Source organism: Acartia tonsa, chromosome 13, assembly GCF_053477335.1.
Source record: "Acartia tonsa isolate MP-2025a chromosome 13, ASM5347733v1, whole genome shotgun sequence".
In the NCBI taxonomy this organism is placed as follows: domain Eukaryota; kingdom Metazoa; phylum Arthropoda; class Copepoda; order Calanoida; family Acartiidae; genus Acartia; species Acartia tonsa.
The window spans coordinates 45,261,487-45,405,665 of record NC_137272.1 but is presented as its reverse complement, the minus strand read 5'-3'; the positions used below and the strand labels follow the sequence as shown (position 1 = coordinate 45,405,665).

The window sequence follows — 144,179 nt, the reverse complement described above, 5'->3', positions numbered from 1 at the left end:
TCCGTCCATAAAAAACGGATAGCTTGCTTCAAGCTAACAAAACTTTTATATTTGTAATAGAGTCAAGTTAACATTTCTTCAAAAAATAGTTCTACTTAAATAATACTCTAAACGGATACTTTTTCAATTTTTGTACTAAAATTGCAACCCCCCCCCCCCCCCCCAATTCTAAGTCATTTAATCTAACGTTGAAACAACTTTTTTCTCCGCCCAGAATTTTATCCTTTTATCCCTTATTTTAAAATTATGGGCGGAGTGTTATGGCCGATGAAAAAATTACGTTAAAAGGACTTTTTCTCCGCCCAGAATTTTATGCCCACTGGGCCATTTTCACCGCCCCCCAATTCTAAGTCACTAAATCTAACGTTGAAACGACTTTTTTCTCCGCCCAGAATTTTATCCTTTTATCCCTTATTTTAAAATTATGGGCGGACTTTTTCTCCGCCCAGAATTTTATGCCCACTGGGGGTGGAGTCCAAAAGGGTCCTGAATGTAATTTGGTCTATCTCACGGACGGACGGACCGACCCTAATTATAGAAAAGCTTCGCTTTTAAAAAGTAAAATTTGTTGTTAAAAAAGTAGAAAAATCATTAGGTTTAAAATGGACGTACGGAAATTTTGGTAATGATTATAGAGTTGCTACGCTTTCTAAATCGTACCTAACTACTAAAGGAATCACCATGCAAAATTTGAAATCAATAGGACAATTCTAACTTGCCTAAATTAACGAAAAAAGCTATCCGTTATGGACGGACGTACGGACAGACTGACCCTAATTATAGAAAAGCTTCGCTTTTAAAAATCAGATATAAAGATTGATTATAAGATATAAAAAAAATATTAAAAAGGTTGGACGTGCGGACTTTCTAGTAAGGATTATAGAGTTGCTACGCTTCATAAATCTTTACTTAACTGTTATAGGAATTATCATGCAAAGTTTGAAATCGCTAGGACAATTCTAACATGTCTAAATTAACAAAAAGAGCTAACCGTTACGGACGGACTGACGGACTGACGGACAGACTGGCTTTAATAATAGAAAAGCTTCGCTTTTAAAAACAAACAATAAACTACCCCGCCTTTTTGTCAAATAAGAGAGAGTTTTGTAAAATTAGGGTCGGTCCGTCCGTAATGGTTAGCTCTTTTCGTTAATTTCGGCATGTTAGAATTGTCCCATCGATATCAAACTTTGCATGATGATTCCCATGACAGTTAGGTACAATTTATAAGGCTTAGCATTTTGACAACATGTTGTTGTATAATATGCTTCTCCTATTCATCTGATTTTTGGAATATTGATTCTTAGGACAACAAGGTAAAGTATTATAAGCAAGGCAACTCTACAATAAAATCCTAAAAATGAAAGTATGCCCTTTTATTTGATCCTATATATGTGCAATTTTGCAACACATTTATGTATAATTTTGTTAAAATAGTTAAAACCTTCCCTGGGCTAATAAGAAGCTACAGACAAAAAAGCTTACTACTTTATACAATAGGATACATCTGTGCTTCGCTAATAACGGATGTTGTCATCTTTGTTAATTGTGAATTAACATTTTTAGTAGCGAAGCTACTCTATAATTTGAAATGTCCGTCTGTCCATCTGTCCGTATGTCTTAGTTTGGGGGAAACATGATTTTCTCGGCTCCTATAAAAGATAAAAGGCTAAAACTTCTTGTCAACATTCTTATACTTGATTATTAGTAGCGAAGCTACTCTATAATTTAAAATGTCCGTCTGTCCTTATGTCCTTATGTCCGTCTGTCTGTATGTATTAGTTTAAGGAAAACGTGATTTTCTCGGCTCCTATAAAAAATAAAAGGCTGAAACTTTTTTTCAACATTTTTATACTTGATTATCAATTTGCATTAATTATTACATTGTTCCTAAACGTCCTAAAAATCAACGTTTTAAAAATCATGTTTGAAAGTGACATACAGACATTTGTTAAAGATTATATAGAGTTTTTTTAGAGTTGCTACGACCTATAAATAATGCATTAAGATTAAGAATGATAATACAAATTTTGAAATTTATAGGGTAATTCTAGCATGCCTAAATTAATTATCGGCGTTGTTTTTCTAGCTAGGCAGGCAAGGGGGCCGAGCGCTGCGGCTAGGCAGGCAAGGGGGCAGAGTGCTTTAAATTGCTTTAAAAATCCGTGGAAAGCTGTCCAAAAATCGCATGTTAAATTATATATAGCATCGTAAGGTTATATAGATTTTTGTTAAGTTAACATTTAAGAAGATAGTTTTACAATGAAAGAAATAACTATTAAAAACCTTATTTTTATTATTTTTAAATCTTATGATTGTATGTACATTTCTATATCTGTAGAAAACAGTCATTGGATTTTTATTTTAATATCCGTGGAAAGATATATAGTGAGTTTGTTTTTTCTGTGTTTAAGAAATCTAGTTAAATCTCTTTCAAGTTTTACATGTAATATAACACGATGCCCTTCCATTGGGTTTTTTTTTGGGGGGGGGGAGGGGGATTATATCCTGGGCCATAATTGATAATACATTTTAAAAGCGAAGCTTTTCTATAATTAGGGTCAGTCCGTCCGTCCGACAAAAACGGATAGCTTTTTTTGGTAATTTAGGCATGTTTTTCAACAAATTTGCTTACAATTTTGCTTCGACTCTTCTGACACATTTTAAGTGTTAATATCCGTTTGTCCTACCGTTTCTAGTGCTCGCTTTTATGGATGTTGTATGATACACAAAATTACCTTCTAGATTAAATAACTCAAACTACAATACAGTATAACTATATACAAATATTTTTGTTGTATGTATTTCTATATCAACGATTTTGGATTTAGTCAACCTTGTTCCATTGTTGAATGAATATACAGGTTTGTACTCATGGGTAGGGGAAGGGTCAACTTATAATACATGTAACATGAGATCTTACAGAACAAGAATAAACATTTCCACTCCTAAGGTAAATTCTTATAATAGTTTTTTCTTTCTTTGTATTATTAACGGCTTTATGCGGATATTTTCGTAGAAAACTAAATATAATACGATGCTAGACAAGAAAATTTTTTATTAAAATACTAAGGCCTACAGACAAAGGTCCACTTCTTTAAATTATTTTGAATTATTAAGGCAGACATATGGATTATAGAGAAGATATGCTGAAACAACAAATCTCTATTGCTCTCTTTTGGAAAGTGAGGGTTGTGGGGTGGGTGGGGTGTGTGGATCTCGCTAACCGCTGAACCGATAATGTTCTCCTTTACAGTGAAGCTTCTTAAAGGTCCTGGGAAGGTTTTAAACTATTTTTGAACCCCAAAAAAGTATTTGTTTAACTCTTTTGAAACTCAAATCTAAAATGGGATGAGGTCGACTTTTCCTCCTCCTACCAGTGCCAGTGCCCCTAGAGGCTTCTAGGGGGCGTAGCCACTAGTTTTATATAAAGTAGTTGTTGTCGGTTTCCAAGAAATTATTAAGATTAATAATATTATAGATATCTTCAAATATGAAGTGTTGGGATGTGTGAAATATTTTTAACAAGGATGACAATATCCATTAAAGCAAAACATTAACATAAATGCATAAGTATAATCAAAATTATAAGTAAGTATTCTGTCTATAAATTATATAAAATACTAACATATTAATGATGAACAGACTGACGTCTATAACCAACACAAATTATAGAAAAGCTTCGCTAATTCCTAGTATTTTCCATAAGTTTTGTTTTGTTATTTCTTGGGTGGGGGGGGGGGGGGAGGGGAGGGGTCAATATAAAGTGTTGGGATGTGTGAAAAATTTTTAACAAGGATGACAATATCCATTAAAGCAAAACATTAACATAAATGCATAAGTATAATCAAAATTATAAGTAAGTATTCTGTCTATAAATTATATAAATACTAACATATTAATGATGAACAGACTGACGTCTATAACCAACACAAATTATAGAAAAGCTTCGCTAATTCCTAGTATTTTGAATTTTCCATATGTTTTGTTTTGTTATTTCTTGGGGGGGGGGGGGACATTAACATAAATGCATAAGTATAATCAAAATTATAAGTAAGTATTCTGTCTATAAATTATATAAAATAGTAATACTAACATATTAATGATGAACAGACTGACGTCTATAACCAACACAAATTATAGAAAAGCTTCGCTAATTCCTATTTTCCATATGTTTTGAATTGTTATTTCTTGGGTGGGGGGGGGGGGAGGGGAGGGGTCAATATTTGTATCGTAACGGTCAACCTTCAAACTAGGGGGGGCGAGGTAGGGGTGAATCAATATCATTAGCATATATATATCGACAACATTTCTTAAATAGGGGAGGGGTGAGACTACACTAGTGTAATAAATTATTATCGATTCAGCGTTTTTTTTTTTTGGGGGGGGGGGGGGAAACATTTATGACCTCATAAAGCTAAGGGTCAACTCATCATACAAGAAATATGAGACCTTAGAGAACAAGGACAAAACGTTACAATTTACAAAACTAACTCCAATCCAAATAAAATAAAAATATTTATTTTCATTTTATTTAAGTCAACATAGTTTATTTATTTATTTAGAATATTTATTTCATTAAAGTAAAAAAAGTTATGATTATTGTTTTGTTAGTATGTTAGGTTAAATTAGTACATATTACTTGAGTTAGAATGATTAATACATTATTTAATGGTTATTGGTGGTTTATTTTTTAACTTTTCTTTCACTTTATGATATTAGCAAGTTTGATATATGGTTGAGTTGAAATGTAGAAGACAGTAAGCAGGGTGGAGGGTTGGAGAATGGAGGGTGTTGGAACTTTGGAAGGTGGATTATTATAGAGTAGATACGCTGAAAGCCTGAAACAAAAAATCTTAAGTCTTAACAGCTATGTGAGGGAGAGGGGGGGGATGGTAATTTATCTATCTTGCTTAGCGTTCGGTTAATTCTAAATTAATGAATAAATAAAAGCTATCTATCTTAAACGGACATACGGAGGGACGGACCGACCGACCCTAATTATAGAAAAGCTTCGCTTTAAAAAAATAAATTTTACTTTTATTTGAGCCAATGTTAGATAAAAAGTTAATAATTTAACCAACCAATTAAAATATCCTTGTATTTATGTTTTGACATGTCCTATAATCAATAGGCATCTATTAAATGTAATCTAAACAAGGATAACAAGATTTTCATCCATTGTCTTATCTCCTAAGGTGTACTTTACAACCCTCTCACATACTCACACGACAATACAAATACACATAATAAATACTAGGATATGACAATGAAAGAAAAATCGAGATTTTTGGAATAAAGAAAGGGGAGAATAAATTATTTAAAAGTCTTATCTATTATACAAATTTTATATCTAAGTTTTCATATTTATTGAATTGTTTACAAGTAAAACTGATATGGTTCTGATATCGCAAAAACCAATCAACCAATATTATTTTTTTATAATTCATTCTAAAAAAATAAAAAAAAATCATCAATATTTAATTTTTAAAGTTTTCATATTTATTGAATTGTTTAAAAGTAAAACTGATATGGTTCTGAGTTCTGATATCGCAAAAACCAATCAACCAATATTATTTTTTTTATAATTCATTCTATAAAAATAAAAAACTCATCAATATTTAATTTTTAAAAAAAATTTGTATAAAAAGTAAAAAAAACACTGAGAAAATATTAGGTGTAGAGGTTTCGTGTTCTTTCTAGACAGCTATATTGGCTATTTTTCCAAATTTTGACGGAACGAAAAAATTTATTGGAAAATATCAGTAAATATTAACTTTCAGGATCGTAAAAATTTAGAAAAGATTTTAATATTTCTGTTTCATGTCCATTTTCAACCCTTTCCCTAATTATTATCAACGACTTTGGACCGTTCGTAGATAGGGGGAATATCTGAGAAATATTGACCCGTGGGTTTCAAATTTCCATCGTCAAAGATATATTGGATTTATTTCAAGTAGACATATGTCTGGTCCTAAGAATCTCCACTAACCTTTTAATGTCTTGTTAATTTTGGTGAGTTGTCAAATAAGCCATATGATGGAAATTGTAACTGTGCATTAAAATGCGTTGCACATGTTTTTGGACCTCTACTTATACTAAGCTTTTATCTCATGTATCTGATATAGCGGCAAATGCATGATTTCAAAGGTTTGATGGGGGAGGGGAGTGGGGGGGAAATAAAATGCATTTTTAAAAGAAATTAGGATGTAAAAAGAGGGGTTTATATTTTTACAATTTTTGTCCCCTCCCTTACTAGATGTGTATTTTTACAATGAGAGAGAGAAGGGGCAATGGGCTATTTATCACACTAGTCCATAAACTTTTATAATAATGTGCTCCTAATCGTTGGCTTAACATTTATGGGAACTGTTAATGATTTTTGATTGGTTGGTTCATTAGGTAGAGTGTTCAAACTTCTCAATTTTAATCTACATAAGGGGTAATTTTGTTTCTTAATATTTGGGATGTACATTAATTTATCGGGGTCATTGTCTTATCCTTTTAGATCCCTGATTTTTATATATTTATTTATATCAACGTGTTATAGACAGCTTTCCGCGGGTATTATGCGGATAGTATGGCTGAGAACCGGTTCTAATCCAGCGGATATACCTGGTCGTCCGCAGCTTCTTCTACCTCAACCTTAAATTATATCAGTTCAAGTAACAGGATGATTGTCTGTACCAAAGGATCGCGCTAACCCCAGAACCAATATGGTTCTCCTTTACAATGTAAGTTCCCATAAGTTTATAACTATTTAGGGAGAGGAAAAAAATCATTAAAAAAGCCCCCCTAAATTTTTTTTAATGAAGATTAAGAGAAATATCTGCTAGAATTATGTAGGGTAAGGCATGGCGTTCCTAGGATCTTGGGAAGTTTGTCAAAGTTAAACTTAAAAAATTACAGCTTTGGGGCGAAGTGATTTTTAAGCTTGTATAAACCTATGAAATATTGATTTATATACAGCATGCTATAAAGGTTATAGTTAGAAAATGTAATAATGATCATGATAAACAATTTTTTTTACAGGAATTTTCGCTTTTTTTGTTAAAAATTTTAATAATATTGAGCATAGTAAGCCATGTCTTTCTTTCTTTCGTTAAAACCTTCCTTAACAAATATGTATAGCATTCAAATCTTCGGGTATAGTCCCTATCGTGGCAACGCCCCTTAATGGCATTTCTTCGTATTTTCACAGTAGTTTTTCTACTACATCTAAGGGGGCTTTAACCCTGCGGGGCAAATTACTTAACCCTTGAAAATACGACAAATCGCCACAAAAGAGACTATATCCAAATCTTCTTTTAATCATTTAAATGACAACATCCATAAAAGCGAATCTCTGAAACATTTGTAGAGTTTCAGAATTAAATAAGCAGAATATAATCCATAAGTCTCAACAAAATTGTAACTAATTTTGTTGAAAACCCACTTAAATATTTATTCTATTTAGGACTTGATTACAAAGATGCATCGCTTATAACATTGTACCATGTTCCAAAAGGAATCAGTATTCTAAAAATCAGATAAATAGTAAAATTTTAACTTACAAGTTAAATGGACATACAGACAGTATGATACAAATAATGGAGTTACTACACTTTCTAAATCATACCTAACTGTTATAGCTATCATCATTCAAAGTTTGAAATCGATAGGGTAATTCTTACATGCCTAAATTAACGAAAAAACTAACTGTTAGGAAAGGACAATGTTGATAAACAAAATTATCCCCCCTGGTTTAAAAGATTTGAACACTAAACTTAATGGACCAACCAGAAACCAATCAAAATTAATTAAAAGTCTCCAAACTTGTTAAGCTAGAAAATAAGAAAACGCTATAATAAACCCCGTCCATTGTCCCCTCTCTCTTTGTGTGTGGGGACGTTTTGGTTCTGGTGTTTGTGTGTGCAGGAAGGGAGGGGACAGTAGACTGTAATAATGTTTTCTTATTCCTTGGCTTAATAACTTTGGGGACTTTTTTTGATTGGTTGATTCATTAAGTTGAGTGTCCAAGCATTTCCACCACTAATTTTAATCTACAAAAAGGGTTATCTTGTATATCATCATTGAGGATGTACATCAATTTATCGGCTATTATTTTATCCCTTTAGATCACTACACACACACATACACTGAAAAGTTGACTTGTAAATTACAATTCAAAAAGAAAACTTGTTGTGCCAAGAAAAAAGAGAAATGTGAAGGTCACTAGCAGCACCACCACCAGTAGTAGTTCAGTTCTTTCTCATACGTGATCATGATAACATTTAGTTTTGTGAGTACTTCATATACATATATCTATCTATCTATCTATCTATCTATCTATCTATCTATCTATCTATCTATCTATCTATCTATCTATATATCTATCTATTTATCTATCTATCTATCTATCTATCTATCTATCTATCTATCTATCTATCTATCTATCTATCTATCTATCTATCTATCTATCTATCTATTTATCTATCTATCTATATATCTATCTATCTATCTATCTATCTATCTATCTATCTATATATCTATATATCTATCTATATATCTATCTATCTATCTATCTATATATCTATCTATCTATCTATCTATCTATCCATCTATCTATCTATCTATCTATCTATCTATCTATCTATCTATCTATCTATCTATCTATTATCTATTATCTATCTTCTATCTATCTATCTATCTATCTATCTATCTTTCTATCTATTTATCTATATATCTATCTATCTATCTATCTATAAATCTGTCTATCTATCTATCTATCTATATATCTTTCTATCTATCTATCTATCTATCTATATATCTATCTATCTATCTATCTACATATCTATCTATATATCTATCTATCTATCTATATATATCCTAATTATATTGTAACAGGCTGTATTTTTGTCTGTCTATTTGTACCAAAGAATCCCGGTAACTGCTGAACATATAGGCTTCTCCTTTACAGGGTTGCTTATCATAGGTCCTGGGAAGGTTTATAACTATTTTGGTGGAGGGTACAACTTTCCTCAGAAGAGAAATCTTTCCTAGAAAATTTTAACCCCCCGTTTTTTAAAAAACATTAATATTGGAAGCCTAATTTTCCCTCCAATTCATTAATTATGGACAGATGACAGACGGACAGATGGACGGACATTGTGAATTATTGAGTAGCTTCGCTACTAAAAGAAGTGTATAATAGTTATTTCTTGCATCATATTATAAACAGCTTTCCGCGCATATAAAATGTACAATTGTAAGATTAAAACCAGTTTTTATATTCGTAGAAAACTGGATATAATATGATGATAGACATAGTTTTTTTTGTATGGATGAGAACCAGTTCTAATCCACTGGATATTAATCGGTTTCGAATGAATACGATAAAATCTAAAAGAAAATATTTAAGGTTTGTTTGCTGCTATATGTTGGAGGATGCTTATCCAAAGCTATAGGTGAGATTTTATTGTTAGGGGGGGGGGGGGAGAATTGCGCTGTTTTTAATACTAGTCTAAACGTTTCTACTGCTAATTGTAATCAACAGACAGGTATAGTGTATCATCATTGGCGATGTACATCAATTTATCTGCCATTGTCTTATCCCTTTAGATCCCTGTTTTATTGTGCTTTCTCTTGAATTATTCTTACCCCAACCCCTATTTATAAAATGAATTGTTTTCTTTTTTGCCTTACCCAAATGGATCGCATTAACCTTGCAGGGCTCAAATATAAAAACTAACCCTCCTGGCTGTCCTGCCTCTAATAAAACCTTACCTAAAAACAAAACACCCCATTTAGATAAGCCCAAAATGTAATCTGTATAAAAAGGTAACAGGATTTGTACTAAAGAATCTCACTAGCCGCTGAACCAACATGGTTCTCCTATATAATGTAGCTTTGAATAGGTTCTGGAAAGGTTCATAACTATTTTAGGTGAGGGTTCCATCACCATCCCAAGATAAATTGTTCCTAGAAAAAAAATTGTACAAAATATTCTAAAGTTCCACTAGTTTTGCTGAAAACCGGTTCTTATCCAGCGAATATTAATCATTTAGAAGGCATGCTGGAAATATTTTTTGCGGTCAAAAGTGTACAGAAAATTACCTAAATAAAAAAATCTTAAAAGAATGATAAATTTTTATTACATCTTTGTTTAGACATTAAAGAAGATGACAAAGGATTAGAAAATGATAACAGATATACTGATGTGGATCCGGGTAAGCAGTTTTCTCGTATTCATTTGGGACTAGTAGATTAGAACCGGTTCTGATTTTTGGAATAATGACTCCTAGAGGAGTAACTCTATAATCAAGTCCTAAAAATGTAAGTATGTACTTAACAATTAGCCTGTATGTAAGCATTTTTCAACAAATTTACTTCCAATTTTGTTAATATTTATACATGATTGTTAAGTTCTGTCCCTCTACAAGTGTTGTGTGTGTGTAGCCATAGTTTCTTAGTGTTTGGACCTAAGTAGTCATGGAGTAGGACGAGACACTTTTGTATACCAGCACCAGGGCCAGCTCAAGGTCCACGCTCAAGTACAAGTACTTGACCCGCTGACTCAAGGGACCTACTCTTTATTACCTCACCCTCGCCGAGTATTAAGTCACCGTAATGAATGACGCTCTCCACAGAGGAGCTTGGGTAAGGGTTGTACTGGTATTATGTACTTCACTATTGAGTATCCAAACTGCCCAATCATCACCCCTCTTGCACAACCAAGGGGAAGTTGTGTGAATGAATTGTGACTGAGAAATTTGAGTTGCCACATGGGGACTTGAACTCGAATTCTCCTCACGGTAACTCAGTGTGTTACTACTGAGCTACAACGCCCCTTTTTCTACAAGTGTTAAAGTTTGTTTGTCCAATGGTTTCAAAGCTTCGCTTTTCTGGATGTTGTCATCCTTGTTAGTTGAGCATCCAGTGAATATAATTTTATCTAGTTTTCTCACTCTTTTCCACTACTACACACGTGGCTAGCATCTTTTTTAAAGCGAAGCTTTTTTATAATTAGGGTAGGTCTTAGCAATCTACATGTCATTTTAATCTAAAATTTTTTTGAGATAGAAGGTGGTCAAAAAGTAAATAATGAGCATAAATTTAATACAAACTATGAATATTTTTTTGGTAAAAATATTTTTGCTCCTAATTTGAACATTATTAACTTATAATGTCATGTTTTTTTTGCAATCATAAGATTATCACAGAAATAAGGTAGAACCAACGAGGGAGTAAAATCTAGATAATATTTGATAATATTTTACCATGTTGTTCTATAGGTTTCGTGATTTTTTTCAAATTATTTTCTTTTCTTTATGAGCTGAGATTAAACTATGTCTAGGTTGAAACCAATTGTATAGTGTATATTTACTTACACAAATGCACTCTTAAAAAGGTTTCTTCTAATCAATTATCGACTTATATTAACAATGAAATCAATATGTTATTTCAGCTGTCGTTGGGGGGCAACGCATCGCAAAATTGACTTCTCCATTTGCCCCGAAAATATTGTTTCAGATTCATTTTGCTTGTTGGTTATACCTTATACCTAATTAATTACATATTTTTAAAGGGCGAATATAGGTTCGATATGATATGAGCTTATATCAAAGGTGCAATTCCATAGATTATAAATAACTTAAAAATATTGACATATTCAATTGTATAAGTCTGTTTATAGCTTAAAACCCGTCAATCTGGAAGAAAATATTTTGTAATTAGTGTGGTTCCCTAAGAACTCAAACACCCTAGCATCACACAAGGCTTCGTGGCAAGGTTGAATTAAAAAGCTTTCGTTAAATGATAGTCGTAATAACGTGGAAACCTATTAATCAGGGATAAATATACCCTCCTTCTACCTTCATAAAGTAAATTATTTAAAAGTTAAAAAAAAACATCAAATAATGTAAAAAGTAAAAAAAATTAATCATTAAAATTTTCTTGGAGGAAGAATGATTTCAAATCCCTGTTTTTTTGTGGCCGTGTGTGTGTGTTGAAAATGCGTACAGAAGGGTTGTTTATATCATCATGAATTAATCAAAGATCTCTGTACAGAAAATAAACTTTAAGACGTATTATTTACCCTGTCAATACTCCTGACGCCTTTCTACGCAAATTATTTTTATGCTTTTTAAAAAATTAAATAAACTAGTATATAATCTAAAATAATAAACATTTAAATTATCTTTTAAGGTGCGTGCCAATGTAATAGTCAATCAAACTTAAGCAAAATAGTCAAAAAAAAGTCTTGTAAAGGGCTAAAATAAACGATTTTGTCGGCAATCTCATTTATTATATGTTCAATTGAAACAGAAAATTGCAAAATCTACTTAAGGATTTTTTTGAATTTTTAAATTTGGCATAGATATTCTAAAAGTATGTAATGGCACCTTTGATATAAGCTCATATCATATCGAACCTATATTCGCCCTTTAAATTGTTTAGAAATAAGAAAAGCTGTATGCAATGGAAATGTTTCTACTGAACTTGTTAACAAGTTTCTGGAGCCTAGAGCAAAAATACAAGAGAACAGTTTGTCTGGTAAATTTATTCATTATTTCTCAATTTTTTAAAAAAGAAACTTAACACTTAACGATCAAGGGAGGGGGGGATGGGAGTTCTGGATAGGTGCTGGACCATCAAGAGGTGAGCAATTAAAGGGTTTCAATAATCAAATCAAGCCTGAATCATTAATCCATTTTTTCTACTAAAAGCTTTTTACTGTGTAGATCTTAATTTTAAAAAGTATTTAGATTAATCCCCTAGAAGTCAGGACCTTTCCTAGAACTCTAGGTTAGAGGGGGAGGGAGCACACTGAATGCCCTCCCCCTATTATCCTAGCTCCTATTAGAGCTAGGGACAAAAAATTGTGCATGTTCTCTTTAATCACTCATAGGTTAGTCAAAGTCATATTTTGCTTCCTTCATCCTTTTTTACTATAAAAATCCAAAAAGCTTTTATTTTCTTATTTTTGAAGAAAAATATTTTTAGAATATGTTTTTTTATGTAAATTTTATATTAATATGTATTTTAGGCAGCAGTTTTTGGATTTGATTCCTTACCCTTTTATTTAACAACAATAGTATAATATAGGATATTTTAGTATTATGGCCCAATGATAATTTTTATAACTAGATGAACCTGCTAGGTTTGCTGGCATCCTGTGCCTGTCAGGAGAAAGATATAAAAAAAACTCAATGTTATGTATTATCACCAATTTGAAAAAGTCTATCTTTTACGCACAAAAAAATCTTAGGGGCTCATCTAATATGAGTTAGCTAAATATAAAACATAATATAAAAAAGCCATAATCAATTACTATATTCACTTTCTTTTGTTTTGTTTTAAATCATCAGGTACAGTACCTCTCAAAAGCAATTGTGAAATACAAAGAAACGCCTGTTAAGAGGCATTGTCATGAAAGAGACAATACCCAAATCATCTACTGCAAGTGTCATTTTTATAATTTTTGTTCTTTTTTAGTTTTTGAAGATTTGAACCTGACAAGTATAATTTGTGAAATTGAAGTATATAATACAAAGAAATTAATCAAGCTCTTTTTACAGTATGGAGCAGATGTTAATGCTACAGATCCCAGAGGTTTTACATACTTTCTTATTTAAAGTAACAGGATATATGTCTGTCTGTATATCTATGTGTTATACCAGAGGATCTTGCTAACTAATGAACTAATATGGTTCTCCTCTACAGTTAAGTTTCGCCTAGGTCCAGGAAGGTTTAAAACTATTTTTTTGGAAGGTTACCACTACCCTGCCAAGAGATATAACCCATAGAAAAAAATGCTACTCTCTCAAATTTTTTTTGGTTTTCAAATTTGCTCACCACTTTAGGGAAGCTTCACTTATGTTTCACCAAGATGGTTTTAGGCAAATTTTTTATCAAATTAAATTGTGATGCTTTTTTCTCTAAACCTTTGAATTAAGTCACTTAAATGCTAGGGGTGCAACCTCTATTATTAAATACAGGAATGCTAGAAATGAATTGTTACAATTCTCTGTACTTATTGTCTTCTTTCTGTGAACTAAGATCTGGTGAATGGCTGGAACCTATTGTCTTATTATTCAATGGGAAGATTGTGAAATCATCTAAAAAAAGGGAATGTTCCTTTAAGGTGCGATTCATCATATTTTTGAAATGGCTTTTTATATTTTATTTTAGGTTAGGTTAGGTTATATTGGGTTAGGTGATTGCCCCACATGGTTAGGCAATTAGCCCACAGGGTTAGAGCCCTAGTTGCCACAAAAGGGACTATACCCAAAAAAAGAAATCTGCCATATTTCTCACTTGGTCCTATTAGAATAGTTTTTCTTCAAAAAAGAATGATTGATAGCAATCTTAAAAGTGAAACTTATAATATATATTTTTATCAATAATATAATAGTTATTCATTGCATCCTGTTATAGACAGCTTTCCGCAAATATTAAATGAAGGACTGGGCTATTAAAAATTATATTAAGTTTATGATTTTTTTTTATAATCATGGAAAATTGTCTGTAATAGGATACTACACATAATCTTTCAATATGGATGAGAACTAATTCTAATCCAACAAATATCAACTACTTTCAAAGTAGTACCATAAATATATTTTGAATTCTTAAAATGTTATAGAATATTTCTCCCATCATATTTAAACAGCTTTCCGCGGATATAAAGCGTACAATTATAAGATTAAAACCCATTTTTTAGCCCCAAGATACCACAGACACGGGGTAAAAAATCTGCTTTCAATCTTATGATTGTAAATTTTTAAATTCATAGAAAACTGGATATAATACAATGCTAAACATAGTTTTTTTGTATGGACGAGAATCATGTTACATATTCAAATATTTAGGAAAAACAAGTCTCCACTGGGCAAGTCAGAGTGGTCATACTTCTGTAGTACAGCTTCTTCTGGATAGAGGATCTCTTATTGATAAGAAAGATAATCTTGGTATGTTTATTTATCTATCTATCCTTTATTTAACTGTCCATACATACCTTTTAATTTTATCAATTTTTATAGTTTCTTCCTATTCTTTAATCTATTTATCTATCCAACTAGTTTATATGTACTAGTGTTGTGCCGGATACCAGATATTTGGCTGATTTCTAATGCCAGTTATTGGCTAAACCGGCTACCTGGCATTGCAAATCAGCCAGATAGCCATCAAACAGATAAATAGATAGATAGAATAATTTTTGTATTATGTACCAGGATCTATTCCAAATATTTGTGACACCTTGATCAGCACCATGACCACTGTTGTTGGAATTTTTTCTCCTGTTCAAAAATTGTCTAACTTAAAAAGTTTGGGGGTCTGTATTTTTAAGGTTAAGAAATTTAAGTGATATACCTTATTGGGGTGGGATTCTCATTCAATTTCTTGTGGTCATCTATTGAAGCCATATTATCATCCCCTTCTAATAACATACAATGCTCTAATGCGCATAGAGATATTTTGTTAAGCAACATTTAAACAGAAAACCAACCCTTTGATTGCACAACCCATTGTCTGGAGCTCCAGATCATGGTAATTAGTTGCGCATGTTTATTGGTGTCAGTGTTTGACATTTCAGCAGTGGGTACCATTTTTAACATCTCTAGTAAAATTATGTACTTTTGAATGAGCTTTATTTATTACACCTTTTTCTATATTGTCATGAATGGCATGTCTTTAAACAAAATAAATATCTACATGAAACTGTGACATATCTGTGACATAAATTATTTTTTAACTATCTTTAAAGGGACTGTGAACGTAAATTTTTCTCATCTTAATATCAAATCTTAACATTATCTCATTCATAATATCTCACAGATAGAGCAAAACACGCCTTTGTTTGCTTAAAAAACGGCTTTTTACGACGATTTTTATAAGGTACAGGGAAAGGAAGAAATTTTCCGTATTATATAAAATGTCCATTAAATTGATTTTTTCTCCCATTATAGCTAAAATTAAACTTTTTCACATAGTTCTAGATTTTTCCTAACAGTTAAGCTGACTTTTAACATAATCCTTGCTTTAAACCAATGTATAGTTACTTAGAAATTGATAAAATAAGCAATATTTTTTATTGAAAACCAAATACAATAACAAAGCCAGAAACAGGTTTTTTATTAGTATCCAATTAACTTTAGATGGCCCATCTCTCGCCCACCTTTAATTACAAATTTGTAAATAATAAAGACGCAATATTTCTTTATAAACAGTCTGATAAAAGTGTAAACTAATTCTCCAAAGTGGGTTATTTATTGTCCAACACAATAAAAAAGGATATTATTATTTTAAATAACCTATGAGATTCAACCCTTTGTAGACAGTGAGGTATTTTTTTGTCAATAATACGAATTTAAAATATGTCTTTATTACCGAACTACTACGTTATAAAAAAACTAATTGGCAATTTTATAGCATAAAATAAATCCTTAACAGTAAGTAAATTGTTTGAACTATATATGACAAGTTAAATATCCCTACAAACATTATAAGAATCAAAAAGTAATTCTAAAATTTTCTACTATGGGAAGGTGCTAATTCAATTTAGGGAAAGCATGTTCTGAACTCACCATAAGGTCCCAGTACATCCTGTGTAAACCCTTTCCACAGGTTGTTTTTACTAACTTAACAAGCCTTCTGGTGGGGTGTGTGTACTCTGAACTAAAAAATATCATGTCAACCATAAAGATAATGATGGTTAGTTACATAATATTATTAAACTATATTTATATATTGTATATTTGGTATATTCTATCTATCTATCTATAGTCTATTTCTATCTATATATCTCTTTTCACCTCTCTCTGTATTTCTATAAATGTACTCTGAGCTAAAGAATATATAAAGTATCTAATATATTTATATCTAGGTTACACAAGTCTTATGTGGGCAGCATGGAATGGAAACACAGAAACAGTCAGACTACTTCTAGAACACAAAGCTGATGTCAACCATAAAGATAATGATGGTTAGTTACATAAAATAATTTATATCATTTTACAATATATAGTACCTTTAGTATATTCTATCTATATATCCATTTATCTATATATCTATCTGTACATCTGTCTCTGTATATCTATAACTGTACTCTGAACTAAAGAATTCATAATGTAACAAATATATTTATACCTAGGAGATACCAGTCTTATTGTTGCAGCAAGCAGTGGAAAAACAGAAGTAGTCAGAATACTTCTAGAATATGGAGCCGATGTCAACATTAAAGATAATGATGGTTAGTTACATAGTATTTTTTTAATATATAGTATATCTTTAGTATATTCTATCTAACAGTCAGACTATTTCTAAAACATGAAGCTGATGTCAACCATATAGATAATAGAGGTTAGTTGCATAATATTATTATACTAGTATACCATTTATATAATGTATATTTAGTATATTCTATCCATCTATCAATTTCTGTTTACCTCTCTCTGTATATATATAACTGTACTCTGAACTAAAGAATTCATAATGTAACTAATATATTTATAACTAGGAGCTACCAGTCTTATGTGGGCAGCAGTTTATGAATACACAGAAGTAATGAGAATACTTCTAGAATATGGGGCCGATGTCAACCATAAAGATAATAGAGGTTAGCTACATAATATTATTTCACTATATAGTGTATCTTTAGTATATTCTATCTATCTATTATCTTAAGTCTAAATATCTACCTCTGAACACCTCTCTCTGTATATATATAACTGTACTCTGAACTAAAGAATATATATAATGTAACTAATATATTTATATGTAGGTGAGACAAGTCTTATGAGGGCAGCATACAATAGAAAGACAGAAACAGCTAGACTACTTCTAGATCATGGAGCTCATGTCAACCAAAGAGATAATGATGGTTAGTTGCATAATATTATCATACTATATTTGTATATCTTTAGTTACAGTTTGTTCTATCTATCTATATATAATATATATCTATCCATATATTAGATAGATATAATATAGATAATAATGGTTATTTTACTATATTTTTGTCTTTGGTATAATTTATCTATCCATACACCTTTCTCTGTATATCTACTCTGAGCCTATAAATATAAAATGTAACTAATATATTTATATCTAGGTTACACAAGTCTTATGAGCGCAGCACTGGGTGAAAACACAGAAACAGTCAGACTACTTCTAGAATATGGACTCGATGTCAACCAAAAAGATAGTGATGGTTAGTTATATAATATTATTGTACTATATAGTATATTTAGTATATTATAACTATCTCTAATCATTTTCTCTGTGTATAACTATGACTTTAATCTGAACAACATAATATAATGTTTCTTATATATTTATATCTAGGTAATACAAGTCTTATGTGGGCAGCAACTAATGGAAAGACAGAAACAGTCCGACTACTTCTAGAATATGGAGCCAATATCAACAATAAAGATAAAGATGGTTAGTTACATAATATATTTGTATATAGAATCTTTAGTATGTTCTATCTAACTATCTATGTATTCATTTATCTAACAATCTATTTCTGTACACCCCTCTCTGTATATCTATAGCTGTGCTTTAAACTCAAGATATATATATTGTATCTTTAGTATATTATATCTATCTATCTATCTATATATCTATCTATCTATCTATCAATCTATATATCTATCTATTTATCTATCTATCAATCTATATATCTATCTATCTATCTATCTATCTATCTATCTATCTATCTATCTATCTATCCTTCTATCTATCTATCTATCTATCTATCTATCTATCTATCTATCTATCTATCTATCTATCTATCTATCTATCTATCTATCTATCTATCTATCTATCTATTGATTATCTTATCACCTATGTATCCAAATAAATATAAATATATATGTTGAATTAAAACTTAATCTGTAATTAGAATATAATATCATTTTAATTACACAAATTGTTGGATGCACAAATATGTAAATTCTTCTTTCAACTATAGCTCTCTATCTCTCTATCATTCTCTCTTCTCTCTCTCTCACTCTCTCTCTCCCTCTCTCTCTCTCTCTCTCTCTCTCTTTCTCTCTGAACTACTCAATAATACTTTGCTATTTGGCTTGTCCATTTACAAAATTTGAATCATTATATATAGTTTATGCCAACTTTATAAACTATATAAAAATCATGTTGCTGACATATTTAAAACATTAATATGTCACAATATGAAGGGCAATACAAAGGGTTATTATATAATTAATTAATATTATACATAGGTTGGACAGATCTGGATTGGGCTCTATTAAAAAGATATGAAGAAATAGCAGAAATACTTAGAGAACATGGTATGCTTAATTAATAACTCTATATTTATAATTATGTATATCCTAACCTTTAATTTGGCTTTTAATGAATTCTTTCTATTAGTCAATCATATTAAGGAGATCTTTGGATGAACTGCCAAAACAATATAAAAAGTATTATATTAAAGTTTATATATATACTATAATCTTTAGCTTTATTATTGTATTAAAGTCTGTTATTTTTTTTAATGTTTGATTAGAACATTACTTGAATATGCCTATAATTCTGTCAAAAATACAAAAAGACCTTTTTTTACCTAAGCTGCTGGAACGGTTTCTTTACAACCTCAAATTTATGCAGATACTGATATTCAATTAGGTGTAAGTTTTATATGGAAACCATAAAATTGATAGAAAAATATCTGTTTTAGAACTTCTTTCTCACTTTTAAAGTTTGATTCTTTTTAATTAACTGTTTAAAAGGGATTTATACATTGATTATTATAATATATAATATGTAGATATTAATAGTATTTCAAAATTAATTACTTGAGCTTGTAAAGAAACTGTTTCAGAAAAGGCCTATTTTTAAGCATTTTTAACAGAGTTATGTAAAACTAACAGACATTGTGGATAAAAAACATTTAATACATTTGGGCAATATATATTTCTGTATAAATGAATATGAAAATCATTGTTTTCATTGACTTATTTCTTCCTATTATTATATGAAGTTGTTTTGGTTCGTCATTTAAGATCCCAAAACTACTCAATAAGTTTAGTTACAAAATTTAGGAAAACTTAACATTAGGATGGTTTTAGGCTATTAAAGCTTATCATTTAAGTCTTACAATGGTTTTAGGCTATTTTTATGTCCCCTCCCATTAGAAAACAAATCCCCTTCATGTGTAAAGCTGGCTATTCAATAAAAAATTTAAATAATTTAAAAATAAATTTTTTTTCAGGAGGAAAGTGTAACCGTATGTGTTGGTCTAACTTATAACAAGGTAAAACAATTAAATAAATCATTATAATAATAAGGTTGATTAACAAAAAAGTTATATTTATCAGTGCATTCTCTCAAAGTGCCTAGGGAGCACAGACCCCTCCTAAAAGGGTAATAAAAGTTAAGGAGTCTTTAATTGTTTATACCAACTTACCTATAATATATGTCTATTTATTCATTTACTTCTCTGTATATATGTGGTAATACGACACCCAGACGGACAGGCAGTTTACAGAGTTGCTTCGCTGTGACTTATGATAACAAACCCCCTGCACTAATCTTATTATATCACCATCTATCTCATGACCGCTGTTGACCCCGCAACCCAGCGGTCAAACTGGCCTGCCTAAATGTGGGGAGGGGACTCAAACATGCAACTATCACGCGTACCTCACGCGCTTATATAACCGGGAGGAGCTGCCTCCCCTTTTACCACCGCTGCCCCCACAGCCTGTCTACCGCCGGGAGCTAAGCCCTAGCGTCCCACACCCCCTTCAAACCTAACCATTGTTATAATCTGTTGTATATATATAGTAAACATTGCTTGTAAATATTATTCAGTTTAAATATATAATTTCTGTATGATTGAATCCTGCTTGTTTGTTTGGTAGAATAATTAAAGGCTAGGGCTCGTTGAATCCGAACTCGTTACCCCGTGGGCCGAGAACGCTCGGCTTACCAGAACTTGGTGTCAGCGTGTTTCAATCGAGCCTTACAGAAACTAGCCTATTCTACCTCTGATTGGACCCTTTGGCAAGTAAGGGGACAATCAGCCGCCAACTGAGAAGCCAACTGACCCGTGAGACGGCCTTTTTAGGTCGAATTTCCATCATTTTGAACGCAATATGTGGGCCTCTGGCCTACGGCAAGCAGATTCAGCCTGCTAAAAGCGCCAGTTAAGACGCTTTTTCCGTGCCGTATAGGAGTAGCGCTAGGTGCGCAGCCACGGCAATCGGATAATTTAGCTCAGACGGCTACAGAACTGAGTCTAAATTGGCAAGTGTAGCTGGGACAAGCCCCAGGACACCCAGGCCAAACCTACGAGACAGACAGCTGGGTGCTGGTCTCCTTAAGAAGGCAATGTGTGGCTGCGAAGCTTCAGCACACAAGTAAGCCCTACCACTGCGACGGATAGCAGATTTTGAGCCACAGGCACGGCAGGACGGGACATTCCCTGCCGCTGCCTCCCAGGATTCGAACCCGAGGCGCTGCAGGACGGGCCATTCCCTGCCGCCATTTTCGGGATTCGAACCAGCGGCGCTGTAGGACGGGTCATTCCCTACCGCCGTCACCCCTCTGAACCTTGCAGGACGGACATTCCCTGCTGCCAGTGCTTCCAGAATCACACCTAGAGCGCCTAGTGATAACAACACATAAGTGTGTATAAATGTCAACCAAGTGATAAAAAATAAATATAAAATTGTTGACCCAGTGATAATTAATAAGCTCTAGTGATTCGAAGCTACAGTCTAAGCCACCATGGTAAGCGATACCACCATAGCTGCGGTTCGGCCACCACCGAAGTTTTTGCCAACCCCAGCCGAACGAGAGGCCCCCTTGTCTCAAGGGCAGGACCTCCACTTCCCCTGCCATGTCAGGGTGAGGTTTCCTACTCCTGACCCTGCCCAGCATGTACAGGTTGATGCCATGATCGATTCTGGCAACCGTGTACCAGGGTCTGCTGTAATTTCTGAGCACCTCATGCACGCGATGGGCGTGCAACGCATGTTGATACCGGACAACACCCAAATCCTGACTGCTAACGAGGAAGGCCAGCCCCTCCAGGTAATAGGAAAATTAAAAGAGTTATATATGGCAGTCTCACACACCCTTATACTCCATCTATACCACGTGACTGTGGTCCGGAACCTCTCACACCCTCTGAACCTAGGAGGGTATTTTCTCAAGGAGTTCGGAACTAGGCTCTGTTTCGACATGCAACCACCTTGCTTGTGGGTGCGTGGGGAGTTTATCCCACTCCGTGGCGTCCCCATTGACCGGGAGACAGCCGAGAGAGAGCTAAGTTATGAGGGGCCTCTGCCAGGCCCCCTGCCCGAGCAGCCGCGTGTGGTTGAGAAAGGCACACACTGGGTGGACGCTGAGCTCAACGCACACAAGGGAGCTAACCTGCTAGCCATGGGGTTGCCCTCAGTGCCCAAGGTGCCGAGGGAGAGCCTGCCAACAACGTTCCCTGAGATTGCCAGCCCTCCAGAACCAATCTTCTCCGCCGACACCTTTATCAACGGCCAGCCGTGTCCACCTGGCCCCCTCTACCTGGGACCTCCAGCCAGTCCACCAGCCAAGCCCGAGTCCAGACCCGTCAAGTCGCGGTCTGATGTACCCGGAGCCACACTCAACTCTCAGGCCTCAGCCTCTCCCGGCGCCGTGCCCGTCAAGTCGTGGCCGGCTGCCTCCGGAACCATGCATGGCTCCGCTACCTCAGCCTCTCCGAGCGCCGAGCCCGTCAAGTCGCGGCCGGACGCCCACGGAGCCAAGGCTGGACCCAGCACTTTGGCCTCTCCCAGCGCCGGGCCCGTCAAATCGTGGCCGGACGCCCTCGGAGCCACACCTGGCTCCGACACGTCAGCCCCTCCAGAAGCCGAGCCCGTCAAGTCGCGGCCGGTGGGTCCTGGAGCCAAAGCTGACCCCGCACCAGCCACGTATAGGCTAAGCGCTGTCACTCCAACTGATGGCCAGCCACCCCAGCTCCGCACAGCCAAGCGGGTGGTCCTGCCTGGCCGCGGGGTCATGGCGGTCCCTGTTGAGCTAGTAGGCCATCGCACCAAGGATGCCATCCAACTAGCTGCCCCAGAACAGAGGTTTGGGGAGGATCTTGTTATCCCAGAGGGCCTGTATGCCCACAGGCCTGGCTCCGCCACTGTGTTTAGAGTGCTGGTGGTAAATGAAGGGGAGATGCCCCTCTTGCTGGATGCTGGCCTCCCAGTGGCTGGGGAGCTGGTCAAACCTGACATTCTAGAGGTCTCTGATACGCCTCCCCCGCGTCTCCACTCGTTCCAAGAGCCTGCTGAGCCTCCAGAAATGCAGGAGTTGTGGGAGGCCCTGGAGATGGAAGACAATGAGTTCCTACGCAAGGACCCCTTGCTCAAGAAGGAGGTTTGGACTATGTTGTCAGAATACAGAGACGTCTTCTCCAATTCTACCCCCGGCTGCACAGATGTGGTTGAGTTGCAGCTGCGCCTCAAGCCAGGGACCCAGCCGATCCGCCAGAGATTTAGGGATCTGAACCCGCGGCAAGAGGCTGAACTGGAGAAACAACTGGACACCTGGCTACAGGAGGGAGTGATAGAGCCGTCGGACTCCGCCTGGAGCAGCCCCCTGGTGCCCATCAAGAAGAAGGACGGGAGCACCCGCTGGGCCGTCGACTACAGAGCCCTCAACAAGTGCCTGGAACTGGGCACCGTGTCTACAGTGCTTTAGACGCGGTGGCCGCATACTACACCATCCGTGTGTCCGAGGACAGCCGGCCCTGCACCGCCTTCACCACCCCCAGGGGCTTGTATCAATGGAAAAGGATGCCCTTTGGCCTGGCTACGGCACCGTCTGTCTATTCCAGGTTTATTGCAGGGGTCCTAAACCCCCTAGGCACAGCCAACCTCCAGTCATACCTTGACGACGTCCTGACCTTCCACCAGGATACCTGGGCCCACCAGGCCAGGCTCCGAGAGGTCTTGGAAGCCCACCGCAGGGGAGGAATCCGCCTCAAGCCAGCCAAGACCAAGCTGTTCCGATCCAAGGTGGATTATCTGGGCCACACCCTCAGCCGTGAGGGGATGGCCATGCAGGAGGACTATATTGACCGTATCCTGGATTGGCCAGCCCCCATCACCCCCAAGGATTTGCTGGCGCTGCTGGGGTTCTTTGGATACTACCGCCTGTTCATCCCAGAGTATGCAGACCTCACCTACGAGATGAATCGGCAGAAGACGGCCAAGACCCTAACCTGGACGCCTGAGATGGAAGCCCAGCTGCTGCAACTCAAGGACAAGTTCCGCAAGGCCCCCATCCGAGCGCCGCCCAGGTTTGATTTGCCAGCGGTGTTCCAGCTCACCACAGACTTCAGCAGCCGCGCCATCTCTGCCATACTGAGTCAATGCCAGGATGGCAAGGAGAGGCTGATTGCCGCCGTGGGGCACAAGACAACCAACCCTGAGACGCGCTACCCGTCCTGGAAGGGAGAGATGGCCGCCATTATGTATGGGATCCGAAAATTCCACGGCATCTTGTCCTACCGCAGCTTCCAGATCAACACTGATTCCTCAGCCTTGCTACAGATGAAATCACTGAACACATCCACAGGGATGGTGGCCCGCTGGCAGGAGGAGCTAGCGGCCTTAGACTTTACCGTCTGCCATCGGCCTGGCACCCAGAATACCAACGCCGACGCCCTCAGCCGCCGGGAAGATGCCAACATGCCAACGGCTAGCGCCGAAGAATTAGCAGAGCAGGCTGAGTACATCCACAACCTTTGCCAGCTAGGGGAGTCCGCAGCTAGCCGGCCCCCTGCCGCCCGACTGGATCCAGCTAGAGTATTGGAGGCCCAGACACAGGACCCCCTTCTGCTCCGTGTCCGCCAATGGGTGGCTGATGGCAAAGCCCCAACTAAGGCTGAGCTGCGTGGCAAGGAACGAGACGAGCAGCAGTACGCCAGCCGCTTCCCAGCCCTGGGGCTTGACGAGCATGGCTGCCTCACCACCACTGACCAGACCCTGACAGGGGAGAGGACAAGATACCTGCTGCCTTCGGCCCTCCAGCAGGACGCGTTCTTTCTAGCCCATGGGACCCCCATGGCTGGGCACTTTGGGATGGACGCGACTATCGCCCGCGTTGCCATGCACTTCTGGTGGCCCAACCTGGTCCGTGACATCCGTCTGATGGTACAGACTTGCCCTGAGTGTGTCCAGAAGGTTACCAAGGAGAGACTGAAGCAAGGGATCCACGTGCCCTCCCGCCAGGGGTATCCACAGCAAGTCCTATTTATCGACCTGGTGGGGCCACTGCCAGAGACCCCAGCTGGGAACCGCTATATCCTCACCTGCCAAGATGGGTTCAGCCGGTTTGTCAGCCTCTACGCCATCCCCAACAAGCGCACTCTCACGGTGGCTGAGACCCTGTTGCACCGCCACCTGGCCACGTTCGGATGCCCCCTGAAGATCCATTCCGACAATGGAATGGAATTTACCGGCCAGGTATTCCAGGAACTGGCCTCCAGGCTTGAGATTGGTCTGACACATCCACCACCCTACAACCCGCAGTCCAACCGAGTGGAGAGGTTTCATAGGACGCTCAACACAGGCATGCGCCTGTTCCTAGACAGAGACGATAACAACTGGGAGCCCCACCTGCCTGCCATCGCCTTCGCATACAACACCAAGGCCTGCAGATCCACTGGCGTGACCCCGTTCCTGGCCTTCTTTGGGAGAGAGGCCAAACTTCCGGTGGACATGGTACTACGGCTGCCAGAGACCGAATATGCTTCAGTTCCAGCCAACGTCCAAGCTCTCTTGCAGCGCTACTATGCAGTGTATGATGCCATCCAGCAGAAGGAGGAGGGAGCCATCCGGAGGAGCGCGGCAGCTTACGAAGGCACGGCCAAGTATGAGGTTGGAGACTTGGTCTGGTACCTGGCCCCCCGCCTGGTGCCAGGGAAGGCAGCCAAGATTACCAAGAGATGGACTGGCCCCTGGAAAGTAGTGAGGCAAGCTACAGAAGTCCATTATGTCATCAAACCTGCCTCTCCAGTAGCCAGGATCTCAGAAGTTACCGCGCATGTAGGCCGACTGCGCAAATACACTGGAGATGTGACTGCCCACCAGATCCCAGCAGACATCCAAGTTGATATGGACGGCGACGAGGATGCCACCGAGCTGCCAGTTGGAGCGGCGGCGCCCGCAGCTAGCGACCCAGGACAGCTCCCAGTGCACCAGCCAGCCGCAGCCGCCCCACAGCCTAGCAGCCAGGATCGTGACCCAGTAGAGGAGAACCTGCAGGAGCAGCCCAACGAACCACCGCCGCCGCCGCCCGCTCCAGAGCCACCCAGAGATGCCATCTGGAATCCTGACGCGGACATGGAGAACCTGCCAGCCAGCAGCGAGCCTGTAGGAGAAGAACCAGCCACTGCGATGGAAGAAGCCGCCCCAGAAGACGAAGCTGAAGCCATGTGCCCCCTGTTGATGACAGCCATCCCCATCCGGGTAGGAGCTAGGAGACCAAGCAACCTGAATCAAGCAGGCGCCCCCATGGAGTTCTATGCGCCCTTTGCCATCGTCATTCCCCCCTTAGGAACCACCAGAGTCCGCCTAGGCCTCCGTGTCCAGTTACCAGCTGAGGCAGAGCTAATCCTGCAGACGAGGCAAAATTTCCAGCGGCGGGGCTTGGCCGTCGCCAACCCACGTCTAGAAGCCAACCAGGAGCTGACAATGCTGATATCCAACCACAGTCAGACCGAGCAACGAGTGTCCCAGGGAGCCTGTGTAGCCCGAGCTGTCCTCCATCGAGCTGTGCCCCAAGAACTGCCTGTCCTGCGCAGGCATAGGCTGTCGTATCCCCAGGTTCAAGGCCTGGTGGCTCAGGAGCCACGCAACCCTTGAAGGGGAGGTTGTGGTAATACGACACCCAGACGGACAGGCAGTTTACAGAGTTGCTTCGCTGTGACTTATGATAACAAACCCCCTGCACTAATCTTATTATATCACCATCTATCTCATGACCGCTGTTGACCCCGCAACCCAGCGGTCAAACTGGCCTGCCTAAATGTGGGGAGGGGACTCAAACATGCAACTATCACGCGTACCTCACGCGCTTATATAACCGGGAGGAGCTGCCTCCCCTTTTACCACCGCTGCCCCCACAGCCTGTCTACCGCCGGGAGCTAAGCCCTAGCGTCCCACACCCCCTTCAAACCTAACCATTGTTATAATCTGTTGTATATATATAGTAAACATTGCTTGTAAATATTATTCAGTTTAAATATATAATTTCTGTATGATTGAATCCTGCTTGTTTGTTTGGTAGAATAATTAAAGGCTAGGGCTCGTTGAATCCGAACTCGTTACCCCGTGGGCCGAGAACGCTCGGCTTACCAGATATACATCTAGTAACTGCTATTTGTTTACTTAGCTTATTATCTAATTATATCAGAAATGTATATCTATTATAATCCTTAATTCTAAATCTATAACTGTTTAAATGTTTATGGCAGGAGATGTTTATTTTTCTATCTATAAATATATTTATTCATCTTTTTATCTAAATCTATATATTTGCCTATTTCAAAATATCTAATCTAAAAATCACAATAAACAGATAAAAAAAAACTTTTCTAATTTTTAGCTTTTCTTTATCTATATCTATGAATTTTTTCCAGTTTTTCTGTTTAAATCTTATATCTGTTATTGATTCCAATATAATTTTGATTAATTAATAATAATTATTTTAGAACAGAACAGCTTTGGGTGAACAGAATGATTACCTACAATGCTTTATTATTTTAAAATACTGTGCCTTTTTTATATAAAAACTGATTATTGTATGATTCATGATTTTCAAATAAGAATATTTAGATTTTAAAGTATTTTTTACTTATCATTTTAATATGTTTACTAGCCTAGCTACTTTTAATTTACTTTGTCTGTCAGTTAAAGTCTTAAAGAGGTTTTTAAACTGTTTTTAACCTATTTTTTTATCATATATCAAAAATATACTATGACACCAGTAGAATCAGACTGCAGAGCCCAAATTTGAATTAAGTCCCCAATAAACTTTTTTTGGGGGATTTAAAAATCAATTTTATATGTTGCTGTGATCATTTTGATGGAAGCAAAAGCATTTTTTAGTTTGGGGTTAAATTGTTTCTTACAGAACAATTTGATGTGATTCAGATTATATCAATACAATAATAAAAACTCTACTCTGTTCGATGCAAATAATTTTTTTCTAAAACAATAATTTATATAGAAGAAATTTAACATTAAAATAAAACATATTATTCTGAAGTCTGAACCAATTAGAAGTCTCGTTTCATTTTAGTTTTTTACAATTCAAAAAAGAGTGTTTTCACAAAGTGACTTATTTCCAATGTAGTTAAATAATTTTTATTTAATTAAAATGAAAAGAATGAAAACTATACACATAAAAGATACATGCTTTTAAAAAATATTTTAAAAAATAAGTTTGAATAATCTTATATTTTATCATATTTGTATATGTGACAAAAAAATTTGTTGTATTGCGTAAACATTTGTTGTCATCTTTCACTGTTTAACCCTTTACAGCCAATTTTTTGTGTTTTAAATAAGTGATGGAAAACAAGCACGATAAAGTTAATTCATTGATATATTGTAAAGAATTAAGATTTTAATGAATTAATTTAGATGAAATCAAAAGGCCTAATTTTACTCTATACCAGAATACTATATATATGAAGCAAAACACTCTAAAAGCTACGAATTTTACCCAAATAAAAAAAGACCTTTTGCTCTGATCAAAAAAGACCACAGCAACAGTAAAATTAATTTTTAAATCCCCTCAAAAAAGTTTATTGGGGACTTAATTCAAATTTAGGCTCTGTAGTTTAATTCTACTGGTGTCATAGTATATTTTTGATATATGTTTTAAAAATAGGTTAAAAACAGTTTAAATTAAGTCTTAGAAAGATGTTTTTTATATTCTAAAATTTTGTGGATATTATCAATCCTTGACTCATAATATGATTTGATAGATGTTGGTTAGTTATATTTAGTGTTGGTACTCTAATGATGAAATATCATTTCTGTCCTATTATAACTAGGATGACAATATACATAAAAGCAAAGCTCTAAAGACAGATGTTATTCATATGGACATAAACTTTTCTGGAGGGTTAGAACTTAATAAGCAGAATATTAAATCTATGCATAGAAAATTGTATTAATTGTGATAAAAAATATTAGTTCAGATTTATATACTGTTTAGCAACATTTTTAGGACTTGATTATGGAGATGCTTAGCTTTAAATATTATACTATGTTTTTCTATGAATCAATATTACAAAAATCAGATGAATGAATTGGGAAAAGGTCATAAAATCTGCATGTATTAAATTGACATTCTTGATGATGATCATAATCACACCTAAGTGTAACAGGAATCATCCTGTTCACTTTAAAGTTGATAAGAGCTAACCCTAAGGTGCGACTCTATGGTAGGTTATGGTTACAACAGACTCTAAATATAGAAAATCTAAAATTTTAAAAAGTAGTAAAGTTTTTTTTGTTTGTCTATTAAGATCTCAATGTCTAAACTGATGGATCACTCCATTTTATAGGAATTCAATATGGGTCCTGGATAATATACCTTAACCCTTAACGGTCGGGGGGGGGGGCGTTGAACGCCCCCCCTTCCGGTTTTTTCTATCTCATTTTCTGTGTGTGAAAGATAAAGAGCCCAAACTGCTTGACTTTTTAAGTATGGGTATGACACATAACTGAGAGTTGGAATTTTTTGAATATCTCCATCCTGGCGGGCACAGGATGCCAGCAAACCTGGCAGGGTCATCCAGGTAAAGAGCAAAAATATTTTTTAGACTAAAACAAAGCATTTTATCATACCAAAATACTAAAAAATCCTCTAGTAGAACATCCTTATATGAAATACAGGTGTTCAAGTCACTTTCAGGTTCCAGGTATGATCCTGCAGGTCCTGATCCTCCAGGTCTCCAGAAATCTTTGAAAGGCTCCTGTGGCCGCAATTTTTGACTTAGAGACTTCAAATTTTAAACTTAAGCTTTTCTTACATGTCTACATAATGTACTAAAATTTCATGAAGATCCGCCGCCGTTTTTCCGCCGACCGCCGACTGCGGCGGCTGGCAGCTGCCAAGTACAGCTGCGGCCGCTGAAATTTATATTTTGATATTTCTAATGTACAATTTACATAAAGATAAATATTTTCTGGAAAAAAAATTTTCTTCTAGCTTCATAAATAAGAAAATTACAGCCGTTTGAAATTTTTAAGTAAAAAAAGACCTAAAAACAAAGGTTATTAAATAAAAGGGTGAAGGAAGCGAAAATTGACTTAGACTTATAAAAGGTCGGAAATTCATTATCAAACAGGGGACTTGCACAAAAAAATTTAGCCCTTTAGCTGTAATAGGAACTGAGATAATAAGGGGGGGCGTTGAACGCCCCCCCCCCCCGACCGATTAAGGTGCGGCAAGGGGCCCGACTGTAAAGGGTTAAGGATATTTTGATATTTAAACATTAAGATGCTTTTAGGCTATTTTCTGCCACATTCCTCTTCAATAGAATAAAGATCCTCTTGATGTTTCAAGTGATTCTATTATAAGATTCAATGAAGGTATTCAACTAATTTTGTTGGTTAATACTCTATTATTGGAAATATCAATTTAAAAGATATGAAAATCATAAAAATACTCAATGAATGTAATCAGTAATAAAGCTAAACTATGATGTTTAGCTCTGGATGGTCGACTTTTTATTGTTAATGCCAGACAGGCATCCTTACATGCTGGATGTTTCAAGCAAAAATCTTACTGTCAGAAAGTAATCAAGGTTCCTAATGAATGTTTAAACATAAAAAAGCAGAAAATTAATTTATAAGTATAAAAGAAATTGTTTATAAATTTGTTGCAAAACTGAGTTAATACAGAATACTCAGTATATAAAAAAGACATAATTTTAGCATTTAGCACAATCTTAAGTTATACGCACAGACAAACATCCTGTAACTTTTATAAAAGAATTTCTATGTACATTATAACAAACTATCATTATTCTGCTGCCAACACAAAACTGGAATTTTTAAAATTTAACTTAACAGATTTTCTTTATTCCCTTGGTAATTTTCAAAATCTTTACAACTTTTCATTATTAAATGTTCAGTTAATATATAAATCTTTTTTAGGATCACAAACCTTTCCCCCCCCCCCCCCCCCCCCCCTCCTTCTTATTTCGAGGGAAACTGCTCATTAATTAAAATTTAGCTCAACAAACTAGAGAAATGGAAAAACATAAAAAAAAATTTAAATATAGAAATAATTTCAAAATTTTCAAAGTTTTTAATTTTATTATGGAAATGCTACACTTTATAATAACCCAAGGATTAGCCATTTAAAAAATCAAGTAAATAGTACAATCTTTTCAATAAAATTTTAAAAATCTTTTAAAAGTAATAATTCAAGAGTTTAAAATGGTCACACAGACTTTTGAGCTGATAACGAATTTTAAAAGCAAGCTTTCAGGTAAATAGAATGTTTTTTTTTAACAAAGTTGCTTATTTCTAGATTAAAACTATTTGTAGTTTAGGCACTGTTGATTAGTGGGGGGGGGGGGGGCATTGGGATATTTATCATAATAGTACCCAAAGCTTTACATAACTTTGGGGACTTTTATTATATTTTGATTGGTTTGTTTATTGAGTGTCCAAACGTTTTAACTACAAATTGTAATCTAAAGAAAGAGTAATTTTGTATATAATAATTGGGGTTGTACAATAATTTATCAGCTATTGTCTTATCCCTTTACATCCCCGTTTGGTTGTTTTAAATTGTAAGCACTGTCCATAGGATTTAATAAGAAAATTGGCGATAAAATAAGATATAACATAATTGCAAATTAACAAAATTATTAATTCTATGGGTTTAAATTAGTGGTTGAAAAGTTTAGACAATGCTAGTTTGTACAAACAAATCAAATCCCAAAAGTTTTTAAGTCAACAAAAGTGTCAAAATTTTTTGGGACCAGTATAATTTACAGTCCAATGTCTCCTCCCTCTCTGGCTGTCACTCTACAATTGTTTACGTTCGTTTACCTGTCATTTTGTTGAGCTTCGATTTAATGGATGTTGTCATCCTTCTTTATTAAATATTTTACCTTAGTTGATGCTTATTACATTTTCATGTTTCAGATGCCAATAAAAACTAAAATTTTATCTTTAAAATTCACAGATTTTTCACTTTTCATTTGACGGATTTTTTTTACATGTTTAATACTTGAAATATCTTCATCAACTTTAATAATTAGATAAAACAAGAATGACAACATCTATAAAAGCGAAGCTCTAAAATGATAGGACAAACGCACATTAATACTTGTAGAGTGTCAGAACTGAATAATATCAGAATATAAATGTATAAAGTCGTAGCTAAAATCTAAGTGAATTTGTTGAAAAATTACTTAATACAGGCTAATGTTTTAGGTCATACTTACATTTTTAAGACTTGATTATAGAGCTGCTCTGCTTATAACGTTGTACTTTATTGTCTAATGAATCAGTATTCCAAAAATAAGATCAATCAAATAATTTTATCACATAAAAATTTGCTGTTAAAAAAGTTAAACATCAACATGTATGGACGTACGGACATTCTGCTATGCTTTCTAAATCCTACATAACTACTACAGGAATCACCATTTAAAGTCAATTGAAAGACAATAAGAAAAGATCTATCCGTTACGGACTGACAGACTGACGGATGGACCCTAATTAAAGAAAAAGCTTTGCTTTTAAAAACAAGGATGACATAGCTGAAATTTGACAGACAGACAAATTGATAATAATATCAAATATTTACTTACTTTAAAGTCTTAACAAAATTTAATGGTTCTGTCTCAAAATTACTTAAATATGTTTGAAATAGTCATATTTATTTTTTTATTGAAATCCAAGCTTTTCTATAATTAGGGATGGTCTGTTCATATGTCCGTCTGAAATGGATAGCTCTCATCTTTAGTTTAGACATGTAAGAGCTGTCCTATTGATGTCAAACTTGGCATGGTGATTTCTGTAAGAGTTAAGTACGATATAGATAGTGTACCAATTATATAATTATAAATTTTTTTTATAAAAAATCTTGATTTTTAGAACTTTAAAAAATATGTTTTTATATGATATAATTATCCTATTCATCTGTGATTTAGAATACTGATTCTTAGGATAACAAAGCTAAATTTTATAGGCAATGCATCTCTATAATCAAGTCCTAGAAATGTAATTATGTCCTGGAACAATTTTTTTTATTTAGTAATGTTTTTACTTATAGATTCTTATGTAATTTCGACACTCTGCAAAGTCTAATGTTTGTTTGACATACCCTCTGATTTTAGAGCTTTGCTTTTATAGATAATTTCATCCTAGTCTTGACATAAATATAGAAATTTGCACGGCATTTAAAGTGATATTACTCTAGGAACTACAATTTCAAAAGCTGTTTCATGTAGAAAGAGAGAGAACAAATGAATGAAAAAAAGAGAGAGAGAAAAAAAGGAAGAGAGAAAGAGGAAAAAGAGAAAAAGGTAGAAAGAGAGAAAAGAGAGAAAGAAAGAAAAAGAAGAAAGAAATTAAGAGAAAGAAAAAGAAGTTGTAAGGAGAAAGAAAGAGAGGGAATATGCTAAATATTTTAGTTCTTTCGTTCAAAGTTGAATAAAAAACTGATAATGGAGGATTAGATTTTTCCAACACCTTACACCTTTGCGCACAATTATTCCGAATCGTCCTAGCACTCATTCTAATTTAAATTTGTGAGTGCTTTTCCAATAATTGGCAGCAGCACATCTAGTAGTTTTATAGAGCTGCTTCTGTGGATTAGGGTAGGTGTGGCTCCAGCTGAGGGTTGCTATTGCTGAGGGTAGAGAAAGACTAAACTACATAACTTTTGTGTCACTTTAGAGGAAGACGATTCCCCTTTCTCCCATCTCTTTTGAAGAGATTTTCTTCCCCCCTTCCCTTTTTCTTTTCCGAAATGTGTATGACGTCACAGGAATCGTGACACAAAAGTTATGTAGTTTAGTCTTTCTCCTGATGGTAATATATGTAGATAGAGTGTGGTTTAGGGCAGATACTGATTTAAGTGGCAGATTCGTTCTCTAAGCCCCAGGAAAGAATAGTAATCTATCTATCTATCTATCTATCTATCTATCTATCTATCTATCTATCTATCTATCTATCTATCTATCTATCTATCTATCTATCTATCTATCTATTTATCTATCTATCTATCTATCTATCTATCTATCTATATATCTATATATCTATCTATCTATCTATCTATCTATCTATCTATCTATCTATCTATTTATCTATCTATCTATCTATCTATCTATTTATCTATCTATCTATCTATCTATCTATTTATCTATCTATCTATCTATATATCTATCTATCTATCTATCTATCTATCTATCTATCTATCTATCTATCTATCTATCTATCTATCTATCTATCTATCTATATATCTATCTATCTATCTATCTATCTATCTATCTATCTATCTATCTATCTATCTATCTATCTATCTATCTATCTATCTATCTATCTATCTATCTATCTATCTATCTATCTATCTATCTATCTATCTATCTATCTATCTATCTATCTATCTATCTATCTATCTATCTATCTATCTATCTATCTATCTATCTATCTATCTATCTATCTATCTATCTATCTATCTATCTATCTATCTATCTATCTATCTATCTATCTATCTATCTATCTATCTATCTATCTATCTATCTATCTATCTATCTATCTATCTATCTATCTATCTAATTATCTATCTATCTATCTATCTATCTATCTATCTATCTATCTATCTATCTATCTATCTATCTATCTATCTATCTATCTATCTATCTATCTATCTATCTATCTATCTATTTATCTATCTATCTATCTATCTATCTATCTATCTATCTTTTCCGAAATGTGTATGACGTCACAGGAATCGTGACACAAAAGTTATGTAGTTTAGTCTTTCTCCTGATGGTAATATATGTAGATAGAGTGTGGTTTAGGGCAGATACTGATTTAAGTGGCAGATTCGTTCTCTAAGCCCCAGGAAAGAATAGTAATCTATCTATCTATCTATCTATCTATCTATCTATCTATCTATCTATCTATCTATCTATCTATCTATCTATCTATCTATCTATCTATCTATCTATCTATCTATCTATCTATCTATCTATCTATCTATCTATCTATCTATCTATCTATCTATCTATCTATCTATCTATCTATATATCTATCTATCTATCTATCTATCTATCTATCTATCTATATATCTATCTATCTATCTATATATCTATCTATCTATCTATCTATCTATCTATCTATCTATCTATCTATCTATCTATCTATCTATCTATCTATCTATCTATCTATCTATCTATCTATCTATATATCTATCTATCTATCTATCTATCTATCTATCTATCTATATATCTATCTATATATCTATATATCTATCTATCTATCTATCTATCTATCTATCTATCTATCTATCTATCTATCTATCTATCTATCTATCTATCTATCTATCTATCTATCTATCTATCTATCTATCTATCTATCTATCTATCTATCTATCTATCTATCTATCTATCTATCTATCTATCTATCTATCTATCTATCTATCTATCTATCTATCTATCTATCTATCTATTTATCTATCTATCTATCTATCTATCTATCTATCTATCTATCTATCTATCTATCTATCTATCTATCTATCTATCTATCTATCTATCTATCTATCTATATATATATATATATATCTATCTATCTATCTATATATCTATCTATCTATCTATCTATCTATCTATCTATCTATCTATTTATGTATCTATATATCTATCTATCTATCTATCTATCTATCAATCTATCTATCTATCTATCTATCTATCTATCTATCTATCTATCTATCTATCTATCTATCTATCTATCTATCTATCTATCTATCTATCTATCTATCTATCTATCTATCTATCTATCTATCTATCTATCTATCTATCTATCTATCTATCTATCTATCTATCTATCTATCTTTAGTCTAAATATCCATCTATCTATCTATACACCCTGTACAAAGCATGCTCCGCCCCTAGTTTTCTGATTATTGTAATTGTAACTGTTGGCACTCCACCCTCTCTATTATTAGAACGAACGTCCGGTGCAGGGCTGTCAGCCGCAGCTCCATAGCACAAAAGCTCTCTTGAATATGCGTGGCTGCAGCCTTAGCCATGTTACTGAGAGTTGCTAACAGTGTGTGGCTTATTCTGGTGCTTAAGAGGTTATGTAGCTTGTTTGTAAGCCTTTTTTATGCTAGGCTGCGCATGAGAGGGTGGCTTTCATATAATTCAACTTGTCTTCCTTTTTTTCTCTTTGATTAAACCTTTCTAACCCTGCAGAACCTATGTCCGTGGTAATAAACAAGAAAAAATACAAAACAAGGGATTATCGTGGAGAGGTTTTTGGTGCTCAAATTGACAAACTAAAAATAGTTATGGAGTAGCTTTGCTACTAAAATTGAAATGTATGATGTTTGAATTTTTTTGTTTAGAAAGTAGACTTCTTATCAATTTAGCTAGAATTCATTCAAATGTTTGGTATTGAAGCTACTCTATATTTTTAACTAGATATATCGCAAATAAAGGGGTCTAGAGGCAATTGAAAATGGAGAGCGGTGAGGGGGAGGGGAAGTCAGCCCTCACTTTATAGTACAGTATAGTATATTTTCAATTCAATTATTAAACATATAGTCAACGTTTTCGTAAGTTATAGCATAAAAATTGGATACAATTAATCATAATACAAAAATACATATAACCATTTGCAAATAATTATATATTTTGATATTATAATATATCTTTTTAAAAATATTGAAAATCAAACAATAAATGCCAAAGATAGGGGGAAAATGTGAAGAAAAAAATAAGAATAGCCAAAAACCTGCCAATTAGCAGAACGAGGCTATAAATTATGAACTGATAATAATTACTACTCCCAAACACTTTTTGTTGCCCAATTTGCCATTAAAATCTTAGAAAAAACTTCTTCATATATTAACATTGTTTCTGAATTTTTTAACTTTCTTTTACAATATAAAGTTAACTAGCGGCCTCGCCTCTAGGGGCTTTGCCCCAAGAGGTATAATTACATCTTTTATTACGTGGAGAGCCCCCACTCCACCACTATTTCAAATAATTGAAAAAAATGGTGGGGGGATTTTTTGTTTTCGGGGGGGGGGGGGGGGTTGGGGGTGTCCCACCCCCCAAGAAAATAGACTTAAACCACCACAGGACCAGTAGTTACATTCCCTGAAGAGTAGAATCCGATCAGTTCAGTGGTTACTGAGATCTTAAGGGACAGACGGACAGACAGATGGACAGACAGATGGACGGACAGACATCATTTTGATTTTTATTATAGATATTACTTACTTTTAAATCTAAAAAATCCAAAAATATTATAGTTTATTTCATGTTATTTGTAATTATACTGAAATAAATTAAGCTAATAATAATAAAAATAACTAATAAGATTTAACAGCAATCAGCATAGCAACTCTAAAATCGTTACAAAAAAATCTGTATGTCCATTAAAAACAATATTTTAAAGTTAGTATGTTTTTCAACCTATTTTAAAAAAATTACACTATTCTAAGACATGATTAAAAACAAGCTGATTTTTTACATTTTTGATATAATTTTCCTCTTGGACGGACAGACCAACCATCATTCTAGATCCATTCGCTTTTATAATAAATATTGTTTTTTTTTGCAATAGACTGCTGCAATATCATATATATGTACATAGTAGTGCCTTAACAGGGATCTTAAGGGATAAGACAATGGATAATAAATTAATAGACATACCCACACGGATGATAGACAAAATTATTCCTTTTACCCTAAAAATAAAGTGGTTATATGAATTTGGGTACAATTTACAGTCCAATGTCTATCCCCTCCCCATTTAATTTAATATTCATTGACTTACAACATAATAAGGTAGAGAAAGTATATTCTAACAGGGATGTAGAGGGATAAGGAAATGGCCTATAACTTGATATACATCCTCAATGATGTTACACAAAATTACCCCTTATATTATATTATCAATTAAATTCAAGAAATACGGCAGCAAAATCAGGGATTTAAAGGGATAAGACAATGACTGATAAATTGATGTACATCCCAAATGATGATACACAAAACTACCCCTTCAGTAGATTAAGACTAGTGGTTAAAACGTTTGAATACTCAACAAAATTAACCAACCAATCAAAATTCATTTAACTCCCAAAGTTGTAAAGCCAACAAATAAGAAAACGTTATTATAAAACTTTGGGGACTAGTGTAATAAATAGTCCATTGCCACATCTCTCTCTAGATTTTATGTGCTTCACTACTTATGGATGTTGTCATCCTTGTTAAAAATAATTTTACCAACAATTTAAAAATGTAAAAAATTTTATTTAAAAAATTTTTATTAAATACAATCATTAGGTAATAAGAAAAGTTCCTTTTAATTATTGTTAGTTTTTCCCACAAAGTATCTGTTAAGCATAGACCCCCCCCTCTCTTTCTTTTTCAAATGCCTATCTCCTATGGGAAGCCCTAACCCTGCGGGGTTCCCAGTACCCAATATGCAAGAGGAGGGGGGGGAGGGGGGGGGATCAAACTTTGAGGAAACACACACCAAAAATTTTAAGATGAATTTTGAGCTATTTCAAAAAAATAATAGTTAATGATATATATATGCTTAAGGGATAAGACAATGGACAATAGATAAATAAGTTGATAAGCCAACAAATAAGAAAATATTATTAAGAAACTTTGGGGACTTTTACAATAACCAGCTCATTGTCCCCTCTCTCTCTCTCTGGCTAGGTTTACTAAGCTGTCTGTTGGATTGTATCAAGAATGGGGTTATTTTGTTATCGTTAATGGGTATGTATATTGTATAATCACTATTATTATTATTTGATTCTTTATTTGTCTTAATTATATACATAAAAACGTTTACATCTGAATTATAAGAGTTATTATAACAATATTAAACAAAGATTATTCCAAGATATTCTCTTTAAAAAAGTGTTAGTTGATTGTAAACCAGAAGTAAAAAAAAGAGAAAGAAAAATTGCCGTTTATCATAAAAGGTGTACATTTAAATTAAGTCAAGACTTATTCAACAAATCTATTCTCAAAATATGTCAATTTTATACTAAAAAGATAGAACTTCAGTAAGTTCTAGAAAAAAAATAAGGGTCATTAAGAAATTACAAAAATGTTTATGATACAAATATTAGGTCAATACTAATCCTAAATATATACTGATTAAAACTGTGTAAAGGATACAAAGCTGAACTTTAAACTGTAAATGATGGATAAATAATAGCTTATACCAATAACGAATTTAATTCGGGGGAAAAGTCACGAAACCTATACATGTTTTTCAGCTGTCGTTGGGGGGCAACACATCGTAATATTGACGACCTCTCTATTTGCCCCCTAAATATTATTTTAGAATTAAATCCATTGTTTGTTATATCTATCCCTGGATAAATAAGTGTGGCCTGTTAAATGAAAACTGCAGAATGCTTTAATGGGCAGACTACCGAAAGCTTCACCTCAAGAATATTGTTTAGGTTATATACTGACCCTCTATTGGATGAGGTAATTTTTCTTGTCTGTAACCATGTGAAAAACAGGCCTAAATTCACATGGTTAAAGTTAGAATAACAAGAAATAATAATCCTCGGGATCATAATTTTTTTTTCTACTATACTAATTTATCAATACCCACCTATAAACTCTACAGGTGAGATGAAGTTGAGGTGAAATACTTAAGTGTGTCTAAAGATTTGGTGTGTTTGTTGTAAGTGTAAAGTGTAGGAATTATATATTACATATGGATTTGAAAAAACAAACACTTTTTAGAAATGCCCTCATTTGCAGGTAGTTTTCTTTCTATATTCGAAGTATGACATTTATCCAGGGTCGAATTGATATGTTGTTAATTTTTCATATCCTAATTTATAATTTTTGTTTTTAAGCAAAAATTTTCTTTGAAAGGAAATAAATTCAAGTAGATTTGAATTTAAAGGGATCTTTTTTTTCAGTCTTGACTGAAAGATAAAAAATAAGACAAGTGTAGTTTCAATATTAACTACATTAATAATGTTTTTGGTGAGCGTTTTTGGGACTCCTACTAACAGCCAGCTTGAGTCGAAATTAAATTCCATATTCTGTAGAAATTCTGTGAAGTAGTTTGATGTAAAGTTTGTGGTGACGGGACAGTCCAGAAAAAAGTGCTGTGTTGTTTCTCTCGGTGCGGGTAGATTACGGTCCAACTTACAAAGTGTACATTCTGGAGATTCTGGCCTAAAATTAGAGATATTAGCATTAAAATAGTTATAATTGTTAATGGACCTAAATGCGAATTCTCGGATATTTATTGGTAAAAAGGAAAAAGTCCATACTTTTTGCCATTTACGCTCTCTCTCTATGTCAAATTCTCTTATTTTCGCCCAGTTATACCTATTTACGTAAGACTTACACTTTTCTATCCTCTGATCATCATTTGATAAGAAGTAACGAAAATGTTTTGACTTTACTTTTGGCTTTAAAAAAAGTGAACTGATTTTAGTTTGGGGCTTTGAAAGTTTACACCTATATAAAGCAATATTGTGCTGAACAAATCCTCGAAGTCTCAAAAATTCCATGTAATTAAAATTGACCTTTGATTTGATGTTAAAGTTTCTATAATCTAGACATATATTATCAATATTTAACAGGTCTCCAAAACAAATTGACTTTATATCATTTTCATATCGTACCCATGTTGTTTCTGTAAAAATTGCCCTGCTTACAATTTGTTTTTCACTATTACAGAAGAAATTATTTTTAAAAATTCTCATATCTTTTATGTTATCATGGTTTAGCCAAAATGAATTTGAAAATATTATATATGATTCAATAATTCTAGATAAAATAGGATTAATATTCTTATCTAATTTTTCATTGAAATAAAATGGATCATTTGCTTGACATCTAGTATTTTTTATTTCTAAAGCCCAAGTATCTACTATAGATAAGGATTTTTTATACATTAAAATATCTAAAGAGCGTAAAAATTCTATTACTTTTGGTATTCCTAAACCTCCATTTTCAACACTTGAAAAGATTTTAGATTTTGCAATAGGTCTACTTTGACATAAGAAAGAAATAATGAGATTTTCAATTTGCAAAATTATTTCTTCAGATGGAAAGACAACTGCCCCTACATAATTCAGTAAAGGTAACATGAATCCCTTTATAATTGCAATTTTTCCAGGTGTAGTAAGGTAGAAAAGTGCCCAAAAATTTCTAACTTTTGACATTTTAGTGACAATTTTGTTCCAATTATTTTGCATATTAGACAGTTTTGAATCAAAATGTAAACCTAAAATATCAAAATCATCAACCAATTCAATACCAATTAAATCCAATTCCAGAAAAAAATCATTTGATGGCTTCCTACCTATAATACAAATTTTGGTTTTGTTTACATTAGTTCTTAAATTAGAAACTTGTGCAAAGTAGGTAAGAATTTGAAAAATAGTTTTTAAAGCAATGGCAGTTGGAGTAAATGCAACATTATAATCACTCTATTGTCCTTTGTCTTATCCCTTCAGATCCCTGAACTTTTGCGGAACATGTTCCAATTACGTCATATTTTTCTTTCCCGGAAAAGGGAAGAGGGAAAGAAAAAAAAGGGAAGGGGGGAAGAAAAAAGAGATGGGAGAGAAGGGGGTTTTCCCCATCTCTTTTGAAGAGATTACCGTTACTGAAAAATACCCCGCGCGAACTTTGGTCATTTTTGAAAAAAATATTAACTCTACATTTAAGCTCTCAACGGATTTGGAAAGAGCGGGCAATTCTTAGTTTAAAAGGTTTTTACGGATCAGTTCTAGGTCTTACCAATTTTTGTGTAGGTCGATCTTTATACACCTAGGTGAAAAATTTTTTTGTCCGACTTTGAGACCCAAAAAGTACCCTCAAAATTCATCTCACAAAAATTTCATCTTATACTTTATGGTCCTTTAAAGTGAAAAATAGAGTAGCTTTGCTTTGCTTTGAGGATGGCGTTTTCTGAGACATATTGTACATTTTGTTCAGGTCACTACAAGGATGGGAGTGCTCTGCCTGCCGAGATGTTACACAAGTTGATCCAATCCAAGAATGCCAATGCTGGCATCTACAACCTGAGACAGATCCTGCTGGCCAGCTATAATCAGAAGCTCCACACAGGAATGTAGATTAATTATGGGACATTCCCATTTTTATATTTTTAGAATGGAGTACCCCAAGGTAGCATATTAGGGCCTCTAATGTTTCTAGAAATGGAGTCCCCCAAGGCATCATATAAGGTCCTCTAATGTCTTTAGAAAAGGGTGCTCTAAGGTAGCATATTAGGTCCTTTGATATCTTTAGAATGGAGTTCCCCAAGGTAGCATAATAGGTCCTCTGATGTTCCTGTAATGGAGTGCCCCAAGGCAGCATATAAGATCCTCTAATGTCTTTAGAAAAGGGTGCTCTAAGGTAGCATATTAGGTCCTTTGATATCTTTAGAATGGAGTACCCCAAGATAGCATATAAGGTCCTCTCATGTTTCTAGAATTGGCATGCCTCAAGGTAGAATATTCACATTCACATTTTAGAATCCTTTTTAGAGCAAATAGGTTTATTGCAAAAAGTAACCAAGACTTTTTATGCAAAGTATGAAAATCTAAAGAAAAAGTTCTTTTTAATTTTGATGTACATATCAGATAAATGTTTCTCCTATTTATTTGTATCTGGTGGATAGGAACCGGTTCTCATCCATGTGAAAAAACTTTGTCTAGAATGGTATTATATCCAGCTTTCTACAAATATAAAAATGTACAATCATAAGATTAAAAACTGGTTTTAATCTTATAATTGTACATTCTATATCCGCGGAAAGCCGTTTATAATACGATGTGAGAAATAACTATTATAAAAATAGTAACCAAAAACTACCTGTAAAACAAGTTATAACTTTTTTCAACACTGTCATTGATTAAATTACACTTTTAGGTTTAAGCATTATTTTATTACTGAACATTTCTTCAAACTCAAATTAACTGTGTGCATTTGCAAATTTTTATAAAAAAAACTTTTAAAACACAGTTAACATTTCAAAGGATTAAGCTTCTTTGATATTTAGGTTATCCTTAAACACAAATCAATTGTTTGCATCATCAAATTATACTTCCAAAAATCTCAAATAAGTCAACATTTTATACCATGTAGTTTTCATTTCATGTTTCATCAAAAAAATGTACATATTTTTTCACTTTTTTGGTCATTTTAAAAGAACACCAATTCTTCCTCCATCCTAAAACCCAAACAAAGCAGGATATCATTAAGATTTTACATTTCCCATCTCAGGAATAACTCCACCCATTTTTTCAACAGATTTCAAAATCCAAATCTCCACCCATGGACAACCAAGGACAAAGATAAATTCACAACCTTTTATAACCCCCCCCCCCACTTTTTTGTCTCCTCCCAGTTTTTTTTCTGTCTCCGCCTTCAACCAAACTCACCTATCTAAAACTCCGCCTATTTCCCAACCATCCAAAAAAATCCTTCAATAAAAACTATGCCCTGCCCCATAACTCAAACAAGGCCAAGAGTTATTCCCTACTCCTCCTGTTTTAAAAAACTAATGTTTTAATCTTTTATTTCAAACTTTTTCAGTAGTCATCTGTATTTTATGGAGATACCCAAGATTCAAAATAATTTGTGACATTGTTCTATATAAATGTATGTTTAATATCTTTGATCATATTTGCTGTTATCTAATGTCTCATACCTATATTTTTTTAGACAAAATGAATTGAAAATGATTGCTAAAATCGAAATATATCTTCATGTCTTAGAATAGTGTATTTTTTTAAAAATAGGTTGAAAAACATACTAACTTTAAAATATTACCAAAGTAGCGCATAAAAACTTCTTTTATTAACCCTTAACGGTCGGGGGGGTGGGGGGCGTCGAACGCCCCCCCATCCGGTTTTTTCTATCTCATTTTTTTGTGTGTGAAAGATAAAGAGCCCAAACTGCTTGACTTTTTAAGTATGGGTATGACACATAACTGAGAGTTGGAATTTTTTGAATATCTCCATCCTGGCGGGCACAGGATGCCAGCAAACCTGGCAGGGTCATCCAGGTAAAGAGCAAAAATATTTTTTTGACTAAAACAAAGCATTTTATCATACCAAAATACTAAAAAATCCTCTAGTAGTACATCCTTATATGAAATACAGGTGTTCAAGTCACTTTCAGGTTCCAGGTATGATCCTGCAGGTCCTGATCCTCCAGGTCTCCAGAAATCTTTAAAAGGCTCCTGTGGCCGCAATTTTTGACTTAGAGACTTCAAATTTTAAACTTAAGTTTTTCTTACATGTCTACATAACGTATTAAAATTTCATGAAGATCCGCCGCCGTTTTCCCGCCGACCGCCGACTGCGGCGGCTGGCAGCTGCCAAGTACAGCTGCGGCCGCTGAAATTTATATATTGATATTTCTAATGTAAAATTTACATAAAAATAAACATTTTCTGGGAAAAAATTTTTCTTCTAGCTTCAAAAATAAGAAAATTACAGCCGTTTGAAATTTTTAAATAAAAAAAGACCTAAAAACAAAGGTTGTTAAATAAAAGGGTGAAGGAGGCGAAAATTGACTTAGACTTATAAAAGGTCGGAAATTCATTATCAAACAGGGGACTTGCACAAAAAAATGTAGCCCTCTAGCTCTAATAGGAACTGAGATAATTAGGGGGGGCGTTGAACGCCCCCCCCCCCCCCCCCCCCCCGACCGATTAAGGTGCGGCAAGGGGCCCGACTGTAAAGGGTTAAGTTATTAGGTAAACAGAGAATGCCAAATTTATTTTAAATTACTTTTTGCACTATATTTCCTCTAAAAAGGATTCCATATCTAAATTTCACATTCAGGATGATAGATTTTATGCCAATTATTGTGTTGACTTTTTAAAAAAACTTCTATTTTGTTTCTATGCCTTTTTTATCATAAAAGGTAAAAAAGTAACACTGAAGATATTTTTTATGTCTAAACTTTTATATGCATGTTTCCTAACTTGCAAACATGATTTCTGCGGATTTTCTAATTTACATATGCGTTTTCTTTATATATTTCTCTTTCCAAAAATACCTCTCCTGTAAAGATTGGATAAAAAACTTCATGATCGAGATTCCATAACTGTGATCCATAGCATTAATAACCAGAGGGAGGGAGGGGACATTGGAATGTCAGTTGCACTGGAGCACAAAGTTTATCTACATGTTTCAAAAACACAGGATCCCAGAATGTGGATACAGCAGCAGAATGGGAGAAAATGAACAAGGAAATGTATGACTTGTCCAACTTTGCTGCAACCTTTAGACACCTCGTAGGAATGGATATAGAATATGTGGATATATTTATCAATCTGTTTTTATATCTCTCTTTCGTAATAACTTGATATTTATCTGTCTATATGTCTGTCTATCTATTTGTCTAAATATTTGTCTATCTGTCTATCTATCTGTCTATATATCTGTCTTTCTATCTATCTATCTATCTGCCTTATCAATCTGTTTATCTATTTGTCTATCAATCTTTCTATTTATCTGTCTATTTATCTGTCTATCTATCTGTCTATATATCTGTCTTTCTAATTGTCTTTCTATCTGTCTACCTATCTGTCTTATCAATCTGTTTATCTATTTGTCTGTCTGTCTGTCTGTCTATCTATCTGTCCATATATCAGTCTTTCTATCTTCCACCTCTCTGTCTTATCAATTTGTTTATCTATTTGTCTATCTATCTATCTGTCTGTCTGTCTGATGAATCCACTATTTTATTTGGTGGAGTTTTGTAAGAATCCGACCCCAAAATTTGGTGGATTAATTAAAAATAATAGGAAACTAGATTGATGACACTATATCCACGTATTTTATATCCATTATTGTTGTAGGGTATGATGGCCAGTATTACGGCTACATGTGGAGCCAAGTTTACTCCCAGGACATGTTTGAGGCTAGATTTGCTAAGGATGGTGAAGTCATGAATGAGAAAGCTGGCCTTGATTACAGAAACAAGATTCTTGTCCCAGGTAATGCTTAATCCTATTAATATCCGCTGGATTAGAACAGGTTCTCAGCCATACTATCCGCATGATATCCGCGGAAAGCTGTCTTTAATCCTCATGATTGAGAAAGCTGGCCTTGATTACAGAAACAAGATTCTGGTCCCAGGTAATCAGACATATTAGGTCCTTTGGAGTGCCCCAGAGTAGCATATTAGGTACTCTGATGTTTGTAGAATCCATCTATATATCTATCCATCCTTCTATAAAATTATTAATCTATCTATCCATCTATCTAATAATCAACCAATCCTTTTATTTATCTATTCATCCATCCATCTCTACATGTCAAGCTATCCTTTTGTGTATCTATTTATCAATTTATCCATCTATCTTTTCATCCACTCACTCATATATTAATCCATCTATTTATTTATTCTTCTATCAACCAGGGATAAGGGATAGGAAACCTGGCCATAAATTAGGTCTCGGCCTGGTTTTGAAAGGGATCATGCAACTTTTACCATTTGCCTAATTTAATGACCTTACTGGCGGACTGCTCATATTGGCTACCGCTCTAAACCAGTAGTGTTCTGTGATTTGGGCTTGTTTTGTATCAACCAATCACCAATTGGCGGAAATTTTAGAAGCAGACAATTCTAGAAAAAATAATGATTTCGTCTGCTACGAAAAAATAAATATAAATGGTGTTAGATCACATTAGTTTAATTATTAAATCTGCTTAGAGTTAAACATTAAAAAAGGGCCATATAGAAAAAACAAAAATAACAGGATTACTTTTTTGGAAAGAAGGTAGCTACGAATTTTCATTTGGTAGTTTATAAATTAGATGTTGTATTTTGAATTTTAAAAATTTAGTACGGAATTGATACAACACCTTAACCCTAATTTTTGTACAATACAACACAGTACAGATATAACATTACATTATAGTATCCAAAGAACTTGATAGAATGTTACCCAAGTGCATATTTATTTATTTATTTTGAATTTTAATTAGCAATAAAATTTTCAAATAAAATTTTTACTCATTAATAAAAATGCAAATAATACAAACTAAAATCTGTCTGAGGGAAACCCAACGATAGCTTTCTGACAGTTCAAATTACCAAAGTAAAAGATAAAAAATTTTGGGAGAGAAAAAACTTCATTTTAACAAAAGCCATAAATATATAGGTTTATAAAAAGTTATGTTTTTTACTTTAAACTAGCTACCGGAATTTGATTCTATACTTTATCTACACACACAAACACAGCTTTTTCATTAGCGTTTAGGACGAACCACTGCGTCATCCCACAACTGGTTTATTAGGCCTAGGCTTGAAATAGGCCTGAAATAATATTTTCCTACGTTTCCCATCCCTTATCCCTGCTATCAACCAATCCATACATCTATCATCAATTTATCCATCCATCTATCAATCTATTAATTCACTCATCTATCCATCTATCTATTGATCTATTATTCTATCCATCCATTTAGTCATCTATCTATCAATTTATCTGTCTATCTATTTATGTATCTATCTAACTATCTATCAATATATCCATCTATCTATCAATCTATCTATTACTCCATCCATAAATCCTAGGTGGATCCCGCGACGCTTTGCTGGTAGATTTTCTTGGCCGTTCTCTCAGCCTATCTATCTATTTATGTATCTCTCAATTTATTTATATATCGATCTATCTATTTATCTATCTATCTATCCATCTATCAATCTATCTATCCATCTATCAATCTATCTATATTAATCTATCTATCTATCCTAGGTGGATCTCGCGACGCAATGGCACTGCTGGAATATTTAATTGGCCTTCCCCCCAACCTATCTATCTATTTATGCATCTATCTATCTATCTATCTATCCATCTATCAATCTATCTATCTATATTAATCTATCCATCTATCCTAGGTGGATCTTGCGACGCAATGGCTCTGCTGGAATATTTAATTGGCCTTTCCCCCAACCTATCTAACTATTTATGTATCTATCCATCTACCTATTTATCGACACATTACAAACTGTCCCAATTTTGTATAACTTTTGCGGAACATGTTCCAATTACGTCATATTTTTCTTTCCCGAAAAAGAGAAGGGGGGAAGAAAATCTCTTTAAAAGAGATGGGGAAAACCCCCTTCTCTCCCATCTCTTTTTTCTTCCCCCCTTCCCTTTTTTTTCTTTCCCTCTTCCCTTTTTCGGGAAAGAAAAATATGACGTAATTGGAACATGTTCCGCAAAAGTTATACAAAATTGGGACAGTTTGTAATGTGTCGATAAATAGGTAGATGGATAGATACATAAATAAGGGACGATTAATTAATAAACATCCCCAATAATGATATACAAAATTAATCCTTCTGTCGATTAAAATCATTGATGGAAAAGATTGGGCACTAATAGATTGGAACTTATCAAAATTGGCTAAAGTAACCAATGTTTTTTAAATGTTTTGAAAACTTTGGGTACCAGTGTAATTCACAGTCTAATTTCCCTTCCCCCCCCCCCCCCTGGATGTATATTCGTTTTCTGTACGTGTGCAAACAGGGATCTTAAGGGATAAGACAAAGTAAATATAAATTCATGTAAATCCCAAATGATAATAAACAAAAGAAACTCCGTTCTATTTTAAAATATTGGTTGACAAATTTAGAAACCAACTAATCAAAACTCAATAAGTAGCTAAAGGTTTAATAAGATAACTTTGAGTGCCAGTGGAATTTACAGTTCAATATCCCCCTCTTCCATGGATAAGCATTAATTACTTCTTCATGTGAGCATTATTAAATGTTTATGGATTTTATCTTATTTTTCTTTTATCATGGTAATTGGAACCACAAAAATAACTGGATGTCTAACTGCCTGTCTGTAGTCTATAATCTTACTGTACCAATATAACTCTCTTTAACAGTAAACCTTCCTTTAGGTCCAAGGAAGGTATTTAGAAGATTAACTTACTCTTTTTCATCTCCTTCCTGTGGTGCAAACCCAACATATCAAGATCCAGATAATTTTTTGCAAGCTCTGTCTAAATCAAAAATTTCACAAGCAACGGTTTTGATTCTTAATTAGAAGATGCATAACACATAGATTACCAATGGGCAGAGTGGTATTTCACATTAATTTTAAAAAAATAGGTATAGTCTCTTTCGTGGCAATGCCATTACGGAGAGTTACTTCGTAGCGCTTCACAGTAGCTTTTCTTCTAATTATAGCCCCATTGGGGGGCTCTAACCCTGTGGGGCAATCACCTAACCCAATATAACCTAAACTAACCTAACCTAACCTAATATAATTTATCTAAAGCCAGTTTGAAATACGACGAATCTCCCCTTAAGAGGTGTTGCCATAAAAGGGACTATATCCGAAAAAAACAAGGATGATATCTCTGTGGACAGTGAATAAAAACCTAAGGCCAGACATCTAAAGTAGGACACAAGTATTTCACAGTTATGACTTACAGACTAAGAGCGTACAATCAAAGGGTTGGTTTTCTGTTGGATGTCTTGTGTCTAAAAGTCCTAACATTAATGAGATATGACTGTTTATTTCCCATTTTCTTACTAATAATGTCAACCATCTGTCAAAGCAGCAATAGTTTTGCTGGTTAGGACAAGAATCACCTTCCAAACAGCTTGTATTATATATAAGTATTATTAGTAAAGTGATTACACATTAATATTAGAAAACAACAACAAAAGCTGATCAAAACTTGTAGTGTCATAAAAGTTGAACAATACAAATTGTCTTTGGAATTAAAAAAATATGCTTATTTTATATTAGCAGCTAATAAAACAAAATTTCCTTTCAATACCCCCTTCACACTTCTCCGCCCCCCCCCCCCACCCACCAATAAAGGACAGGAAGAAAGTTTGACTAATGATATAAAATTACATAAATTTTGTGGAACTAATATTATGTAAGGAAAAAGTGACATTAATTAAATGTATATATATTTTTTTGAAACAAAAACAAATATTGACATGGAAAAAAATTTAATTAAAAAAAAAATAATTATCCTTAAACAAATATAACTTCTAAGAAGTTTTCCAAACTACGCAAAAGTAATCAGAAAGAATGCACTGAATGGATGCAATCAAGCAACATTGCCAATTCCATGCGTAGTAAAACTTTCAAAGTTTAGGAGTTCTTAAATTTTCAGTTACAGAACATAAAAAATCTGCAATTTTTGTATAACATGTTTTTCTTCACCTTTTAGATTTACTATGAAAACATATGACTTTTAATACAATCAAAGTTAAAAAAAACAAATGTTTTTTAACCCTTACAGCTCGGGCCCCAATTCCCACCTTAACCCTTACAGATCGGGGGGGGGGTCATATTGACCCCCCCCTCTAGTTTTTTCAATGTCATTTTTTTTGTAGGTAAGATGGAGAGCTGTGACTTCATGACTTTTTAAGTTTAGTAATTATGCGTTGGCAAGAGTTGATTTTATTAGGATATCTGGTCTGTGTCGGTCGTGGTGTCCGGTCAAAGTCGGTTGGGTAGCACCAAAATTTAAAAAAATTCTAAATACTTTTGTGTATAAGGTAGAAACCTATATTTTTTTTGGTGAATACTAAGATATCAATGACCTTATGAGAAAAGTGGTGTTATGACCCTTTGACCGCACCCTGACCGACTTTATGACCGATTTTTGTCCGGCTTTTACTACAGACATATATCCTGAATATCATGGCTTCTATTGCAGCTAGAAACCTAAAATTTTTTTTGGTAAATTCTTGAGGAACAATAAACAGATAAAAATATTAATTGGCGCCGCCAACCGCCGTTTTACCGCCATAACCGCCGAAAATGGCGGTTTCCGTTATTTGCCGTTTTTCGGCGATGATCAGAAAAAGTAATTTTTTTGTTATGAAAAATAAAAGTTCGTCCTAAAATTTAGTCATCCTAGCTGCAAAATTGGCCGCTCTACAGCTGTTTTAAAATTTAGCGGCTGGCCACTAAAAATAGGCTAAGGAGCGGCCTGGCCGCTATGACTAGAAAAAGTAATTTTCTCTAAAAATACACATGAACCACCAGAAAAAAATTTTACGTCTTTATCTGTAACAGAAGCTGAGATAGAGGGGGGGGTCAATATGACCCCCCCCCCGATCTATTAAGGTGGGAATTGGGGCCCGATCTGTAAGGGTTAATAGATTGGAGGGGGGGCTCAAAGAGCCCCCCCCTCTATCTCGGCTCCTGTTACAGATAAAGACGTAAAATTTTTTTCTGGTGGTTCATGTGTATTTTTAGAGAAAATTACTTTTTCTAGTCATGGCGGCCAGGCCGCTCCTTAGCCGCTTTTTAGCGGCCAGCCGCTAAATTTTAAAACAGCTGTAGAGCGGCCAATTTTGCAGCTGGGATGACCAAATTTTAGGACGAACTTTTATTTTTCATAACAAAAAAATTACTTTTTCTGATCATCGCCGAAAAACGGCAAATAACGGAAACCGCCATTTTCGGCGGTTACGGCGGTAAAACGGCGGTTGGCAGCGCCAATTAATATTTTTATCTGTTTGATGTTGCTCAAGGATTTACTAAAAAAAATTATAGGTCTCTAGCTGTAATAGAAGCCACGATATTCATGATATATGTCTGTAGTAAAAGCCGGACAAAAATCGGTCATAAAGTAGGTCAGGGAGCGGTCAAACGGTCATAACACAACTTTTCTCAGATGGTCATTGATATCTAAGTATTCCAAAAAAAAATTCTAGGTTTCACCTTATACACAAAAGTCATAATGTGGAAATTAAGATTTATTTAGAATTTTTTTCTAATTTTGGTGCTACCCAACCGACTTTGACCGGACACCACGACCGACACAGACCAGATATCCTAATAAAATCAACTCTTGCCGATGTTTAATTACTAAACTTAAAAAGTCATGAAGTCACAGCACTCCATCTTACCTACAAAAAAAATGAGATTGAAAAAACTAGAGGGGGGGGGGGGCTCTTTGAGCCCCCCCCCTGATCTGTAAGGGTTAAGAGTTAATCCACAGATTTGTCTTTTTACAGCATTTCCTTTTTGAATCTAATCACTGTCTTCTATCTTTAATATTAAGAAGTAAAGATTATAATATCTGATATGGTTTTAGGCTACTTTATATTATTTTTTAATTTTAGTCTGTAATTATTTTTGGACATATTTCTACCCCTTCCAAAGCTCTTTTGAAACAGAGTCTCTAGCTGCTAGGGATGTAGCACTACTAGTTGGAAAAAAAATTATGAATGTTTAAATATATACATTAAAGGTCAATAATTTTCAAGTATCCACTCTTTGAATAGATTCTCCAATTTTAATAAGTTGTTGACACAAAATCCAGACAATTTGATAACCTCCAAATATGCAAATATAAATATTTGAGATGAAAGCATGTATGTAATTTACAATACCAGCAACTGTGGTGTAACTCATAGCACATCTACTCTTTTCAGAAAAGTGGTAGGTTTGAATCTTTGCCTAAGACAGTGCATAATCAAAGACACATAAAGTTGATCCTAATGCTGATATGTCAGGTGTTTGACATAAATTGTTAGGGTAGGGGGAATGCATTGGCCCTAAACAAGAAGAACTTATTAGCCTGCAGTGTTATAACTTCCAGACAAAGGTTGTGCAATGAAATGTTTGTATCAGAGATGCACCAAAACAAGATCTTGTGGTGTATTTTGTCCTCTATCTTCATGCTTTATAACTTACAATTTTCCTCTCTGAGACACTCTCTCAATTTCATATTATTATTTGTAGACTATTGATTTCATACTAAATTAGTAATTGTGCCCCTATTCTCTAGTAAAGAGCAAAGATCTCAGGCGAATAGCCTAATATATGAAGCTTTCTGATAGGTACAAACAATTCCGATCACTAATTTCTGTGATATAAAGTTTCCAACAAAAAAGTATTTTATATCATGGTATGAAATGGTGTTGAAGGATATGCGTTACAATTTTTCTTAGTTTTACTACTGTTAATGCTTATTTACTTTTGTTATTAAGAACATTTCTTATATTACATTTTCATGTATGCTACTATGGCCATGTTTAGTCTTGTTTTTTAGTATTTTGTCTAAATTTAAACTATTCAGACGTAAATGGTTTATTGTTTCAAATGTTTACATCAAATAAAGATTTCTTGGTAAAAATATGTCTTATTCATATTTTTGTATTTTACCTTATACATTTTATCTATGATTTATTTGAAATATTAGTACTGTATAGTACAATAATACGTACATGTTACTAACCTAGTTTTAAAAATATCACATCTCTATTGTTCAGATTTAATCAACATGCAAATTTCATATACTCAAACTGAACAACTTCTTACGCCATCTCTAACTATTGGAAACTAAAAAATCTTGGATTATGAAAAAACTAGTGGCTTTGCTCTTAGTCTACAAGGGCTATGCTCAATGAGAGATGAAATCAAGGAAAGTTCACCACATGGTACCCATAGGTTTATACAAAAAATGGTAGGTTTATTTTTTTTATTTTTGAGGGGTAGGAGAGCTAGTGCTAACCCTGAAAACCAAAAAATGGAGCCAAATTAGTTATGGAGTTACCAAGGTCCTAAGATTTTAATAAACAGACAGGTATTTTACTATTTTGTATCATATTTAATATATTAATTTCAGCTAGCTTAGGTATATATATTGAAAGCCAATTAAGTCACTTAACATGATTCTAATCAATTTTGGAGAAAAAAAAGAAGGTTATAGGGTGAACCACTAGTGAATTAATCAATTCCAACAATTATTCAATGAGAAAATTTAAATTTTCTTTCATAGGAAACTAATTAATCTATTTAAATTCAATCTAAAAAGAACTGGTTTTAACTAGTCTGTTGATAATTTAATTATATAACAGTGGTATCATATTTTCAAGAAATATTAAATTAAATGCTATTTTAGTCCAAGGAAAAACTCATACAAAACCCACCCTAGCAAGAAAAAAGATATTTTCATTTTTAAAAAATGCAAAAGTATTCATATTGATCCTATGGAATAATATGTTAAATTGATATACTTCCCTACTAAACAAAGTTACTACTGTAGATTAAAAACATTAGTTGAAATTTTTATAAAACTATTCCGATTATGGTCTCATCATCACTCAATATTTGCTGGATTAGAAACAGTTCTGAGCCATACTGAAAAATCTTGAATTATAACAATTTACTACTTATAATTCAATAAAAAGCATAATACCAGTTTTTTGCCCTGGTTACTAAACTGAAACTAACAATATAATATAGCATTTTATCTGCAAAAAGCTGTCTATAATACGATGTGATAAACACCAATTATACATGTAATTATACCAAGGGCAAATTAATCTTTTGCCTAAATTGCAAAATTTTTGATTTGCTTGTTGTTAACTTATCCGAGACCCTAGGCATAATATACAGGGATCTAAAGGGATAAGACAATAATTTTTTGTTCATACCTAATGATTATACACAAAACTACCCCTTGTGTAGATTACAATTAGAGGTTGAAACGTTATGAACCAACCAACGAAATTAAAAAAAAAGTCCCCAAAGTTGTTAAGCCAACGATTAAGAAAACGCTACAAAACTTTGGTGACTAGTGTAATAAACATCCCAATGTCCCCTCTAGGTCCCTGATTCAATTTAAGAAGCACATCAATCACTTGTCAAGATCTAGACGACAGACAACACTTTTAGAAAGCTCAGAGATTATTAACAACTTGAAAACCAATCATGGAATAAGTAAATAAGAGCAGAACCAGACGGAGAGAGAGAGGACAATGGGCTGTTTATTACACTAGTCCCCAAAGTTTTCTAATAATGTTTTTTTATTTGTTGACTTATCAACTTTGGGGACTTTTGATTGGTTAGTCCATTAAGTTAAGGGTTCAAACATTTCAACCACTAATTCTAATCTACAGAAGGGATAGTTTTGTGTATTATCATTGGGGTTGTAAATCTTTTTATCGGCCACTGTCTTATCCCCAAAAATCGACACAACCATAGGAGATAAGTTTCTACACTTAAATATTTGCTCATGTAACAAGTTTCATAATTAAAATACATTCTCAAAGTGCAGAAAATCAGATAGGGAGGGGACATTGGACTGTAAATAGCACTGGGACCCAAAGTTTTATATCGATTACTGACTCTAAAAAAAGAGTACTTTTTTAAAAAATTGATGGGTTTGTTACTGACAAGTAGTGTTTTAAAATTTTAACCAGTAAATTCAATCAAAAGAAAGGGTAATTTTGTTAATCCGTAAATGGGCTCTATATCATTTTATCGTTTATTGTCTTATCTCTAATCCAGCTCCTTATAAAAAACATTGAACAATTTTTAATAACTAAGCTACTCTATAATTAACTTTGTCAGATCATCTGTTCATAATATAATTTTCTCTGATGCTCTTTCGTTCAGTATAGGACTTACTTTGTCTGCCAGTATGTCTGTTATGTCACAAAAAAACAATAATTTAATGACCAAAATTTAGCCAACGAATAAGATTATATGATGACTTGATTATAAAACTTTGGATACCAGCGTAATTTACACTCCAATGTCCCCAAAGTTTTATAATAACATTTTCTTATATGTTGGCTTAACAACTTTGGGCAACTTTATTAAATTTTAATTGTTTGGTGTATTAAGTTGAGTGTCCAAAAGTTTTAACCACTAATTGTAACATACAGAAGAGTATCCTAATTGGGGATGTACATTAATGTATCGGCCATTGTCTTATCTCTTTAGATCCATGATGAAATGAACATATAGAAGACACATTTATGCAAGCAGGGAGGGAGGGTACATTGAATTGTAAATTAGACTGGTCCTAAAAGTATTTATCAACTTTATATCATATTAGTTGGCTTAACAACCTTGGGGATTTTTATTAAATTTTGGTTGGGTTCTTCAAAGCTTTAATTTTAAACCTTTCCACCAATATATATAATCTATAGAAGAGGTAGTTTTGTTTTTCTTAATTGGGGTTGTAAATCAATTTATATCATCCATTGTTTTATCCCTTTAGATCCATGGAAGTATGTCTGTTTTGGAATCTCTCATTATTACAGGGATCTAAAGGGATAAGACAATAGCCCATAAATTGATGCACGTCCTCAATGATATTACACAAAAGTACCCCTTCTGTAGATTAGCGTTTGAAACGGTTAAACACTCAAATTAATAACCAAATTCAATAATAGTTAAAGCCTAAGGATAAGAAAATGTTGGTATAATACTTTAAGGACTAGTGTAATAAACAGCTAATTGTCCCCTCCCTCCCTGTAAAATTATAATTAAGTAGCCAATTAGAAATATGTAACTATAACATAATTAATACTTATTTCATTTTATTAATTAATGTTATTTTTAACCCAATTATTACATAAACAAGGATGTTTTCATCCATAAAAGCGAAGCACTGAAACGGTAGGACAAACGGACATTAACACTTGTGTCAGAACTGAATAATCAGAATATAAATATATAAGAGTCGTGCAAAATTATCAGTAAATTTGTTTTAAAAAACTGCTAGATACAGGATAATGTTTATGGACATACTTACATTTTTAGGACTTGATTGTAAAGATACTTCGCTTATTATATTGTACTTTGTTTTCCTAGGAATCAGTATTCAAAAAAATCAGATCAATCGGGTAATTTTATCTGATAAAAAAATTGTTGTTAAAAAAGTTGAAAATCAACATGTTTAAAATGGACGTACGGACATTTCTAAATCGTACCTAACTACTACAGGATTCACCATGCAAAGTTTGAAATCGATAGGACAATTCTAACATGCCTAAATTAACGAAAAAAGCTATCTGTTACAAACGTACGGGCGGACGGACCGACCCTAATTATAGCAAAGCTTCGCTTTTAATATACAAAGTAAATATTCTTTCTTTTATAATTCCTTCCACCAAATGAAATACTTTTCAAAAGCTCACCTTCGGGCACTTTTATCAAATCTAGATTGGCTGGTTCAAAATAGCAAGATTATCAATTAATGATTTAATATATAGGAGGGCAAATTTGTTTAGCATTATTGGAGATGTACATCAAAATATTATTTATTGTCTGTCAAGATTTTTGTAATAAAGAAATATTATGTTTCTATTTAAATATTACTTATTACTTACCCCTAAAGGCCTCTAAAAAAACGAGCAGAATTGAATCAGAGAGAGATGGGACAATGGGCTGTTTATTACACTGGTCCCCAAAGTTTTATAATTATGTTTTCTTATTCGTTGGATTAACAACTTTGGAGACTTAAGGAATTTTAATTGGCTGGTTCTTTAAGTTAGGTGTCCAAACGTTTTACCCTCTAATTGTAATCTACAGTAAAGGTAATTTGGTGGATATTCATCAATTTATCGGCGATTGTCTTATCCCTTTAGATCCCTGTAATATTGAAAAAATAGTTTGAAAATTTGCCCCAACAATATGATAACTTGAATAACTTAATAAATGAAGAAGAAAGAAGAAACTTTGTTGGAAATATTTTCCTTAACAAGATCATATTTCCTTCATATCAGATAGACAAATTAATACTAGAGTTTTTGTAATATATATCTAAAAGGTAAACATTGAGATATAATTTCTTATTTATGAGTTAGACAAATTAATAATAGAGTTTTATTAACATTTTGATATATATATCTAAAGGGTAAACATTAAGACATTTTTCCCTAGTTATTAAGTAAACAAATTACTACTAGAGGTTTTATTATTAGTTTTTAAAAATATTCATCTAAAGGGTAAACAAACATTAGGACCATATTTCCTACTTATCCGTTAGACAAATTACTATTAGAGTGTTATTATTATTTTTTACAATATATCTAAGAGATCATATTTTCTACTTATGAGTTAGTCAAATTACTATTAGAGTTTTATTAATATTTTTTACAATATATCTAAGAGATCATATTTCCTACTTATCAGATAGACAAATTATTATTAGAGTTTATTTATTATTTTTTTCAATACTTCTCAATATTTCCTACTTATCAGTTAGACAAATTAATACTAGAGTTTTATTATCATTTTCAAAATATATATCTATAAAGTAAACATTGAGATCTTATTTAATACTTATGAGTTAGACAAATGAATACTAGAGTATTATTATTATTCTTTACAATATCTCTAAATGTTACACATTGAGATCATGTTTTCTACTTATGAGTTAGACATATTAAATTAGAGTTTGATTATCATTATTTTAAAATATACTCTAAAGGATAAACAGACATGAGATCTTATTTTCTACTTATCAATTAGACAAAATATTAATAGAGTTTTTCTTAGTTTTTCTTTGACTTTTCGACTATACATCAAAGGTTATACAGTTCATTCCCCCTAAGTGCCTATAGAACACAGAACCTCCTCTCATTTTTGATAATGAGGAGTGTAGTTTCATTTATTTCCCTATCCCTGAATGGTCTATACCTACGAATAGCTCAACCCAGAGGGGCTACACTGTATACAATATAATCTAACACGACCTAACCTAAAGTAAAAAAACACCCCCCTCCCCATATCAATTTACTTAAATTTAGGGGAGATTTTTAAGCTCGACCAGGCACTTTGAGGGAAAATGTTAGGAATTTAGAGCTGGATCTTTAAATCATTTTAATGGTGCGCCAAATCGGGGTGCGCCGAATTTCAGCCAATCAAAGCGCGGCATTTCGTAAAATGCTGTACTCTTATTGGTAGAAAGTTGGCTCACCCCGATTTGGCGCACCATTGAAATGATTTAAAGATCCAGCTCTGTATGACATATAGAGTATCAGCACTGAAACAGGTATATGGATACTCTATAACTCTAATGTCTATGGATATTTCCTTAACATTTCTTCCGACTTCTTTTTACAATTCAAAATTTTCCATTCATTTGACCTCTTTGGCAGGGAGTAACGGAGGGGACAATGGATCGAATATTCAATTTTTTCGAATCTCAGACTTTGGGTACTGGCTTAAAGGGAATGTACAAGAATTTAGCAGTTTCTGACTGACTTTGGGTACTAGCGCAACAAATGCCGCAACTCGTGTGTTAGTTTTGAATATCTAGCAGACAAGTATCAATAAACTTAATTCATTATGATGTGGCTGGTTTTAACAATTTTTTTCTCTCTAGAAAATATCATTTCATAGATAAAAACTTTATTGTGATATTTGTTTAATAACCATTCTAAGAACCCAATTAAATTTTGGGTTATGGGGTGATGGGTTGAATGGGTTCCAGGGAGATTTCTATAGTTATTAATTACAGAATGATTAAGTCAGTCTGATGTGCTTGTAATCTGATTTTCAAATGAATGCTTTTTTCTTGGATCTCATTTCTTATTTTATAGTTTTCTGCCTCTCCCTTTACAATTTCCTTCATATTTTCCGGATTATTCTGGATTTCATAGTCTTTCAGCGATGACTCTTAAATTGATTTAATTGCCCATTGTCCCCTCCCTTACTCCCTGCCTCTTTGGGTTCTTTACAGGGAGGGGATAATGAATGAGAAATTAATCATACTTTTAAGTAACCATAAAATCATACTGTATAGATCTAAATTATTGGTTGAAAAGTGTAGACATTGCAGGGTTGAAACTAACCAAGATTTTTTTTGTCTCTCTCTATTGCTATTTTTAAATGGATTTTTACTGAGATTTGGGTTTATAATGATGTTAAGGGATAAGACAATGATAGGTAAATCAATGAACACCCTCAATGATGATTAATAAAATTAGCTCTTCTCTGTAGATTAAAAAGTGGTTGAAAAGTTCGAACACTACGAAAATAAATTAACCAATTTAATAAAGGTACCCAAAGTTTTAAGTAAAAGAATATTTGTAATTTATAGTTCAATGTCCCCTCCGGTGAGATGATATGGAATATCAAATTTCCACGGATATGAAACAAAAAGTGATTTAAACCAGTTTTTTTAAGCCACAAGGGGCCGAATATTATGGTTTCATTTTAAAATCACTATTCGTAGAAAACTGTCTAAAAATTGATAAGATGCATAAATTTTCAGTATGACTAAGAACCAGTTCTAATCCAGCGGATATTAATCGGTTTGGAAACCAAACTGAAAATAAAAATACAAATTATGTAGCCGAATATTCAATTCATGTTTCGTTAATTTCGTTTTTTTTTACGGACGGACAGACGAACATTTCGAATAATATCATTAAAAATATACCTATTTAGTAGTTTATTAAAATAAACGTACGGACATTCTGGTAACGATTATAGAGTTGCTACGATTTCTAAATCATACCTAACTTCTACAGGAATCATCATGCAAAGTTTGAAATCGATAATACAATTCTAAAATGTTTAAATAAACGAAAAGAGATAACCGTTCCAGACGGACGAATGGACGTACCCTAATTATGGAAAAGCTTTGCTTTTACACATTACACATAAATTCTGTAGCCGAATATTCATTTCATGCTTTGTTAATTCCGATAGACAGACGGACATTTCGAATGTTATAACTAAAAATATACATGTTTATTAAATAGATTGATATATGTCAGATTTTATCACTAACTTTCTAAAACCAAATCTTTAGTAGCAAGAAATATTTAACCAGGATGGCAACATCCATATGTTATGAATATCAGAGAGAGAGAGAGTCCCCAAAGTTTTATAATAAAGTTTTCTTATTCGTTGGCTTAACAACTTTGGGGACTTTAGTGAATTTTGATGTGTTGGTTTACTAAGTTGAGTTTTTAGTGTTACCTTTCAACCGGTATTTTAATCTATAAAATTTTGTGTTTCATCATTTGGGATGTACATTACATTGTCTTATCCTTTTAGATCCATGTGTGAATATAGTTTTAGGTAAAGGGATTATAGCCTAAATCCGCCCAATGACTCAATTGGTTCCGTGGTTAGCTTGAAAACTTCTTGTTTATATTCGCATTAGGGTTTCTAAACTATTACTTAACCTAACCTAAACATAAACTCAGAAAAATACTGCCTTATTTTTTGTATTTTATAAATTGAATTTTGATTTGTTGTATTCAAACTTATCGACTAAAATACTAATTTTATTATGGCTACTTCATAACACTGTCATTTGGGATGTATATTTATTTATCGCCCGTTGACTTATCCCTTAAGATTAATGCTTTTATGAGTTTTATAATAATTTATAGAGTAGCTCTGTATAATATTAAGAAAGCCACTCTATAAGAAAGTGACAGTTACCAGGGAGGGAGGGGACATTGGACTGTAAATTATACTGGTACCCAATGTTTTATAAACAAGATATCGCATTGGCTGGCTCAAAAAAAAACTTTGGTATTTAATTTTGATTGGTTGGGACAAACTTCAAATGTGATACATAGGAAGGTAATTTTGTGTACCATCAATAGGGATGTAAATCAATTTATTAGCCATTGTCTTATCCCTACAGATCACTGGACAGTGATACATTTTAAAAATTCTTAGAGTCAAACAAAACGACGGATTATTTAAATAGCAAGGCCTTAGATTAAGATTTTAAAGCTCTTTTAGTAGAGCCTAAAGTAAGTTTCTGGCTTTTGATTGATTGCTTTGCTGGTTCCGAAACTAGTTGTTGTATAATTTTTATTTAGGAGAGGTATAACTTTGTTTATCAAAATTGGGGATGTATATTAGCATAATTTACAGTAAAATGTCCCACCCCCCTCCCCTCCCTTCTTGCAAAAAGTGTAAAATATAACTTTGTTTAACTAATCTAATAACTAATTAATGGACGCAATGCTATTTAGGTCTTGGGATCGTTTCATTCTACTTCTGTCATGATTAAAACACACAATGTTTTGTTGTTATAGAACTTATAATTTTACCCTTCAGTGGATATAATGGTATTAGAATTATAAACTGGTAGTTAAAACTAACCAATCAAGGTTTAATAACAGTACTCGAAGTCAAGGGCGTTCAAGCTTTTTCATTTGGGGGGGGGTGGGGGTAATCTTTTTAACATATAGGTTAGCACGTCCAAGCTTTTTATTTTTTTTTTTTTTGGGGGGGGTAAAAATTCAAACTTCAAAATTTGTGGGGGGTAATCACCCCTTTACCCCCCCCCGCTTTCGGACGTCGCTGCTCGAAGTTTTAAGACATTAAATTATTCAGATTATAATACTCAACCTTTTTTTTAAACATAAAATTTAACAGTTTTGAGTGGCAACTTTTGAACTACAAAAAAATACATAGTGGCAAATCCGACAGCCATACAAAGCAATCTTTTATGGATTATCAGATTATTTACATTTTTATATGAAATGATATACTTACATTTTGGAAAATATCTACAAAAAAATTATGAACATAATCTATATTTGGAAAAATATTTTTAGGGGGTATTTGTACTATATCCCACTCCCCAAGAAAATAGCTTTAAACCATGACAGGTATATTTTATGAAGAGTAGAGCCCAATCGATTCAGTGGCTACTGATATCTTAAGCTTCAGACAGACGGACAGACCTGCAGACTTCGTTTTCTCTTTTGGAAGAGAAAGAGATGCGCTAGAAAATTAGCTTAAAACCGTCCCCAAGACTTTAATTTTTAAATAAAATGGCCCAAGAAAATAGCCTAAAACCACCACAGGACCAATAGGTATATACCCTGAAGGGTAGAATACGATCGGTTCAGCGGTTACCGAGATCTTAAGGGACAGACGGACGGACAGACAGACAGACGGACAGATAGACAGACAGACATCGTTCTACTTTGTATTATAGATAGACAAGTTTCGCTTTATAAGACCTTCCGAGAAGTTAAGTCCACTGCAAACTCAACAGTCGTCAGCGAACCAATTTCTTTGAACAACACAATAGAACAACATTAATGGATATATAGTATTTGTGGATATATTGACAAGGGAAAATTTGTCGTTAATTTAGGTTGCTAAAATGAACCTTATTGTTCAGTTCGTAGGATGGAAGGGGGGGTAAAAGGGAATGGATGGGGGATATCGTTATTTTAGCCATCTTTGAGTATTACTTTATTAACATACATGAAACAACTTTTTTTGCAACATCCAATTAATAATAAATCGATTATAATACTGTTTCTAACTAGAAAAAGAAGTAATAAAGAATTTTCACGGAAATAAATTACAAAAAATGTTTATAAAACATGCGAGTTTAAATCAAAAATCAAAAGTAAAGTACAAGAAAGAAAGGTAATAGTTATTTCTTTCATCGTATTATAAACCGCTTTACGTGGATATAGAATGTACAATTATAAGATTAACCCTTACAGATCGGGCCCCAATTCCCACCTTAATAGATCGGGGGGGGGGGGGGGGGGAGGGTCATATTGACCCCCCTCTCTATCTCGGCTTCTGTTACAGATAAATACGCAAAAAAATTTTCTGGTGGTTCATGTGTATTTTTAGAGCAACATTACTTTTTCTAGTCATAGCTGTCAGGCCGCTTCTTAGCCGCTTTTTAGCGGCCAGCCGCTAAATTTTAAAACAGCTGTAGAGCGGCCAATTTTTCCGCTAGGATGACAAATTCAAAATTTTAGGACGAACTTTTATTTTTCATAACAAAAAAATTACTTTTTCTGATCATCACCAAAAAACGGCAAATAACGTAAACCGCCATTTTCGGCGGTTACGGCGGTAAAACGGCGGTTGGCGGCGCCAATTAATATTTTTATCTGTTTATTGTTGCTCAAGGATTTACCAAAAAATTTATAGGTCTGTAATAGAGGCCACGATAAAAAGTCATGAAGTCACAACTCTCTATTTTACCTACAAAAAAATGACATTGAAAAAACTAGTGGGGGGGGGGTCAATATGACCCCCCCCCCCCCCGATCTATAAGGGTTATAACTAGTTTTTTTAGCCCCGAGGTGCCGAAGGCACGAGCTGAAAAAACTGGTTTGAATCTTATGATTGTACATTTCTATATTCGTAGAAAGCTGGATATAATACGATGCTAGATATAGTTTTTTCGTATGGATGAGAACCGGTTCCTATCCACCAGATTCGAATGAATACGAGAAAAAATTTTGAGATCTTAAAGGATAAGACAATGGACGATAAATTTATTTACATCCCTAATGATAATAAACAAAATTGAAATTTATTGGTTGAAAAGTTTTGACACTACTCATTTAAAAAACCATCAATTAAAATCAAGCACCCAATGTTTTTAAGTTAAGAAATAACAGATAACATGGTCATAAAACTTTGGGTACCAGTGTAATTTACAGTGCAAAGTCTCCTCCATCCCTGCCAAAAAATGAAACCATATACAGATATTGAAAGTACAATGAGCGATGTTGTAAAACTTCTTGCAAGGGTGTCAACTTTTGTTGTTGTTGTTGTGATATGCCAGTTTTATATATTGTTTTGCGGGTTACTGTCGATTGGGGAATAGTATAAGAATGTCCGTCTGTCTTTATGTGTCTCAGTTTAGCATTGTTTCTTTCTAACAGCGGAGGCGAAATGGTTATCCTTTACAAAAAGCTTACCTGCGACAATAGATCAACACACGGTGCATATGTTCATCATTGGGGATGTGATAGGTTCGAATTTGGGCTGTGTCATAAATAAAAACTTTAAAGATGATTAGAATTCCTCAGACAAAGGAAGTGCTATCAAAGGGTTGGTTGTCTGTTGGATGTTTCTACACCTTATATGTGTTACATTATAATAAAAATTTTTTTTAATGTATTTTAAGGTAAAGTGCAATTTGTAATATTATATTTTCATTGACATACAGATGCTTTACTTTTTCTGTAAAATATGCAACAAAAACTACCTCTGGCACCCATGTTCATGTTTGTAATGAAGTTTCTTTTGGTTACGAAAGACACAGTTATGTAGTGACCACTCAACATTTTAGTTATCTTTTTTCCCCCATAAAATACTTAACAAAACTGTACCTCTGGCACCCGTATATGTTTTTAATGAAGTTTCTTTTGGTTATTGAAGACACAGTTTTGTAGTGACCACTTAACATATTGTTACGTTTATTTTCCGGAAAACACTTTTTATAAATGTATCTCTGGCACCCCTGTTTTTTTTAATAAAGTTTCTTTTAGTTACGGAAGACACAGTTATGTAGTGACCATTCAACTTTTCAGTTAACAATATGCACAATATTAATGTTAAAAGCGTAGCTTTTCTATAATTGGAATCGGTTAAAAGCGAAGCTTTTTTATAATTAGATTCGGTCCGTAATGGTTAGCTCTTTTGGTTAATTTAAACAGGTTAGAATTGTCCTATCGATTTTAAACTTTGCTTGCTGATTCCTATAACAGTTAGAAATGAATTAGGAAGAACAACAACTCTATAATCGTTACCAGAAAGTCCGTACGTCCATTTAAAACATGCTGATATTTTTACTTTTATGACATCACCGTTTTGTATGTAATAATTTAGATTTTTGCAATACTGATTCTTATTACAGCAAAGTACAATATTATAAGCAAAGCATCTGTATAATCAAGTCCTACAAATATAAATATGTCCTTTAAAATTATTTTATATTAACCCTCAACAGTCGGGCCCCTTGCCGCACCTTAATCGGTCGGGGGGGGGGCGTTTAACTCCCCCCCTTATTATCTCAGTTCCTATTAGAGCTAGAGAGCTAATTTTTTTTGTGCAAGTCCATGGTTTGATAATGAATTTCCGACCTTTTATAAGTCTAGGTCAATTTTCGCTTCCTTCACCCTTTTATTTAACAACCTTTGTTTTTAGGTCTTCTTTTACTTAAAAATTTCAAACGGCTGGAACTTTCTTATTTTTGAAGCTAGAAGAAACTTTTTTTTTCCAGAAAATGTTTATTTTTATGTAAATTTTACATTAGAAATATCAAATATAACTTTCAGCGGCCGCAGCTGTACTTGGCAGCTGCCAGCCGCCGCAGTCGGCGGTCGGCGGGAAAACGGCGGCGGATCTTCATGAAATTTTAATACGTTATGTAGACATGTAAGAAAAGCCTAAGTTTAAAATTTGAAGTCTCTTAGTCAAAAATTACGGCCACAGGAGCCTTTTAAAGATTTCTGGAGACCTGGAGGATCAGGACCTGCAGGATCATACCTGGAACCTGAAAGTGACTTGAACACCTGTATTTTATATAAGGATGTACTACTAGAGGATTTTTTAGTATTTTGGTAAGATAAAATGCTTTGTTTTAGTCAAAAAGATATTTTTGCTCTTTACCTGGATGACCCTGCCAGGTTTGCTGGCATCCTGTGCCCGCCAGGATGGAGATATTAAAAAAATTCCAACTCTCAGTTATGTGTCATACCCATACTTAAAAAGTCAAGCAGTTTGGGCTCTTTATCTTTCACACACAGAAAATGAGATAGAAAAAACCGGATGGGGGGGCGTTCAACGCCCCCCCCTCCCCCGACCGTTAAGGGTTAATGAAGTCTTTCAACAAATTTACTTACAATTTTTTTAGACTTATGCATAAATGTTTTGCTCATTCAGTTCTGTCACTCTACAAGTGTTGATGTTTGTTTTTACTTCCATTTCAGAGCTACGCTTTTATTGATTTTGTCATCCTTGTTTGATTCTATCCTTATATAAAAGTAACAGGATATTATTCTGTCTGTCTGTACCAGAGGATCTTGCTAACCACTGTACCGATATGATCCTTCTTTACAATGTAGCTACTCATAGGTCCTAGAAAGGTTCACATTTATTTTGAGGGAGGGGAAGACAATGGACGATTAACTGGTGTCCACTCAAAAATGATAAAGAAGCTGCTATTGTAGATTAAATTTATTGGTTGAAAGGTTATTAAACGAATAATATAACGTTATCAAAAACTTTGGATACCAATATATTTTACAGTCCAATGTCTCCTCCCTCCCTGCCAATTACACATTAGAGTAAAACACTAGATGGAGAAAGGGCTAAATAACTGTCTCCCCATCGCAACCGCCTTGTGCAACCGTTCTATTGGGTCATTAAAAATCAACCAATGGTGTCGCTTATATTCACACAGCTAAGTAGCAAAAAATAATTTAGAAGCAGACGAAAGAGGTCTTTAAATAATGAAGGGAGGTAGTTGTCTGTATATACATCTATACTATAGATCTGTTAATTACACAATCTATAATACAAAGTAGAACGATGTCTGTCTGTTTGTTTGTAGCTAAGGATCTCGCTAACCGCTGAACCGATCGGGTTCTCTTTTACAGGGTAGCTTCTCATATGTCCAGGGAAGGTTTATAACTATTTACTTGGGGGGTGGGACACCCCTAACCCCCCCCCCTCCTCCAAAAAAAATGAAAAGTAACCCCCCCCCCCCTAAAATTTTTTTTACCAAAATTAAAATAGTAACCCCCCCCCCCACAAAAAAAAATCCCCCCAAAAAAATCTAAAACACGAAAAATTTGTTTGATCAAATCTTTAGGGGCGAAGCCGCTAGTAACTTTATAAAGGTACAAAAATAAAGAAATTGAACTAATTGTTTAATAAAAATATTGGACTGATGCAAATTAAATAAAATATCTTTATATACGTGATTTAAAAAAAGTACCCAAAGTTTATTGAACCAAAGGTTTGGGTACCAGTGTAAATCCCTTCTATTGCAAAATACACAATCATTAAGGTACAAAAATTAGAAATTGAACTAATTGATTAATAAAATATTAAATTGACGCAATTTAAAATATAATATAATATACATGACTTTTAAACATTATTATAGAAATGACATAATATATTTCTTTATTTGTGTAACTTTTTATTGTTACTTTTTTCCCTTTCACAATAAATAAATCCTTATCCCAGGAGAGGAGGGCTTATTCGACCCCCTACCCTCCCCCCCTCCCTGCTATCTTGGCAAACCATAGGAGATAACAAAGTGATAGCTGATTCCCAGAAACCCTACCTCAATGCCCATAGAGTCCTCAAGGGAGCGTATTTGATAGGACATATCATAAAGGAACATGATGTCTATCTGTCTGTCTGTTTGTACCTAAGTCTAACCGCTGAACCGATATAGTTATCCTGTAGATTCTCATAGGTCCTGCAAAGGTTTATAACTATTTATAGGAAGGGTACCACCAACCTCCCAAGAGAAATAGCATTTAGAAAAAAATCCTCCCACAGCATTTTTAAAACTAAATTGAAAATGGGGGAAAGGGTAGTCGAACCCCCCTTCAACTATTTAAAATTCAAGTACCCGAAGTTTAGTTATAAAACTTTGGGTGCTTTAGTTTTTTCTGATTTCTATGTTTATATTCCTGAGAACCAATAAATCAAAAGTACGGGATTATCATATATTTAATATTCTTATCTAACCATTTTTAATCATTTTTGGGGCAAAAAAAGTAATTAAAATTAAATTAATTGTTCAAACACAAATATAACAATTTTACAATTTAACAAGGATGACAACACATTCATATAAACACTGATCAAATAAATAGATTACCTCATCAATTACCTAATACTGGCGGAGATGCTGTCCAGGGGTATAATGTTAAGTAACATTCATCAGACAACCAACTCTTTGATTGCATGACCATTGTCCTAACTGTGCATGATAATGAGTTGTGCTTATTTTTGGCCAAGGATTTACTCTAACTATTACTGTCACGCACATAGTAGCATTGTTAGTAACTAACAAAATTGGTATTAATTTAGTCTTAGACGATAATACGATACATAATCATTAATCATAATCATAATCGTATCATAAATAGCTTTCCACGTAAGAAACTGGATACAAGATACAATACATAATTTTTTAGAACCGTTTCTAATATACTAGATATTAATCGGTTTTGAGACGATATTGAAAATGAATTTCCACTATGGCTGAGAACCGTTTCTAATCCAGCGGATATTATGCAGTTGCCAATGTGAAGCTACACTGAAAATAAGTATATTCATTGTAGGAAAACGTAAAATAAAATATCAAAAAGTATAAAATGTCCAACAATAAATTTTAAAAACCATCATAAATTTAATTTTGATATAAATTCTTTTGGGAGTTAAATAAAAGTCAGGGAGGGAGGGGACGTTGGGATGTTTATTACATGAGTCCCCAAAGTTTTATAATAACATTTTCTTATTCATTGGCTTAACAACTTTGGGGACTTTTAGAACCTAGTAAAAGTGTCTGACTCTGATTATGACGTGAAAAAAAAGTAGCCAATGAAAGGTCACTATAAATTTTACCATTGGTCAATTACAGTATATACTTGCCTCTCATTGGTTAATTTTTTAACGTCATAATCAGACACTTTTACTAAGTTTGGACTTTTATTGAATTTTTATTGGTTGGTTTATTAAGTTGAGTGTCAAACCGTTTCAACAACTAATTGTAATATTGAGATGGGGTAGTTTCGTATATCATCTTTTGGGATCTGCATCCATTTATCGACCATTGTCTTATCCCTGTAGATCCCTGAGAAAAAGTAGATAACCTTTGTAATTTATGTTGGGTTAGATATCAGTGATAAAGGGATAAGACAATAGATAATAAATTGATCTTTCACAAAGGTTGATATGTTTAAAAATCTGCATTTGGTAGCTTAAAAAGTAGATAAATATGAACGTTTCAGGATGTATATTATATGTCTGTAGCGTAATATATCGCTAACTGATACAGTTCTCCTTTTCATGAAGGCTTCTTTTAGGCCCAGGTAAGGTTAAAACTATTTGGAAGAAAGTATTTAATTTTGATATGAATCCTTCTGGGAGTATGAAAAAGTAGATACTCCTTTAACCTATGTTGTGTTAGATTAAATTTAACAAGGAATGCAACATCCATAAAAGCGAAGCACTGAAACGGTAGGACAAACGGACATTAACACTTGTATAGTGTCAGAACTGAATAATCAGAATCTAAATGTATAAGAGTCGAAGCAAAATTGTAAGTAAATTTGTTGAAAAACTGCTTGATACAGGATAATGTTTATTGACATACTTACATTTTTATGACTTGATTATAGAGTTGCTTTGCTTAAAACATTATACTTTGTTGTCCCAGGAATCAATATACCAAAATTTGTTGTTAAAAAAGTAAAAAAATCAACATGTTTAAAAGGGACGTACGGACATTTTGGTAATAATTATAGAGTTGCTACCATTTCTAACTCATACCTAAATACTAAAGTAATCACCATGCAAAGTTTGAAATCGAAAGGACAATTCTAACATGCCTAAATTAACGTAAAAAGCTATCCATTACGGACCTACGGACGGACCGACCCTAATTTTTTAAAGGCTTCGCTTTTAAAAACCTGTATTTAGTAGCTGAAAATTAGATAAATATAAAACTTGGCAAGCATAAGAAATAGAGAGAATCTTATTTTTCTTGTATGAAAAGAACAGGATGTCTTTATGTCTGTAGCTTTAGATCTCGCTAATAGCAACATAGATAAGGTTCTCCTTTGCTTTGGAGTCCAGGGAAGGTTTAAAGCTATTTAAAGGGAAAGGAACTGCACCCTGCCAAGTGTAGAAATCGACCGTAGAACATTTACCCCTCCCTCCCCCTCATCAATGAACAAAACAAGGATGACAACATCCATAAAAGAGAAGCTCTGAAATGGTATGACAGACGAACATTAACTCTTGTAGAGTGTCAGAACTGAATATACTAAATATGAATATATAAGATTTGACAAAAATTATACGTAAATTTGTTGCAAAACCCTTACAGATCCGGGGGGGGGGGCTTCAAGAGCCCCCCCCCCCTCTAGTTTTTTCAATCTCATTTTTTTTGTAGGTAAGATGGAGAGCTGTAAGTTCATGACTTTTTAAGTTTAGTAATTATACGTCGGCAAGAGTTGATTTTATTAGGATATCTGGTCTGTGTCGGTCGTGGTGTCCGGTCAAAGTCGGTTGGGTAGCAAAAAAAATTTGAAAAAATTCTAAATAAATCCTAATTTCTACACCATGACTTTTGTGTATAAGGTAGAAACCTAATTTTTTTTTTGGTGAATACTTAGATATCAATGACCTTCTGAGAAAACTGGTTCTATGACCATTTGACCGCTCCATGACCAACTTTATGACCGATTTTTGTCCGGCTTTTACTACAGACATATAAAATGAATATCGTGGCTTCTATTACAGCTAGAGACCTATAATCCTTGAGCAATAATAAACGGATAAAAATATTAATTTGCGCCGCCAACCGCCGTAACCGTTTCCGGTTTCCATTATTTGCCGTTTTTCGGCGATGATCAGTAAAAGTAATTTTTTTGTTATGAAAAATCAAAGTTCGTCCTAAAATTTGGTCATCCTAGCTGCAAAATTGGCCGCTCTACAGCTGTTTTAAAATTTGGCGGCTTTTTTACGTCTTTATCTGTACCAGGAGCTAGATAGAGATAGAGGGGGGGGGGCTCTTGGAGCCCCCCCCCCCCGATCTATTAAGGTGGGAATTGGGGCCCGATCTGAAAGGGTTAAATACAGAATTTTGTTTGAGGACATACTGACATTTTTAGGACTTGCTAAAAATGACGCTTCGCTCAAAATATTGTACTTTATTGTATTAGGAATCAGTAATCCAAAAATCAGATCAATCGGATGATTTTATCACATAAAAATTGTTGTTAAAAAAGTAAAAAAAATCAACATATTAAAAATGGACGTACGGACTTTCTGGTAACGATTACTACTACAGGAATCATCATGCAAAGTATGAAATCGATAGAACAATTTTAACATGCTTAAATTAACGATAAAAGCTATCCGTTACGGACGGACGGACAGACGGACTGACGGACGGACTTACGGACTGACCGACCCTAATTATAGAAAAGCTTCACTTTTAAAAATAAATACATATTTGCAACTTGCTCGAGGGAAACTGCTTCATCGTAGGATTAAAAAATTGTATTGTTAAATGTAAATTAATGCTTTTCAGATTAGAAAATGAGAAGATTGCTTTTATTGGTCTGCGTTGTCTTAGGTAGGCAAATTTTAGTCATCTTATTCATTTGATAAAAATATTTGGAATTTTTTGTTGAATTTGATTGGTTTGTTTCAAATTATCCATGTCTAAACATTTCAACCACTAATTGTAATCCACAGAAGAGGCTATTAGTGTTGGTGTCATTTTATCTCTTTCATTGTCTTATCCCTTAAAATCCATGCTAATTTAGGTCTATCCGTCTGTCCAAAATAGAAATATCAAATGAGTCTTTTGTTGTGTAATTTCCCTCAACTATTGTATGAATAAGAAGATTGACAGACTATAGAAATTTTTTAGGTTTAGAAATTAAGTAGTGTATTTCGGCACCTATAGACTACCCGAAGCTGCTAATTAGCCAATTAAATCCATTTTAAATTGCCAAAAATTAAGTATTTTGTTGGCGTAAACCAGTTTATGAAACTGAAGGGAAGTGGGTAAGAGAGGGTGAAATAAGAAAAGAGGGTTTTTGCGAAATATTAGTTTTTCTGAATCACATTCCCTAATCCGTGTAGATTATCTAATAAAGAATAAAATCTATTTTTCCCCTTTATTATATAAATTGGATAATCATTTTTTAACTTCTAATTTTTAGTATCTGATTAAATATGACAATAATAATATTTTAAGCTTAATAAGTATGTATTAATACTAACCTACTTAAAAAGGATGGCAACATCTATAAAAGCGAGGCTCTTAAATCAAAAAAGAGAACAAATTGGCATACTTACATTTTTAGTACTTGGTTATAGAAATGCTTTGCTAATGACATTGTAACTTATAGTCCTAGGAATCATTTTTACAAAAATATGATTAATACGATAATTGTAGTACACAAAAAATGTTGTCAAATCTTTTTTTAAATGAGCATGTTTAAATAGACTTATGGACTTTCTAGTAACTAGTATAGAGTTGCTACGCTTTCTATATCCTACCTAAATGCTATGAAGATCAGCTTACAAAGTTTGCAATATATAGGACAATTCTAACATGCATAAGAGCTAACCGTTACGGATGGACGAACGGACCAACCCTAATTTTGAAAAAGCCTCGCTTTTTATATAAAAAAAATACTATTAAATATCACTAATTAGTATGACAACATAGTATCTATTAATTTTTTTTTATCCTTATATGCTCACATCTTATAAAAGTATCAAGAAAAAAACAAGAATGACAACATCTATATGTAGCTAATGCTTGAAACTTTGTAGTGCAACAAAGAACGCCCTAAAAAAAACAGAGAAAGACACTTGAAGCTCTTTTGAACTTTTGGAGGACGTTTTGAATTACGTTTTAGTGGAATAGTTCATTATTTTATTATGACGTCATTCAGGATTTTTCGGCTAAAAGTTCTTTAACTTCACCCCCTTTATTATTGGCCCTATAAAGAGCTACAAGAAACTTGGTAATCTTTACAGGGAGGGAGGGGACATTGGAATGTAAATTACACTGGTATCAAAAGTTTTATAACCATGTTATCTTATTTGTTGACTGAACAACTTTAGGTACTCCTTGTGGATGTATATCCAAAAATCAAGTATTCCATAACTAATAGTCAATTATTTAAATGATAGAGTAGCTTTAGTAGTTCTATAAATTTATATGTGCATTACTAAGCTAGTATGAGATCAATAGTATCTTTCTTATTTTTAATTGGGTAAAAAGCGATAATAACTGGTTAGTACTATTTTTCATTTTTTGTCAATCTTATTTTTAATTGAATGATGATGCTCAAAGAAATGGGGAAAATGTGAAACTATCAAAAAATATATCTACATTCTATGATAACATATTAATGTAACAGGATGTTTGTCTGCTTTTTTTGCCAATTCTATTTGTAATTGAACGATGATGCTCAAAGAAATGGGGAAAAAGCGTGAATTATTTTAAAAATATATATTTAGCTATAATCCTTACATTAAAGTAACAGGAAGTCTGTGTGTGTGTGTGTCTGTGTGTAGATGGAGAGCTTTCTTACCGATGAACCAATATCGTTCTCCTAAACATTTAAGATTCTTATAGGTCCTGCGAAGGCTTATAACTATTTTGGGGGAGGATATAACCACCCTCTCATGATATATTTTTTTGAAAAGGTGGTGGCTAAAACCTTTACTTCTTTTTCTCCCAATACTAGTGCAACTAGAAGCCTCTAGGGGCAAAGTTAAGCCGTTAATCCCTATGATAAAAAAACAGGATGTTTGTCTGTGTGTTTGTCTGTATGTTTGTCTGTGTGTTTGTATGTTTGTACCGAAGGATCTCGCTAACTGCTATACCGATCGGGTTCTCCTTAACAAGGTAGCTTCTCAAAGGTCCCGTGAAGGTTTAAAACTTTTTGGGGGGAGGGTACCACCACCCTCCAAAGAGAAATCGCCCCTAAAAAAAAAGTTACCCCCCCAAAAAAAAAACCTTAAATATGAAATCAAATTATCAAATTCGACTCTTCCCTAATCAAGTGCCCCTAGAAGCCTCTAGGGGCATAGTATAGCCGTTGATATTTTATAAATTAATACTTTGATTATAAGATTATTAGAACTTCCCCCTTTTTTTATTCCAAATCATTATTTGAGGCCCTAGGGGGATATAGAGACCCCCCCTCCCCGAAAAGATACTAGAATCAGTCTTGGACCTATACTATACTGCCGAGAGGAGAAAAGTTACCCTAAAGATCTTAGATATTTTGCCTAAACACTTTTTAAAAGCTCTTGTACTAGAATGGTCCTATCAAAGTTTCCATGATAATTAATTCCTATAACAATTAGGTACAATTGTTATAGGTACAGAGAGTCCAAAAATATAAATTTGAAAAAAGCTAATCTTTACTTTTGGATAACATATTTTTGTAATTAAGCAATTTTGTTTCATTTATACTTTCCTTATTTATTTCTAACACCCTACAAGTGTTAATGTTTGTTTATCTTCGGTTTGTGGGTGTTTTCTTCTATGTTTAATTGCACTAAAAGTATTATAAACTTTATTTTTAACCTTATATATTTTATTGATTTAAGTACTGATTATCATAGTATATGATGCATTCAGTAATACAAAAACTTTTAGCCGCTATGCAAAGGGGAAAGCTCACGTTATCTGCTAAAGCTTCTAGTAAGAAATTATTTTTAAATTGTAAAATATAGATAACACAAATTACTCAAAATAGGTATAAAAATAATCTTTAAAAAGATATTAAGATGAATTATCAAATATTATAAGTATATCAAAATTTACTTAAATAATATATTGATTTTCAAAGTTTTGAGGAAAATATAATACTTTAATGGATTTTTAGCTCTAGCGGACAAGTTTTAAACTAAAATATCTCCTAAAAGTAACATCTTTGTAAAAAAAAACCCCGCTGATTTTCCTCTCTAAAAACACACAAAGATACACCTAACCAACCACTTACATACACAGGTAAAAAAAAATACAGAGAACGGTTCCCAAAAGTCCCTTTCTTCATAATATAACATCACATTAATATATATAGTTGTATGTAAATATCAATTGTAATACATATGTAAAAAAAAGAGTCCTAAAAACCAACTTTAAAGGGGTTGGTAGAAAAAAAAAGAGTTGAGGAAATTCTAAACACGTTAGCCACAATGAGCTCAAACTGGATAAAAAAATACATTAAAAAGAGAAAATTTATTAGAAACTAATGTTCTTTATGATATATAAACATTTGGGTGGATAAATTATTAAACTTTCATTGCTTTGTCCATTTTAAAATGTTTAAAAACAATAAGTTAGATATTAATCGAATATATATAGTAGTAAGGTTTTTTTTGTCTGAAGCTTAAGATCTCATAAATTGTTTGTCCGACAGAGTTGTACTTTTCAAGAATGCTTTATAAATTTATTGGGTGGTTTTAGGCTATTTTCTCGACTTTTCACTTCTCCGCCTTTAAGCTATGGGTGAGGAAACTAGTTAAAACATATATAAACAAAATTAAAAACTAATTAATAACAGAAGTGTCTATGTACATGCATGTTATTTGCTACTTTAGATCTCTAATACTATCACCCTACCTAAATAGAGAATTGGTTAAACTTCTTTGTATTACTTTTTTATGATTATTTTGAACTTTATGTGAACAACTTGCACTAAAACCACTTTTTGTAGGGTTGGTTCAAAGGTTGACAAAAATATAGCAGTAACACTTAATCCCATACAAAAATGCTTTGTGATATTATGAAAATTTTGTGTTCTAATGATTATTGTGCTTTTATGTGTGTGCTTGCGCGTTTAAGTGCTTGTGTAATGGATATAAAATACATGGATATATTAACAGGAAATTGATTGGTTAGTTCGTTCTTCCAGTAGAAAGAGAGGGGATGGGGTAAAGGGGTGGATGGAGGGACCCAATTTTTTAGCCAGTTGGAATTATCTCTTTATTAGAGTACATACGTACATCCAAGTAATTATATATCAATGTAAAGTTGTATGTCAAGTTTTTTTCTTTTTGTGTGTCTAAAAAACGACTTATCAAGTTATATTAGTTTAAAATTTAGACGCTAGGCTAGATAATAAAGAGCAAATCAAACTATAGATTATATTATGTCCGAATTTTTTTAATCTAAGAATGTTATTGTGTACAATTTCATCTAAAAAATAAATAAAAGTATATTTGGAAGATTTAAAAAACATTTAATTTTAAAATCTAATATTTTAAATAATTGAAACAAATATAAACAACAAAAATTACTTTATCTTTAATGTCGGTTAGAACTAATTGTCTTTTGGATTTTTTTGGAACTGACTATCATGAAATCATGAATGTCAGTAATAACCACTTTTCTCGTATTCATTCGAATCCGCTGGATAGGAACCGGTTCTCATCCATACAAAAAAACTATGTCTAGCATCGAATTATAACCAGTTTTCTACGAATATAAAAATGTACAATCATAAGATTAAAACCAGATTTTTTAGTCAGTGCCTTCAGCACCTCGGGGCTAAAAAAACTAGTTTTAATCTTATAATTGTGCATTCTATATCTGCGGAAAGCCGTTTATAATACGATGCGAGAAATAACTATTAATCCTTGTATAAAAGTAACAGGATGTATGTCTGTCTGTATGTCTGTAGGGTCTTGTTCACCGCTTTACCAAAATGGTTCTGACTTCTCATATGAAGGTTTATAACTATTCAAGGGGGAGGGCACCACCAGTCACCACCCTCCCAAGAAAAATCGTATCTAGAACCCCTTTTTTTTACTTTTTTCGAATTTACCGCCTAACGTGCCCCTAGAGACCTCTAAATAATAAAGGGTTTTAGATTGGGGATAATTAAATAAACTTCATAAAATACATTCACATAATATGACACATCTCATACTTGATTTTGATTTCTTCTGTAAAAGAGTAAAGAAAATAACTAGAATTAAAATACATTTATACATTTAAATTAAGAAATTAAGTTAAGCTGAAATTGGACAGGAATATTTTTTTTGTCTTAAGAAAATTTTTATCAAAAAGTTTTATATAGGTTTAAAAGAATTATTATTAATTAAAAGGCATTGGAAAATTTTTGTCTTAAAAAATTTGAATAGATTTAAAGGAAATAATTAGACTTAAAATGCATTTTATACATCTTAATCAACAACTATTGACTCCCCCCCTCTATTTAAAAGAAAAATTATCAATTAATTAAAATGCATACTATACATTTTAAGCTATTAGAAAACTCTTTGTCTGTGATAGTTTTTGCATTTAAAAATTTTAGTTAAAAAGTCTAGAATAGATGTAAACAAAATAAATAAAATTAATATGTATTTTATACATTTTAATCACTAACTATTGGCTAACCCCTCCACCCCCCACCCCTATTAAAAGGAAATATCATCCTTTAATTATGTATTAAAATGCATTTAAATCACCAATTTTAGTCGTCTATACAAGATCAAAAAGCATGTATTCAAGAAAAAAATTGTGTTTATTTGATACAACAAAATTTTATTATCTTTAGTAGCAAATCTACTGTAAAAGTCAGTCCGTAACACCATGGGAAAATGTAATTTCCTCTAATGATATTCAAGGTAGACGACTTAATTTGTTTTTGTATTGATTCCAATGAGCATTCATTATATAACTTACTGTATACGTCGGTCATTCAGTCATTAAAAAATCATGTAATGAACATTTTTGACGAGTTTCGTGATTTTTCTCTTTTCAATGTAATTATCTTGGCTGCTATTGAATGTAATAGACGGCTTATATGTTCTGTAAAGATTCATTCAAATAGCTTAAAGGATAAGGCGATGAATGATAAATTCATATACATACCCAATGATGATGATCCAAATTACTACTTTAGTAGAATAAAATTATTGGTTGAAAAGTTTAGACACTTCTAATTTGAATTTAGTTATAGTAGAAAACTTTGGGTACTAGTGTAATTGACAGTCCTATTTACAATAAAAAAAATTAATATACATTAAACAAACTCTAAAAAAAAAGTAGGTCATATGTACATCATTTCCATACATAAGATGACAGAAATGCTACTAATTAATGGCCAATAGATATAGAATATGTAAATAGTCAATCTGGCCCCATAATCTGTTAAAATTAAAGGGATGCCTATCAGACAAACACCTTTGTTCATTTCTTGTTAAATGCTATATGATGTAGTTTACCCTAGAAAAGCTTTATCCTGAGAAATTTGTAAAGCTGATTCATTATAAGAAGGAAATAATATCTGTACACATTAAAACCAATAATATGGCCAGATTGTTTCTCCTCTGTTTTTCTATTGGATGCGTTAGAGGTTTTGTATCTCAGGGATCTATAGGGATAAGACAATGGTCGATAAATTAATGTACATTCCCAATGATGATACATAAAACTACAACTTATGTAGATTAAAACGTTTGAACACTCAACTTAATTAATCAACTAATCAAAATTCGCTAAAGTCTCCACAGTTGTTAAGCCAACAAATTAGTAATTGCTATTACAAAACTTTGGGGACTATTGCAATAAACAGCCAAGTGTCCCCTCTCTCTCTTAAGTATCTAGACATTCTAAATCTATTTTAGTGGCCGTTCCCATTATTATTGTCACACCATAATAAAGGTATAAACTTAATTGTCACATGAATCAAAATAATGCCTATAGGAATGAATTGAAATAATTATAAGTCCAATTATCCACATATATTTCCATTTGTATAGTTCTTTAATTACTTGGAAGATTTTTTGTGAAGAAATTTCTGGGTTTTTTTATATTCCATTTGATCCAGGGGGTGGGGTATTAGGCTGTGTATTACACTAGTCCACAATGTTTTAGAATAAATTTATCTTATTCGTTGGCCTATCTTTAGGGTTTATTTTGAATTTTGAATGGCTGATTCATTAAGTTGAGTAACCAAACGTTTTTACTACTAATTTTAATCTAAAATTTATCATAATTTTCGTTTATGCGAAACTAATATAAAACGTAGAGGGTTGACTTCCCCTCCCCCCCTTTCCCTTTAAAGGCCATAGAGGCTTCTAGGGGCGTAACCGTTAGTGTTGTATTATAAAGTAATAATGAAATTGTCTGTAATACGAAGCTATACTTTATTTTTCAGTTTATATGAGAACCGGTTCTAATCCAGCAAATCAGTACTGGAATATTTATTTCTCGCAATGTATTATAAACAGCTTTCCGCGGATATAAAATATACAATTATAAGATTAAAACCTGTTTTTTAGCCGAAGGCACGGGCTAAAAAAACTTGTTTGAATATAATATAATTGTAATACATGCTTTTAAGTATGACTGAGAACCGGTTCTAATCCAGCGAATATTAATCGGTTTCGAATCCATACTGGAAAATTAATAATATTGTACGTGAATTTTCCTTATCAACTGATATATAATACTGCACCGTTTTCCAGGGATCTCAAGGGATAAGACAATGGACGATAAATTGATGTGCATCCCCAGTAATGATAAACAAAATATCCACTTATATAGATCTACCCAAAGTTTTTTATTTAACCAAAAAGAAAGCATTCTTTTAAAACTTTGGGTACCAGTGTAATTTATAGTCCAATGTCCCCTCCCTCCCTCATTGTTTTCTTAGCCTAAAACAATTAACTTGATCAAGAATAACAAAGTTAGAATCTATATCCTACAAATCTATACATTAGAATAGATAGTTAACAAGGATGACAAAATCAACAAGTAGAGAAGCTAAAGAATAGATTGATATACGAAAAAGTGACATTATTGTGCAGATCAAGGACGTCAAAGCTTTTTATTTTGAGAAGGGTAAATTTATCTACATATCTATCTATCTATTTATCTATCTATCTATCTATCTATTTATCTATCTATCTATCTATCTATCTATCTATCTATCTATCTATCTATCTATCTATCTATCTATCTATCTATCTATCTATCTATCTATCTATCTATCTATCTATCTATCTATCTATCTATCTATCTATCTATCTATCTATCTATCTATCTATCTATCTATCTATCTATCTATCTATCTATCTATCTATCTATCTATCTATCTATCTATCTATCTATCTATCTATCTATCTATCTATCTATCTATCTATCTATCTATCTATCTATCTATCTATCTATCTATTTATCTATCTATCTATCTATCCAGAATCTATGCCCTACAAATCAAACGTATAAATGACTTAAATAAGGATAAATGCATAAAAACAAGGAAGACAACATCCATAAAAGCGAAGCACTGAAACGGTAGGACAAACGGACATTAACACTGATATAGTGTCAGAACTGAATAATCTGAATAAAAATGTATAAGAGTCGAAGCAAAATTGTAAGTAAATTTGTTGAAAAACTGCTTGATACAGGATATTGTTTATGGACATACTTACATTTTTAGGACTTGATTATAGAGTTGCTTCGCTTATAACATTATACTGTGTTGTCCCAGGAATCGGATGATTAGATCACACAGAAATTTGTTTTTTAAAAAGTAAAAAAAATCAACATTCAACATGTTTAAAATAAACGTACTGACATTCTTTTAATGATTATAAGGTTGCTACGCTTTCTAAATCTTACTACTACAGGAATCACCATTCAAAGTTTGAAATCAATAGGACAATTCCAACATGCCTAAATTAACAAAAAAAGCTATCGGTTACGGGCGTACGGACGTACGGACGGACCGACCCTAATTATAGAAAGGTTCGCTTTTAAACAAGGAAGACAACATACATAAATAGGGAAACACAAGAAAATCAAGATGTCTTTAGGAGCATGACGGACAGACTAACGTATTAAATCATTAAAAATTTGTATCCTATTATATAAAGTAGCTAGCTTTTTTTGTAGCCAAAGATCTCGCCAACCTCTGAAACATGGTTCACCTTTACAGTGAGGCTTCTTATAAGTCACTGAAAGATTTTGGCTCCATATCCCGTCAGATATAGCAGTCGCTAGTCTATAATACAAAGTAGAACGATGTCTGTCTGTCTAAAGCTTAAGATCTCAGTAACCACTGAACTCTTCAGTGACACGTACCACCCACCCCAGCCCCTCCCCCCCCCAAAAAAAAAATAATTCTCTTTCCTTTTAAAATTAAAATATCAAATGGGGGTGGTCAACTAACCCTACACCTCAAGTGCCCCTTGAAGACTCTAGGGGTGTAGGGGCTAGTTTTTAAATATAACAAAGATAGGTAGAACTATCTTTTAAAAATCAAATAGCAGCTTTATTTCTTTTCAAATGACATAATTATTCTAATTACAACAATTTTCCTGATGGTTCTTTGAAAGATTTAATTTATGATTACTCATTTTATCTTCAGCTTAATAATAAACATAACTGTTAACTCTCTATCTATCCCTAGGACAAGATGAAGATGATGGTAGGATGCAAAATCCTCTATTCCACCTGGCCACTGAGAATCAAATTGTCATTAGGAATGAGGATGGTACATATAAGTAAGTTAATAGATAGATAGATAGAGAGATATATATAGAGATAGATAAAGATAGATAGATAGCTAGATAGAAAGATAGATAGATATAGTGATAATTTAGTGCATTTTAGTGATAATTTTGAAAAAGGGTTAAAAATATACCTTGCTTTGCCTGGATTCTTCCTGTGGCCGCCTGGATTTATCAACCAAACAAAATTTTTAAAGAAAAGTTGCCACTTGAATATCTGAAAATTTGTGTCATTCCCACAATTAAAATGAAAAGAAAAACAAATTTAGAGGGAGGGGTAGGTTAACCACCACCCCCCCCCCCCAAACTAGATTTAAGATTCCATAAAAACTAATTTTGTTTCTCTGTTTAGACTGGCGTACAAACATGAGGATGGATTTAGGTAGGATTTAATTGCAGTCTCTATCTATCTTTATATCTATCTATCTATCTATCTATCTATCTGGCGTAAAAACATGAGGATGGATTTAGGTAGGATTTACTTACAATGAAAAACAAAATTGGTGCTTTCCCTTAAAATGCCTGTCGAGCACTTAACCCATTCCCTTTTAAATAAAATAGGGTTATAGTCCTCTCGTGGAAACGCCTCATAAAGGGCGTTTCTTCGTATATTCAATTTTTTTTTTTTTCATAGCTTATTTTAGGTTAGGTTAGTGTTGGGTTAGGTGATTGCCCTGCAGGGAAAGGCAAGTTTTCCCGCAGGAGCTAGAAATAGGGTAAATGCTATTGTGAAAATACGACAAATCGCCCCTTAAGACCCAAAAATAGTTTTAAGATTACGGAGTCCTAACCCTGTGTGGTCTATAACTGCAATGTCTTACCCTTGCGGGGTTACCAAGTACTCAATATAACCTAACCTAACCTCCTTGCCTAAAGTATTAAAGAAACAAACTCAAACAACACTATTTCGATTAAAGATTTAAAATAAAATGGGTGGTTAGTGCTCAACAAGGAATTTTCAGGGTAAAGGCCACAAAATATGTTAAAAACAAATAATTGCACGTGAAACAAATGCGCAATTTTTTGTGTTTTAATTGTACTTCTTTTAAAAACAATTTTTTGAAATATATTTTAAATATTGTAAATAGTTTGTTCGTACGTCAGTTCGTACGTCAGTCAGTCCTTAACGCTATATGGAATATATATTATTTTCTCTGCTATTATTCAAGACAGACGGCTAATTTTTGTGTGAAGATTCTCCATACCAATGTAATATACTTTGTCCGTCGTACTCTCATTCCTGGTACAAAATAGAAATATTAAATTAAATAAAAAATATGTGAGAATGTATTTGTGGTATAACTTTTAACAAATGCTCTTTATATCTCTTTGTCTATATTCCCATTCATGCTTCTTTTTTGCTTCGCTTCTTATGTATGGTGTCTTCAAACTTTAAATATTATTTTAATCTCAACATAACAATTACATTAATATTATAACATCAAGGTTAAAGAAATTAATTACAGATTAGAGTACTTAAATATTTGACAAAAAAGTTTTGTATGTTGTGTAAGGTTTTGCCCCAAAATTTGTATTTGTTTAGGGATTTCTTATGGTTTCATATCCCCTCCTTAAAGCCTTACTAAATTTGATATTTTTTCATGCGTTGCTACAAATGATCTAATGCTACAAAACGTCTAATGTTACAAAAGATCTAATGTAAAAAAATTCTAATTAGATTAGACCTTCTGTAGCATTAGATCTTATGTAAATTAGACCTTTTGTAGCATTAGATCTTTTGTAAATTAGATCTTTTGTAAATTAGACCTTTTGTAAATTAGACCTTTTGTAGCATTAGATCTTTTGTAAATTAGATCTTTTGTAAATTAGACCTTTTGTTAATTAGACCATATGTATCATTAGACCTTATGTAGCAACGCTTATTTTTATGCCGTTAGTGATTTTATAAAACATATTTAAGAGCTACATTATTTTTGGTCTAATGATTTTTCTATTCAGGGCAGAAATAAAATCCGCGGATGGTTCGGTGCAGGTAATATTTATGTTTTTTAAAACATAAAACATATACAGTGTGTTTTTTTTTATGAGAACTTTTTTGAAAGCAATTTTACCCCACTTATAGTTATCAGAATTTAATGTGTGGTAGGGTGAAGCGTTTCAACCCTACAATCGCGAGTTCGATTCAAACGAGCCCCTAGCCTTAAAGATTCTATCAATGAATAACTAACAGTAGTTACTACTAAAGAGATATATTTTAAACTGAATACATTTACAATAGGATTACTACTTTATATACACAAATAGATGATAAAATAGGTTAGGTAGAAAGGGGTGCGGGGAGATGGGGGCGGAGCCCCATTCCGGTGAATAACTGTGGGGTAGGCTTCAGCAAGGGGAAGGTAGACATCTCCCGGCAAGGCAGGTGACTTAGGACTTGGGGTTGAGAGGGGCCGCGCCCCTCCCACTATCAGAGGTGTCCAATTTGACCGCTGCTTGTGAGGTGTAGGCAAGGCCCAGAAGGGGGCCGGGTGAAATGGTGATAAACTAGGATTAGCGCTGGGTTGTGATTTGATAAGCCGAAGCATAACATACTCTATGAAAGGCTTGTCCGTATGATGCCGCTTACCACAACCTCCCCTTCAAGGGCTGCGGGACCACTGGGACATCAGGCCTTGAACCATGGGGGGCGGCAGACTCTCCCTGGGGCACAGCGCGTTGTAGGACAGCTCGGGCTACACAGGCCCCTCGGGAAACTCGTTGCTCGGTCTGACTGTGGTTGGAGATCAGCATGGTCAACTCCCGGTTGGCTCCCAGCTGAGGGTTGGCGACGGTCAGGCCTCGGCGCTGGAAGTTAGGCCTTGTCTGGAGAACTATCTCTGTCTCGGCTGGGAGCTGGACACGGAGACCCAGGCTCACTCTAGAGGCTCCTAGAGGAGGGACAACGATGGTAGTAGGCGCGTAGAACTCCATGGGGGCGCCTGTCTTGTCCAGGTTGCTCGGCCTCTTGGCTCCTACCCGGATGGGGATAGCGGTCATCTGGAGGGGGCACATTGCTTCCGCTTTGTCCTCGGGGGCCGCTACTTCCATCTCGGTGGCAACTTCTTGTCCTGGGGGCTCGCTGCTGGCAGGTAGGGGCTCCATGTCTGCGTCTGGATTCCATACTGCATCAGTGGGTGGTTCCGGGACCGGCGGCGCCGGCCATTGCTCGCTGGGCTGGTTCTGTAGGTTCTCTTCCACAGGGTCACGATCCTGGTGGCTGGGCAGTGATGCTTCTGTGGCCGCGGCAGCTGGCTGGTACACGGGGAGCTGACCTGGTCCACTGGATGGCACAGCTGCGGCTCCGACCGGCAGCTCAGTGGCGTCTTCGTCGCCGTCCAAATCGTCCTGAATGTCAGTTGGGATCTGCTGGGCGGTGACATCTCCAGTGTATTTGCGCAGCTGACCAATATGCGCAGTAATTTCCGAGATCTTGGCTGTTGGAGAGGCTGGGCTGATGACGTAGTGGACGTCCGTCGCCTTGCGCACTATCTTCCAGGGGCCGGTCCACCTCTTGGTAATCTTGGCTGCTTTACCCGGCACCAGGCAGGGGGCCAGATACCAGACCAGGTCTCCAACCTCGTACTTGGCCGTTCCCTCGTAGGCCGCCGCGCTCTGTCGGATGGTCCCGTCTTCCCACTGCTGGATTGCGTCAAACACGGCGTGGTATTGCTGCAGGATGGCTTGGACATTGGCTGGGACCGACGCATACTCAGTGTCAGGCAGCCGGAGCACAAGGTCCACTGGAAGCTTGGCCTCTCTCCCAAAGTAGGCCAGGAAGGGGGTCACGCCTGTGGTTTTGCAGGTCTTTGTATTGTAGGCTAAGGCAATGGCAGGCAAGTGCGGCTCCCAGTTGTTGTCGTCTCTGTCTAGGAACAGCCACATGCCTGTGTTGAGCGTCCGGTGGAACCTCTCGACCCGGTTGGACTGCGGGTTGTAGGGCGGCGGATGTGTCAGGCCAATCTTGAGCTGGGCGGCCAGCTCCTTGAATACCTGGCCGGTGAACTCCATCCCATTGTCGGAGTGGATCTTCAGGGGGCATCCGAACGTGGTGGTGCAGTAAGGCCTCGGCCACAGTGATCGTGCGCTTGTTGGGGATGGCGTAGAGGCTGACAAACCGGCTGAACCCATCTTGACAGGTGAGGATGTAGCGGTTCCCGGCTGGCGTCTCAGGTAGGGGCCCCACAAGATCAATGAACAGGACTTGCTGTGGATACCCCTGCCGGGAGGGCACGTGTATCCCGGCTTTCAACCGCTCCTTGATGATCTTCTGTACACACTCAGGGCAGGTCTGGACCATCAGGCGGACGTCGCGGTGCACTGTAGGCCACCAGAAGTGCATGGCGACGCGAGCTACAGTGGCTTCCATCCCATGGTGTCCAGCCATGGGGGCTCCATGGGCCAGGAAGTATGCGTCCTGCTGGAGGGCCGGGGGCAGCAGGTAACGAGTCCTCTCCCCTGTCAGGGTCTTGGCAGTGATGGTAAGTGCTCGTTGAGTCCGAGCGCTGCGAACTGGCTGGCGTACTGTTGTTCATCTCGAGACTTGCCCCGGAGCTCAGCCTTGGTTGGGGTCTTCCCATCAGCCACCCACTGGCGGACACGGAGCAGGAGAGGATCTTGGGTCTGGGCTTCCAGGATTCGTTCCGGGTCCAGGCGTACTGCTGAGGGTCTGCCAGGCGCTGGCTCCCCTAGCTGGCAGAGGTGGTGGAGATACTCAGCCTGCTCTGCTAATTCCTCGGCGGACGGGGCAGGCATGTTGTCATCCTCCCGGCGGCTGAGGGTGTCGGCATTGGTGTTCTGGGCGCCGGGACGATGGCAGATGGTGAATTCCAGGGCCGCCAGTTCCTCCTGCCAGCGGGCTACCATCCCTGTGGATGCGTTGAGTGACTTTATTTGTAGCAAGGCAGAGGAATCGGTGTTGATCTGGAAGCTGCGGTAGGACAGGATCCCGTGGAATTTCCGGATCCCATACATGATGGCGGCCATCTCTCCCTTCCATGACGGGTAACGGTTCTCGGGGTCAGTAGTCTTGCGCCCCACGGCGGCAATGAGCCTCTCCTTGCCGTCCTGGCACTGGCTGAGGATGGCGGAGATGGCCCGGCTGCTGTAGTCAGTGGTGAGCTGGAACACGGCTGGTAGGTCAAACCTGGGTGGCGCTCGGATCGGGGCTTGGCGAAACTTGTCCTTGAGCTGTACCAGCTGGGCATCCATCTCAGCCGTCCATGTCAATGCCTTGGCCGTCTTCTGCCGATTCATCTCATAGGTGAGGTCGGCATACCCCGGGATGAACAGCTGGTAGTACCCAAAGAACCCCAGGAGTGCCAGCAGGTCCTTGGGGGTGCTGGGGGCTGGCCAGTCTAGGATGTGGTCGATGTAGTCCTCCTGCATGGCTATGCCTTCGCGGCTGAGGGTGTGGCCCAGATAATCGACCTTGGCTCGGAACAGCTTGGTCTTGGAGGGCTTGAGGCGGATTCCTCCCCGACGGTGGGCTTCCAAGACCTCTCGGAGTCTAGCCAGGTTGGCCCAGGTGTCGTTGTGGAAGGACAAGACATCGTCTAGGTAGGACTGGAGGTTGGCCGTGCCCAGTGGGTTGAGGACCCCAGCAATGAACCTGGAGTAGACGGAAGGGGCGGTGGCTAGGCCAAAGGGCATCCTTTTCCACTGGTACAAGCCTCTAGGTGTGGTGAAGGCCGTACAGGGCCAGCTATCCTCGGACACTCGGATGGTATAATACGCAGCCACCGCGTCTAAGGCACTGTAGATGCGGTGTCCCCCGGCTCGCTCTACCAGTTGATGGATCTTGGGCAGGGGGTAGCTGTCTAACTCTAGGCACTTGTTGAGGGCCCGGTAGTTGACAGCCCAACGGGTGCTCCCGTCCTTCTTCTTGATGGGCACCAGGGGGCTGCTCCAGGCCGAGTCAGAGGGCTCTATCACTCCTTCCTTCAGCCAGGTATCCAACTGGCTTTCCAATTCAGCCTCCTGCCGGGGGTTAAGATCGCGAAATTTCTGGCGGATCGGCTTGGTCCCAGGTTTTAGTCGGAGTTGCAGCTCTACTACATCGGTGCAGCCTGGGGTAGAGTTCGAGAATACATCTCTGTACTCTGATATCATGGTCCAAACATCCTTCTTGAGCAGGGGGTCCTTGCGCAGGAACTCGTTCTCCTCCAGCTCAAGGTCTGCCCACAGCTGCTGCATATCTGGGGGTTCAGAAGGTTCTTGAATGGAGTGGAGGCAAGGGGGAGGTTCATCGGAGACCTCCAGGATGTTGGGCTTCACCAGCTCCCCTGCCACGGGGAGGCCGGCGTCCAGCAGGAGAGGCATCTCCCCCTCATTGACCACCAGTACTCGGAACATGTTGGCGGAGCCAGGCCAGTGCGCATACAGGCCCTCTGGGATGACAAGGTACTCCCCAAACCTCTGTTCTGGGGCAGACAGCTGGATGGGGTCTTTAGTGCGGTGCCCCACCAGTTCAACGGGTACAGCCATGATGCTGCGCCCAGGTAAGGCTACCCGTTTGGCCGTCCGAAGCTGGGGTGGTTGGCCATTGGCTGGAGTGACGGCATTCAGCTTGTAAGTGGTTGCTGGCGCGGGGCCAGCCTTGGCTCCGGGGGCGTCCGGCCCCGACTTGACGGGCTCGGCGCCGGGAGTGGCTGAATCACGTGGGTCGGGTGCGGCTCCGAGTGCATCAGGCCACGACTTGACGGGCCTGGTCTCGGACTTAGCTGACCGCGACGCGCCGGGTTCGATCCCGGGGGTGGCTGGATCCTGCGGACATCCCTCTGCACGCCCATTGCGTGCATGAGGGACTCGGAAATAACAGCAGACCCTGGTACACGGTTGCCAGAATCAACCATGGCATCAACCTGTACGTGCTGGGCAGGGTCGTGAGTGGGGAACCTCACCCTGATATGGCAGGGGAAGTGGAGGTCTTGGCCATTGGACAAGGGGGCCTCCCGTTCGGGCCGCAGCTATGGTGCTCTCGCCTACCATAGTGAGTGCAAACCTCTGGGGGTGGTTTACACTTGAGCTTCGAATCACTTGAGCTTTTTTAAATCACTATGTCAACAATTAATACTTTATCACTTGGTTGACAGTTGGGAACACTTATATATATTTATCACTCACGGGCGCTCGGTCCGCAGGATCCAGCCACCCCCGGGATCGAACCCGGCGCGTCGCGGTCAGCTAAGTCCGAGACCAGGCCCGTCAAGTCGTGGCCTGATGCACTCGGAGCCGCACCCGACCCACGTGATTCAGCCACTCCCGGCGCCGAGCCCGTCAAGTCGGGGCCGGACGCCCCCGGAGCCAAGGCTGGCCCCGCGCCAGCAACCACTTACAAGCTGAATGCCGTCACTCCAGCCAATGGCCAACCACCCCAGCTTCGGACGGCCAAACGGGTAGCCTTGCCTGGGCGCAGCATCATGGCTGTACCCGTTGAACTGGTGGGGCACCGCACTAAAGACCCCATCCAGCTGTCTGCCCCAGAACAGAGGTTTGGGGAGTACCTTGTCATCCCAGAGGGCCTGTATGCGCACTGGCCTGGCTCCGCCAACATGTTCCGAGTACTGGTGGTCAATGAGGGGGAGATGCCTCTCCTGCTGGACGCCGGCCTCCCCGTGGCAGGGGAGCTGGTGAAGCCCAACATCCTGGAGGTCTCCGATGAACCTCCCCCTTGCCTCCACTCCATTCAAGAACCTTCTGAACCCCCAGATATGCAGCAGCTGTGGGCAGACCTTGAGCTGGAGGAGAACGAGTTCCTGCGCAAGGACCCCCTGCTCAAGAAGGATGTTTGGACCATGATATCAGAGTACAGAGATGTATTCTCGAACTCTACCCCAGGCTGCACCGATGTAGTAGAGCTGCAACTCCGACTAAAACCTGGGACCAAGCCGATCCGCCAGAAAGGACCTAGGAAATCTCCTGCAGATCAAGAATATTTACCCCTTTACCCATTGTTGTATACTATATTTGTGAAATTTTTTATGTAGATTTCAAAAATGATGTTGATTTTTAAAAATTTTCATTATTTATATGTTTATTTTAAACAAAAAATTTAATCAACACAATTCCATAATTATCCGCCTTATAAAGAATTATATGCATTTTTTACGAAAAACCGCCAACAGAAACGGTTCTTGATATGTGATGTTGGGGTAGTTGATTTTGAAGATCAAAAAATCCATATAATTTTTAAAACATTTAAAACTTTTGTCTTTTATTGTTTTTTTCCTTGTGAATAAGTTTTCAAACAAAATCTACAAAACATTATTCCCCAAAGACTATATTATAACCTCATTTTTAAACTCTTTAACTCCTTTTTTTCTGATTCAAAAGCTAGCTTCATATAGTATATATGTATATAACTATAGGTAAATTAATATATATATATAAAAGAACGTTTTTTTTTACTTTAATGCTTTTAAATATAATAAAACAATATTTTTGATAAGCAAAGCTATCTCTTAAAAATTTTTAAAAAAACATGTTTGAGCACTTGTAATTCTTTCCCCTCATCAATAGCAGACCGAAACATAAAAATAAACAGACAATACGAAATGTAAATAAAAATAAGAGACGAAGCGAATATGCAGAGAGGACTAACATTTTTTCTCGTATTCATTCGAATGCGGTGGATAGGAACCGGTTCTCATTCATACGAAAAAACTATGTCTAGCATCGTATTATATCCAGTTTTCTACGAATATAGAAATGTACAATCATAGTTTTAATCTTATAATTGTACATTCATCCGCGGAAAGCCGTTTAGAATAAGATGAGAAATAACTATTATATCATTTTTATGTATATTTGAATGTTTATCCAAATTTTAATTTTTAAAATAATTTCAGATACTTTTCAGCAAGAAGTTTAATATAATGAGAAAGACAACATTTCAAATTATAATTTGAAATTTTTAACATTGTTTACCAAAAACTTAGTGAACAAAATTCTAATAATTTAGTGAAAAAGAAGCTAATTTCGGGATTTAATCACATAAAAAACAGTGCTAAATGCTTTACAAATCACAGTTAAAATTTAAAATGATGGCGAATCATGCTATTTCATGGCTAGTGAAACCTACCAAAAAATGAACATTGTAAATTAAAAATTTTAATTACCAACCATACAAGTTTATCAAAGAAAAATTGTTTTTAGAAAATATTAATAACCTATTCTAGTCTTATTTGATTCCTTTTAAGAATGTTATAAATTATAATATTTCTGTATGTATTATTAATACAAAATATAAAAAAATCCTCTGCCAAAGAATCTCCATTTGTTTTTTTTATTTATATTTAACTTTTTTTTGTACCAAACTGCACCATAACTACAGACAGCATAGCAAGAGGTGCAATTCAGGGATCTTAAGGGATAAGACAATGGCTAATAAATTGATGTACATCACTAATGACTTTTCATAAAATTACCCTTTCTGTAGATAAAATAGCCAACGAATAAGAAAACACTATAAATCTTTGGGGACTAGTGTAATAAACAGACCGTTGTCCCCATCTTGCTCTGCGTGCAATGTTATTACAATTGAAGGGAAAATTAACAGGCAAATCTTACTACTTTATTTTCATGGTTTTAGGCCTACCATATAAATGCTTTGTGTGCGGCTGCCCTGGGATCTAAAGGGATAAGACAATGGTTAATAAATTAAGCCAACGAATAAGAAAACGTTATTGTAAGACTTTGGGGACTAGTGTAATAAACAGCCCAATGTCCCCTCCCTTACTGGCGGCCGCTAGTACTTTATATCTGGAGAGAAAAAAACGCAATATGGCAGGTGTCCAACCTTAACAAACCAATTAAAGTCCCCAGAGATCTAAAGGGATAAGACAATGGCCAATAATTTGATGTAAATCCCCATTGATAAAACATAAAAATTATCCCTTCTGTAGATTAAAATTATTGGTTGAAACGTTTAGACACACAACTTCATAATACAACCAATTAAAGTCCCCAAAGTTGTTAAGCCAAGGAATAGGAAAACTTTATAAATGCTTTGTGTGCGGCCAGTCAGGGATCTAAAGAGATAAGACAATGGCCATTAAATTGATGTATATCCCCACTGATAACACAAAATTATCCCTTCTGTAGATTAAAATTAGTGGTTGAAACGTATAAAAAACGAATAAGAAAACGTAATATGGAGGTGTCCAACCTTAACAGACGAATTAAAGTCCCCAATGTTGTTAAGCCAACAAATAAGAAAACGTAATATGGAGGTGTCCAACCTTAACAGAAAATTAAAGTCCCCAAAGTTGTTAAGCCAACAAATAAGAAAACGTAATGTGGCAGGTGTTCAACCTTAACAGACGAATTGATTCCTCAAAATTGTTAAACCAACGAATAAAAAAACGTTATCAATACTTTGTGTGAGGCCACTCAGAGATCTAAAGGGATAAGACAATGGTCAATAATTTGATGTAAATCCCCATTGATAATACACAAAATTATCCATTCTGTAGATTAAAATTAGTGGTTGAAACGTTTAGACACACAACTTCATAATACAACCAATTCAAGTCCCCAAAGTTGTTAGCCAAAGAATAGGAAAACTTTATAAATGCTTAAGAAAACGTAATATGGCACGTGTCCAACCTTAACAGACAAATTAAAGTCCTCAAAGTAGTTAAACCAACTAATAAGAAAACGTTATCAATACTTTGTGCGAGGCCGCTCAGGGATCTAAAGGGATAAGACAATGGCCAAGAAATTGATGCATATCCCCATTGATAAAACACAAAAATTACCCCTTCTGTAGATCAAAATTATTGGTTGAAACGTTTAGACACACAACTTCATAATACAACCAATTAAAGTCCTCAAAGTAGTTAAACCAACGAATAAGAAAACGTTATCAATACTTTGTGTGAGGCCGCTCAGAGATCTAAAGGGATAAGACAATGGTCAATAATTTAATGTAAATCCCCATTGATAATACACAAAATTATCCCTTCTGTAGATTAAAATTAGTGGTTGAAACGTTTGGACACACAACTGATTAATACAACCAATTAAATTAAAATCAATTAAAGTTGTTAAGCCAACGAATAAGCAAACTTTATTGTAAGACTTTGGGGACTAGTGTGATAAACAGCCCAGTGTCCCCTCCCTTTCTGGCGGCCGGTAGTACTTAAAATCTGGAGAAAAAACCCGTATTATGGCAGGTGTTTAACCTTAAGAGACGAATTTAAAAAAAAATAAAGGTCCTGTAGCTTTTTTATACTACTTAATTTAGAGGCAGCTAACCAATTGATTGCAGCAGTGGATAAACTTTGACATCTTATAACGCGGTTTAGGAAAAAATTCAAATCTGTCAACACGCTATAATAGTACCTTGCATTCTTCAAATTTTTAATATTATGTTTGTCAGTCCGCACAGTTATATTTATGATCTTAAATTAGGCATGTACTATCAAACACTATAGGCAATTGGTACAAGAAACTAAGCTTTTAAAAACACGATTGATGTTGGAATATTATTACAATTTACCAATAATAAAAGTAATAAAAAAATCAGACTTAATTTTATTAATTTAACACAACAATTAAAACATTAATGAAAATAATATAAAATGTAAGTAAAGAAAAAGGGTATTATTTTGTTTTTCTGTGTAGCCATGGATGTCAACGTAGCATGTCAACGTAGCTTGTCAACAGAATACTCCTTGGGAATCTCGTTAACTGGGATGGAATTAACAATCCTGTCCTCCTCTGATATCAAAACTCCTTAACAAAAAGATTAACTTTAATAGGTATATAAATTAGTGATGGCAATCCGTCGAATTTTTAGGCCGGATTCTTTAAGAATCCGTCAAAAAAAGTGGCGGATTCTTGCGGATTCCGGATTCTTAATTTTGGCAGATTCAGATTCCGGATCCTAACAATATTTTAAAAGGATATTTTAAAAAAATTGGCGTTATCCTTTTAGAATTTTTTTTTTCAATTTTGTTCAATTTTGTACCCCCCCCCCCCCCCCCCCCCCGACTACCGACGAACAACTATTTTAGGTTAGGTTAGGTTTTAGGCTAGGGAGCCGAGCGCTGCGGCTAGGCAGGCAAGGGGGCCGAGCGCTGCGGCTAGGCAGGCTAGGGAGCTGAGCGCTGCGGCCAGAGTTCATAGTTCGCTGTCGGGGGGGGAGGGGGGTACTCAAATTTTCAATATTGAAAAAAAAATTTCTAAGAGGATAATACCACCAGATTTTTAAATATATTATATATATTGATGAAAATTTTTGCCTTCAAAGAGGAGGAGTTGAAAGAAAAAACTCAAGACACTAATTTTAGCCTGCCAATTAAGAATCCGGAATCCGCTATTAAAAACAGATTCAGATTCCAAAATTGGCCAAAAATTGGGCGGATTCCGGATTCGGATTGCCATCCCTAATATAAATATTAACTAGTAGATCCGGCGTTCAAACAGGTACAAAAATTTTAAAACATAATCCTCTAATAATAAGAAATTTGTTTATTAAGATCGCGATCTCCTTCATGAGTAAAGGATGGTTTTAGGCCAGTTTCAATACATTTTTTAAGTAGCTGCAGTATATTTTCATTCCCCTAATTTACAATTAGGTCAGAGCCACTAGAAAGTTAAATTAAGAATTCGATTATTTTATTTAATATTTACTTATTTAAATAAAAAAAACATGACATCTAAAAATGAAAGTTCGATAGGTTTAGATTTCAGAAAATTTTGATAAAATACCTGTAATAAAAATGATGCAATTTGTATTGATAATTGCTTCACAATAATGTAAACATTCGTAGTTCTGTCCCCAAATTCCACCACAGGCACAATCTCTCAACAAATGAACTTCATTCAACCTGAAAAAAATATTGTTGTAAACCTACAAACTACAAATAATTTAATTTCACGAATAATATTGTAAACGAACATATAAATTAAAACCATAGGTATTTATTTAATTTTATCTAATTAATCAAAAGACCCGTTCTACAATTTTAAAACTTAAAATAATGACGAGCTAAATTTACGTGTTGTTGTAAATTTTTAGAAATGAATTTTTCTCTTCTATGGGAGGGGGGGGGGAGCGGATGTGCCACTTTTTGAAACCAAAAGTAAAACGCGCATGATATCAGCCTATAAAAGAGTTACAGCTCTAAAATTTGGCACAGCAGTTGCTTTTGTGGAGAACAATATGGAACTGTGAAGAAACGGCGGCGGAACTGACGCTCCCGCCGAAAACCGCCGATTTCCCGCCGAAATTTTTTTTTGCCTTTTCTCGCCATAATAGACAATTTTCAATCATCTGAGATAAACTTTTTTTTTTCATAAAAATTTTCCTTATATTTTCACTTGACAATTAAAAGATTTTACACTTTTAAATATTTTAAAATAATGACATGTTTGAAATATTACAAGTGTCACGTGATTGTCTATTATGGCGAGAAAAGGCAAAAAAATCGGCGGGAAAACGGCGGTTTTCGGCGGGAGCGGCTGTTCCGCCGCCATTTCTTCACAGTTCAATATTGTTCTCCACAAAAGCAATTGCTGTGCCAAATTTTAAAGCTGAGATCATGCGTGTTTTACTTTTGGTTTCAAAAAGTGGCACATCCGCCCCCCTTTGTTGAAACTGTCTCTGAACGTAGTGACAAAGAACAGTCAGTGGCAAAATTTAGTGTACTTGTAAGACGTAAGTATATCTTACATATCCCGTCTGTTTTTAAGAGATATACATAAATGACACTAGCTAAAGAGTAGCTTGATCCTCCTAATAAATATACGTCAAGTATCATACCCCCCCCCCAAATAAACTTAAAATCAATAAAACCTAACCGAAAATTAATGTAACCATCTTTAAGGTAAATAAATAAGGTACCTTTTTTTGGTGGTAACCCAGGACATTACGTAGATTTCTTGCTGCCTCCATTCCACCTCATTCTGAAATATAAAGGCTAAGTTTATTTTTGTTAGAGGTTATTACCTAAATTTTTTATATAGGTAGGCATTTAGTTTTTTGTCGATAAAGAAAACATGCTTATTTCTTCAAGGAGGGAGGGGACATAGGACTCCACCAGTACCCAAACTTAACTTATTCATTACTTTAAAACTTTACTATACTTTATTACTTACACTAAATATTTATTGTGGTTTCAAATCAGTAGTAATCTACAGATAGGGTAATTTTGTTCATAATCATTTTGGGGATGCATATTAATTTATAGTCCATTGTTTTATCCATTTATAATCCATGGTTATTTTTACAATTGATATTTTAGGAAAATTAATTATCTTCTCTATGGGACGGGTGATTTCAAAAGCTAGGGTTAGTAATTGATGCTCTATCAAGCTAAAATATTAAGTTTCAAACAGTTGTGTGCACAGGGTTTCGCCAGGAGAGTATTTCTTTAGGTGAAAAAAGGGCAAGGCCTTTCAAAGGGGGGGGGGGGGGGCGAAAGTGGCACTTTTTGAAAGTTTTGGTTTCAAAAAGTGTCACTTTCGCCCCCCCCCCCTTTGAAAGGCCTTGCCTTTTTTTCACATAATTGTTTATACCACGATTCCTTGGCCAAACAGGCAAAAAGTAGGCATTGTTAGTCAATGTTCGTTTGTTAGTCAATTTGTGAATCTTTTTTTCTATGTATTATGCCGCATATCTTCAGATGGACGGAGAGATGAACGTACGTATATATATGGATGTTCGTAGTATTCTAGATTGCTTAAGCTCGGTTAGACAATTTTAAAGCTAAACAAACCATACTTCTAGTTTTAGATAATGTAGAATGACTTACAAACTATTTGGCTATCAAGGGACATACATTGGACCAGAAAGCCCAACAAAATTTTAGTTGATAGAGTAGGTGAAAATTATATGCCTATTTTCAGAAAGGTATAAAAAAAATAATGATACTTACTTGTAACTATCTTTAAATTAACGTAATTTCACAAGAAGGTTTATCATTAAATAATGCACATTTTATTTTCTGAAATATTTTTTATAGTTAATAAGGCACGAGGTAAAATATGTTGTGTTTTGAATGTAGCTAAGTAGCGCGCGAAGACGCATTAAAAAGTAGATATTAAAATTTCATGCCAAAGAAAATATCTTAGGGTCAATGAAAGTCTTTTTTAAAAGGTGACAATAGTTGGTAAAACTATTTCTCGCATTTATTCGAATCCGGTGGATAGGAACCGGTTCTCATCCATACAAAAAAAACTATGTCTAGCATTGTATTATACAGTTTTCTACGAATATAGATATGTACAATCATAAGATTAAAACCCGTTTTTTAACCAAAAATATTGAAAATGTGTGTGGATGTTACGAAGGATCTCACTAACCACTGAACCGGTATGGTACTTCATTCCAATGTAGCGTCTTATAGGTCCTGGGAAGGTTTAAAACTAACTCCCACCCCTTCCCCCCCAGACATATATTTTTAGTGGGATTTTTTATTTTACTGTTAAAACTAAAAAAATAGAGGGGAGATAGGGGATCAAATTCAATCAACACTACTGCAAATACCCATATAAGCCCTTAGGGCCGTAGCCGCTAGTTAATAATTAAAGTAAAATGATTAAATAAAGGGTTCATCAAAATTAAAGTAATCTCCTTAGGTACAGAAAAATGAAATTGTGAAAATTAACTAATTATCATGTATGTTTAAAAAATGTATCATAACTTATTCAATTAAAAATGTAATAAGTAACTAGGTATTAACTAGCCAGAATTTAAATGATTTTGTTTTAATTAGACTGCTAGGAAAAACGTGACATATTCAATTTTCATTGTTTATGATTTATAGCAGACAACAAATAATTTGAACATGACACAACAGATTTCTAAACACAAAGACGACATTTAAATAATAATTAATATTTCAAAGAGGTTTTTTTCCAAAACACGATGAAAACGTTTTTCTGTAAGCGGGTTATTGCCAAAATTCGCCGATTAAATTTTTTTTATAAAAAAAACACATAAGAATTATTTTTTTAAAAAAAGTAATAGCATTTATGAGGTCTCCATATAAAATTTCACAAACTTGTATGAACACTCCTTTGCATATTTTTGCCTCTAGGGATATATATTCTTTTATGCAGGAGATTTCCTGGGTCCTTTCGCGATCTTAACCCCCGGCAGGAGGCTGAATTGGAAAGCCAGTTGGATACCTGGCTGAAGGAAGGAGTGATAGAGCCCTCTGACTCGGCCTGGAGCAGCCCCCTGGTGCCCATCAAGAAGAAGGACGGGAGCACCCGTTGGGCTGTCAACTACCGGGCCCTCAACAAGTGCCTAGAGTTAGACAGCTACCCCCTGCCCAAGATCCATCAACTGGTAGAGCGAGCCGGGGGACACACCCAGTGTGTCCCTCTCTCGACTACGCGCGGCTGCTCCGGCAGGGGGCCTGGCAGCGGCCCCTTGTAGCTTAACTCTCTCTCGGCGGTCTCCCGGTCCACAGGGACGCCGCGGAGGGGGATGAACTCCCCAGGCACCCACAGACAGGGGGTTTGCATGTCGAAACAAAGCCTAGTTCCGAATTCACGCAAGAAGTACCCCCCTAAGTTCAGTGGATGCGAGAGATTCCGTACCATGGTCACGTGGTACAGGTGAAGTATGAGAGTATGACTAACTGCCATATACAACTCATGTAATTTCCCAATTACCTGGAGGGTGTTGTCCGGAATCAACATCCTCTGCACGCCCATTGCGTGCATGAGGGACTCGGAAATAACAGCAGACCCTGGTACACGGTTGCCAGAATCAACCATGGCATCAACCTGTACGTGCTGGGCAGGGTCGTGAGTGGGGAACCTCACCCTGATATGGCAGGGGAAGTGGAGGTCTTGGCCATTGGACAAGGGGGCCTCCCGTTCGGGCCGCAGCTATGGTGCTCTCGCCTACCATAGTGAGTGCAAACCTCTGGGGGTGGTTTACACTTGAGCTTCGAATCACTTGAGCTTTTTTAAATCACTATGTCAACAATTAATACTTTATCACTTGGTTGACAGTTGGGAACACTTATATATATTTATCACTCAGAGCTCTAGAAGGTGATTCTGGAAGCGGTGGCAGCAGGGAATGCTCGTCCTGCAAGCGCTGGTAGGTTGTGTCCTGGGCTGGTTCCAGTGACACAGTTGGGGTTTGGATCAACATTTCACCCTCTTAGTCATTTTACAACATACAGAAAATTGTAGAGTAGCCTTGCAAGGGAGAAAAGTAGATCCTATTTTAACTTCTATATTATTCTTCAAAGAAACATCTAGTAAATAAATAATCCAGATAAATCTAGTTAAGTTTAAAATGATTAACAAATTATGTGCCTATAACTTTTCCACCAATAATATATGCTTATTATTTTGCCTTCTTATTTATGATGAAATTATTTTAGAACAAAATATAACCCTTTTTAAGATAAAGTACAAACATCTGGTTAAGTACGAATTCAATAAGCTGAAGGCCACCATAAGAGTTTTCCACAATTCAACATATGAAAGACTTTTTCCTTCCCTTTTTTCTTTGTATTAGTACTTGAATTCAAACTTTACCCCTTTTTATGAACAAAAATAATCAAGAAAAATCCTGCTAAAGTCAATGAAATATAGTTTATTGGCATGTATCTTTTCCACAGCTCAACACATGAAAAAATAAGCCTTCCCCCATGTCATAATTTTACCCACATATGTGCAAATTACCACTTCCCTTTAAAGATCTCTCCCTTATGCACTTACTCGTTGAATCAAAACTTAATCCTTTTTATGGTAATTCATACAAAACCACGAAAAATAGTAAAATCAATAGTCAAATATTTTCTAGTATAACAATAACAATGGTGTGGATTTTCTGGTTTCAGAGAGTTTTTGCTTGTGATATTATATAAATTTAATAGTTCTTTAAGACCACGAGAACAGTTATTGGCTTAAATCTCTCAAGCATAGGACTCGTTGAAATCACTGATTCCATATTTTCATGTTTAACATGTGCAAAAATACAATGTGATCACTTTGCAATCTTTAATTTGTTATCTTATCACTTTGTATAAACACTCGATGATTTTTCAAATGTCTCAAAGAGAAGTTAAAAGAGAAACACTTTGGTGATACTCTCTAGGCTCTGCCAAAGAGAAGTTAAAAGAGAAGCATTTTGGTGATTCTCTCTAGGCTCTGCCCAGTTAGCTGGGAAGTAAGGCCTATAAAAGGTGGCCCATTTCGGGCTATAGAGTCAGTGGTGATATAGCAAGACAAATCACCAGTCGAATTTCTTAAGGGATAGGTCGGGTTAAATCTTTGACTAGAACTTAACTTGAGTAAAACTTCTCTCTGAGATCTTTGGCCATAACATACCTAAAATAAAATAGATTTTGTTAAATAAAATTATTTAAATTTCCTTAAAAATAAAGATCTGAGATATTACAAAACTTTGTTTATACTTTAGGTATAGGGGGGAAGTAATAGGGTTTAAGCCCTTATGGGCTAGTATTGATAAATAGTCATTGAAAGTTTTATAGATTACCAATAACTTAATAGTTTGATTTCCAATAAACGTATGATTGTTGATATACAATCCTGAAACCACCGATAGCACATTATTTTCGGAATAGGGTTTTTAGGTAAATTATATATCTACTGTTTAGTAATCTATTATCTAGTGATTTGGCTTGAATGTAATTAGTCATTTCATTGGATGGTATTTTTCTAATCAGACAGATATTAGTGTTTCGCTGAATCGAGCTTGGACCGTTACAGGAGGTGAGAGCGCTGCGCCTTGGCCATAGTAGTGTGACTGAAGGACGCGACTGTTCCGGGAACCGGGTAGTGAAGCAGGTTAGAAGCAGCGGCGGCAGGGAATACCCGTCCTGCTAGCGCCGGTGGTTCGTATCTGGAGTGGTGGCGGAAGGGAATGTCCTGTCCTGCAGCGCCGCGGGTTCGAATCCAGGGTGGTGGCAGCAGGGAATGTCCCGTCCTGCAGCGCCGCGGGTTCGAATTCAGGGTGGTGGCGGCAGGGAATGTCCCGTCCTGCAGCGCCGTGGGTTCGAATCCCGAGGGGTGGCGGCAGGGAATGTCCCGTCCTGCAGCGCTGTGGGTTCGAATCCAGAGAGGTGGCGGCAGGGAATGTCCCGTCCTGCAGCGCCGTGGGTTCGAATCCAGAGAGGTGGCGGCAGGGAATGTCCCATCCTGCAGCACCTTGGGTTCGAATTCTGCTATCCGTCGCAGATGGTAGGCCTTACTTGTGTGCTGGAGCTTCGCAGCCACACATTGCCTTCTCTGGGAGACCAGCTACGCAGCTGTCCGTCTCGTAGGTTTGGCCTGGGTGTCCTGGGGCTTGTCCCAGCTACACATGCCAAATTAGACTCGGTTCTGTAGCCGTCTGGGCTAAGTTATCCGATCACCGTGGTTGCGCACCTAGCGCAGCTCCCAAGCAGTGCGGAAAACGCTGTTAACTGGCGCTTCTAGTAGGCCAAATCTGCCTGCAGCAGGCCAGATGCCTACGTAATGCGTTCAAAATGATGGAAAATTGACCTAAAAAGGCCGTCTCTCGGGTCAGTTGGCTTCTTAGTTGGCGGCTGACTGTCCCCTTACTTGCAAAAGGGTCCAATCAGAGATAGAATTGGCTAGTTTTAGCAGGGCTCGATTGAAACACGCTGACACCAAATTGTGGTAGGGTGAAGCGTTTCAACCCTACAATCGCGAGTTCATTCAAACGAGCCCCTAGCCTTAAAGATTCTATCAATGAATAACTAACAGTAGTTACTACTAAAGAGATATATTTTAAACTGAATTCATTTACAATAGGATTACTACTTTATATACACAAATAGATGATAAAATAGGTTAGGTAGAAAGGGGTGCGGGGAGATGGGGGCGAAGCCCCATTCCGGTGAATAACTGTGGGGTAGGCTTCAGCAAGGGGAAGGTAGACATCTCCCGGCAAGGCAGGTGACTGGGGACTTGGGGTTGAGAGGGGCCGCGCCCCTCCCACTATCAGAGGTGTCCAATTTGACCGCTGCTTGTGAGGTGTAGGCAAGGCCCAGAAGGGGGCCGGGTGAAATGGTGATAAACTAGGATTAGCGCTGGGTTGTGATTTGATAAGCCGAAGCATAGCATACTCTATGAAAGGCTTGTCTGTATGATGCCGCCTACCACAAATGATTAATGGCTTATTTTCTTCGTTTTTTTAAGGCAATTAATAGAACAACAAAAAAATATTTCAGTTTTTATTTAAAAAGTACAGTAAAATCTAAAATTCAAAACTTAGGTGTCAACATCTAAAAATGGTTTTAGCGCATTTTTCTTATGCTCAAATAATCAACCTTTTGCAAGAATGGCTGCTAAACACTTCAAAGTTGAGATATAGAGCTAAAAATGTATACAGATACTATTAGGGACATGTACTAGAACATATCAAAGTTTGAAGGTCATATCTCAACCATGGAGGGAGTACTGGCCCCCCAAAGTCGACTACAGAAAATCCATTTTTTAATGAAAAATGGGCTAAAACCATTTTTATATGTTGACACCTAAGTTTTGCAATTTAGATTTTACTGTACTTTTTAAATAAAAACTGAAATATTTTTTTGTTGTTTTATTAATTGCCTTAAAAAAACAAAGAAAATAAGCCATTAATCATTAAATTCTGATAACTATAAGTGGGGTAAAATTGCTTTCAAAAAAGTTCTCATAAAAAAAACACACTGTATATGTTTTTTTAAACAATTGACTGCGGATACAAAAATAAAAATCAATCTATATTTTTAAATTTTATAGGTCATATGAAATATATTTGATTATTATTTATGTATTGCTACACATTTTGGAATGTTACACAAGCTATATCTTGAGAATTAAAAGTCTAAATAGGTTATTCTAATTAAGAACGTTTGATCATTGTCATGGTATGGTTTTAGGCTATTTAACAGTCCTCTTGGTCTTTCCCTTGATGCTAGGGACGAAGCGACTAATTGTTTGCCATTTCCCTGTAATTAAATTTCGATTTATAATGTTGCAAAAATAAATTGCACTTGGCAATTCCATAAAAGTTTATTTAATTTACATTAATCACTTGATTTTTTGATTTTATTAATTTTCAATTAATTAAAATATCCTGGTTTTGATTATTATTTACTAAGTATATTTGCGATAACTTTTATTTAATAGATTCTTCCAATTTTTAACATTTACAAAAGGGCCTGCTTTATTGCTTCAAGATCCATGACAGATCTATATAGGAAATAAATTATATAGGAATAATTGTTTAAAACTCATAGTGCTCCAATAATCCATAATAAACTCTCATTGCCCAGAACAATATGACCCATTATCTACTTTATTAAAAATAAATTCATTTTTTTCATTTCATGTTGCTATTTACATTATATTGATGTAATTAATTTATAATCATAAAAAAGAAAATCAAAATTTGTAATATAGTAAATTTAAGAAAACTTTGTTTTAAAAGAATTCGATTGTGGCGACACTTCCTGTATGTTCAAATATTGAAACTAAAATTTTAATCATATTAACCCTTTGGTGATGGTAAACTGAAAAAAATATAATTGAAGAAATCTCAAAATCATTTAAATTATTAAATATTCTCTACTTTCTTTTAGATAATAATGGCCGGGGCGGAATATTGATTTGTTGAGAAATAGATTAATAGATATATACTTATAGAACACTAGCCAATAGCGAGATATAGTTATATCAAGCCAACTCTAGTATATATATATTTATAATTATAATCTTTTTAAATTAAACTGAAGATTACAAATCCATCATTTTGATTTTTTTTTGAAAATCGTTTTGAAAAGAGCTGAATTAATTTTTTTGTTTTAAATGTTATTATTAAAGTTTTATAGGACTAATGTTACTTTCCTTTTATGAAGTAACAGGATGTCTATATGTGGTTTCAAGGTTTTATTCCTTTAATCCCCTTAGAACTAAAATTGAAAGGAAAGGGCAACCTGTCTCAAGTCACATTCATCTCTGTAGTGCCCCTAAAGGCCTCTAGGGGCGTAGTCGCTTATAGACTATTGTTAGAACTATTTATAGACACCTATTACCAATTTTTTATAAAAGTAAAACCAAGTTTTCACATTATAATGAGCTTGGTTGCTACCAGCGTAGCAACTCTATACCTTTTCAGAAACCTGTAATCCTAACGCTAACCGCTGAACCATACTCATAGTTTCAAACAAGACCCATCTAAATATTTAGGGTATATACCCATTTGTGGCAACGCCTTTTAAGGGGCGTTTCATCGTATTTTCACAGTAGATTTCTAGCCCCTGTGGGAGGCTCGAACCGTACGGGACAAATTGTCTAAGCCTGCGGGTCAATCATCTGACCTAACCTAACATAACATATCACAAGCTACTGTGAAAATACGATGAAATTCCACTTTTTTATACTACCTCTTTAATTTCAAGTCGGTGAAACATTTTTTACAACACCCTGTTCACTCCCATAAAAAGCTGCGCTTCTTAGAACTTTTAATTTGTATCGTTCTTGCTTGGTTAAGACCGAGATTATAAAGTAAACTAGGATGTCGTTAAAATAATTCTTCAGGAATATTAAGGGATAAGACAATGGACTATAAGTTGATGTACATCCCAATAATGATAAGTAAAATTACCCCTTTCTGGATTAATATAATAGATTGAAAAGTTTGGATCAAACAATAAGAATTAAATGAAAGTACCAAACGAATAAGATAACGTAGTTAAAAGTTTGGGTACTATTATAATTTACAGTCCAATGTCTCCTCCCTCCCTGTAGTTAATCCTACACTTTACCAGAATTCTGAGAACTTTCCTAAGGAAAAAGATTAGGATATTATATATGTTGTTTGATTTATAATATACTAGCTGCTACGCCCCAAGAGGACTCTGGGAGCACATGAGGGGGAGGGAGGGGGATTTTGATTACCAATTTTTATATTTTAGATTTAAAAAGTGAAATTTAAAAAAAAAAATTGGTGGGAGGTTTTTTTTGGGTGCGATTTCTCTTGGGAGGGTGGTCGTACCCTACCCCAAAATAGTTACAAAACTATAAACAGGCAGACAGACAAAGAAACATACAGACAGATATCCTGTTACTTTATTATAAACTAGCGGCTTCGCCCCTAGCCTCTAGGGTCTGTGACCCAAGAGGTGATAAAAAAAAATTAGACGAAATTCGTAAAAGGACCAGGTAAATCTTCAGCAAAAAAAAGGACCAAGGAAATGTTCTGCAAAAAAAAAGGAAAAACAAAGGGGTGGGGGGATTTTTTTGTTTTTTTGGGGGGTTGCGTGTTTCTTACCCCCAAAAAAAATAGCCTGAAACCATCACAGGGCCAGTAGGTATATTCCCTAAAGAGTAGAATCCGATCGGTTCATTGGTTACTGAGATCTTAAGCTTCAGACGGACGGACGGACAGACAGACATCAAGCTACTTTGTATTATAGATATGTAACTCTTAAGAAGAGTCTTGCAATGCAATGGATTTATTGATGCTTTGATTTTACACCAGATTATCAGATTACTACTTATGGCTGGCTAAAACTTCGATCCCTTCAATTCACCCCTTTTACCCTATCCCCTCCCCTCCTTCTGGATGAACAAACTGACCAATAAGTGATGTCTATGTAAGGAAACTTTAAATTAATTACAATTTTTATCCCTGTCATAATATCCACGTATATTCTACATCCATTATTGTTACTCATACTTACATTTAAAAGAATAGTGGCAATGCCCCCTAGAAGCCTCTAGGGGCACTTAAGGTAGGAGGGGGTAAAGTCGACCTCCTCCCATTTTAAATTTGAGTTTCTAAAGAGTAAAAAAAAATATTTTTTTGGGGGGAGGGGTTTGTAGACACCCTCCCTAAAAATAGTTTAAAAACTTCCCATGACCTATAAGAAGCTTCACTGTAAAGGAGAACAATATCGGTTCAGCGGTTAGCGAGATCCTTCGGGACAGACATAAAACGCTTATTACTTTATATAATAGGATTGTATAGCTATTTAGAACAAAGATTCACCCATGGAGGGAGGGGACATTTGACTGTAAATTACAATGTTACCCAAGTTGACTAAAAGATTGGGTACTTTTGTCAAAATTTTGGGTTTAAAACTAGTAGTGTCTAAACTTTTCAACCAATATTTTCAATCTACCAAAGGGGTAATCATTTGGGATGTATATCAACTTATCGTCTATTGTCTTATCCCTTTAGATCCCTGCATTCATGACATAATGATTATTCTTTTCAGGGTGTGTATGCTGGAAATTCAACAGATCCTGTAACTGCTTATATCAGGTGATTGTGTGTGCGAATGGGGCGTTTGTCCATAGTTAGGTATGGAGACCGCTCTTCTATGAGTACTACTAAAACCTAATTTTAATGCAATACACATAGACATTCTCATCGTCGGTTCGTTTGTTTAGAATGCTTAACCCTCTATTCCCACAAGTATAATACGAATTTGGTTGAGCTGGTGGAAGCTCAACAAAAGACCCACGCGAAGTATTATGTTGCTTTAACCTAAGAATAAATGGTTGGTTTTGATATTCGATCAGAATTGTATAAGTATATTAAGTATCAAGGAAGGAAAATGGTTTTATAAAGTGTATTTATATCACAAGTGCATAAGTTAAGTATGAAAATATTTACAGGATAAGTGTTAAAATTATAAGTAGAGTAGGACAGAAATATGCCCTAAGTCCCAAGCAGTGAATTGTGCTAAGTGTTAGAGTTCTAACATAAGGCCTGAGCTCAATTCATGCTAAGTACTAAGGGGCCTAAATTTAAACTACAATGCATGCCAAACAACTAAGTCATTACCTTTTAAAGCCAGAAAGAGAAGTTGATGGTAGGAGAGTTAGTAAATAACTGAATAAATTCAAGAGGTACATGCTATAACATTAGCTCTGGACCAGGATTTTAGTGTTTGTCTGTGCAATTAAATATCTGTGTGTTAATATGTGACGTAAATCAGGCATGGTTGTAGGCATACATATTTGAACTAGTTGTTTGTATGATTACATTAACTATAAACATAATATCTTCAATAAACATATACTATTAGCAAATCACATACAGATTACCATGAATAGGCTAGCGTTACCCATATATGGTGTCATATAGGTAAGGATAGGCCTATGAATACATAAATTGATACAAATAATGCCTTGGGCCTAGCTAAAGTAATTGTGTCTTGCCCCTGAGTGCTACTAGTTAATTGCAGGGCACGTGTCAATCAAAGGTTCATAATATGATCTATAAAGTGTTGACTTTATATCAAGCATAGATAGATAGTTGTGGATGCGAAGCATTTCTGTAAAAGTCTCATATGTACGTTCAAAGAATTTGAAAATTGAGGATCGCATCTCCAATGGGGGTAAGTTGTTAAAAAAGAAAAAAGAGAAAAAGAAAAAGTTTAGTAGTCCCAGTATATAGGCATATATAATAAACTATAAATGTATTCCAAGCTAAGTTAAATACGCTTTCCATTAAGAAAGTATGATTTGCGTATTTTCATAGCTGGGTATACAAGATGATAAACCTCCCAAATAGAATACATTCTTTTCTTGAGGGGTTTAGTTTTATCTAACATTGTCACATCAATAAATGTTTTCGCGTTGGTTGTTCTGGATAGTTCAGCTTCTTCTGATGATGAACTAGGTGGTGAAGTGCTCTCGTTCGAAGTGTAGGTTGAGGGTGGTGGTGAGGTAGATATGTAGCCAAGGGCGTCCACTTGTGCTACCTCGTTTCCATTCTCGTCCAAGGTGATTGAGTGATTTTCCAGGTCATAGTAGAGTTGGTTGAGGTCATTTGTAGAGAGGGATAGTGTGCTGCTGGAGCTAATGTCACTATCGGTCTCCACTCTACTATCTTCTGTGGTATTCAGGGCTGTATTTAACAAGAAATTCCTGATGGTGATGGACAGGTTCTCTGAGAATCCATCGTACTCTGGTGTGGTGATAATGTTGGTGTTCTCGTCTATAGTGTCAAGGTGTTGACAGGAACACAACCGCAATCCGTCCAAGGTAGGGTGGTGGTAGGGCTCCAATACTCCATGATCATCTAGGTTATCTCCAGGCTGGTCCATGGTAGATCCTAAAAAGAGTTAGTGCGCGTGCTCCAACCGGTTCCTTGGGGTATCCTGGCTATGGTAATCTAAACAAAAGAAGTTTTAATAATCTTTTATTAATCCTTTTATCCCTGGGATATTCTAGAAATTCTTTCGTTACAGATAGACCTATAATGGATTGGTTAGTTATCTCTATTTCTGTTAAATATAACTGTTTCCTGAATATAAACAATATTTTATATAAAAATGTATAAGTACAATTAGTATTTACATATCGTATTATTTTCTTTGGTTACATTACTCGTATGTATGTAAAAATATAAGATTTTACTAACAATAGTTGGTAACCCTTTGTTTGTATATTTTGTATATGTACATATGGTTTATACCATTGTTGGCATTAGCTGTATTTATGTTATTTTTAACATGAATAAATTTTAATCATTTTAAAGACTAATATCTTACATTACGTCGTTGTCAAGTGTACCTTATAGACTTAATATCTACAAAATATATCGTTCGACGTCCGTAATTAAATTTTACATAACAATAAGTTGTCAACCCTTTGTTTATGTTTGGGCGGTCAAAAGTGATAGGGGTTGGATTTGAGCAAGGTTATAAAAAGCTGGCGGCCCAGTAATTATGCTCATTTATATAATAATTGTCTTTGCGAGCGGAGCTTGCGTTCGAGTGTTTAATTTTACCGCTAAATTCCAAGAGAATTTATATAAAAGTGATAAAATATAGTAACCCGTTTGTTTTATATGAATGTTTTTATGTTATAGATCGTTGATATGCCCATTATTGCATTCGTTAGCCGCTATTTAAGACTCAAGATTCTTATTTTCTTCGTCGATAAGGCCTTTATCACTGTATTTTTAAACGAAAGTGGGTTAGAAGCAATATGGGTACATCTTCAATATATGACAATTTTGTTTTATATAATATTTGTAGTTTTGATAGGACATATCTGAGTCATCAGGTAAATTGATGTACCTTGTTTTGTTTACGTTTTCCGTCTGCAAAAGTTAAATTCGTTCATCGTAAACAAAACGTATATTGACATAGATATGTTCCATCATTCTATTCGTTTTAACTTTTGATTACAGCGTTCCCCTTTTTATAATCAAAACTTATTGAGTCCTGATTCAAATCTTCTAAAACAATTTTACTATAGGTTTTAAAATAAGATTTTCTTTTTACTTAATTCAATTATAATGACGCTAATTGATAGGTTATTTACGTTACGAGTAACTCAACCATATTTATTTTAAAATGGTCGCTTACAAAAATTATATTTAGCTAGCTTTATCTAAAGTGTTTTTAAAACATCATTGAAGATATTCAGATTTAGCTAGTACATAAGTTTTTTAATTGCTTGATACATCATAATGAATATGTTTTTTTTTTTGATAGCTCAGCGATAGCTATTTTTAAGCGTTGAATCATGTAAAATTAATTACATATTCTTTAACTTAATTGAATCTAATAAAACAAAGTTTTAATGTTTGAATAGCTTAACGATAGCTATTTTTAAGCGTTGAATCATGTAAGATTAATTACATATTCTTTAACTTAAAGAATTTTACTTTTAGATGATAAATCAAAGTTTTAATGGTTAGGAGGTTCAACCATAGTTGCTTAGAATACAAAAAAAATTCGTGTGTACAGTCTTTTTCATAAAATTAACTTTACTATATTGCCTTTCAGAATCTCTAGTCCTCTATTTTAAATTTACATTCGCTCATAATGTATATACCTGACAGTTTGGACGCGCATCAGAATATTAAGGAAAGATTCGAGGAATCAATGAGAGCGGCTGCGGCCACTCTTGCCAATTCCTCGTTTCTTGAAAACTCCTTAGACGACTCGAGTTCAGTGTACAGCGACCAGTCTGGGATGCCAAGCCTTGCTGATGTCGATGACTATGGGAGTACAAGTACTTTTGATACTGTAGAGTCCGAAAGGGATCAAGGGGAGATGTTTGGCAACGAGCATCTCTCACTGATGCTTAGTAGAACGATACAAATCATCTGGTCTCTCCTCAATTCGGTGATGCAGAACTCCTGCGGTGACATTGGTGACGATGTTGCCGGAGGTGATTCTGGGTCTGCCGAGTCGAGGAGAGACCAGAAGACGAGTCTGGACACATTCAACATGGATGGCTTAATTAACATGTTGTTGGGTTTAGGCTTGTTTTCATGTGCTCTCATAGTGGTCTTCTTCGGTGCTGTAGGGCTTGAGACTCTAACACGTATTGACAACACCTCAGACAGGTCGCTGGCTCGCTGGATAAGAGATGTATGTACGCGCCTCCGAAACATAGGCGTCAGGACCATTGAGCTTCTTCACTGCGGTAACAGGACCAACAGGACTAGATCTGGGGCTATGTCGCCAACTGCGGAGCCGTCGGACACCATGTATGAAGCCGCGTCCTCTGAGATTGATGATATTCTGTCAGATACACAGGTGAGTTTTCTTCTGTTGTATATTTCTTTTCTGTTTTGTATAATTTTTTTCTAGCCACCCGTTTTGTCTAATAAAGCATCATGTTGTTGCAGGGTTGTTCTGTCCTATTCTCACTTCCTCAACGTTGACTTTCGGCTCTTCCATATATATCGCTCACCGTTTGTCGTCGTTTTATGTCGCCAGAGAAATCCGCTCGGTTACCGCAATTAAATTGAGATACCAGTTAACCTTTACTAAAATCTTAATTAGCAACCTAATATTATTTCCCTCTGGGAAGGTTAAGAGTTTGCTCGTGCCGCACGTTTCTCATTGGGGGTTTAAATGTTAGATCAAGACTTTAATGTTTTCTTGTTGTTTTAGGCTCCCTCTTCTAGTCCATCGACTCCAGCAGAAGTAAGGTCCAGAGTTGGGCTGTTTGCCGTACACCGTCTGTCTGCCACTGAGGATCGAGTTACTGGAAGTAATGTGCCTGCGGGATTGGACACATCGACGGGAAGCCCTGGCTTCCGTCCGTTGATCTTTGATCAAACAGAGCGTTTACATGTAAGTATCCATGCTTTAGTTTTTCTATTAATTTTCAGAAAGAGGCTGTATATTTGTACACGTATCTAGAGGTATTTGCAACTAAAATTCTTTTATTGGTAGAATATTAATCTTAAAATGTATGGTTGCATAAGCATTTTTGAACCGATCTAAGATTTTAATTCTAGTATAAAATGGGTTGAATTGCTACCTAATCATATAGCTTTACAGGATTTTAGGCATTCTCATTTCCTGATTTTCCTAGATTCTTTGTTGGCGTCGCGATTAAACTAATAAGATCTATTATATTTTAGGCGACCAACTCAGTCAATCTGGAGGAACACTATACAAACATGCTAAGGTTTAGCCCACCCAGTACTGGCGGGTCTGCAGAAAGATCCAGCTATAGTTCATCTCTGTGCTTAAGTCGCATTGATTCCCCATCTGCAGCGGACCTTTCAGCGGTAAGTTTGCTACATTCGTTTAATATTATTAGTCGCCAAAACTACGTGACTTGAGGTAAAGAATTTGGTGACTTTAGCTATGCGTATATACAATAAGTTATTTTAATCATGGTGCTATTCCCGTTCCAATGGTTAGCATTATGACTTTAGCGGAGTTAATAAAAATTTTCTAAAAGTATCAGGGCTGCTCAATTATCTATATGGGTAAGCATTATTATATTTTTCCCTGATTATTTGTTAAGATGTTCTGTTTTAACTAATATTTACTTCCCTATTTTAGGAAGCGGAAGATACACTTCCTCTGGTGAACGTGTTCGAGATCGATATACCATCCAGCCAGTTCGGTTCCATGGGTAGTGAGATTCGGTTCCCATTGCCAGAGAGAGTGGTTGGAGGTTTAGAGCGGTTGTGTCTTACAGTCGAGACTCCCACCCCATCTCTTCCGCCAGAGACTGCCTCAGAGACGGCTAGCCTGACTTCAGTTGCGCGTTCGTCGGATAACAGCAGGGAGGAGTCCGATGCTGAAGGTGTCCCTCGGCGACGGGGTTCTGCCGGCCCTAAGCGTACGCGCTGAAGTGGCGAATGTTAGCTTGGTCATAGACATTGTAAATTTTACTAGACAAAAAAAACTGCTCAGACACGTGTGACAAAATTCTTAATCTATGTAACTAGTCAAAATAGTGATTACTATTTAGTAAAATATTAGACGTTATGACTTTCATACTGTACAAGACCAAATAATTTACACCAATGTTATTTTGTTATATCATTACATGTTAGCTTGTAAGGGACTTAGTATGTAAGGAAATAATGGTATAAGGTTGTATTTTCTTTTCCCCTAATTTAAAACTTCGTGTAATCTCAATTACTTTTGTCATAGTTGAACTAAATTTCTTTTCTCAATATTATATTAACAATTTTAATTTTCAGCCTTATATCACAATTTATTCATTCTTGTTAGCTTTTAAGGGTTATGTATATAGATATTTAATCGAACTTGCGCCTCAGTACCTTTTCTCTGATCTTTTCATTTATATCCATCCCTGTGCATAATCGTGAATCTTAATTGTGCTGTGATATATATAGAGGACCTGTAAATAGCATATATTTTTTTTTGTAACCAATATCTAAGTAGACTGAAGGACTGACGTTAGACAAAGCTATTCAAATATGCTTATTCAAGTACTTGTAAGAGAGATATGTAAAGACTGTTTGTAAATTTTAATATTTGAGCAATTAAAGTAGTTTCATTGATCGGGTAATTTCATTAAGGAAGATTATTTAACTTATTAAGGTTTAGAGTATTTATCATTCCTCTTCAAAACTATAGAACTTTACATCCCTTTAATTCTTACTACAATAGCCGTAGAACTTAAGTTTCGGGGTAAAATTTTCTTAGGCCTGTCATTAAAGTTAAATCTAAATTTTTATTTCCACCAAATAGAATTTTCCTGATTCAAGTAGAGTCGTTGATAGGCTGTGTGCCTATATATATATATAAGTTTTTGCATTTATTGCTCAATTGTTTTTAATGATCTCGGAATTTTTTTTCTTATGTGCCAGTATACAGCTTAAGTCAAAAAAAGAAATATATTAACTAAATTTGTTAAAACTTGTCAGAAATCTTTCTTAGTATCACAATTTTGTTTTCCAAAGATTTTGTTAAATGAAAGTTTATATTCTGTTTTCGAAATTGTCTTAACTTTATAATTTTCACCAAAGAGAAATATTTGTCAAAATTTTATACCTTTTTCTAAAGATTATCTACTTTTGTTAAAATAAATATAGAGATTTTAAGTTACATATATATTTGTTAATTACTGGTTTAATATATGTTGTGTAAAATTCTATTTACGTAGCTGCTCTATAAGCGTTACTTGTTCGTTTGTCACGTTAGTAGTGATAATAATTAAATTAAATTGTTACCTTTATGAAGCGTTTAGCCTAGTTTTAAAGTTCGCTTATTTTATAACAATTAAATGAGTAATAACATTACCTACTATGTTCTTTTGGTATCATAGTTACTATATATGTGGTTTATTTTCTTACCGTTTCTATCATTATCCTTTTAGATAACTCATATAATAATAACGTGGAGATTTTTATAAGAACGTACAAGAATATAAGTACAATATTGTATAGGTAATTACGAGAGTATTATATTTTCCGTTTGGCAAAGTCTTTTATATCATTGGGAATGTCCGTAAGTCTTTCCATCTGGATGCATTAGAAGTTAAGTCATAGGAATCATGTTAACTTGTATATTTATCTAACTATTCTGTTTGAGTTTCTAGGTCGATAACTAGCGGTAGTCGCGGCGGGGTGACCTCTCCTGCCGTAGATTACCGTTAGGTTATGATGATGTGCATCTGGTCGTTGAGGGATAAGCGTTCTACCGCGTATACGCAAACTCCTCTGAAATACTCTTAATATTCTTTTCAAGAGTCTGACTAGGAATGTAGTGATCCTGTCTAATATTATGACCATGATAATTGTTATCGACACGTATATAGCTATTTCTTCTATATGAGCGAAGATAGTTCTAATGGTCAATGGTTCTTTAGGTTTTGGTGGACACAGTGATTCTGACGCAAATGGTAAAGTTCGTGCCGTGGTCTGTCGGTCATATCCTAATGCGAACTGTGTGATCGTGTCTCCCAATGTGAGATTATATGATCCTCCTGTTATAATAAAAGGAGTGGATGTAATAGTTATTGATGCATTCTCTAAACTGCGATTAGTATTCTCACTCAAGCTAGTAAAGACAATTCCATCTTGCACATGAGCGTAGGGATAAGTCTGTTTTGCCAAAGGGCAGTGCTTGGTTATCAATGTTTCATTAACGCTAAGTAGTCCCTTAAGGCACTGGTCAGCTTCAACCGGTAGATAAGCGTTATAGTAAGATTGTCTGTATACTCTTTTGGTTTTATCCAAGTAATAAATGGAATCGATATAGCACTCATCAAAAGGAATTGGTGCATATCTGTAGATTTTTATTGGCTCAGAACTTAATTCCATGGATAGGATAGTGGTGAATGATGTGGTACCACCACTTAAACGACTTTGGACTTCCAATCCAAGATTATGAGTATAGTCCAAGTTAAGCTCTTGCCTTACAAAAGTTTTAATAGAGTCTGTGATGTCTGTCTTTGCAAGATCTTGAATTAGAGTAAGTCTGAAGTTTAAGTCTGCTTTAAGCTCTTCTAAGTTCGTGATGGCTAAGTTGCTCAAGCTATCAACATAAGAGTATTCTGCTGTTTGCACAAAGTTAGCTGCTTTGGCATGAAGAGTTATACCACTTACAATTTGTGGTACTATCTCCGCAAGCAATAACTGTGTAAAATCAAACTTATCATGATCTAGCTTATAAGAAAGTTTATTTACGTTATTAGTCACTTCAATGCGGTTGGAACTTATTAAAGGAGTTACTGTTTCAATAGCTTCCTTGATTTTGCGGATAAGTTTTATTACTTCAGTAAGCAAGTCCTTAATCTTTTTGGTATATAACTTGCCTATAAGTTTAGTTTGTGCTGAAGTGAATGTGCGTCCATCGTAGCTAATGTCTAATTGAGTCTTCAGGCCATCATAGATTGCTATTTCAGGCGCTGTATTGCCTACAGATATATCAACTTGAATGGATTGAATTGCTACAGCCGTGTAGCCTATATATTCTCCACTTTGATAGTGAGTGGGTATCAAGTCTGTCATTGTGTCTGCTGTTGTACTATAGTAGTACGTACTTAGTATTATTAATATTATCTTAGAATACATTGTTAAACAGTTAAGTTTATTTAATAGATGCTTATATCCACAATCAAAAGTTACTTTTCTGACTGATACACTTACACTAATAGTTAAGGTCTTCACTGCTTGGAGTTCTATGATAAACTAACTTATTTTTCCAAAATCTATTTATTATCCCACTTTCGCTACTGCTAGATCCTGAGTGGGCGTTTCCGGTTTCTAACTATAATTAAAGTTTTTGACATATTTTTTTTTGTATGTAGATTGGTTATAAGCTTAATAACTAATCAAGTTCATCTCAATTCAAGGCATATATATCTAGGTTGTCTAATAATATTTTTTATGCTTGTGTGATTTACGTAGTTTGTATTAGATATTTTAACTTTTAACTCAATTTTGTATATATTGGGTTACGCAGTGACATGCGTATATTTGTACAGTTTGTATTACACGTTTGACTCTGTTTAGATTATACAGATTCAAAACTTATACATATACAATTTTCCTTTTATATATATTTTTGTGTATAAATATTTTTGAAGGGATCGACTTATTTAGTCGACGTGTATTGTATATGGTTGGTCTCCCCCTGTCAAGAGAGAAGACGTAAATTTTACCACTGGATATATAACCTTGAGTGGGAAAATTCTACATAAATTATGATATCTCTGTTATCAGATTAGAATAACATACTATTATATTGTTCCCGAGTTTACAGGGTAAACGGAAATGCAAGTGATTGTTATTGGACTTGATTTATATCTCTCGAAATCTGATATTATAATTTATGTTTAATGTTTTATAGATATGAATTCTGTACGTGTGCAGAATTATAGGTTTTGTATTAATTAAATTTGCATTTTGTTATAATGGTAGTCATTCTGCCGTTATTTGTGCATATAGGGATGACTGTGCATATATTTCTGGTCGCAGATTTTGCTTTGGCCAAAATTATAAGCGGAAAAGTCTCGTTTAGTTAATTATCTTTAGTCCATGACTTTATTGTAAGACTTTATAATTACTCTTTTGTATTCTCTATGAAAGTGTCAAAATATTAGCCAATTGGTTTGAAACTCTTTGATTTTGAAAGGGTATTTAACTTGTCTGTATTTATATCAGATCTCCTTTCAACCATGTTTATTTTGAAAACTTGCAATTTATTAATACTGTGAGAGGATATGTGTGATATTAGGATTGGTCTTACGTGGAAAGTATTTAGTTAATTCCATGAATTTTCTGTAAGTTTACCTTTATTTTATTATGTGATTTTTAGTTGTAATCTTATCTTTAATTAGCAATTAAAACAGGTGTTAGCATCTTTTAAAATAGATATAGGGGAGTTTTATTATTTAAATTTTTAAATATCCCTGTTTTATCAAAATTTGCGTACAGCATATAATATCGCGTAAGCAATAGTGTTCCCTTCTTATAGTATGAGCTATAATTAGTTCATATGGTTTATAGCTTAAATATTTTATGGCATTATTATTAGTTGTGTTGTTGTTATAGCAGTTCAAATCTAATTTGGTTAGAACTGTAATATACCTGTTAATCATTTGTTGACAAGATGCATTGGTATTTGGGTTATATTATAGTTCTGAAGTTTAAAGTTTTTAAAGAAGTCTGAGTACAATATGCGAGAAAGAAAACTTAATCTTGTTTTGATTGAAATTTTCTTTGAGGGTAGGCAATGGTTTTTGCTTAATTACTAGATTTTTAAATAAAATCATTGATGGGTGAAATTGTGGCATATCACAATGTATACTGTTGCTGTGTTCTTAAATAAGAGCATTAAAGATATAGTTTTGTTCGTACAGATCCTAATTGATAGTTTTTGTCTTTATCACAATTATATACAAATTAGATGCACCTTTGCCGCAGCATGGTTTTGGGTAAATGTTTCAGGCATTATTAAAGGCTGATGGGTTAAGTATCCGAGATGTGTTTCTTAGACTTAATGTTAACTGCAAGGTTACTTGGGAATTATAATTCATAGGGTTTTCGAGATAATCAAAATTTAAATTCAAGCGATTCAATACTGTTTTCCCTTGCTTGCAAATGCAACGATAAGCTTGGTATCTTATCACCAGGAGTGATATAGTATTGTATGCTCATATAAAGATTAGATCAGGTGATAGAAGTGGTCTGTGAGTTCTGATAATGCAGTTCAAATAAGACTATTATATAAAAGCTAGAGGTGGTACTAGCTTTATTTGACAGGGTTATTTTACATGTCAATGTGCTAGTTAATTCTACCAAAATTGGTCCAATTGCCAAACTTTCTTAGTGTCCTCTAAGTTTCACCGTTGTGCTAGGATTGAGACAAAAGTTCATCCAACCCGAAAGTATAAGTGAGATCGAATGTGCTATTGGTTCATTTATGCCTATTGTTGTGAATATGCGCATAAAAAGTCTTCTTTCAGTAAAATCTGTAAGTCCATACATCTTTTGAAAACTGCTATGCTTGTTTTCAATTTATACTGCGATAGACCTGTAAACCTAGAACCAAGGAAAAGTTACAACTTTTCAAGGTAAGTAAAAATTTTCTCAAACTAAATTTTCTATCTTTTATGTGCGTATTCTCCACAACTTTCTTCAGAATATTCAAAATGTATGCTCAGTAATTCTGACTTCGGTTTTAGATAGTTCAATCAATTTAATGATACTCCCTAAGTATACTGGGCTCCTGGGGTGGAGTGTACTATCTAGGTCATGTCCTAATATATATATTTATGTTTTACAATTTTGTCTTGTCTGTCTTAGGTTGAGTTTTAGTGTAAGATTTGCTTCACAAGTAATGATAGTCTTTAGACAAAGTCCCAGTGGTATTTTGGCACTGTTGATTGTTCAGGACTTTTTGTCTACATGTGAATGTATGAAGATGTTAGAATTATGCCATAAAACATTAGCCATATTACTATTCAAGTTTCTCTCTTTTTTTTTTTTTTGTTGAAATAGTAGTGTGTGAAATTTTTCAATCTTGACCATACACCTTAACCTAATTTCTACAACATCATCTATGTGTTCAATGAATTTACTGTATTCAGGAGTAGATGAGACTGGAATTTTTATTAGCATTAAGATGATAATCAGATTAAGATCACTCATGATATGTGAGTGCCCTGTTCGATAGTTGTATGAATTAAAGTGTATCTATCAGCTTAATAAGTTAATCAATGTAATTATTGATTTTGTGTTTCAGATTGGTATAAGAGTATTATTGGGTTGGTTACTAGTAATTAGAGTGATCTAATTAATAGCTGGCGTGTTTCGTGCTATGGCAAGTTGATCCAATTCGTCATCAGATTCGTCTACTTCTGGTAGCATAGGTAGTCCATATATGAATGATCCTGAGAAGTCAAAATCAACGACTACCTCTCTGACAATAGATTGGTCGCTGGACTCTATGTAACCAGTGATAACTGTGTTGGTGATAGTGTGATTGGAGTTGTTGATTATTAAAGCTCTGCCACTGAGTTGTCCATCATCATTGATAATGAGTTGTGTTTGTCCAGGTAAGATCTTGATTCCTGCATTTTCGTTTGAAATATGATCGTCGCTGAGGATCACTTGTGTTCCAGGTGCTAGGTTGAAAAAGTGGTTGATATTCATTACTATCACTTGGGTTTCTTTAGCTTTGATCTTTTTAACTACTCCTGTACAGAGCTGGAGCTCAAGTTCAGAACAGAAGATACTGCTCAGCGGTCCTTCAGGGTGAAGAATAGAATACAAACACGGTGCTAACCGGTATTTGTCTGTGACAGGCGTCCATGTTAGCTGTAGGCTTCTAATACCATTCAGTCCAATTATCATAGGTGCGACATCCTCATGGTCTTCAGCTACAATTGAAAAGAGAATTGGGTAATGACGGCTTGAAAATGATGTGGGGCGAATCATGAGAGTTACTTCTCTGGGTTCGGGGATCTTGTGATCTGCGCATGTAACTGGTAGATCATGACTTTCTTCCAGCTGATTTTTATCATCGTTCATTACTATGCCAAACAACTTGCTATAGTACCTGGCTGATATGATGTTTTTATCTGTTGCTGAGTCAAGTAAAGCTGTCATGCGTACATCATAGTCATATTTACAATCTATTTCTTCTGGCATACAACCAGAGCAATGAAGGTACAATTTTCTTTCTTCCTCCTTTGCTGGTGTAATGTTATCTCTTACTTGATCTTTAGGCTCATTGGGAATTATTTCCGCTGTGGCAGCTGTGATTCCACTGAGGTTACAATCTCTAGATGATTCCTCAGCATTGGCTTTAGCCCAGTTTTCATATGTTTGCCTGAAGACACCACTAGGTTTCACCTTACCACTATGGTATAATTCCATCATGGCTGGCCTTCCAGGACATAAGTGTCGAGAATGGTATAACTCTTTACCATATGTCTTATAACAGTTTGTACAGAAAGCTGATGTCAGTACAGTTGGGTATAACCGCCCTGTATCATCACATAATAATCTACATCCATCAGATATGTTGTGAGAATATTGTCCACATGCTACACAGTAGCGTCCAGGTGATAACCTATAAGAAGCCTGATAATCCCGCTTGGTATTCCTTTGAAAATGCCTGTCCCTGTTATCCCTGTGATGAGGTTTGGGATTGGGTGATTTTGTAGCCATTTCTTTAACGGTGGATTTTCTTCTATGATAATTTGAGATGGCCTCTATTTTGGCAATTTGTCTGTCTCTGTAGTTAGCTCTTCTCTCTTTAGATTTCGAAGTGTTGGTGGTGTGGATTCTCTTGTGTTCTTCACTCGTTGTACAGTTTGTGCAGAGATTCCTTCCAACTTCAAGTGAACCACTCGTGGTAGGTCTACCAAGTTGTATTGTGTTCAGTTTCTGCGAGAGTAGAAGTTCTTCTGCTGGTTCTGCTACTTTTGTCCGCCTGCGGGAAACAGTTTTCCACGAGTCTGATAAGTTAGCTTGAGTTGATAGTGAGGCCAGAGATATCGCATTCAATTCAGGGCTCATATTCCTCTTGCCAATTTGTTCTGATTCTTCTAGATTGGATATTTGTATTTCCTCATAAGCATCGGAGTCTCTAATGTCTGTATTAGCTGAAGGGGTATTTATACCAGGTGTTGTCGAGCGTCCCCGACAAGGAGTGGTTTCCTTACCAGCTTCATCATCCTGCTGGCCTTGCTTGCGGGCAGATGACATGTTAATAGTTGTAAAGTCTTAGAACTAATTGTAAGTTCTTTTAGATGCCAGTGGAATGTTGTACTATTTTTATGATAAAAATAGCGGAAGTTCGAGAGGAGTACAAATAATGGGTATAGTTTAAAACAATCAAGAATCTGATTAAGTTAACAATTCTTTGCTTTAAATTGTGTTTAGCTATAGATGGGTATGATATATGCTTCACCTATAGTTGTTTCTACGTCGTATATACGTGCATGTGAGCTTTTGATTGATATTCTAAAGATGTGCGCTAATGCACCCTTATCCTTAATTAAGCTCAACTGTAGAAACACTCCTACTTAACTTTTATATAGTTTTATTTATGGAGTCAATTTGAGCTAGTTAGCTATTCAAGTTGGTTATTAAGTTAAGTAATGTTTGCAGCGGAGTTAATTTGGGTATGCTTATATACTATCGCAAATTAACTTTTAGTTTGCTCAGGAGTCGACTTTCCTAGCAAATTATGGTTGTCGAGAAAAGAAAACAGCAATTTATAATCCTTGTTGAACTCTTACTTCACTCTAAGGATATGTGTTTATAGCCTACGATCTACTTATTCCTGTAAGGCTATTATGAATATAACTTACTAAGGTTCACTCCCAAAGGATCGTCTATATTCTAATAATATTGCAACAATTTTGCCTGAATGTCAAATATCTCGCCACCTCTTACTTATAGTTGTATTAGGGGTTTCCTTCCAATCCTATAACGTAATTTGCGCAAAATTGGGGCTTCACTTATGACTTCAATTCTTATAACTGTAGTAAGATATACAATTTAGATATACCTATATTTATATATGTAAAGATTGTTTTCAAAATTATCTGACCGGATGTAATCTAATTATAATTAGTAGTAATACAGTATTCAAGTGCAAGTTTACTCTGAGGAAGTGTGAGATCCTACACTAGGTGGCCAACCTATAATGTGGAGGTTGTCAATCAAACTTCAAAGGAGCTTATCAACTTTGAATTAAACAATACTTATACCTTATGAAAACTAATCTGACTGATTTTAGTGCACTTTTTTTTTCTAACTTATCTAAAAGTAATCTGTTAGGTTATAAAAACTCTGGGCTATATGTAGACACACTTTTATGTTACTTGGTTATAGTCTATGTGCTAGTAAGCCTAAGTAAACATACGTTTCTCGATATGTAAAAAAAATGTATGATTCCGGATATTTAAAGACAGTAGGGTACTTTTCCGTAGTACTTCTGCTACTTCTTTTAGAGACGTCCTACTCTCCCAAGGTAGGCTGCTGCAACCTCCTGCTGCGTTTGGTTTATAGAACTTTGTCTCTTAAAGTGTGCTATTCAGTACATATAGGGCCTATATTGTTGACTATACTTTTATATCACTAATGGTCACTATCACTAGTAATTAACTTGTCTTCACTTTCACTGCTGAATCCTGGTGGTACATGAAATAGAAATGTTAGCATTAGCAAAGTAAGTAAAAATTTAGTTTTCATGTCCTACTTATTGTTGAGTGAACTGTTTATTATATTTATGTATGTGTTTGTAAGGAACATACAAACAAAAAGATTTTCTAAGTTAAGATTGAATTAAAAACTTTCTAAGTCAAAATAAAATAGAATCACTCTAAGTCCAAAGTTGGAAAATTTTGACTAAGTCCAAAAAGTTTCTAATGAAATTATTCTAAGTACAAAATCAATAAATTTCGGCTTAGGAAAAAAAAAATTCTGAAAATATTTTAAGTGCAAAATTAATAAATTTTGACTAAGTCAAAAAAAATTTTTATTGAAATTATCCTAAGTACAAAGTTAGTGAATTTTGACTAAGTCCAAAAAATTTCTTTTCAATGAAATTATACTAAGTATAAAAAATAGTGAATTTATCTTGAGACAAAAGAAATAGAATTACTCTAAGTCCAGACGTGGAATATTTTGTCCGCGATGAAATTTCCTAACAGTTCATTCACAAAGCTACTTTAGAGATTGCCTATAAGTCAAAAGAAATAGAATCACTCTAAGTCCACTATTGGAATATTTTGACTAAATGCAAATCTCGCTAAGTTAAGGATTTTAAAATTATAAAGTATTAGAGCGTTAGAATTATCCTTCACCAAAAGAAATAGAATCTCTCTAAGTCCATAATTGGAATATTTTGGCTAAGACAGAAATACTCTAAGACAAAATTTTCTTTTAAGTGTGGAAAATGAAATTTGCTAATCTAGTTGGAAAAATCGTAATTATTACAAGTCCGAATTTTGGTAAATTTCCAACCAAGTTCACAATTTCATAAAATTACTATAAGTCCAGAAATTCGAGATTCTCTCTGTAACAAAAGAAATAGAAACGGTGCTAAGTCCAAAAGTGGAATATTTTGCTCAGAGTCTCAGGAAGTCTCTGGAGTTATTTCTCTGATTGCGTACAGCAATTTGTCTACACTTATATCATTCCAACCGATCGATGTTGAGAATATCTTTAAGACTTTGAAATACTTTGTTTAACTCAAAATTTTAGAGGCGATAGTTATTTTGATACATCCGCATATAAATCAGAATTGCATTAAGAATATAAGTCCTAGGCATGTATAAGTAAGTGCAAATCTCAGAAAATCGGTTCTAACGGCACCAAAGTATTAGTACAGTTTAACTTGAGTATAAATGCTACAAGTTTGTAATAATCTTTTGGCCCTTTACTACGACTCAAGAGTACTAACTGCTTTCGGCATATTGTTTCAGAAACATGGCTCCAAAGACAATATGTATCCCAACTAACAGCGTTTCCCGTGTTCTATAGGATTTGCTCCTAAGTTTTCATTTAATAAGGCAGTTCAAAATGGTCCTTTACAAATAGTATTTTGATAGCTTATAAATGAAAAGTTACTCCATGCTTGATTCTTAATAAGTTCTGGTTTAAGTATCAAAGATTCAAGTATTTCAACACTTAGAGAATTTCCGAATAAGTAAAAATCATACTAAGTCCGAAGATTTATATATATACTCCGCCACCTAGCACAACTCCCAAATTTCAAAATTCTGACTAAGTCCAGAAATCAAAATTTTGCACATAGCTCAATCATAGATTATTCCAAATCAAGTGTTTTACTAAAGAGAGGCGGACATGGAGGTGCCGGTGTGCTGGTATTCTCTAGGGCCTCTAGAGTGTCAACCAGTGCGAGTGTCCTTATAGGGCGGAGACCAATGGCCACAAATATGCTAGCATTCTCTAGGGCCTCTAGAGTGTCAGCTAGTGCAACTGCTCGTACACGAGGCTCTCAATTGCATTTGTGTCGTGCCTTTCAGTCCCTATCTCTTCAAACGCCTCATAGTCCTAACCTTGCTCTCAAATAGTATCACAGGTTTTGGTAAATCCGATTTTGCCATAACTACAATTATTCGATTTTGGTAAAAATACCTGCCTTAGGCGGTTCGGGTACGGTAAGGAAAAAAAAGAAAAAAAATTTATGAAGTAAAATTTTCCAAGATACAACCGGTAAGTTGCACCATTGTGTGTGCGAATGGGGCGTTTGTCCATAGTTAGGTATGGAGACTGCTCTTCTATGAGTACTACTAAAACCTAATTTTAATGCAATACACATAGACATTCTCATCGTCGGTTCGTTTGTTTAGAATGCTTAACCCTCTATTCCCACAAGTATAATACGAATTTGGTTGAGCTGGTGGAAGCTCAACAAAAGACCCACGCGAAGTATTATGTTGCTTTAACCTAAGAATAAATGGTTGGTTTTGATATTCGATCAGAATTGTATAAGTATATTAAGTATCAAGGAAGGAAAATGGTTTTATAAAGTGTATTTATATCACAAGTGCATAAGTTAAGTATGAAAATATTTACAGGATAAGTGTTAAAATTATAAGTAGAGTAGGACAGAAATATGCCCTAAGTCCCAAGCAGTGAATTGTGCTAAGTGTTAGAGTTCTAACATAAGGCCTGAGCTCAATTCATGCTAAGTACTAAGGGGCCTAAATTTAAACTACAATGCATGCCAAACAACTAAGTCATTACCTTTTAAAGCCAGAAAGAGAAGTTGATGGTAGGAGAGTTAGTAAATAACTGAATAAATTCAAGAGGTACATGCTATAACATTAGCTCTGGACCAGGATTTTAGTGTTTGTCTGTGCAATTAAATATCTGTGTGTTAATATGTGACGTAAATCAGGCATGGTTGTAGGCATACATATTTGAACTAGTTGTTTGTATGATTACATTAACTATAAACATAATATCTTCAATAAACATATACTATTAGCAAATCACATACAGATTACCATGAATAGGCTAGCGTTACCCATATATGGTGTCATATAGGTAAGGATAGGCCTATGAATACATAAATTGATACAAATAATGCCTTGGGCCTAGCTAAAGTAATTGTGTCTTGCCCCTGAGTGCTACTAGTTAATTGCAGGGCACGTGTCAATCAAAGGTTCATAATATGATCTATAAAGTGTTGACTTTATATCAAGCATAGATAGATAGTTGTGGATGCGAAGCATTTCTGTAAAAGTCTCATATGTACGTTCAAAGAATTTGAAAATTGAGGATCGCATCTCCATCAGGTGAGTAAGTTATTATATCAGGAAGGGAGGAAATTGTTTATTACACTAGTCCAGAAAGTTTTCCAATAACGTTTTCTAATTCGATGGTTTCTTTACCTTATACACAAAAGTCATTATGTAGAAATTAAGATTTAGGCATTTAGATTTTTTTCTTATTTGGTGCCACCTAACCGACTTTGACCGGACGCCACGACCGACACAGACCATATATCCTTATAAAATCAACTCTTGCCGACGTATAATTGCTAAACTTTTAGTCAAGAAGTCACAGCTCTCTATCTTACCTTAAAAAAATGACATCGACAAAACTGGAGGGGGCCTTATTTAGTCCTCCCCCCCCCCCCCCGATCTGTAAGGGTTGAATTAATTGTAAACAGTGGCCTGCACATGATTATGAATGTTTTCACTATAGAATGACGAATCCTTAGGAAAACAGCTTAGATTTATATTTAGTAGAAAGAATATACGGACAAACACACATAAAAAAGAACATCATGCTACTTTGAATTACATTGTGTTGTTTCTTCATCTGACTGAAATAATTGTACTCTTATTATATATATGTACATGAACAATAAACATCTATTCTTGCTAAAAAAAGAACCATGAAAAGAAAACGGTAGTTTCCATCAAGGTGCCTAGTCGAACACAGTAACACCTCCTTTCATACTTTAATATAAATTGAAAATAAGGTAGTTTGGGTTAGGGTATCGCAGCAATAATCCCGCAGTTGTAAGTCATCTAGAGCAAAATTGATATTTTTAAATAATAAGAACGGGGTTTCTGTGCTCGCTAGACACTTTAAGGGAAACAACCCATGAAAGTAAATGCTTAATTTGTTTGTACATTACTATTGTGTAAACGATGCACTAGTCTAGATTTTTCTTTAATTAAGTGTTAGTAGTGGAGCTACTCTATAATTCACTTTGTATGGTCCGTTCTTCACTCCGTCAGAACGTGAAATATGATTTTATGTTCTGCTGGGAGATAGATTGTATTCAGTATTTAACGTACTTGGACCGTTTGTCTGTCGGTCGTGTCACAAAAGTTAAATATATTAATTTTTATGGGGTTTTGTGATTTGACATATTATTTAATGTTCACTTAAGCGCTCTCTTACTTTTTATTTTTCATGACCATTGTACATCTAGTCTATATTTCTGTGTGTCCAGTTATCTTCGCTACTTATGAATGTTGTCATCCTTGTTTATGTTTATATAAATTGCTATTGTATAAATGAACAGGGATCTAAAGGGATAAGACAATGGCTAATAAATTCATGTACAATGTTGATACACAAAATTTCCCATTCTGTAGGTTTAAATTAGTGGTTGAAAGTTTTAACACTTAATAAACCAACCAATCAAAAGCAATTAAAGTCCCCAAAGTTGTTAAGCCAACAAATAAGAATACGTTATTTTGAAACTTTGGGGACTAGTGTAATAAGCAGTTCTTTGTCCCCTCTCTCCCTGATAAGTGATGCACAAGAATTGTTCTTCCATTGTTTATGTTATAATCAGGTTTTATAGACAATTTTCCGTGGAAAAGAAAAAAAAAATAAGATTATACTGAACAAACTGTTATTAATATCAAAATTTTTATTTTTTTTTGAACATGAAAAATTATCTTTCATATGAAACAATACATACTTTTTTTTAATATGGCTCAGAACAGGTTCTAATCCAGCGGATATTAATTGGTTTCTAAGCCATACTGGAAAATATTACTTATTTATATTTGTATGATACAAAGTAGTAGAATGTCTGTCTATCTGTAGTCGCGAATCAACCAGGTTATCTGTAGACTAGCGGCTACACACCCTAGAGGCCTCTAAATGCACTTTATGAGTTGGAGTTGAATTAAATAACCCATTGTATTATTTTAGATTTTACAAAAAGTAAAACAAAATTGTGTGGGGGAATTTTTTGAGGGGGGGGGGAGGAGTAATTTTTTCCTAGGGGCGATATTATTTGGTAGGATGGTGGTACCCTCCCCCAAAACAGTTATAATCCTTCCCAGGATATATGAAAAGCTACCCTGTAATGAAGAACTATAACAGTTCAGCGGTAAGCGAGATCCTTCGGTAAAGACAACTAGAAAGACAAACAGACATCCTGTTTCTTTATTTATTTTAAGGATTGACCCTTTTAAAATAATTATAAATCTATCTTTTCATCTATTTATGTGCGGACAATAGTGTTTTTTTTTCTCAGAGAAGGAGGAAGGGAACATTGGACTTAAAATTACACGGGTACTCAAAGTTTAATAATGCATTGACTCAAAACTTTGGGTACTTTTATAGAATCATTATTGGTTATAAAAATCAGCAGTGTCCAATATGTTCAACCAATAATTTAAAGCAAAAGAAGTAGTAATTTTGTTCACTATAATTGGGGGTGTCAGTCAATTTATCATCCATTGTCTTATCCCTTAAGAATAAGATCCCTTGGACAAGAGTATTCTTTATATGGGAAGGAGGGAACATCAAACTTATAAATACACTGGTACCCAAAGTTTTAGCAACACGTTTTCTTCTTTGTTGGCTTAAAAATTTTGGGCACTTTAATTGAAATTTAATTGGTTGCTTTCTTACTAGTAGTGTCAAAACTTTCCAATCAATATTGATAATCTACAGAAGGGGTTATTTTGGGTATCATCATTGGGGATGTACATTAATTTATCATCCATTGTCTTATCCATAAAGATCACTGGGACAAGAGTGTTCTCTCTCAGGGATAAAGAGAGGGGACAATGTGTAATTATTTCAATTTAATAGTGTTGACACTTTAAGTAGTCTCAAAGTCTATTAAAACCTGCTAAATCTTTCACAAACAACAATATTCGATCCATTATCCCATCCCTTGAGCCCTGGTTCTCTCTCTCTCCTTTTATTGTTTTAGTTTGAAGGATGAAAGAAGATGAATTAAGTTTCATCTCAAGAATTGAGGGATGCTTTAACCCTAGGTATGCTTGTGGGGCAACTCAACATTTATAAAGGGGAGAGGGAGCTTCTTGAATGATCACCTCCCTCTTTTTTATCTCGGAAACCATAGGAGATAACAAAACAAAATAAAACTAAAGTTGGTGGAAATTAAAAAAACTAGAATGTTTAAAATAAGTTTGGTTTCGTGTCACCGTTATTTGCCGTTAAAAATTGCCGGTAACGGAAAGCAAAGCAAGTGTCTATATTGATAATGGTTCCTTAAGTTTTCTCAATTAAAAAGCTTTAAAGTATTGTTGAACATTTTTGTTATATTAAAAAAGGTTGGAAATTCTACAAACAAGAGAAATAGTAAAATACATTAAAGGGGATTTATATGACAACCCCCCATCCCTTAACCCCCCACACACCCTAGTTTGATTAGTGCCAATTGAAAAAAAGAGGGTCATTTTTCGCTTAATTCTCTAAAGTTTGGTGTTGGGTTATAGTCAAATGGTTTTGAGTAAAAGAGTTCTTAATTGTAAACAAATGTATTTACATGAAATGGTCCATAATTAAGAACAGTTTGACTTAATAAGAGCATTTGACTCCAATGCAACATCCAAGTTTATGAAAATACTCGACAAAAATAACCTTTTTTATGTTTTAAGCAAATAAACAACATTTATTTTTGACACTTATAAAAAAAATGCCAGTTTATCTTAAATCAAAATAATTCAATTTTCAGTATCGCTTCGAAACCGATTAATATCCGGCGGATAAGAACTGGTTCTCAGACATACCGAAAAATTATGTATAGCATCGTGTCATATACAGTTTTCTACGAATATAAAAATGTACAGTCATAAGATTAAAACAAGTTTTGTTATCCAGTGCCTTCGGCATCTCGGGACTTGAAAACTGGTTTATATCCGCGGAAAGCTGTTTATAATACGATGCGATGAATAACTATTAAAAATTTTCTAACTTTGTATCTCTTAGCCCTGATTTAATCCTTTGTAGAAGTTTTTTTAGGCATATAATCTATTATTTCGTTCCTTTCTCCAGGGATCTAAAGGGATAAGACAATGGACGGTAAATTGATGTGAAGATAAACATAATTACCCCTTCTATAGATTTAAATTAGTAGAAATGTTCTAAGAGTACTAAATAGTTGTGACTAAATATTAGTTTCTTTTGAATCAACTAATAAGATAACGTGGTTAAAAACTTTGGGTACCAGAATAAATTACAGTCCAATGTCCCCTCCCTCCCTGTTTTTTTTTGTCCCACTACATTTATTCTGCACTTGAGCTATTATTTCAACAAGAAAAGAACAGAAGAGTGATTTCCTTCAAAGTGTCTAGTCGAACACAGTAATAGTGTCTGACTGATTATGACGTAACAAAAAAAAATAGCCAATGAGAGGCCACTATAAATTTTACCATTGGTCAATAACGGCCTCTCATTGGCTAATTTTTTTTGTTACGTCATAATCAGTCAGACACTATTACTGTGTTCTGTCTAGTCGAGCACAGCACCCTCTCCCATATTAAAAAAAAAGAAATACAGTAACTGGACAAAGTGTCCCAAATCAGCCATGTGACGTCATAAAAATGAGAGAGATGAGAGGAGAAGTGGGAAAGAAAACCCCTAAAAAAGAGATGGATCATTTTTATGACATCACATGAATGATTTTTGAGACACTTAGTCCAGTTACAGAAATGCAGTCAAAATAACGGGACTACTTTATTTTATTTACTAATCCTGTAGGGCAAATACCTGCGGCGCCTTAACCCTGCGGGGCTACCCAATACTCATTATAACCTAACCTAACCTATAGAAAACGAAAATTTTTCATTTCTTAAAAAAAAGAAGAGATGGGAGAGGGGGTTATTGTGCTCAAAAAGAGACTTTTAGGGAAAATACCTAAGATACTTCCTTTCTTGGAATATATGTACATTTTAAGAAAATTATTCCATTTACAAAATGTTAAACAACAATGTAAGAATAGGAAAATAACGAATTTTTTTAAAGCGAGGCTTTTTTATATTTACATCAGTCCGTAACGGATAGCTTTTATCGTTAATTTAGACTTGTTAAAATTGCCCATTTGATTTTGAACTAGATATGATGATTTATTAAATTCAGTATGGCCATTATAAACATAATATTTTAAGCGAAGCATCTCTTTAATCAAGTCTCAAATAGATATTAAATAATTAATGCGTTTTTACTCTTTATTTGTTAATGATAGTTTATCTGTCTTTCTAACTTTTTAGTTATCATTCATATAGAATACTTTGATGTTGTAAGAGATTCTCGCATACCCTGACAAATATTTCTCCCAGCTGACTAATATAACGAAGTCTCCCCAATCCACACCATTTATGACTTTCCTTATACCCTCACCTGTCCATGGGTGAACGTATTGACCAATAATTAAGGACTATATTAGCAATCTAAATTGATGATAAAAATTCGCCAGTCGAAAAAGGATATACCAACAGACGTACACACATCAACTTGATACAACATAAAAAAGATATAAACGTACCAACTGACAAAATGGATAAAAAAAAGATGTTCAGTTGGTAAAAAAAAGATATTATTCAATAACACATATAAATATCGAAACCTTTATGAAAATATTAGTATGTATTTCTTATGATGCATGCCCTACAGACCGACAGCCAAGAAAACAATATTGTGCATACTTATTGATAAAGGAAAACTTCATAAAAACTTTCAGATTTCTATCTTAAATACCAACTGAGAAAATCTTATTTCTCCCATAGCGTTACGGACGGACTGAATGACGGACAAACAAAGTGAAATATACAGTAGCATATCTACTAAAAACTTCCATGATATTTTGCGAATCTACACAAAAGAGCCTTTTGCGTTTGTTTTTACTTATAAGATGAAAAGCCAAATATCTTTGGGTGTGTATAAACTTCTGCAAATGTATGTATCCCAATATTTAATTGCTTCTAGCGAAAGCGCCTCTTTCAATTAGGGGATCTGTATCAGTGAGAGGACAATGGGCTGTTTATTACACTAGTCCCCAAAGTTTTATAATAAAGTTTTCTTATTCGTTAGCTTAATAACTTTGGGGACCTTAGTATTTTTTGACTGGTTGATTATTTAAGTTGAGTGTTCAAACGTTTTAATCACTAATTGTAATCTACAAAAGGGGTGAATTTTTTTATCATCATTTAGGATTTACATAAATCTATCGGTCTTTGTCTTATCCCTGAAATTTTGTGTCTTGAGCGTCAATTTACCAAAGAACGCTTGTTTCTATGGATCTAAAGGGATAAGACAATGGCTGATACATTTTTGTACATCCTAAATGATAATAAACAGGAATAACACTTTTGTAGATTAAAATAAGTGGTTGAAAAGTTTGAACACTCAACTAAATGAAACAACCAATCAAAACTCATTGAAAGTCCCCAAAGTAGTTACGCCAAAGAATAAGAAAATGTTATTATAAAAAAATTATCACAAAGTGTCTATCCCCCCCCCGTTCTTAAAAAACAAGGGGGGGTATAGTTTTTTTTCGTTTATGCCTTACCATTGCGGCCATGCTATCTCTGCGGGGCTACCCATTACCCAATATAACCTAACCTATCACTTTCCCCACTTATTTTTTTGACATTTAAAATTTTCGCACTTTGAGAGAAACTAACTGTTATCCCTCTAATTTTCAATTAATCTGAATATTTTTTAAAGAATTTCAAAATTTTCAATGTTACAAAAAAATTATTCATATAAAAAAAAAATTCACATGTATTTTTAATTAATCGTTGAAAATGTTTTTATTACGTTCTTGTAAAACCTAAAAAAAATTGTTAAAATTAAAATAATGGATGGAGGTCCAAACTTTTCTTCCAATAATTTTAATCTAGAGAAGTAGTAATCAATTCACTATTTATTTCTTATCCATTATAATCCCAGAATAACAATAATTTGTCAAAAAATTTGTGACTTAGCCAGTAGATGACTCGTTTTTATTTGGTACATAAAATTAGGTAGACACGTGTTTCATATTAATTTGGCAGCAAATTTACTGAAAATAAAATTTTATCATAGAAAACTATATCGTATAATAGCGGCTACGCCCCTAGAGGCCTATTGGGCGGGAACGGGGGGGGGGACTCACATACAATAAAAAAAATATGCAAAATAGCCTTATTCAAAAGTAACAGGATGTTTGTCTGTTTGTTTGTCTGTGTGATCTCACTAACCGCTGAACCGATCGGGTTCTCCTTAACAGGGTAGTTTCTCATAGGTCCCGGGAAGGTTTATAACTATTTTGGGGGATGGGTCTACCACCTTCCCAAGAGAAATCATAGTAAATCGAAATTTTTTTCTCTCGAATAGAGACTCCTACGTAACATTGCGAGGTATTGTATAAAGAGACTCTTACGCAACATATCCTTATACTAAAGTAACAGGATGTTTGTTTGTCTGTGTGTCTCTACCAAAGGATCTCGCTAACCGCTGAACCGATCGGGTTCTCCTTAACAGGGTAGCTTCTCATAGGTACCGGGAAGGTTTATAACTATTTGCCTAGGGGGTTGGAAAAATCCCCCCCCCCCAAAAAATTTTTTTTTTACTTTTTTCGCCCCCCCCCCCCCCAAATTTTTTTTTACTTTTTCTTTTAAAATCTAAAATAAGAAATTTGGTTATTAAATTCAACTCTCTCCTCCTCAAGTGCCCCTAAAGGCCTCTAGGGGCGTAGCCGCTAGTAGTATCATATAGTATCAGGAATCTAAAATACTTTTGCTATATAAAATTTTATCTTTTTTGTAAAATATTAATTTTGTGTTTTCTATTTTCAGTGACAAGGCGAGGGGGAGAGACGTCAGCAAAAATTTATTGAAATTTTCAGCAGCGTAGCAAGCTACTCCAGTTATCTGTTTGGACGTAACGGATAGCTTTTGACTTAATTGGTGACTCTTAGAAGGTTCAATGTAATGAGTGTAACATTCATAATTAAAATATATTTTATTTTTTAAATTAAAAAATATCTGGCAGTTTCCCTCATAGTGCCTGGTGTTGCATAATATACTACCCCCCCCCCCCTTATTTTTTAAATATGGGGGAGAGGTTGTGTTGATTTTTAACTTAAGGTTTGGTTAGGGTAAATATAAGGATAATGAGTATTGAGTAGCCCTGTATAATTAGGGTCTCCGGCCAGGATTTGGAAAAGAATATATGACTGTTAATTTTTCTTCAATTTAAAATTTTACTTTTTGGATAATGTCATACTTGTTTCATTAACGTTTTTGCACCTTTGTTAGTTGCAAAACTGTATACAGCATTCTAAAAATTTGTAGAAAAAAATCATTCATTGAAAAAGTTTTTAAATTTTTCCTTTCGTTTAAAAAAAATATAAAATTGGTTCTTACAGAGGTTTGTCTTTAGTTAGGGATCTTAAGGGATAAGACAATGAATGATAATTTGATGCACGCTTCTATCATTATACACAGAATTATCCCTTCTAAAGATTAACCCTTACAGCTCGGGCCCCAATTCCCACCTTAATAGATCGGGGGGGGGGGGGGGGGGCTCCAAAAGCCCCCCCCTCTATCTCGGCTCCTGTTACAGATAAAGACGTAAAATTTTTTTCTGGTGGTTCATGTGTATTTTTAGAGAAAATTTACTTTTTCTAGTCATAGCAGCCAGGCCGCTCCTTAGCCGCTTTTTAGCGGCCAGCCGCTAAATTTTAAAACAGCTTTAGAGCGGCCAATTTTGCAGCTAGGATGACCAAATTTTAGGACGAACTTTTATTTTTCATAACAAAAAAATTACTTTTTCTGATCATCGCCAAAAAACGGCAAATAACGGAAACCGCCATTTTCGGCGGTTACGGCGGTAAAACTGCGGTTGGCGGCGCCGATTAATATTTTTATCTGTTTGACGTTGCTCAAGGATTAACCAAAAAAATTTATAGGACTCTAGCTGTAATAGAAGCCACGATATTCATGATATATGTCTGTAGTAAAAGCCGGACAAAAATCGGTCATAAAGTCGTCAGGGAGCGGTCAAACGGTCATAACACATTTTTTCTCAGAAGGTCATTGATATCTAAGTATTCACCAAAAAAATTTTAGGTTTCTCCTTATACACAAAAGTCATAATGTAGAAATTAAGATTTTTTTAGAATTTTTTTCTAATTTTGGTGCTACCCAACCGACTTTGACCGGACACCACGACCGACACAGACCAGATATCCTAATAAAATCAACTCTTGCCGACGTATAATTACTAAACTTAAAAAGTCATGAAGTCACAGCACTCCATCTTACCTACAAAAAAAATGAGATTGAAAAAACTAGAGGGGGGGCTCTTGGAGCCCCCCCCCCCCCGATCTGTAAGGGTTAAAACTATTGGTTAAATTGAAAAATTTAATGGACATCTTTAGTTTAATCAACTTAATCATTTTATATGTACCTTTCATGATACTTATATAATATAAAAAACATAAAGGGGCGCTTCTTTGCCCCCCCGCCCCCCCCCCATTTGGATTATATACTAACATTGTCTTTTTTGATGGCTAAATAACTTTGGGGACTTTTATTGAATTTTGACTTTTGGTTTATTGGGTTGAGTGTCTAAATGTTTTAACTAATAATCTACAGAAAGGGGTAATTTGTGTATCATAATTGAGGATATGTATAAATTTATCTTCTATGTCTTATCCCTTTAGATCCCTGGGAAATTACATCTTTTGAAGTGAGAAAGAACGTGTACAATAAATTATTTACATGTGTCTTGATAACAAGGATGACAACATCCATAAGTAGCGAAGCACAAAAAATCATTTATTGGAATGCGAAAAGAAGATTTAAAGGGCATTTGTAAAATCAAAAATATTAATATTTTTGATGCCCATTCGTACAGGGAATCTGCAACCCTCTATCTTGAAAAGCAGCTGAGAAATTACATTACCCCATAATGTGTCGACTGACGGACGGACGGACAAAGTGAATTATAGAGTAGATTCGCATGCATGGATGCTTTCATCCTTGTTTTTCTCTGCAATTGCATCCTTGAAAGTGAGAAAGTACGTTTACATCAATACGTGTCTTGAAATTAAAGAAGACAGGGATCTAAAGGGATAAGACAATTGCCGATAAATTTATGTAAATCCCAAATGATTAAATTAACCAACCAATCAAAATTCGACAAATGTCCCCAAAGTTGTTGAGCTAATGCATAAGAAAACGCTATTATAAAACTTTCTGGACTAGTGTAAACAGCCCAATGTCTCCTCTCTTCTTGAAAAGAAGTACCATTACACAACAAAATTAACAAGGACTATAATATTCAATGCTTCTTTTAAAATAAATAATAGTCCTTTAAGTTTTTCATACATAACAATGGGGTGATATTGGACAGTAAATTAAAATGTAAACTATACTGGTACCTTAAGTTTTGAAAACACTTTCATTGCATTAAAAACTTTGGGTACTTAAATCTTGATTCAGTGTCCAAACTTTTCCATAAAGAAAGGTTAATATACTTTTTAAAATTCAAAAAATAATTATTGAGGTGCTATTGGCTGTTAAAAAACAAGGATGACAACATCCATAAAAGCAAAGCACTGAAACGGTAGGACAAACGGACATTAACACTTATATAGTGTCAGAATTGAATAATCAGAATATAAATGTATAAGAGTCGAAGCAAAATTGTGAGTAAATTTGTTAAAAAAACTGCTTGATACAGGATAATGTTTATGGACATACTTACATTTTTAGGACTTGATTATAGAGTTGCTTCGCTTATAACATTATACTTTGTTGTCCCAGGAATCAATATACCAAAAATCTGATCAATCGGATGATAAGATCACATAAAAACTTGTTGTTAAAAAAGTAAAAAAAATCAACATGTTAAAATGGCCCTACGAACATTCTTGTAATGATTATAAAGTTGCTACGCTTTCTAAATCGTACCTAACTACTAAAGGAATCACCGTGCAAAGTTTGAAATCGATAGGACAATTCTAACATGCCTAAATTAATGAAAAAAGCTTTCCGTGTGTGACGGACGCACGGACGTACGGGCCGACCCTAATTATAGAAAAGCTTCGCTTTTAAAAACATTCTTTTCTAAATTGGAGAAGAGAAATTGAGAACATTTTCAAGGAGTGGGTATTGGACCCAAAATTACACAAGTACCCAAACTTTTATAACCACGTTATCTTATTCGTTGGCCTAAAACTTTTAGTATTTTTATTGAATTTTCTTTGGTTTTGGTTCATTTATATACAGTGACTAATCTTTGTAATCAATAAATTTGACCTAGGGAAGTGGTTATTTTGTTTATCCACATGGGGATGTATAATATAAATTTATCCTTCATTGTCTTATCCCTTAAGATTACTGGAACAGAACATTTACTAGAATAGTAACAATAACAAAAGTTGCGTAAATTTTGTTTTACTTTTTTACGTAATTTATCTATAAAACAAAGTAAAACGATGTCTGTCTGTCTGTTTGTACCTAAGGATCTCGGTAACCGCTGAACCGATCGAGTGCTCCTTTACAGGTTAGCTTCTTATAGATCACGGGAAGGTTTTTTTAACGCACAGAGACTTGAACGCAACCTAGATAGGTATTATAGAGACTTGAACAAAAAAAGTGCCACTAGAGGCCTCTAGGGGGCGTATCCGATATTTTTTTTAATAACACTTCAAAAGAATGGTCCTATGAGAGGGAAAAAACTGGTACCCAAAGTTTTAGAAATGTGTAGAGACTTTTTAGAATTAATTGTTGGCTAATAAGTGTTAAAACTTTTCAACCACTAATTTTAATCTACATAATAGGTATTTTTAATATTATCATTGAGGATGTGTATGGGCTTATCGTCCATTGTCTTATCCCTTTAGATTCCTGAGGTTAACTTACAATAATAAAAGATATACAAACTGACAAAGAGACAGTTTGACACCTGTTATTTTTGATGATAACCAGCGGCTTCGCCCCTAGCCTCTATGGGCTTTGCCCAAAGAGGTTTGATCAAACCAATTTCTCGTATTTTAGATTTAAAGGAAAATTCAAAAAAAAAATTGGGGGGGGAGACATTTTTTTTTGGGGGGGGGGTATATTTTTATTTTTTTAGGGGGTTTGGGGTGTCCCACCCCCCAAGAAAATAGTTATAAACCTTCCCGGGACCTATGAGAAGCTACCCTTTAAAGTAGAACCCGATCGGTTCAGCGGTTAGCGAGTTCCTTCGCTACAAACAAACAGACAGACAGACAAACAAACAGACGGACATCGTTCTACTTTGTATTATATAAAATTTTGCTGACGTCTCTGGTTGATCAGAATGGGCACAATGTGGCGCAACTCAAGGAACCTTTCTTTTATTTTCTCGTATTTATTCGAATCCGGTTGATAGGAACCGGTTCTCATCCATACGAAAAAACTATGTCTAGCATCGTATTATATCCAGTTTTCTACGAATATAGAAATGTACAATCATAAGATTGAAACCAGTTTTTTTAGCCGGTGCCTCCGGCACCTCGGGGCTAAAAAAACTAGTTTTAATCTTATAATTGTACATTCTATATCCGCGGAAAGCCGTTTATGATTCGATACGAGAAATAACTATTATGTATTTTTAGTATATAGCAAGCTACTCTACAATTTTGAATGTCTGTACGTTAAGATGACAGTTTACAGTTTATTTAAACTAAAATTTTTTCGTGTTGTAGAAGTGTCAAAAGATTTTTAACGACAATCTGTGTAAATTTTCAGAAGGGATAATTTTGTGCTTTTACATCAATTTATCGTCTATTGACAAACTAAAGACGTTAAAAATGGTACCTACTGCTTGTATGTATAGTGTGGTACACTTATAGCGAGAATTTGGAGAATGCCTTGTCCCGTAAACAGGCGGAAATTATTATCATGCATTGTTATAAATACCCGCAAAAGATCTTACAATTTAAAGGTTGGTTTTCTTTTGTATATTAACTTTAATATATAGTGGGTATTAGAGTATCGCTTTTTATTAATATTAAAATCAAAGGAAAACCCCTATCCAACGAGGTAATTAATTGATCTAAAATTAGAATTTTTTTTATACTAGCACCCAAAGTTTTATAAACCCGTTATCTTATTCGTTAGCTCAAAAACCTTGTGTGCTTTTTTTGAATTTTGATTGGTTGGTGTGCAAACTGATCAACCAATAATTTTAGTCTACAAGAGGGATAGTTTTGTTAATCATCATTGGGAATGTCTATAAATTTATCCACCATTGTCTTATCCCTTGAGATCCCTGAAAGAAAGGTTGTGTATGCTGTACAGGATCTCGGGCTGGACCTCCCCCCACTACCCTACTACCTCCATCCCAAGGCTGGACAGAGAAAGTTCCCACCCAAGGAAATTCAGCAACTTTCAAACAGTTTTTAAAAACTATAAAAAATATACACATAAAGAAATAGAAATATATGAGCAAAATTGATAAAAGATTAGTAGAATTAATCTATAATACAAGGTAGAAAGGTGTCTGTCTGTCCCTTTAGATCTCGGTAACCACTGAACCGATCGGATTCTACTCTTCAGGGAATATACCTACTTGTCCTGTGGTGGTTTCTAGGCTATTTTATTGAAGGGTGGGACATCCCCAACACCCAAAAAAACAAAGAAAATCTCCAATTTAAAAAAATTCATTTGAAATTAGTTGTGGCAGATCCAGAGGTACTACTAGGCTATTGCAGACAATCAACCTTTTGATTGCACGACCTTTAATTAGAATATGATAAATTCACTGAGTGAAAAAGTCTCTGATACTTCTTAGTTATTTATTGAAATATATTTCGTTGAACATAGCACCCTCATTAATCATGCAGTTTAGCTGGATGTTAATTGTAATTCAAACAGAAAAAGCTTATCAAAGTGTCTTAAAAATCAGCAATGTGACGTCATAAAAAAGGAATTATCCATCTCTTTTTTAGGAGATTTCTTTCCCACTTCTCCTCTCATCCCTCATATATATGACGTCACATATGTGTACCCAGTATAACCTAACCTAGGGAATTTACCAGTCAATTTGGCTTCTAACTACTAGATTATTCCAAACAATCAAGTAGAATATTTACACTAGATGTTTCGTCCCTAGCCTATAAAAAATAGCCTAAAACCTCCCATAAATATTTATACAGCTTCCCTGAAAAATACAAATTGATACCAACAATTTCCAAGAGATCTTTAGCTTCAGACGAAAAGTCTTATTATTTATTTACTAAGTATATTTGCGATAACTTTTATTTAATGAAATCTTCCAATTTTTAACATGTACAAAACGGCCTGCTTAATTGCTTCAAGATCCATGTCAGATCTATATAGGAAATAAATGTCTATAAACGAGCTCAAGTTTTCCAAGGAATATTTGTTTAAAACTCATAGTGCTCCAATTATCCATAATAAACTCTCATTGCCCATAACGATAAGGCCCATTATTTTACTTTATTAAAAATAAATTCCTTTTTTTAATTTCATGTTGCTATTTACCTTATATCAATGCATTTAATTTCTAATCATAAAAGAGAAAATTTAAATTTATAATAAAATAAATTTAAGAAAACTCTGTTTTAAAAGAATTCGATTGTGGCGACACTTTGTGTGTTTAAATATTAAACTAAAATTTTAATCATCATCATTAACCCTTTGGTGATGGTTATAGTAAAGAAAAAAATATGATTTAAAAAATCTTTTTAAAATCATTTAGATTATTAAATATTTACTTTCTTTTAGATAGTAATGCCGGGTGAGGAAAATAGATTTATTGAGAAATAGATATGCATATAGAAAACTAGCCAATAGGGAGATAATTATATCGAGCCAACTCTAGTATTTTATATTAGTGACAACGCCCCTAGCTCCTAGGGGAAGAAAATAGGCAGAAAAATAGCCTAAAACTATCTTGAGCCTTAAGTCTGAAAATAAAATAGCCTTAAAACATCAAAGCACTTATTTGAAGCTTTTCTAAATTGGAGAACTCAATCAGTTTAGTAGTTATTGAAATCTTAAGCTTTCGATAAAAACCTTAGGGGACAAACAGCTGTTTATTAAAATAATCCCCAAAGTTTTAAAATAACGTTTTATTATTCGTTTGTTTAACAACTTTGGGGTCTTTTAACGGATTTTAATTAGTCGTTTATTAAATTGAGTGTCCAAATGTTTTAACCACAAATTGTGATCTAAAAGGGGGTTATTTTGTAATTTGACATAGGGTATATACATCAATTTATCGGCCATTGCCTTATCCCTCTAGATCCCTGGTATGTACCTCAACTCAATAAAGTTGTATCAAGTTTTAATCAAAACACTCATTTCTTTTATGGTTTAGTTTTACCAACTTTCAGGGACCTGAAGGGATAAGACAATGACCGATAAATTGATGTACATCCCTAATGATGTAATTACCTATCTGTAGATTAAAATTAGTGGTTGAAAAGTCCCCAAAGTTGTGTAACCAACGAATAAGAAAACGTCTTTATAAATCTTAGAGGACTAGTGTAATTATTGTGTATCAGAAATAATTTAGCTTTCACAGACTAGCGTGTTTTAAAAAAATTGGATGGGGGGGGGTTACTCTTGGAGGGTTTAGTACTCTCCCACAAAAGCAGTTATAAAGCCTCTTTAGACCCATTAGAATCTTCATTTTAAAGAAGAACCATATTGGTTCAGCGGTTAGCGAGATTTTTCGCCACACACACAGACAGATAGATAAACATCATATTACTTAAAGTGTTTTTGTAAGATCAGTGTTAGAATTTTAAAAATCTAGAAGACGAAAAAAGCAGCATGTTACGTCATAAAAATGAGGGATTAACCATCTCTTTTTAAAGGGTTTTCTTTCCCACTCCTCCAGAATTTTTTTAAGGGACTTTCTTCGTCTTCAAAAACTATGAAGAAGAATAGGACATAAGTTATAATTAGTGTATCTTAGACTTTAACAAAACGTTTGATAGTTTGATGACGATCGGCTGCCGAAAATCCACGCTTGACCTAAAACTCTTTAAAATTACACAAGTTTGATTTTTAATAAACTTGAAAATACCTCAATTTTTCTAATAAAATCCTTTTTAATGATTAAGCTTACCCTCGCCCCTCCATCCTCTCGTCGTAATTATGTTTATTAATAATGAAAAAAGGAAAAAAAAGTCCATAAGTTGCGAAGCTTAAAAATATTGTGGATATAAACACGGACAAATTGATTTAAAGTGCAGATATTCAGTGGTTATAAATAAAGAACGAAAAAGATGTTTTAGAATAGTTGAGAGGTTTTGATGCTTGCTTACATGTGAAGACCGGAGCACCGAAACCCCCCCCCCCCCCGCTTAGTTTTGACAAAAATCAAAAATAAGGGGGGGGGGGGTAGTTTTTTAATGTCTGGAAAACGGCAAGGAGGAAAAAAGCTCAGCAAGGCAAAGACTTAACCCCCCCCTTAATTTTGAAGAAAATCAAAAATAAGGGGGGGGTAGTTTTTTCACTGTAAAACACGCCAGAAAGTTGAGTGAGGTAAATCAAGTAAATCCAGTATACCAGAGGGGAAACCTTATTACAGGGATATTCATGTTTTGGGGCATAATTTCCTTATTTATTGACTGATTTTAGTAATTGATGTATCCCTGAACAGAAAATGAAAATAAGGAGGAGGGGGGCCAGTAAAAGGTTTTAATTTTGCGCAAAATTAAAACCTTTTACTGGCCCCCCTCCTCCTTATTTTCATTTTCTGTTCAGGGATACATCAATTACTAAAATCAGTCAATAAATAAGGAAATTATGTCCCAAAACATGTATGTCCCTGTAATAAGGTTTCCCCTCTGGTATACTGGATTTTCTTGATTTACCTCACTCAACTTTCTGGCGTATTGTACAGTGAAAAAACTACCCCCCCCTTATTTTTGATTTTCTTCAAAATTAAGGGGGGGGTTAAGTCTTTGCCTTGCTGAGCTTTTTTCCTCCTTGCCGTTTTCCAGACATTAAAAACTACCCCCCCCTTATTTTTGATTTTTGTCAAAACTAAGCGGGGGGGGGTTTTCGGTGCTCCAGTCTACCACATGTAAGCAAGTACCGAGGTTTTAATCCATTTTAGAGGGAATTTATTGATTTCTCCATGCTTAAGATTAGATAAGGATAAGTTATTTATCGCATCGTATCATAGACAGCTTTCCACGGATATCAAAATGAAAAAAATATAAGGTAAAACCAGTTTTGTTAGCCACAAGAGGCCAGGGGCTCTGTCTAACAAAACTGGTATTAATTCTATGATTTTTATTTTAACATTCGTGGAAAATTGTCTGCAATACGATGCTATACATGATTTCAGTATTGCTGAGAACCGGTTCTAATCCAGCGGATATCAATCGGTTTAAAAGCCATACATAGTTGTATAAGATAAGGATAATACATTATATTGACAACTTTTGATTAAAATTAAAACTTTAATCTAATAAGATGCACTTTTAAGCAGTTTTAAAATGTCGATTTAAGTTTTTTTCTAGAAAGAAACTTTATAAAGTACAAAGAAAAAAACATGTTATATGTTTTAACAAGGATGGTAACATCCATAAGAACCCCAAAAAAATCATCAAGAATTTTATGTATGTAAATTGTAGGAATTTTTTTTGATAATTCTTCTCAAAAGTAAAAGGATGTCTGTCTATCTCTAACAAATCGCTTTACAGCGATGCCTTATATAGGTCAAGGAAACGTTTATAGTTACCCTCCAAATATGAAAAACTTTTATTAAAAAATAGCTTTCCCTCATCTTCCAAAAAAATTTAAATTGAAATGTTGACTCCCCCCCCCCCCCTCCTTCTCTTGGCAAAGCCGCTAGTTCATGTTGGAATTTCTAAGAAATTAAAAATAACTTTTTATTGTTACGAAATGTGAAAAATAATTAAAAAGTTAAAATCAGACATTTTTTAATTTTTAAAGCTAAAAATATTTTTCACAAGGAAAATTACAGCTATAAGAAAGAAAAATTAAAAATAATAAGAATAATTGCAGTTTTGTTAGAGCCAAAGGGGCTATAAAATATCGTCTTTAATACGTTACGATACTTAATTTTTCAGTATGGCTAAGAACCGGTCCTAATCTAGCGGATTTATCACTTCAGTTCAACTTCGACAGTAAATCAATAAAATGTACTACAACAAACAATAATGGTTATAGTATATACGTGGATAAATAGACATAGTTTTAATCTATCTTGTTAATATAGACATTATTTATTGGTCCGTGCGTTCATTCAGTGGTAGAATAGGTGATGTGCAGTAGAGGGTTTATATGGGGTGTATCATTAATTTAGCCAGCTGTGAGCATCTCTTTATCAGAGTACATGAAATCTGGTGTAGCATCCAAGTAATAATATATCCATTCAAATGACAGCGCTATTAAAAATAGTTTAAACCAGGGCGGCAGAGAGGGAGGGAAAACTTGGACTGTATATTACACTGGTACCCAAAGTTATAACACCACGTTGGCTTAAAAAATTGGGTACTTTTAGTGATTGGTTCTAATCTTTAAAATCAAAAATTATAATCTACATGAGGGGTTATAATGTTTAATGATCATTGGGGATGTATATCAATTTATTGTCCATTGTCTTATCCCTTAAGATATCTTGTTTTCCTCCTGTATGTCATTTAAATTGAATTTTTTAGACGCACATGTTTAAAAAGTTAAAATTCTTGGATTTTTTATGGGGTGGGTGTGGGGCGAAAAAGGGCGTTTTACTCCCCCCAATCTCTCCACAACTAGATTTTTTTCTTAAGGGGGCTAGGGGTATTAAACTAACCATGGAAAAACTTATTTTAGTAAGGTTAGGTTCAATAAACCCCACAGGGTTAAATACTTCCCAAAAAAGTTATATTTTGAAAAATAAAAAGGAGGGAACTGCAAAAAGTTATAAAGGGGATTATTTATTTCTTTTAAATTGCTTTTTTAAAGTTTATCAACCTTTTTTTGATAAAATTACTCTTTTCTAATATATTTAGAATTATGAAGTATTTTTATCTTAAATGAAGCAATATTGGAAATTGGTTGTTTGAAAATGCTGAAAAAAGGAATGAACGCCAAAAGTTATGAGCGAATCTATTTTTTCTACCTGTTTTTAGTAAAAACTACTCTAATCTAAGACATAACATATATATTATCTAGATACATATTTTCTAAATCAGCCAATTGAAAAAC

At 34.8% G+C, this 144,179-nt stretch overlaps 1 protein-coding gene and 2 long non-coding RNA genes across 3 annotated transcripts; 2 read left to right on the top strand and 1 right to left on the bottom strand.

Annotated features, from left to right (window-relative positions):
• The first annotated feature begins 8,215 nt into the window (after positions 1 to 8,215).
• On the top strand, positions 8,216 to 27,850 carry LOC145335485 (uncharacterized). The gene is made up of 15 exons (XM_080181247.1): positions 8,216 to 8,281; positions 9,401 to 9,446; positions 10,149 to 10,208; positions 12,439 to 12,534; positions 13,477 to 13,593; positions 14,853 to 14,951; positions 16,868 to 16,966; positions 17,135 to 17,233; positions 17,501 to 17,599; positions 17,765 to 17,863; positions 18,095 to 18,193; positions 18,328 to 18,426; positions 19,230 to 19,298; positions 20,222 to 20,263; positions 27,719 to 27,850. The coding sequence occupies exons 1-14, from the start codon at positions 8,264 to 8,266 to the stop codon at positions 20,257 to 20,259; spliced, it is 1,137 nt and encodes a 378-aa protein (XP_080037373.1). The 5' UTR covers positions 8,216 to 8,263; the 3' UTR covers positions 20,260 to 20,263; positions 27,719 to 27,850.
• A 44,229-nt stretch (positions 27,851 to 72,079) lies between these two features.
• LOC145304188 (uncharacterized) lies at positions 72,080 to 132,926 on the top strand. Its single transcript, XR_013874021.1, has 6 exons — positions 72,080 to 72,126; positions 81,959 to 82,052; positions 82,411 to 82,440; positions 84,018 to 84,051; positions 106,268 to 106,314; positions 132,801 to 132,926. It is a non-coding gene; the product is annotated as an uncharacterized LOC145304188 (long non-coding RNA).
• LOC145304189 (uncharacterized) lies at positions 93,578 to 97,758 on the bottom strand. Its single transcript, XR_013874022.1, has 4 exons — positions 96,941 to 97,758; positions 95,908 to 95,969; positions 94,773 to 94,891; positions 93,578 to 93,794 (listed from the first exon to the last, which is right to left on the bottom strand). It is a non-coding gene; the product is annotated as an uncharacterized LOC145304189 (long non-coding RNA).
• Positions 132,927 to 144,179: the final 11,253 nt, after the last annotated feature.

Coding starts and splice junctions, on each gene's coding strand:
- LOC145335485 (XM_080181247.1), top strand. Junction 9,447..10,148: donor ATGCTTATCCAAAGCTATAG/GTGAGATTTTAT, acceptor ATCTTTGTTTAG/ACATTAAAGAAGATGACAAA. Junction 19,299..20,221: donor AGAAATACTTAGAGAACATG/GTATGCTTAATT, acceptor ATTTTTTTTCAG/GAGGAAAGTGTAACCGTATG.